The following is a 132,478-nucleotide window of genomic DNA, read 5'->3' on the forward strand; positions in this document are numbered from 1 at the left end:
GTCAGACATCTCTGCCTTCTGAAAGGACAGGCTATGATGCATGAAGTGGCCTTTGTATTGTTGATCTTAACCTCAAACCTAAAACCTTAAAATTTTCAAATCTGTTTTGCGTTCATATTACAACTTCTGACAGGTTTAGTAAGCATATGGATGTCAACAATGACACTACAACACTAGTAATGCTTGAAAATCAAATTCCAATGATATTTCACATTTTCAACATTTTACTGAATAAGCAATGTAAAGGAACAACATAACGTTATACTACTGCTGCTGCTACTAGCACTACTCCTATAAATACTACTACTACTACTACTACTACTCCTACTTCTACTATAACAACAATAACAATCCGAAGAATAGCACAGCTTCAGTACTCTGCGTACTCTGGCTGTTCTTGCACCGGATTTGCATGAATTAAGCCGCGTGAGTTTACTGTGCTGGTCAGAACATGGAAATTTCAGCAAGGGAAGAGAAAACCGTCCAGTTATCCCACATCTCATGCTGTGTAGGTATGCATCAAAGAATTATTATCCCAAAACTATTTAGCGGTGATTTTGAATATACTGGAATGATTTTATATTGCATCAATAAATAGCTCTTGTGTTTGTTCTTTTATATGAAAGGTCTCACCCCATATGAACCTATATATGAAGAAACACCCAAAGACACAGGCCACTGCCAAGTATACACTGTGGTCTGTCCACGAAATGCAAACATAGTTATCTTTTTGTGTAAAATGCTACTGTATTGTTTGTTTGCAATGTAAGATAATATGGTAAGTTACATAAAATAAGCTTCACAATGCTGCACATTTAGCTAGGTCTTTTTATTCTGTAAATTATGAAAGCTTTACTCACAATATCTTTCAGTATCTGTGATGCATTTAACTTTGTAGATTATACTCAAATTACAAAATACATCAGAGGTGTTTATAGCATGCATGCATCTACATCTTAAATGCAGCTTGCGTAGGCCAAAAAATGGCAAAAGATCAATTCAATTAAACAAACTCAAACTGTAATGTATACTATTTCAAATACAAATTTGAAATTTTGCCTTAGTGATAACCTCAGTGGTACAAATGTACGTGTAAAGAGAAACGACAGAGGCTTTAAATGGGTCTGATTTCAGACGGAATGACCCACATTAGCATAACTGCATTTGTCTGCATGTTATGTAAAGGTTGCCCTCAAGCATAGTAGCTAGTTAGGGATGTTCGTGTATTAGCCATGTCCATGCCGCTGTACTCCACTGTAGACACTCCATGACAACAGCCAAATTTCCATGATCCAGGTATATTACAGTTTTTATTGTACTTACGAAGTTAATATTTCCATTTCCACCTGCATTGATAGAATAGCTAGCTAATGCTGTAATGTCAATGTCAGCATATATCCAATGTAGCTGTTGCTTGAATTATGAAATCTACCAAGCAAGGTAAATAACTAATAATGAAAAGCGTTTTGTAATTGCATTTTACTGACTATATATAGTTTATTTTTGCAGGTGATTAAGATGCACTTAAATCGAATCCCCTATACGTAATTATGAAATGTATGGAACTGAGTGGAAAAAACGAGCTGGGACTTGATTGCTAGCGATGTCATGAAACATTACAGCAAGACGGGAACTAATCGTAGTTAGATGACAAGCGAGTAATTAACCACATCACAAAACATCAAGCTCGCCTGCTACAGTGTAAGTCAGCCACGCAAACAGGGCAGTTCTGCAGCTTCGGGGGCTCGCTAGCACGCTCTCAGCTCTTATGAGTTGGATAGACTCGTTGTGTTTTGGGGGTATAACAAAAAGAGGGTCGTAGAGTTATAACTGCCTTTAACCAACGGAAATACATTATTAACCAGAAAGCATCACAGAAAGCCATGAAAAGTGTTTAAAAATTTCAAGCGAGCCCCATAATCCCACAGATATGTTGAATGCAACAAGACAATGCCTATCACCCGCTAGCACAGGCGTGCATGTGCAAGGATTCAGCGCGAGCAAGCAGTAGCATGGCTAGTTAGTTAAAAGAGCAAAAAATTTGTTTATACAGATCACAAAAGCATCCACCATTTGCAGAGAGCGCGGCTTTTATTCACACACAAACAGCTTTAACATATAGTATCTTTTCTATTCCGATCACGGTGTAGCACTTTGTCGGGCTGCAGAAGAGCACGGCTACCACATTGTTACTCACTTGCATGCAAGGGGCCCAGGACCGTCGGAATGTGCCTTCCTTCCGTAAAGCGCTCCACAATATTGCAGCAAAGACCAAACAAAAGATGCCTGCGCGAAGTGAATTTTAGCGACGCAAACGAAAAATATAAATTGCCCGATCGAAAGAAAGTAGTTTGAGACTGAGTTCTCTTTCTTCTTAAGTTACAAAACTGTTCTTTGCGTTCAGCAGAAAGCTCTTTCTTTGCCTGTGAACACAAGCGCTAGCTACAACTACCAGTCAGCCCGTACGAAGAAAAGACACGTCAAACTGCGCACGCATCAAACTAGGAGAAACGCCGCGCCCCATCACACAGCCCGTAGTGGCGAAGTCGTACGCTCGGATGTGAATGGCCACATATCTGTACGCAACAAGAGTTTGTGAAACACCCACGCGAGACTTACATAACTGGTGCAAGTGAATTGCCTTTGGGGGTCACCATTTCACAGTATGAAATCATGAAATGGTAGGCTGTATCTGCACGATGGCAATCCTTCTTAATCTGAAAAATTGCACATCAATCTATCTGTCTCTCTATCTATTGATTTGTCTGTCTGTCTGTCCGCCTAGGTGCGTGCGTGTATGTGTATGTGTTGTTTTCCAGTTAGTTTACACGGATCCACCTAGAAACAAAGTATTTATAAAGCATCTTATTTTCTATTAATATTTGTGTCTCAAACTCCCAGTTACGGTATTTTAAGAATATCTTCATAATTGTAAAAATCTTGAAACTTGCCCTTGAAAAATAGGAAATAGGCCATTTACGATTTCTCCTAACACAGGAGAAACACAGAAATATGATTTATTCAGATTGGAAAATAATTTTCTTAATTGTAAGGTAATGATTTTAAGGAAGGAATGTTCTGTAAGAAACCTATTTTGCAGTGTGCTACAGCAGTTAGTTTCAATCAAGCGGTGTTGATTTTGCTTACATAATTCTGCACATGCAGTTTATGATAAGGAGTTACAGAACATCTGCCGGCATGCCTTTTTGACTGATTATGACAAGCCTGAAAGTACAGTGACCTCCCAATGTATTCATACTCTTTTAATGCATGTGCAAAGTCAGAATTTTTTCGCTAATAAATGAAAATAAGTTAAAAAAAAAAAAAAAAAAAAGCTCATTGCAGTTTTTAAAAGAATATACAGAGCAATCGCAGGATTATCAAGAATACATATTTTTTCATTATAATTTTATATAATATATTTATATATTATATAATTTTTATTTTTATTTATATTTTACATAATATATGTATTTATATTTTATAACTCACACAACTTTATTTATTGTTGATGTGTGTACCAAGTATGAAAAAATATTGCTAGTAATTTCAAATAGTTCATTAGAGACAATATTTATTTAGGCTACATATATTATTTGGTGTTGGTGTTATTTGGAATTGCTTACTGTGAGTCGGGGGGTGGAGTTATTCACACCAGTTCAAGCTCACTGTTGAATACCCAATGACACTTGAAGAAGTATGTGCTGCATTATGATGTCAACAAAGTCGTTTTCTCACCAGACTGGCAGCATTACACCAGTGAAAGATTATCAGTGATCAATAAATGTATCGTTTCTACTTCCTTTGTCACTATAATTCATCCTCATAGTAAGGTTATGACGATGTATGCTGCATACGGTATGTAGTTGGTATGATATCAGTACTGTATGTGGCACAAAATGGACGCAGATGTACAGCCACATGGCACACAATTGCCAGCAAGGTGTGTTTAATCCAAAGACAGGCCAAAGGCCTGCCCAAAGGCAGAACTCCTGCAATCAGCTTTGTGACATCACTATCTGTAAAGAGCTCATTAGGAGACAGCCCTTATAGTGAACAACTGATCAACTGTCTCTGTGTGTGCCTGTTTAAGATCAGACATCAGGTTCACTGTCAGCAATGGGGAAAAACCAACCAAACAAAAAAAATGAGAACAAATTGAATAGAAACACTACACCTAACTCATACTTTCAAGAGCATTAGTTTATTTCAAAGTTTCCACAGTCTATGTAAGAAATAGGTGATGGTGATTATAAACAAACATGAATGTCGAAGAATGGGTATGAGTGCTTCTTCCAGAGAAATACCTGTACAGCAAAAAAGGATGTTTCTGTTTTGAAAATTTTCTGTACACTTTAGACAGCTGTGTCACAAGTTCACCCTTTATTTGTCAGAACTGTTGAAAATATTTACATTTTGATTAATAAATGTCTATTGTATAAAATATCCCAGACACATTTAAAAGGTTGTGAAAAAGAAATGTGTCATATAATTACATAGTAAAATGAGTGAATTACCTCAGTTCTAATTCACACGTTAACTGTAAATGTTGAAAAGGCTTTGTTGCTATCAATACAGTTGTATATACAAATATAAGCCAGGTGAAACATTAAAACACCAACCTTTCTCACCTTTTTAAAAATGAATAAGGTAATCTTGAAGTGACACCTGAAAGTCTCAAAACCTCCAAAATCAAGACACGTTAAACGCTATGAGTTTTTACTTCAATATATCCCTCTGAGTGGGTCAGTGGTGTGTCAGTTTTATTTGGGACAGTATGAAACCACAGCACAAATGTACATTATAAACAAAAAGGATTCACATGCAGACTGCATTCCACTCACTGCTTGTCAATATGTCATAAGAGAACAGAAAGATGATCTGATGAGACACAGACAGTACCATTAACCATTTTTAAATCAAAAAGCATCAACTGAGTGAAACACAAGAAAGGTAAATTAATTGAGGGTTTTTCATGGTCTGGTATGTTAACGCTAATTAAATTAAATAATTGTTATCATCATTGATTCACTTGAAAATAATGACAAAGGCATTTTAAAAATGGGACCCCGTTGTTATCTTTACATGACCATCTGAATATTTCAAATCATAAGTATGATTCAACAGGTTATCTTTTCTAAAACACAGTTGTTGTGAGAATCTTTGACATATAACCATGGACAAAAAAAAAACTGTTTTCAATCCTGACTGGGTCCATATTGTACAATGACACAAAATGATATTTAATGTGAAAAAAGTCCAATTTTCTAAGTGCAAAAATCTACTTCAAAACTGAAATCATTATTTAAAGGGAGATTCAAACAAAACATTATTGTCCATTTTCATAATGTCTGAATCTCTGAAGCGCTAGGTGCATTTAAAGCTAACGTATGCTTTGAAAGCAATTATAACAAAGGTATTTTTTTAATGTATACATACAATAAATGATGACACCCTTAAATGTGGCACTCACTCAAAAGATTGACCACCTCTAGTGCATAATTTAATCTACACACACTGCTACCGCTGTTGAGTCGGTGACTGGGAACACTTGGAAATGATGAAAGTATGGCCATCTAAGTATGCCTAATCTATGTTTCTGCTGTGTTTATGCAAAAAACTGGGGCATTGCAGGCAATAACATCATGAAAACGTTCCAATAACACCATGAAAACGCTATATTCCATTTTCAAATGCAAATTAAAAAAGAAAAAAACAAATGTTTTCACTTTAAAAAATGCACATTATAAAATCCTGTATAACAATTAGAGTGTATCTGAAGGGTTTCAGATTTAACAAATACAAACTGATATTTTTTTCGCTGACAAAAATAATAAAAAAAAAAAACAACCATCTTCAGCTCTGACTAAGACATCTCATTAGCTGTCCAGGTTAATGAATATCACCTACATCAGAGGGCTCAATCATGGATTCACAGAATTCCAGCTCCATGGCATTTCTCACCCATGTTCTTTGCCTTGTTCTTGCCAAGACAAAAATGCATGGAGGAAATTGTGTTCCTATGTGAAAGAGAGTAAAAAAATCTAATATGATTCCAATGAAGACGCTTATTTAACTGAATAAAGTTGTTAAAATACTGATTCAAATCCACAAAAGAGAAGAAGTTAGAAACTAGGGCATTATAAGCACCCTGGTTGGCTAATTTGAGAGTGAACCCCTTCATGATGGTGTCATATCAGTATAGGGTCTGGGGCTCATGCCAGTCCACCAGGATGCCATTCCCTTCCCTTCAGAATAAGCCTGTGCCCATTTAGCCATCTGCTTTGGCTGCCTAGCACACATCAGGGCAAGGCGTATTATAGCTGAGAAGTTACACTTTTACTTTCTCCCTCAGTTCCTCTAGTATCTCTTTGCCATTACTCAGAACTAGCATTTGACATATGGAGAACATTTCTTGTATTCTCCAGGCCGTGATCAGAGGCAGGTCTTAAGTGGTGTTTCCATTGCCAGTCAGGGAAGTTTGAAATGTTTTCAAAGCTTGGGCGAACTTGAGCAAAACCACGTGAACATAGCGAGCAGCAACTCCTTGTTTTGCGAATGAATCTAATGGATTTTCTGCCAAACAAGTGCTTTGGATCCAATGTAGGTTAAATGTCAAGCTTTCAGGAGGTTTTGCTCTGCAGCAACAGTGATCCCTGTTCCCCACTGTGTTTACCACGCCGCTTTAAACGATGGCGTGACCACAACTGGTGACACGCCGCATGCTGCTATTCCGAGCGAAAGCAGGCTATTGAAAAGCCCTTCGCTGGCAGACTGGGGAACAAAAGGGCAGAGTTCAGCACCATCCAGCAAAATGAAGAACCCAGTCAGGCACCACACTAGCACTGTCCACTGGCCTGACTCATATCCTGTACACTGAGTAAGTGGTTTCAGCAACAAAAAAGACACATTTAAAAATAAAGGTACACAGATTGTGACAACAAGAAATCCCTGCCCCCTAGTGGCCAGCTACAATACACCGTAGTTAAACGCTACAAGTCTGTACAAGTAAGTTCTTTTTATCCAGACAGTTGGCCGTCATTTTATCAGCAAGCGTGGTAAAAAAATAAACACAGCATCCCTTGATGACGGCTGTGTCTGTTACCCCAGACCAGTCCACTTGCCACAGTGGTTTCATACCGAAGCGCCAATGCGATTCAGCGTACACGGTTCAAACATCTCTTCAGAGGACTGGCTGCTCTATATAGAGCAATGATAAAGCAAACATTCATCTATTCGTTTCCTTGTTTCCCACTGCCTCTTGCTGAACTGTGGACTTCCTCTTCCTGCTCTCCTGCTACGCAGGCACTTCTCTGATAATGATCAGTTCCACCGTGTTGGGAAATGTCTTCAGCAGCGACACTGCTTGTCCATGATCAATGTTAACAAAGCTGTATCCATTTGCCTGCAATGAGACAATACAGAGTGACAGAGCTTACTTGGGAGGGACAGAAAGGAAAAAACATTAGGAATCATTGTTGAAATTGATTTTAATCAGATCCTGTTGATTGTTAAAGCAATACATGCTCCATGTCAGGATTATGGAGCCAAATATCTGCATTAAATGACTGTACAAGCAAAACCTGTGATGAAGTACCTGTATTATCTTGTCCCCTGGCTGAAGGAATTTCGATGCAGGTCCCTCTGGCTGGACTCTAGTCACAAATATGCCCTGGAAGATCAACGAGTTGTACTTTCTTATTAAAACAATCTATATCATTATTGTCAGGCATACGGCCTGAACATTTTGAGCCTTTTGAGTCTTCTGAATTTTAAGGGTTTTTAATGCATGCTTTGTTGTGTTGTCCTGCTCAAAAGAGAAACTTACATTGCATTACACTGTGATGATTAAAAAGCACAAAGTCCATTTAATCATTGGAATTTTTCCATTAGAATGCAGAGAAATTAACAATAGTACAATACATACAGTACTAATTAACAATAGTATAGTACATGGGGTATGGAGAAAAGTATCAGAATTGCATACATTATCTTCTGGACGAAAAGGATTGCCCCTGCCCCCTCCCGATATGCTAAAACCCAGCTCTGGGTTCTTCTCAATTTTCACACGGACCTGCAGCGACAAAATGTGGCAGAGTCAGTTTATCCTGTGATGGACACTCACTACAGAACATGTGCAATGGACACACTGAACAAGGCTGATACCTGACCAGAATAAAATGCATTTATGCCCAGCTGAAACCAACTAAATACTGATTCAGCAAACACTGAGTGAACTAGGGGTTTAACATTAAACCTGGCGCAGTGAAAACAAATGCATTCACTGACACACAGATTAATGTGATTATTATTTTTCAGGTATTTTCTGAAAAATACTCCCAAAAAAAAACTCGTGACGCAGAATAAAACCTGACTTTGTGATTTGTTGGGAAAAATCTGAATATAAATGTCATACATTTTTACCCTCTTTTAGCAGATGTCAGAGCAAATTAAATTGGTGAATATCAAAGTGATCAATGTGACAGTTCATCATACCAAACAGTCAAAAAAGATGCCTCTCATCTGTTCTGAGTATAAGCATATTGTGATGTCTTTTATTTATGCTATTATAATTCTGAAGCATGGGCAACCTATTTAGGCAAATTCACAAACAGACACAGGCTGAAGTAGGAATAAGTAAATTACACAAACTGTTAAACTGATCTGAACTCAGTCAAATGGACATAGAAAATATTTAATAACATTCACTGAGTCAAACACACAGGCAGCAGAGCTCTGTCCTACCTCCTTATGCAAGAGCTCATGGGGTAGGCAGGGAGGTCCCGGGTGCTGCGGGGATACTTTCTGCATCAGGTAGTCTATAAGCTGCTCTCTGGATGGGTGTCGGACCACGGGCATCTGACCACAGGTCATCGGGGGTCGCGCCCAAGGACAAACCTGTCCATTCGTGTAAGGCACCTGTGGAGCATAGACAGAGACTCCTTCTGACTCCTTCTTCCTTTTCAAATACCACTGGCCTTTTACTTAGCCTTTCATATGACAGAATCAAACTAAAGTTTGACATAAAAAAATCAGCTTTCCTTTTTCGTATTTATTTTATTTTTATCAGTGCATTTTAATGATTCCTGAATTTGGTTATTATCGCTTTAAAAATATATAGATAATCCCAATACATTTTGCTCTAAAAATTAACAAAGGGTAGTGAAATTAGGATGCTCTTTCAGCAAATGAAATGAATGAAGTCAGTTAAGTCAGTTAAGCATTATCAATGACTATTTGTGGCACTATAAAGGAGAGGAACATCTGGGTAACATACAAATTACTGTGGTATCACAAACTTCAACCCCTCGTAACGTGAACTTTCTGCAGCAAAGCAGATACATCAACAGACAACATTTGTAAATTCCAAGAATGTTAACCATAACTACATTGGCAAGCCTGCTCAGCATCCTGCTAAATTTCAGTAGATCAAAAATGTGGTATGTTTTTTCACTATCATGCTATTATTATGCTACCACAGGGTGTCACTAATGTGGCACCTGGACCATGATTCTTTGCTTCTGTAGCTAAAAGCATTCTTTTGTTCTCTTTGTACTCTGATGTTCTATTCACATTCTATCTAATTAGCCTAGCCAGGCACCGGCGTGACAGGTATGTATATTTATTTGGTTTGAACAAATTCTGCCCCAAAGCACAGACTCTGGATCTGTGCAGGTATTTTCATATTAAGGTAGTGGTTTTCAGCACATTCACGTTCGTGAATCCAGAATTAAAGTGCACTATAAGCAACGCATGTAGCAACACATGTAAATATAATTTCTTCAACTTCATGGATATTTACATGGGAATTTGCAAAATTAAGAAGCCGGTAAGCAAGGTACTACTAACATCAGCAACTAAAAGGGAAAACTACACTGTCATGAAGTATGTGTCACCTACAACCTAAGCAACCAAAGTCACACAGGCACAGTGCAGTGGTTAGGAAGAGGTAGATAGCATAGCTGCACCAAAACCAAGCAGTGGCTATATCTGCAATAGCACAAGCTTTCTTGCACTTTACTATTTCAGTGAATCTGATTATAACCAAATATGGTACAATGCAAGCTGGGAAAATGTGTTTAAAAAGGCACCCCTACCATCTTATGCAGCATTCAGCTGGAATCCAAAATCAACAACAGTAATTAAATTGACTAGCATGCTCTCACTGGTTACCATAGCTTGTATTTAACACTGATACCAAACACTCCACCTGAATAATACCTGTACACAGATGTAAAATCACGCATGTACACATAAATGTATAAATCGTAGAAAAAACACTGACACGTATTTACCAGAGGATTTTAATATTTATAAAAAACAAACACTGATCTCCTGGAAAACATGCCAGGTTCCCCTTGATCTTAATATCCACTCATCCTGTGTGCGCTGTCAAAGCCTAGCCACAGGCATAGTGAGTTTGCTCAAGGAAGCATTGCTGTTGCATACTCTTCACTGCAGGGGTAGACATAGCATCAACCAAAACTCCACCACCCTGTATATGCAACAGCTGCTCTCATGCTATAGGAGGTTCCACTGAAATATTGTTAAAAAAAAAATTATTTATCCGCTATACAGCATGTGCCTTATCGTTAAAAAACAGGTCATTAGACATTGTATCCGTGACAAAAGCAGTTTCGTCACTGTAACTTGTGTATATTCCCTCACGTCCTCTGAATGAGGACATGAGGGAATATATCACTGTCATTGCTTTAATAAGGAAAAGGCTTGGAAATAAATACAAAATCAAGCGCACCATCTGGAGATTTCCAGCACTAACAGCAAAAAAACAAAATAGCAAAATTCATAAATGACCTCGTCCTTCAGAGAAACACTCCTGGGACATCTTCCCTACCTGTTTTCTCTTTACACTCTAGGAATTCTCCAAGGCCACTGGTCTGTTCAATTTATGGACATGTCAAGTCTGCCTGAAAAAATACCAGACTAGTCAAAATGCAAAGGTGCCCAGGGCCAAATATGTGACTCAACTGGACGATGCACAGATTTGTGCTGTTTTTCTTCTCTTTTTTTTTTTGAGCAATACTGCCGCCTCCAGAGGATAATTTTTATGCGTATGAAGAGAAGCTGTAAGCCCTTAAGACAAACAGTCATTAACTTCAGCACAAACATTACCATGTGGCTGCATCTGGATTTGCTAAAATACCTCTCCCTAAAGACACACCTGATGAATTTATACTGAGGGAGGAAATTAATGTGCACTGTGACAGTGTGTGACAGCTCGGGATGATGGTTGCCAAGTAAAAATAATGTCAAAAATATGGGGCACCCCTGACGAGCTTCTCAAAAGGGTGACAATTGGCAAACATGGACAGACTAGATAAATTATGGTACAGTATGTCATTCAGTCCTCTCAAATTAATTATCTGTGTAAAAGAGCAGATGTCATAGAATTAGCCATGAGCTAGAGCTATCAACGATATGGTGCATCCTGAGAAGATATTTCAGACGCCTGTTGCCCTTTTAAAATTCATAGTTTATCGAAAATTAATCAAATTACCTACGGATGAGTCTGTATATCATACTTTTATTGAGTAAATAAGGTCTATAGGTATATAAGCATTCACACACAGGTCTTTTTTTAAAACGGACTGCTATCAGGAAAATATTTTGGTCTCTATGAAAAAGCCCTGTTTCATTTCCATTTTTATTGTACTTGCTGTTGATTCAGTGCCATAGATTCAGTGTTTCAGTCTTAGAGCTAACAATCTGCTTGGCCTCTCCTTTACAGGAGCATGTTTGTTTAGTGTGAAGCATATTGCATTCCACTGTCTGTAATGACTAATTCAATTCTGAGTCAAGAGTGTTTAAAAGTTTTGCTCCTACATTGGAAACCCATAACTTTTGCTATCCTTAAGTTTGTGATTCTAGTCCCTTCCATGACTTTTATCTTGTGTTGGCGTATGGAGCAAGCCCACACAATTCCAACTCGTAATACACTGCAAGTCTAATAGTCCCTTAATGTGCACTTAAGTGAGTAAACCTGGGTAAGTTCTTTCTTTGTTGCACTATAGGTTCTGGAACAATAACATTTTGTACATTGTTGCTTACTACTGAAGAGAGATGTGAAAGTGCTGTGGATAAAACATTTACTTCTCTTTTATATTCAAAAAGACAGGGAGAGAAGAATACCGCATGCAATGAATCTGCAAGTCTGTTTTATGATGTGTCAGGAAGAAAATGCCCCTGCTGTATCATTTGTTAATTTAAAGCAAAGAGCTTGAACTGACTTGTCTTGTTTATGCACACTTCACCTTCACCCAGATGGACATAAATATTCAGCTCAACCTGATTCATCTTTCCCTGATCCTTCCACAGAGAGCTGTAGATTCCCATCAATACGTACAACTCCTCATTATTTGTCAGCATCAGCATAGATTTAGGTGTTATACCTATAGTACAACTGAAATCCTCTTAAATAATCTAAACACATAGGGCCTTTAATAGCTCAGTTCAGACCATAGAACTTCCAGGATGTTGTGTTGATATCTGCATTCATGGTGGATATAACTGTCATGTGAAAGTCCTACCAAACATCTCTCTCCCAGACCAGACAGTGTGCTCATGCTGAGGCCATTTGAGTTACTTCTTTGAGGGAGACAGCAAAGCAATCTCATGTTCTGTTGCCATCGAGACTGGTTGCACCAACAACATATTGATTCTATCAATGCCTGAAACAAACCTGAGGTATTAAATTAGGAAAGAAAAAGGAGGAAGGAGCAGCAAAGTCAAGCACCCGTTTCAGATGGAGGACCACGTGACCCCCCTGTAGTCCACAGATGTGAGGTATTCCTGGGGATCAGCAACGGAGGTTCACCGCGGATTAGATTCTGCTTTAAACTTGAGCCAGAGCCGGATCCTTAAAGCCAGACTGTGTGTCTGGTGGAGATAAGGGAAGAGGGGGTGTGTGTGTGTGTGTGTGGTTTGGGGGGGGATGCCTATGGTCTCCTGTCGCCCGATCCACGTATCCCTCCCCGCTCATTTGTATGCAAGCGGCACTCTCAGATACACTCCGTGCTCGCCCCTCTGTTTGCCATTCATGACTATTCATGGCCGCCCTGGACAACAACTCAAACCTGCGCACCAGCAGTGACACCCAGTCCACTGCGAATGCGCGTCTGTGAATCCGAATGGCCCGCGGTGTTCCGCGTCAACAAACCATGAGCTCGGACAGATAGCACTACCCATGGAGGCTGGCGTGGGGGAAAGCATGACTGAGAATGTGGTACAACCAAAGCTAACGGGAAAGTTTGCTCTCGTTAATTGTGACCATATGCTCGAAAAAAGGACTGCAAGGTTTGTCAATATGACCTCACTAACAGACGTTCTGTAATACAGCAAAAACCAACCCTGGCATGCGAATAATTACTTTCATCCCCTGCAGTCTGGCTTTAGAAACAATTATGTCTTATTTCTTCAAGCGGTTCCTAATGAAATCAGCGACCAAAGAGCAAGAGGCATTCTGTATTGACTGCTGAATTGAGGGAGGCTGGCGCTAACAACTAAATGGATGTGATTAATCAGGTCTCTGTCTCTGGGTTTATCTGCGTAGTGATCACATCTCGAGTCTCAGTACAGAGGAGCACAGAGCCTGTTAGAGCCAAAGCCAATCTCCCGCTAATTCAAGTTCACCATCAGGAAACTTTGGTATTTTTTGGCGGAAGGGAAATGTACAGTGGTCCTTTTCGTGTAACTTGAGTTGAGTATGAGTTACTGAACTACAACTCACAAGAGACTTGTTGCATGTTTACGAGGACTTTGTTTGTTTGACATTTGCCAGGATTTTACAATGCACAAAAATTATGTCCACATGCTGACAGCATAGCTGGGTTGGAAGGTACCGGCATAGGCCAGCAAACTGGCAGAAATGAAACTTTGTGTGCTAGAAAGAACCTAAAAAATTACAGTTTTTGGGTGGAGCGCTCCTGGTAAGTACAAAATGTCAGCCACATGTAGAATTGAGTAATGACAGGATTTCTGACTGCTTTCTGGAACCTATGTTTTGCCAAGGACATTACATACAGCTGTTAAATACAGTTTGGCAATGGGATGCTGAATTTCAGAAGTGACCCTGCATTGAAACTGGCACTCTCTGTCCTTGTTCCTGAACACAATGCCGCGGGGCCAGCCTCAGAAACAGGTGCGTACCTTTTCTAACTTCCTGGCCTCGATGTGCTGCAGCACCTTGTCTCTCCAGTCGACGGGCACCCTCCCACTGCCTGGCGAGTCCAGTAAGGAGTCCTCCGACTTCACGCGCGTGCCAGCCCACTTCCTGGGGCTGTTGCGCTGGTAGTTGAAGTCGCTGACCGACATGGTCCTCCCAGGCAGCTCGTGGGCAGGCGGGCGGGCGCTCTGTGGGCGGGGCACGCTGCACCCGTCAATGCTGTACGTCCGGGCAGAGAGCGGCCGCTGGGCCCCGGGGCCCATGGGCAGGGGGGGCCCTCGCCCCATGGCCTGGAGGTCCCAGTAGGTCATGTACTCTCCCTCAGACATCTGAACTCGCCGGGGGTCCTGGAGGGTCATGGAGGCCATGGAGGCCATGGAGGCAGTGGAGGCGTTGCTACCCTGTCTCTGAACGGCGCCCCTCGTCGGGGCAGGGGGCAGGAACCTGTCCTTGCCCCGCATGTCCGGGGGTTTTCCCAAACCCCGCTGCTGGGGCTGGAGATGGTAGGGCGGGGCATTGTTGCGGTTGGAGTAGTTGGTATTGGCCAGCGAGTGATGCGGCGGGAGGTATATTGGATCAGGTGGGACAGGGGTCCTCTGAGTCCACAAGTTATCGGCGGGTATGGCGGTCGTGGTGTACTGGACATTATATTGGGGCAGCTGTGCACTGGTAGGGACCAAGACCCTCCCTGCATTGGCGTCACACCTTGCCGGGGCCTTGGGACCGGAGTTCAGCTCCGAGGAGGACACAGAGGATCCTGGGTAGACTTGAAGAGGGGTATCGTTGAGAAGGGATGCAGACTTGCTTCGCACAATGCTCTGACCCTGCGTGCTGGTATCAGGTACCCTCTCTGCTGCCCCAGCCTCATATGGTCCAGCGCCACCATCGATTTCGTAAATCTTCACCCCGCCCGTCTCCATGCTATTGAAGCTCTGAGACTTGACAACCACAGCGGGTGTTCCTCTTTTCTGCGGAGAGAGCTCGTCGGTGTTTCGAGAGAGAGGCGTTTCACCGCCAGCTGTCACCTCCACCGCGGCCGTCCGCACGACCTCAGGCTTCCCGTTCGCATGTCCGTTGACATGTTCAGGGAAAGTCTGCTTTTGGGCCTGGTTCCCGTTTAGAAGGTGTTCCGGTGCAGGTTTATCATTGTTGTTGTCCAGCACTGGCCCTTTCTGAAAGCCCTCCTGGGCAGCGGTCTCCTTGGTCTTGCCTCGGTCATCCAGCAGCGCTGCGTTGTCCAGAGGCAGCTCAGACACATTCATGTTTATCCGATCCCACTGGTCGCAGGGCCCGCCCAGGCCATTTTTCAGGTCCATCCCTCTCTCGATGAACGCCAGCTTCTCCTCCACGGAGAGGTCAAACCGGTTCGTCTTCTCTGGGCTCGACTCGTACTCCCTCTGGCACTCAATTTCAGGTCGTGGCAACGTGTCAGATCCATTCCCATTTTGCAGGAGGGGGGCCGTGTCCTCCAGCTGGTTCTGATTTTCATCCTCTTGCCTGGAACATATAAATAAATAAGTAAATATGAGACATTGCCTCTGGTTCATTTCACACAAGGAAAAAGGCAATCCATCAGTTTATACTTACAGTGTCATGACCACACATAACAGCCTCATAAAAGATGGGTCTAAACGTATTACTTTTTCTGTACAACAGTAACAAAAAAGGGCGTACAGTCTGGGAAAAAAGGGTCATCTGTTTCATCCATCTACTGAGGCAGAAATCTCCCTGAACTCATAAAATCAAGCAGCGAAAGATGGACATTTTACTATATAAAAGGGATGTGAAATTATAAAGTTGCTATTTTTATAAAACATATTTGGGAAAATATTATAATTTACTTATTGTTCAGATTTAATATACTGCTGTAGCTCTGGAAACCTCAGCTTCTTTCATAATTTGCATAAGTTCTATAAAAATAATACCAAAAAAATCAGTTCCGCGGTCTGCATTCATACAATGTCTCATAATCTAAAGCAAATTAAGAATAAATATCTTTAAAAGGGATAAAAATTAAGGGACATGCTTGCAGACACTTGGACAGTAGGAAATGAAGAGAATTACTACTTAACTAAGATTTTAGGCAGAAATAAAGTGTACAGTAAACTCTTTTTAATCACAAAATGGTCACCTGCACTCAACAATCAATGCTCACCTGTACTTCTTTGGTTTACTTAGTGTGAAAAATTGATAAATTAATATCTTTATTGAGATCAGCCAAGCAAACCGAAAAAGCTGTAAGAACTTCAACTCTCGGATATTTCTACCTAGTATTTTGAAGCAGTGAATATCAGCAGTGCCAGCAAAGCCCTCCCAGTATACCTGCTTTAATGGATGAAAATAGAGGCAAATGCACATGCTATTCAAAGGAAATACCAACAGCCTTATCCAGTATTTCTTTCTGAAATTATCTGAAATTATCAAGATTGATAAAAAATGATGAACTTCCTTGAACTTCCTGAAATATTCTTGAAGCCCACTCTGACAGAAACAAAAGACCCATCCATTATAAAGAAAATGTTTTGTGTATATTTTGTAGCACCCTGCCTGTTGAATGCCTCTCTGATGCTAAAATGTGAACGCGGGGAAAGGTGGTGTCCGAGGTGACCCCACTCACCTGCACTGGGGCACGGTGGGGATCTTAGCCTCTTTCTCCGGTGTGCAGAGCGAGACGTCCTGGCTGCTGTCGGTGGTGAGCGACACCGAGTCGGACATGCGCGAGGGTGAGGAGCAGTTGCTGTTGTTCTGGTTGCTGTTCACCACCGTCTCATCCAGCAACGAGTCGGCGTCTTTGCTGTTGTCTGTCCAAACAGAGCAGGATTTTTATCAATGCGTCCTCTAGATGGCGATCAAACTCACCGTGACGGGCATCTATTTCTCTGTCTCCTGAAACAAGCCAGCACAACTGTGCACTCTAAATATAACACAATTCCAACGGCATATGCGAACACGGACACATCTACTGTATGGTTTCTATGGGGCCGCCGCATATCACATATGGTGTCCCTGCACGGTACCTTTCTTTTCAAGCGTCACCACTCTGGGCTGGTGGTTGGCGCTCTCAGACAGAGGAGGCCGCATCTCCGCCATCTTCATCTCCTCCTCCCCTGAGGAGAGCTCCTTCAGACCCTGGGGGGGAGAACGCACACAGAGACACACACTTCCGTTCAATCAAAACCACCAGTTTTTTTTTTTCATTAATTTCAGCCGTCGGCAAATACAACGTGATGCGATGTGAGAGAGGCTCTCGGCCGGGAGGACAACAGGCGCGAGGGAGCCGGGACAAACACGTGACGCGCGCCACCGCTTGCCATGAAGTCATGCCGCCAACCTTGCAGAAGCGACAGTTCAAATAAATATTTAACCAACAACCACCAGGACTCGCGCGGTCCCGCTAACCTCGTGCTGTTCTCAGACTGCAAAAGGCGGGCTGGACTGCTGCGTCCCCACCATCTCGGCCCTAAACGCCACCCAGCAAACGATTCCCGCTAAGTGATTCCTAGATGCTGTGATTGCAGAGAAAGGGCTGTCGCCGCTTAATAAAGGACATTTGATTCAGTTTGGAAATGCCTGTCTGCAGCCACTGTTTTGCAGTGTGTTTTTGGCAGGAAATCAGCCATGACAAATTCAGTCTAGGTGCCCTTGTTTCTACAGCAAGGTCTGTTAGGCAGACAGATGCAGCACTAGGATGATGCAAGGCAGTGCTTCCTCGTAGTTTACTATCCACTCTAAATTGTGGGACTTGAGGATCTGACACTTGCCAAACTGAAAAAGGTGGTAGGTATTACAGCCGACTCCTCCTCTAGCTGGTGACATCCTCCCGCTTAATCCATCACAATAAACATGCCTGTAATAAATCTCACACTCGGTACACGGTACACGCTTGGCCCTTGGACTTCGGAACAACCGAGACACCATACTCAATCATAGCGTGCCGGTGTATTTAAATGATGCGGCTCTTGTTTATGGCTGACATGCAGTTACATTGTTTACACTCTGTGTGATGAACGTGGCCCACAGACCCGTATGAACTCTAATAATCCCCGCAAAGCATCACCCTTGTAATTACCTACAATAAATAAACAGATAACAAACCTGAAAACAAAGGTATACACACGTGAGAATATCTCTCTGGTTCACATGTTTATCAGCAAGGGCAACAGTGCGGATTACTGGTAATTAGCCAAGAGGTTGCCAATTTGATTCCCAGGTGTTCTACTGCTGTGGTGCCCTTGGGCAAGGCAATATACCTGAATCATCTTAGTAAATGTCCAGTTGTGTAAAGAGATACTGTGAAACTTTTTTAAGCTGTGGAACTCTCTCTGAATAGGAGTGGCTGCTAAGAAACGGTAATGTAATTACAGCACCACGATGCTGGAGAAATAAACAGCCATTTTCATGTACCGTGACAGCGTGCTCATGACTGGCTGTTGTCCCTTTGTTGTTGGGCGCCTTCAGCGGGTTGCTCTGTGCGTTCTGGATCTCTGCAGGCTCCCTGGGCTCTGGCGCATTGCGGATTTGGGCATTGCTCACAGCTGCATCTGGATCTATTTCCACCATCTTGCCATTTGCGTAGGTATTTTCTATTACCTGCCGGTACAAGGGAAAAAGTCACAAATAATAGCATATTAGGTATGGGAATACAGTTAAATTTACATAATGTGTATGCTCATTCCGTTCAATTCCATTTTGGTGCAACCCATCTGTATTTCACAAATAGGAAAAGAGAATGGAAAGGCAAAAAATGTGAAGATTATTATGTGAAGGTTATTCATTTTAAGACACTCAATACCCAGAGACACATCCCAGTGGACACCGCTATAACACATTTCTAACCTAAAACATACTTTTTTTCTGTTTCAATATAATACTATACAGGAGAGAGAAGATGGTCTCTGCACTGTAGGAGAAAAAATCAACAAGACAACAGGTTCTCACTAAATCTGTTTGATAGGCTTGCGTCCTTCTTTACAGATGAGTGAAACGTTTTCCCTTTGGAGCTGAATTGCCCAAAAATGACTCAGGGAGAAAGGAATGCCATGAAGAGGAGCAGCGGAAAGGCACACCTTGATCCCCACATCCTGGAGTCCCACGTGAGCCTCCTCACGCGGCTTGGCGTCTTTGCCCGCCTCGTCACCCGGCCCCTCTTCCTTCAGCCTGTGAGCAATGCTCTGGGCTGTTTTCACCATGTTCTTCAGCTCTTCCGGGTACGGGGTGGGGTAGCGCTTCAAGTTGCCCTCCTACGGTAACACAGAAGCGTGTCACAGCAGTAAAGAGACGTCACAGAGGCCGCTGTATCGACGGAGCGCAAGCGAGCCTTGACAGCTTGAGAGAACACATGCATTTGTGGCCACCGGCAATCCTAGGTGCCCGTGACATGACCAGAGAGCCAAATGGTGTGTCATTAGGCGGTGCCAGAGACGAAATGACCCATTTTTCATTTGGCCCCAGCAGGTGAGTAAAAACAGCTACGCCGTAGCAGAATGAGTCACACGGCCCTGAGGTCACTTCTGAACAAAACTGAAATTATGTTTCAATTTCAATGAAATCAAGTGCGGCGTGGGGTATTGGATTTTGAAACACACGCTTTTGGAAACTCAGGTACGGGAGGCCAAATTGAATTTGACCCTGAGGGAAATGGAATTACCAATTCCAGCGCCCTGTCGCCCGCTCTGCGGCGCTGCAGTTCGGTTGCATTGCGCCGAATTACTCTACAGTGCATTTCTGAATATCGAGAACGTCAAAGGCATGACAAAAATCAGATTAAAAAAAAAAAACCTTAGATCAGCATTAGAAACACTTCCACAGAAACTGATCTGGGGCCTTTTTCAGAATAGGGACGCTGAAATCGTAATATGGTGAACTGCAATAGGCTCCTATCAAACTATTCCCCCCGTGCTATCAGGCCAGGCTCGGTATTGAGCGCTTCCCGGAAAGCCGGGCTGTGGGTGAGGGTTGCGCACGGCGCTCGGCACCGACCCGCGGGGGAGCCTCTCGATCGTCCTTGTCCTCGTCGCACTCGAAGGCCACTTGTGCCTTCTGCCTGCGCTGCTCCTCCCACAGGGAGGGGTTGAAGCTCTCGTTGTCGGAGACGGGGATGTCTGAGGACGGACACACAGATGGAGAGGAGAGAGTGAACAGCAGCACGGAGAGGGAGAGAGCAGGGGGAAAACGGCAGTGCAGTCACTGCTATCCAATGTATTTAAAACCTTCAGCCCTTTATCTCAGTGAGAAACACACATGCTGAATACTGACATCAGCCACTCATAGAACAAGCCACCAAATATATTAAGAATACTTTGCAGACAATTCGAACATAAGCATTTACTAATATTATAAATTAATATTAATACATCTTATATGATACCTGAGGAAACGTCTGTGAATGCAAATACAGAATACTGATAAAGATTTTGATTTAAGGAAACCACTGCCATTTTGGTGGTAGAGGGAATTGTTCAAACTAATTAACTTGTTTCCATGTTGTCATCATCCAATCTATTTTTTCTAATTTTGTTATTTAAAGTTAAATTTTTGGCACAAGCAAAAATAGTTGAGTTTATGATAATTTCATTAGAGCCATGGGACTTACAGCATAGCATATCATCCCATCACCTGGGAACTTCCACAATACTGTTCACAGCCACTGAAATTGCAATGCATCCTAAATCATGATTAGTCATTATCCAGATAGACTAATACTGCACTGTGTACAGTTTGTTCCTAGAAGCTAGACTAATAGAACTAGGTGCCAAAAATGTTGTTTGCAATCTTTCTTTGATGTGAAACCTTTCCTGATGCTCATTAGCATCATTTTCCTTGTAGTAGTAAATGTATGCAAGACTAACAGCATAAATTATTCTACATAAAGTGTGCTTAACATAAGCATGCATGTGTAATTAGACTTGGTCACAGTTTGCACTTCAGAGAAAAGAGTTCCTCCACTTTTGAACAATGCAATGAGATGCCATGAAGTGTTATGGCTGTCTTGCTAACAGGCTTCAATTCGACAGTTTGGACAAAGAGAAAAGGCCCTGCAACAGAGCCTGGCTTGACTGTTATTTTAAAGGTGTGCTCCCATGTCCTCACGCAGCTGTGCAGCAATCCAACACAAGTGTCTTGTGTTGTGAGCAGTCAGAGACAGCGATAGTCATGTGATAACAGAAACAGAGATGGAGATAGTGAGGGAGATAGAGACAGCTGTGGTTGCGGCTGTCCTGTCATCTCGTTCTTGTTCTAGTTTGGGGACACTCACAGTCCTCTGTCCTTGTCTGCTGGGGGAACATGTAGTTGGTGAGAACGGTCTTGTGAGTCTCCTGATCTTCCTCCTTCTGCAGGGGAATGAGTGGCTTTGACTGGAGGACACAGGAAGTGACATCATTAAATTCTAACACCAGGGCAGTAAATAATAACACTTTTTGCATTGGTAGACAAGCCATATCACCACACACATTCTATCATTTAAATGTGTGGCTCTGTTATGATAATCTATTACAGGCAAAAAAAACCCTCAAGTGTGACAGGAAATGTTTTAAAACACACTCCACCAAAGGACTATGTTGTGATGTTTTATAACACGAGTAAAAGTTAAAAGTTAAAAAGTTAATCTCTTTTGTTGTTTTCATTGATCCCAGTGCCTAAACCCAAAGCACATCCTCGCACCAACAAGCAGTTCTGCAGCAATTCATTTAACGTAAATTAAATATTTGACTTTTTCTCTTCTCAATAAAATGATTAAATGCTAGGAAGCAGCTTGATCACTAAACATTTCTAGTGTGCGTGGCAAAACGATCTACAATGAATTGAGCAAGCGCTTCGTTGTCTCAGAAAAAGACACTCCACGAAACTCCAAAATGTGTAGACATCCCATGAAGAAAACATGTGCTTAATTACAAATAGTTCAGTAAAAAAAAGTTGCAGCAACAATATTCAACACTTATATCAGAGGCACTCAGCATTACATGCAAGACAAAACAAAGACATGAGCAGAGAGACAATATGCAAAAGCTCACACCTGGTTTTCAGATAGCCACATGGCAGTCAGCTGGCTCAGCTTGGTGAAGCTAAAAGGCAGGTTTTTCAGCCTTTTGGAGAGAAATGAAAAGCACGTTACAACATGATTCAGCAGAGCAAATAAGCACACGCTAGACTGATCAGCAAGCTTAATTGCGCACCGCACAGGTACATTTGCCTCAGAGGAATTCAGGGGATCTAATGTCTCTTACATTTTACCTGCACAGTAATTGTTCGGCAACTGCTAACATGATGAAGGAGGTAAAGGAAGAAGGAGTGAGCTGGAGATGAGGCGTTGGGACTCGCCTGTTGTCACTGAGATTGATGACCTTGAGCCTCTCCATGTCCCCCATCTGCTCTGGTAGTGACTCCAGCTTATTGGAGTGCAGGAACAGCACCGTCACGTTCTTCCAGCTGCCAATCTGAGGGCATGAGAGGACATCTAATGCGCAAACATCGCGATATGTTTCTAGCACAAATAATGTTAATTGAGTGTTAGGACAGGGACTTTTTGACCAACGCTGACAGGTGTATTTTCGGTGGTCAGTTTAAGTCATCTTCAAAGACTGCATTTTAATCCAGGAAGACGTCACATAGTGTTTGCAGAAGGCTTCCGTATCAACATGACTATAAAGCATGTCTGTGCAGGAACACACGGGCGTTTTGGAAACCGCTTGCATAATGAAGCATTTCATTTGAAAAGGGAAAAAAAGCGAAAGAAAACATGAAACCAGAATGAAACTGAAATATGACCATGGAAAGAGTCGCGGGGAGAAAAGCGCAGCACAGAGAGAAAAGAAGTCAGATGGAAACTTAAATATGTAAATCTCCGAGATGAATCTGATTTGCACTCCAAATCTTTTTCCGAGGGCCATGCTTCACATTAATATTTAACAGCGGTGAGGCCTGGTTTCGCCGTGAGTCACGCGGCACATGCAGGGTGGCTGACGGTTACCTCTGAGGGCAGCTGGGTCAGGAAGTTGTGGTCTGCGGCGAACGTGCGCAGGTTGACACACTGCCCGATGGACGGGGGCAGGGCCTCCATTTCATTGAAACTGCAGTCCAGCTCGTCTAACAGTGTGAGACTGGGGAGGGTGGTAGAGAAGGAGAGGAGAACGAAATGTAAAATCTGTTCGGGTCACGTCAAATCAAATGCTCTCAGCTTTTTCAATTCTGGCAGCCTGAGGTGAGAGATTAGGAGGATATTAATTCGCAATCAGAGAGAGAGTCCTAGCAGAATACTTTTACAATGTTGGAAAAAATCCTTTATGAGAATTGCAATCAGTGGCCTAATTATGACCAATTACTATTATTTCAGTTAGCCCGAATCTGATATAAGAATGAAATTACCCAAAACTGAAGAAATTAAATACACTTAATTTGAAGTGCATACTTCTCCCTTCACTTGATAAAATGCATGTCTGTTGTGACAAATGTCACTCTTCGATGAAAGCGACCTTTAAGGGAAATTCCTTTCTCTGGAATTCACTTCTTTACCACAGGTAGGTTAAGCCAGAGCCATTTAATTCACTTAAAATATTAGCTGTGACTCTCTTCTAATGCTGAAGGCTTAGGTTATGTGTTACATAGCAACTGTCTGGCACTCAGTTCTTTCCTTTTCTAAAGTTGAAGTGCTGATAAAATATTTCATGTCTGCGCTTGAAATAGGATTTCTGAAGTTTTGTATACAGCAGCTTAGCTGGGAGGAAGCTACACCGCATTATCTACAGAAGGAAAGAGGAAACGTTCTAAAGCTTTTTTTTTTTTTTTATAAAACACACCTGCATGAATTTGAATAAAAACACAACATAAAAGGGGATTACATTCGCACCTGCTGAGGATTAGTCCAAATGAACCTCAAATGTATTGGTCCAACTGCTGTTACAATTATAAAACTGGTACCCCAGAAGGCTTTTCCAAAATATATGAAGGAATGTTACCACAATGTACTACATCCTCCAAATTTAATTTTAATTTTTCATTTGAACTTGCCAGGGGTTAGAGATTTTGGAGATTATCCAGCATTATACATACTAGAAGTTAACAATAACAATGATGTGGTTTCATTGCACAAGGGGTCATAATGTAAGTTTCACCTACGCTATTTCATAGTTTTGCATAATACAAACATGTGCATTCTTGTCTGGTTTCTTGTACGGTACCCAAAGTGCATATACTTTTACCAGGACTCCAAAGCAAAGATCACTGATCTTGTTAAGCCAAAACAGGTATAAAAAATTACATCATCACTACATTTTTTTAAGTTTCGTAAAAAGCTTTGCAGACAATGCTTTTCTGTTGTGATGAAACATTAATATCATTAGCTTTAGTGTTTCCAGAACTAGTAGAGCTGGAGTTTTTGGTGAATGATGCATCCACCTTTCTATGGCAGAGTCATTCTTTAAAAAAAACAAAAGCCCCAGTAAGCACACCTCTGAACTTCAGGAACTTCAGAGTGTTTCCCTTCTGCCCCTCACATGACTGGCATGGTGACTCCATGCCAGTGCATAGGAAACTGTGGGTGGTGGCTGTGAGTCATGTTCCACACATTTCAGCCTTCCCATTGACCTCTGTGCACTCCAAGGGAGTCTGCTTCCTGTGGGCACCAAGAATAGCCGTGCGGACCTGCCAGAACCCGAGACCGCTGTCTGCAAAACCCACTGATGTTTGTGTGTTTTCATTTTAAACGCACAATACCCAGCTCCTCCCACAGAATCTCCAGATAAATACCCCAGGAGATGTGGAGCGAGCGATATCATGACAATCGCCAAGGAGCAGGTCCTTGTGGATTTCTTCTTGTGCACACGAATGTAGTGTGTGTGCCTTGTGCCATAAATCTCCAGCACTCAGTGCTTTCAATGAAATGCACTCTTTGAGCAACTCTGAAAAGCCCTGGACTGACAGATGCTGCCCAAGGTGGAGAAAGACAAAGAGGATAGAGGAATGTACACATGGATCAGAGCTGAAAATGAAGAGCGAAAGCAAAGATTAATCAGGTTTAATCATTATGGTCGACAATCCATAAAAGGATTAAAGTGACGTCTTTGCAATTATATTTTAATCCGTGCCATCCGCTTGTCATAATCCCGGTCTTGGAAATATAACCTAACATGTGGAACAATTAGGCTGTTTGGACCCAATCAGACTAATGGACCGCTGGGGAAAATTTGTAAATCCAAACACACCGACTGTGTTCCATGTGAGTAAACCCAAAGGGCTTGCTTTGAGGAGTGGCTTCTCAGCTGCCCCAAGTAAGATGGTGATTAAGGCTCTCTCTGAAACCATATTGTTGACCACTCCCATGTATATCTAAATCTGAAACAGCGTCCCTTGACCTTCTGCCCTTTATAAATACCCTAGTAAACTGGATTTTGCTCTTCCCTTTACTGCATTTCAATAAATGTGGCTCTGATCCACCAGTGCCAACAGAATTACGCTAAAGTGGGGATTAGCGCTAATAATCCGCAGATGAATCTGGCCCCGTGAACTGCAGTAGATGACCAATGATTACCTCTGCAGGAGACAGAGGCCACTCAGTCCCAGCTCGTCAGTTGCTGATGACATCATTAATATCCCACTCGCACTCTCTACACAGTGCTGCCCACCTGAGAGCCCTTCAGCTGTGGAGTGAATGAAGCAGCTGCTACGGGCCGTGAATGACGTCGGGTGCGAATGCGCTGTGATGATTGGCCACAGCCTCCCCGCTGGATGAGGGGCACCCAACAACTATCAGTGAAGGCTGCTATGCAGACAGCTTTCCTGCTCTGTCCACAGGATTTATTGTCTCATAGCTGGGAAAGGGAAGCCCAATTGGCCCAATCAGGACAGTCATTAGTTGTGTCAGGCAGTTAAGCACCGGAGTGGAGTGAAAGCCTGTGGACGATGTCGCTCTCCTGGACCGGCACTGAATCGCCCTGCGTTATGTGGTGCTGTACTCACCCTCCTATTGAGTCTGGCAGGTACATTAGCTGGTTCTCATCCACTTTGAGTGTGGTCAATTTCTTCAGGCAGCCTATGGATTAGGAGAAGTAATAAATCAATGAATGAGCTTAGAATCCTGATACTGACTGCTATTGAGCGTGACTGTTTTTCTTCAACAGACAGTGTGGCCTGATGATAAATACCAGAAATGCCATTTCTTTTGGTACATCAATACTGACGTGATTGCTTTTTAGGCCTGATATATTAAAAAAGCATTCTACCATTCTGCACTGAAAAAGCATACAAGTGCATTCAAACTACATGTTCCCTTATTTTTATAAAGACTGCACATAAGCAATGGAAACTTGCTAGAAGCATGCAAACGTTTTAGAGAACATTTAAAATTATCTTCCACAGTTCCACAGCCATGCATTTTTACATATCTCAGGGAAGAGTTGTTGAGTTATATTTATTGAAATCTTTGCCTTGTATTATAGAAAAAGACCTTCATAATTCCCATTACTCTGTATAGTTTTATCACAGATCTCTTGATATGAATGGGAGCAAAACAGTAAAAAAATTTAGCATATCTAATCTTCTGGGGTAACAGACTCTGTTGTGCATCTGACTTTACATTTGTGGAATAAATACAAATATGTTTGTTGTAAGGATGAGAAGTCCTCATACAATGTACTTTAGCTAAACAACATCCTGCAATTGTCACCAAGCTATAACTTGGCAGTGAAGATTTGATCAACAAGAAATTGGTTCGAAAACATGAGGTGAAAACACTGGTGAGCATCAGTGTCCACCGGACATCCACAGGACTCTGTCCTCATTCAGCTCAGATCTTAATCTTAATAACCAAACCACAGCCATTAACCTGGACTCAAATCATCTATTCTTCGAAGTGTCAGTCAGCTGACTGTTGAAAGACTAAAATGTTCGAGACTCTGGCTCTCTGGAACCAGAAGCTGACACCACTGACACAGACAGTGTTTTTTATGTTCCCATGACGCAGTTCACCTCACACAAAAATATGGGAGAGGATGAGTCATATCCGCTCCTCACTGCACTGGTATCTCAGTGCCAGCATGCTGATAAAGCAGAGTAAATTGTGCCTGGACTGGAAAATCAGTCATTTTGCTGTGTTTTTTTTTTTTCACAGGTAGACTGAAAGGTAGCAGAGTTAGCGACAGCCAAGGTAATCAGAGTCTGCTGAATGAAAGCTAACACAGCAAACAAGCTGAGGCCATTAACCCCCAGAGAGCACAGTGGATTGAGCGTCAGCATGTGCCTGGCTGTTGTGAAGGCAGTGAGAGCATACCTATGGACCCTGGCAGCTGGGTCAGAGTGTTGCTGGACAGCAGAAGGTCCTGCAGGTTTTCACAGCCAGAGATCTGCTCACTGACCGCCTCCAGGTTGTTCTTTGACGCATCCAGGTAGGTCAGCTGCTTCATGGTTCCAATCATCTGCAGATACAGAGGTGAAAGCAACCGACTTCTGATCATCGGCTTGCTGCTGCACAAAGGGAAAATATGGCTATATGCTTTTCCGATGTAACAACAGAGAGAGAGTGAGAGAGAATGAATTCAAGGCCTCCCCACCGCGCACTGCACTGCAAAAGCAAGGGCGGCAGCTACATCGCATCACATTCGAGCTAATCAGCTGGGACAGCAGCAGACATTACCTCCTCTCTGTGGATCTGAAAATATTATCTGCTTTAATTACTGAGAGAAATTAATAATTAGGCATGATGAAAGAGATGTAGCGGGGATGTAACTCCGTACGCCCTGGGGGGAGCGGGTTTGACGGCCTGTGGTGGCGGACCAATTTAAAAAGCCTGAAAGCCTCAATCCGATTGCCGGCGTGTTTGTGCGACACATCAACGCTCCCATTGATTAAACAGCATTCCACAAGAGGCTCTCTCGGGGGCCTGGAGTAAGAGGCTTAATCACATGGTAATAAATACAGAGAAATTGATTTCAACAAAGAGGGTCAGAGGGCCCTTTCACTGGCAAAGGGGAAAAAAAAAAAACGATCAAATAGATCTTAGCTTCAGAGCGTCACACGCTCACCGAGTACGAGAACAGCGCTGACTGCATGCGGGTTACGGTGGTATAGCTTGCTTTCGGCCCTTTCATGGGTGCAGTCAGGATATGCTGGTCTTAACCCACGGTGCCAGCTGTAATTAAGGTTGGCTTATGGAAAACTCACAGTGAAGCGAAGCTTTAAATACGACCTATTTCAAATAAGCTTTGCATTTCAATTAGCAAACCGTCACAGGGCAGGGTCGCTTGTACCTTAGAGCAGTCATATTGCATCATTTTGGTTATAATGCATTCAGTATGTGTACAAAGTGTAATCTGTGAATAATAGCTTTGTGTAAGCGGATACAATCAACCCATAATATCATACAGTAGCATAAAGCCAGTATAATCGCATAATGGTATGCATTGTTGCATTGTCGGTTTTAGAGAAACATCAAATTTCTGCGTGATAAATTTGTGTGAAAAATGTGGCCTTTTTTTTTTTTTTTTTAGAAATGTAGCTGAAAGTGAAACCAGTAAGATGAAACTGACCATATCTGAAAGCTGAGACTGCACTGTGCTTCAACCAAGACCTTAAATCATGTGGCCGGATGCTGCGTATAATAATCAATTTGACTCAAACTCAGCATTTCACAGAAAGAAGCACCCCAAGGTGTTCTGCATCTTGTTAGTTCCGAACAAGCGCAACACACACCCCCGGTATGGACGTCAGTCTGTTCCCGTCCAGCCAGAGCTCTCGGATTCCTGTCAGCTGCGGCAAAACTTCAGGCTGGGGAGAGAGGGAAAACAAAACAATATCCAAAAATACCATCGCACACTCAGCTGCACACTTCATTACTCAACAACTGAGAATTCTGCAGGCGCGCTGTGCACGGGTCTTCAGGTCCTGCGTGCATTTTTATGCGCTCTGCCGACCGCGACCGAGGAGCGTTGTTCTGGCGGGCCCTGTTCTGAAGAGGGATTTTCGGGAATGCAGAGCAACCCCCAGCCTGTGTCAGGATCATGAATATCAGGCCCGGCTTTCCCTCCCGGGCTCGCTGGCTATTGTTCTGACGCCTCCCGTGCCTCGTTGACATGGCGACGAGGTGAGCACTCACCACTTCTGTGAACTCGTTGCTGCCCAAGTCCAGTCGCTCCAGCTGGGTCAGCTTGTGCATGCTTCTGCAGAAGTAAAGTGTGGGGGGGGGGGGGGGGGGGGGGGGAGACAGCGGCACAGGGTGAATGCGGGGTAGCCGGAATGGACACAGCAGTGGCGTCTGCTTAGCACTCATGCGGAAATGTGACAGATACCAGTGCTGGCTGTGGGCCTGTCAGGCAATGGGTGTCATCTGACCAAATCCAGAACCCAGGGATGAAAGCAATCACACTAACACCTAACAATGTCTGCCTTAGCACTTTCCGTTAGTAAAGTAAAATTTAATCGAAATACATTATCAGACTCCCAAAATAGCTGTTTTCAGTTAATGAGGAACATAAAAATGCATTTTTATTTTCAAAACCCACCAGAACATAAAAAATATTGATTCTGCAGGATGTGTCTGCAACACAGCTCACAGCACTTCACCTATAAATAAACATAATATAACATGCAGTATGAGGTGTTTGCATGTGGTGTGTGTGTGCGAGCGTGCACACAAACATGTATGGATTTGTGTCTGGCATGTGTGTGTGTGTGCGTGCATGTATGGATTCGCTTATGCACAGGTGTGTGTGTGCACGTGCCTCTTTCAAATTCAGTAATATCTGCCTTTACAATAGACCTGCTCTCACAAGACTTGCTGCTACTCTACAAACAAGTGCAGAAGAGCTCTCGCACAAACGCACTGAGCTTAACTGCACCCATTGACTGGCACCAGGCACCAGAGAGAGAGAGTTTCACAACATCGCCCGAAGCACTTTCAGCCACTCCATAATCACTTAAGTCGCTCAGCAAACCAAGCAAAAAACTCTCTGCCGATGAAATAACTGCCACTGCAAGTCTGAACGTTGGATTGTAAAACCTGTCACAGCACGTAGCCTGGGAAACGATTATGTAACGCTGTGGAATTTGATTCTCTGGCACAGGAGTAACAGAACTCCCAACCGCTAAGACTCACTCTGCTTAGCATCGGCTCTGTTTCCCTGCACGTCAACTGTTTCACCTGTTCGCAAATAAAGACAACGGCGAGTCCTCTTCCTAGAAAAACAGCAGTGCTGGAACATCCGCTGAGATGTCAACTTACTTTGGCAACACCTTGAGCTGGTTCTCCCTTAGCTCCAGAATCTGCAGTTTTGTTAACCTGGGGGGGAACAGCATAGAGAAATAGCAGGGAAACATAAATCCAGGACACTGTGGATAGAATGGTATTAGGAACATCTGGACAAATGAACAATACCAGGAAGAATATTGTAATCGCACTGAAAAAATAATGTACTTACATTTATATTCACTAAAATTCAACAAAATTTATTCTAACACTCCCTACCTAGCAGTGTAGTAGGCATTGGCTGGTTTGAAAGGCAAGAACAGATTTATCCATTTCCATCTATAATTTGTTCCTGCTCTGACATTAAAGTGTGACATTTCCCCCTCTCTAAAGTCTGACTAATGAATGCACACATGATTTATAACTCCCTGCAACATTTTTTTTCAACTCTCCATATGCACCTTCAAAGCCACTTTCAAAGTGAAAGGTAGCTCTTCTGAAATTTAACATGAATCACGTCAACCATTTATTTTGTTGAAACACTGGAGTATCCTGAACTTTTCGTTGAAATGTAGAGTGCTCCATCTCGCTTTGTTCTTGTGTTCTGCTAATCCCCAAAATTCACTGTGAGGCCTTTTGTACCCCCTTCTTCCTGTTGGGCTAGTGCATAGATAAAATGGACATAAACACAAATTTCAAACTCTCACAAGAACTATTTTAGCAATGAGCTGGCTATGTCTTCAGATTACATGAGGTGTCAGGAGTCTGTACTTGCCGGTTTAAGTGACCAAGTAAAGAATGCGCAACAATGGCACAATTTAATCTGCAGCAATCCACAGCAAGAAGAAACAGTGCAGCAATGCATTCTGGAATCTGTAAGAGTGTTCCACACCCTGAAATAGGTCACCAAACCACGTAAGGATTTAAATAAGCTCATGTTTTGAGGCATTAAAACAAATAAAGAGCTTTTCAAAGTGGATCCCTATAATGACAAATTAAATGACATTTAATTTTATGATCACAATGAAGTAGCCTTTTAAATTATAAGTCTGATATTTGACAGAAATAAAGCTTTTTACAATACAAATGGTATTAACAGAGCAACACCCTAGGGTCAATATTCATTACTTATACATATAATGAACACTCTTGTACAGCAGTCCTCATCCCTCAGGCTTTTAAAAGACACTTATCACACAAACTGTTAAGATATGCACTGAAACATACACTGTGGGGTTCTTTCACTCCTAGACAGTGAGGAAGACGACAATGCCCAAGAGCGGTTCTCTGACAGGCTAACATTCAGGGTGTTTGATTGTACATGCAATACAGGTACAATATGAATCAGCTTTCAGAGGCCTACTGACTATGTGTGTGCTTGTGCTGTCCAACTAAACCTTGACATTTTGCCATTTTTTGTTAATGACTGTCATTCAGTCCAAAACTTGTGACTAATGTTAAAAACTGTAAACTACAGAAACTGTTGTAAACTGTGAACTACCCAAAATCTTTGCGATCCACCCTCCCTCAGAGTTAACACAACGTTCATATTAATTATGCATGGGGATGCAGATGAATACGGCATTTTTCCCGCCTGTGTGTGAGAAGCTAACAACAAAGGAAGTGCATGTGCAATACAGCTATGGATCAGACTTCTCATCATAGACAGTAAGAGAGGGAAAAAAGTGGGTCTTTGTGTCAAATTAAGACAGCTGATCTGAGCTCAGCTGATCTGAGCTCTGAGACATCCTTGACTTTGGAACCCTGGGAAGACAACTTCACAGAAGCATAAAGGGACAGCTTGCAGCCGATTCCCAGAGACCGTACAGACACCTGGCATCTTCAGCTACCACAGACGGAGGCGAAAGCGTTGATACTCTAGCAGTGCGGCTATTGCTTCTCACCTGCCGAAGCTGGCCGGTAAGAACTCCAGGAAGGCATCATTCAGGTACAGCTGTGTGAGGCTGAGGAGCTGTGTGAAGCCATCTGGCAGCCTAGAGAAGACAGGACATGAGGAGACATCAGGACTGATCCAACCAGGTCAAAGCAGTCTAGTGTCCTGGAGAGCCAATCCTTCTGACATGACATTAATTCTGCCGAATGTTTCATTCTAGAACAAGACACCTAATAAACAAACAACTGGGTGAATGTTTTTTATTTGTCTGGTAAATTGTTACTGGCTGGGACATAGCACAGAGACAACAGATGGAATTAGACACAGCTTTGAGTATGAGCACACTAGATCTGTATAATAGAGCTGTTGTGTGTGGGAGGGGTATGATTATGCATGCATAACAACAGAATCTTTCACAGACAGCTTACTTGGAAATGGGATTCACGCTTGCTTCAACAATGGCTAACACCTTACAGTTCTTAATGTTTTCAGGAAACTCCTGGATACCTATAACCAATAAGAGGAAAAGCATGAGAAAACCACATCTTCTGCACAATTGGCACAATTCATCATTAAGCATCATCAATTAGACATTAACTTTCCTACAACAAACAGCTTCACAACTGGGAAAATAAGAATGCACTGTATACTATATTACTATCTTCAATGATTTCATTCTACAATTGCCTGTATACATTTCAGATAACATTAAATATTGTGAGTTTTACAATCCTTCATTATGTTGAAAATATACCTGGTTTATGGGATTTCATTGATAGGAAAATTACTGACGGCCTTTAATCTGTATATTGTGTGAGAGTGAGGTAATATCCACATAAGAGTTAATATGAATATGATCCTTTAAAAAATGCAGGTTCAGCTGCGGGTACAGGTATAGACAAGTTGCTATGAGGACTGAAGTGTTTTGGAAAATTAAACTTCCTTGTGCATACAGATGAGGAAGCTCTGTTACCTTGGTCAGCTTGCACACAGCCTGTAATGTGCTTTTTGGTCTTGTGTCTTTAATTTCTTCTGTTTTCTAGAAATCATATCATATTAAATTGTTCCTCATATTGTATGACATTTATGAGTTGACAACATATCTGTGGTAAAGCTTCACTTTTAGTCTGTGCAACCTCTATGAAGGGTTTAATGTGGTGGAACATTATTGTCCATTGCGAGAGATGAGCGACTGGACAGGAAAATTGTGTGGAAAGAAAATATTATCATTGACAATGTATCAATATTCTAATAGAAATGCCCATATCAGCATTTTGTGGGTTCAAGCTGGAGTTTAACCATTTTTCACTTCAGATTGCAGTTGCGTAAGACTCAGGCTTCCGTTATAAACTTTGTATAGTTATAAGGAAGATAGGTTCAGTCTCTTTTGATGAATTCCTAAATCTACGCTGCAGGAGGCGCCATTATTTCCTTCTCCTGGACCTGGAAATAGACCAGTTGATTATGTACTCTTCCATAAACTTGCTGCAGCTCAGGTGTTAAAATAGAGAGACCATTACTCTTTTACATCCCTATATTGCTGCTTCAATGGATATATGTCTCCAGAGAATGCAGCTGAAGTTTCCACACAGACAATTTGGCAATGCGGCCTGCATAATTCATTGCAGTGGAATGTTTTAATTGAGTGAATACTGTTTTCCTAGCTCCCCAAAGCACAAAATGAGGACCTCCATACGAGCATGGGGCAAGAAGCTGCCAGCACAGTAGTGCTTACAGAGTGGGTAACTATAACACGCACCACATGTACCACAAACTAAATCTAACATGTCGCTCTTAATTTAATTTCAGCTTGGCTTTTCCAATCGCCAATGCTCATCCTTCAAATTGCCTTCAGAAGCTGCCTTCAACATGAGCAGCTCTAAAAGGATGATAACATCAGTGCCAGTGACCTCAGGTCTGACACAGGGCAGGATGCAATCACACGCACTTAGATTATCACATTGCAAAAGGTCAATTACTAGACCAGGGTTATGCAGAGTTTCTTAAGATGACCATACGGACATCCTCAGTCTAAACTAACTGATATATCGTACGCTACTAATATTTAATATTAGATCAGCTTTTTATATATGGTTCAATTTTCAAGTGCTATCAGTGATTTGTCCACATTCAACCATTTTGTTCTACTATAACTATAAAATTGAGTAAAAACAAACAAACAGATTTCATTAGTTTATTACGACACCTTTGATAGAGGATTTTGATAAGAGGATTACTAAAGGGGATTTTGTTGCACAAATAAAACATAAATAAAAAAATTCCCATTTAGAGACCATTACAGACCTTTATAAACTGTAAGTGTACTACTTTGCCAATTCTGCTACTGTTCCAGAAATGCTAATCAAAGTCTTTCACTCCCAAGCACTCCCTTGCACTGACTAACTTTTACCTGCCAAAACTTTGAACTACCAAGGTCCCATAAGTGTCAGACAAATGGATTAGAGGACAGCGTAACAAAGACTCAAATAAGCAATGTCCTTAAAACAATGACAAATAAGACTGTAATGAACTAAGGTTAAACTTCTGTCAATGAAAACAGCTGCCTAAAGTCTAAATCAAATCAATTTGTATTACATTGCTGACATCAGCTCTTCCTTGAACAAAAAAAAAGTCATGTTGGACGTACTTTCTTAACTTTTCCGCCTCACTGCAATTGGCTAACATGGAAGTCCACCCCAAATCCTCCTCTACTGGTTTCTTTGAACAAGAACACTTGGTGTTTGAGCAACCTTTTGGACTCCACAGCAAACGCCCACGTGTCAAATTTAAACCAAACCCTAACCCTAACCCTCAACTGCCTCAGAAAATTCTTCACCACTTAAAAAATGCTACATTTTATAGAAATAGCACTTCAGAGGAAAATATGAGCAAGGGTGAATTACATTTGTAAAAAAAAAACCTTCCCTCCAAAAAAGTGGAGAAGTGGGGAAAATGCAATACTGACGCTTGACTAAGCTCCAGTGTAATCATGACCCGGCATTCACCCTGCTGTCTGGCTGAGTGAGAAAGGCATCCCTTCTAAACGCCTTTCTCTCATAGTGATCAGGCTACAATGGCCACAATAGTTACTGACAGGTCTGGGGTGAAGTTCAGGGGAGGCTGAGTGTATATTCCATCTACATATATGCGGCCTTGGAAGGGGGTGACATTAATTGCAAAATCCATGAAATAATATTAGATGAGGCACAATGATTTGGAGGGGGGTTAAGTATAATGTTTTCTCTAAGATCGTTGTTATGTGAGGTGACTGGACAACGTACATATCATATGCAGTGTAAGATATATTTATGTTGGCAAATTCCCCTACATCCCAGTGTTATAGAAAACATTGTAAAAGGCAATGTTACAGAAAACATAGTTTAAAAACATGCCCTTGGCCTTCCTATTCCTACAGGACCCCCCAAAAAATCATGAATACATACATTTTTATGCACTAGTAAAACAGTCATTCTCACATTAGTCACAGCTAACCACACACACATTACATTACACTAAAATATCTTCACTTTCTACATGACACAAGATAAATGTACGGAGGCCTTTTGGCAAAAGGTAACAAAAATAGTTTTTTAAAAAGGGTTTAATACATCAAAGAGATAAGCATAATTTGTTTTTGCATAATGTAGGCACATTTGAAAAGGAAAAAAATCTGGAGCTGGTGGCTATCAAATCAGGTCAGTTCACATGGTGTCACAGCAATTATTCCAATCCTACATGTGCAACAAGGCTACGAGGCCCATTTTAAGATGCGTATCAATCCTGCTCATGCACAGAAGAGCGAGTGCCCTGTCACTAATGCTTCCACCATGATGACTGAAGAAGGCTTTAATTTTATAACAGGTTACATACCCTTCCTTTTTATATGCACTCTCTATTCTACCTGTGGCGCAGCCAGAGGAAAATAATGATAAATTTAAAACGCTTCTCACAAGACAAAGCATGCTCTTCCCATTCTTTTCCCCTAAACAGATTAAAATCCAATTGATTCTCATAGGATTCGCTGTAATGCGAAAGCTAATTATACGGGTCAGCTCTGGGTCAAGACATAAATTACAATTGCAGGACACTGAGGAATATGAATATGAAAAATAGAGGATCTACCGATTGGAAAATCGGCTATTTATGTCGTTTAATCTGCACTATAATCTAGGTAAAGTCATTTGCCCTCTCCACTGCTTTGCCCCGCGCAATCTGTCATAATGACGAGCAAATGAATGACAGGGAGGGTCTGCGTGACTCAACAGCGTGAGAGCAGTACTGGTTTTGCTTACTGTTCTTGCTGACGTCCAGCTCCTGGAGATTGATAAGGTTGGCGATGGCCGCCGGTAATGCTGTGAGGTCGTTATCCGGCAGGCTCAGACGATGAAGCGTCTGGCAGCTGAACAGTTGCTGTGGAGGGAAGAGGGGACAATCTGGAGTCAATGCGGGCCCTTCATTTAAGAGGATTGATGGTGGCTGGCCCACCTGATTCATTCAGATCAGAGCCAGGATAATACTGGAAAGATAAACATCAAGGTACTGAAAAGGTCTGACAGCCCCATCTACTCCAAGTCCAAGATGCAAAAAAAACAGAATTACTGCGGCCCTGGTCTGCTCCCGGACTGCAGGAAAGGCCTTAAATCTGTAGCTTTGTCGTACTTATTTGGAATGAATAAGTAAGTAAACTCTAAGGGCACATGTGGGATTGGTCCACTGCAGTGCCTCTGAATGGTCTTATTCATAATGCCAAGAGTAGGCCACTGGTCGAGCATTGTGCACAACCTACAGAGGCAGACGGGCCAGAACTCCAGAACTTTCCATGTGTCTCACGGATCCTTTCATTAGTGCCAACCAGCCCTCAGAATCCTCGCCATCAGAATGCATTTGTTCTGCTCATTGTCTCTGCCAGTGAAACCATCAGCAGCAGTGACACAGGCCGGATGCTTGAGGACATCATATTCTTTATGCTTGCAGTATGATATCCTGTTGAAGTGCATTTCCCCGTGGTGGGCCTCTCTGATGCAGTATATTTGGCAGTGTGGAAACAATCACAAAGATGAAGCATGATGATGCTTCTTGGTTTGGCAATGTGGTGTGGCTCCTGGTCTCCCAGATCTAGGCTTGTCTCAGATAGAGTTTGGTGGCAATGTCTTGCCAGGTGACAAACTGCTGCTTGTGAATACCACAGGTGACAAGCGATGTCTGGGAAGACAGTCCAGCTTCTAACATACAGATGGCATTAAGACCTTGTTTTCTCCATAAGCACATTGGTTGTGTCTGTGATTTTCAAACTGTTGTCGACTTGACATTCAAATCACCTAACCACCTATACCGAATCACCTAATCAGGTGATGCCTTGCTCATGTAACACTGAATGTCCATTTTATCAAGCGCACCATAGTCAGCCATGAAAAATCAGTGAATAAAACTGTTACCAAATACAGTCTGTGGATGTCAAAACTCCATACTTCTCTAAAAACATACATACATAAATAGGACGATAAGTATCTTCTGAGCATTAACAGTAGGAACATTTGTGGTTGCATCAGGAGGAAGAATAGGATTTCAAACATACACCGATGAGCCAAAACATTATGACCACCTGCCTAATATGCTGTTGGTCCTCCGTGTGCTGCTAAAACAGCGCCGACCCGCCGAGGCATGGACCCTACAAGGTGTCCTGTGGTATCTGGCACCAAAACATTAGCAGCAGACCCAAGTCCTGTAAGTTGTGAGGTGGAACCGCCGTGGATCAGACTTGTCGGTCCAGCACATGCCACAGATGCTCAATCGGATTGAGAGCTTGAGAATTTGGAGGCCAGGGAAACACCTTGAACACTTTGTCATGTTCCTCAAACCATTCCCGAACATTGTGTGCAGTGTGGCAGGGCGCATTATCCTGCTGAAAGAGGCCGTTGCCATCAGGAAATACCATTGCCATGAAGGGGTGTACCTGGTCTGCAACAATGTTTAGGTAGGTGGCACATGTCAAATTGACATCCACCGGAATGACTGGACCCAGGGTTTCCCAGCAGAACGTTGCCCAGAGCATCACGCTCCCTCCACCGGCTTGTCATCTTCCCACAGTGCAACCCGGTGCCATCAGTTCCCCAGGTAAACGGTGCACACGTACACAGCCATCCACATAATCTAAAAGAAAACGGGACTCATCGGACCAGCCAACCTTCTCCCACTGCTTCAAGGTCCAGTTTTGACACTTGCGTACCCATTGTAGGCGCTTTCGACAGTGGATAGGGGTCATCATGGGCACTCTGACCAGTCTGTGGCTACGTAGCCCCATACGCAGCAGGGTGCAATGCACTGTGTGTTATGACACATTCCTCCCATAACCATCATTAAAATTTTCTGTGACTTGTGCCACAGTAGACCTTCTGTGGGTTCAGACCAGACGGCATAGGCTTTGTTGCCCTCGTGCATTGATGAGCCTTGGGCTCCCAACACCATGTTGCTGGTTTGTGGTTTGTCCTCCCTCGGACCGCTGTTGGTAGGTACTCCCCACTGCTGACTGGGAGCACCCCACAAGCCTTGCCGTTTCAGAGATGCTCTGACCCAGTCGTCTGGTCATAACAATATAGCCCTTGTCAAAGTCGCTCAGGTCTTTACTCCTGCCCATTTCTCCTGCATCCAACACGTTGACTATGAGGACTGATTGTTCGCTGACCATCTAATCGACCCAGACCTTGACATGTGCTCTTGTTTGGAGATGATCAACGTTATTCAGTTCACCTGTGAGTGGTCATAATGTTTTGGCTCATCAGTGCATATTATGTGTTAAACACATATGTTTCATTGCAATGAATACTGTTGTTATTAATACTACCATTCTTATTATTTGTAAGTAGTATTGTCTTGCCACAAGAGTCAAGCTATATGGAGATGGAGCTCACAGGGTAGAAAAATGTTTAGATTTGTGTGTATTCCACAGGGGGTTTACAATGTGACACTGTTTCGGTGGTGAATGACAGCAATGTCAACAACAAGAGAGGCTTTGTTTTGAAAAGCTTGACTCAACCCCTGCATTTTTCGGGAACGCTGTGCATCCCAACCGCGTAGGGTGGGGTGGGGGGTGCCGACTTTGGGCCTCTTGGCATAACGGACACCTTTTCGGCACGGGAGGGTGGGGGGGGAAGTGGCGACTTACCTTGGGCAGCTCCTCGATCTGATTGGCGTCCAGGTAGAGCTCCTCCAGCGTCTTCTCGAAGCTGAAGATCTCCTTGGGCACCTGCTCCAGGCTGCAGTGGGAGTAGTCCAGCGCCGTCACCACCTCCTCCTCGCCGCGCAGGCAGCGGCACGGCACCAGCCGCACCAACAGGTTCCGCTTGGCCGTCATCGTCAGGCACTGAGGGGACAGGGGGGGGAAGGCGATCAGCGAGGTGGGGGCCGACACTAACAGCAGAGGCAGCGCCAGCGATTCAGACTCTGCAAGGTGTTTTGTGTAGGCTCAATGACCTGTTTATCCCAGCGCAGCTAAGTGTTAAATTAATTCATTAACTTTTTCCCACTGACTAAATAGCGAGGCCATAAATAATGACAGACGACACGCTCAAATACCGGGAGGGCTTTGAATTTGTCTCCACCGTGGTTCAAAGATATAGACCTAATACAGGGCCGGCACAAAAGCAACTGTCTGCTTCGTCAGGTCTGCTTCGGTCTTTCTCCCTTTCTGCTTCACTGGGTCAAAGGGAATCTTAAAACATTTCTTGGTCCTCAGCATGTCTTTCTGTTAGGATTGGAGCCATGCAATTTGCCTGTCTGTGGAAGCAATTATGAGCTGAGTCTGCCTGAGTTGCAGTCTGGTGGATCACTTTCGCTCTATCTGCAGGGACATCAGCGTCCCTGTGGCAGGGGCATTGTCAAGGTTCATTGAACAAAGCCATTTCTTCCCCTCAATACAATTCAGGGAATTGCCTGATAAAACAACTGTATTACCACCCTGAATAACACAGTGTTGTCTGAATGCTACATAGTGCATTTGGCAACTCAGTTAAAATTCTTGACTGATATTACAGACAAAATGAAAGAAACACTGGTTTGTTTTCTGCTAAGAATCTACCATGAGAATCAAATTCAATATGAAGTAACCTGTTTAAAAATCCTTACTTGACACATATTAGATCTGCGTGACTTTCAAAAATCCTCTGTTTCCACTTCTAATTCATATTTTTATTGCAATAGGCCTCATAAATATTCCCACATATCTCAGAAATTTGTTTTACTGAAATAATGTTCACTGATAACAATGAAATGAAATCCTTGGACACTTTAATGTTCACTTATAGCACTTGAATTAATCACCCTTGCCATGCAGACTTTGCCTACAAACTTCATTTCACTTGAATGAAAATAACAAACTAAAATAACAAAGAACAAAACAAAATCAAAGAAGGGTCCCAATGGGAAGAAATGTTTTTGCTTCTTTAGCCTCTCGTCCCTGCAGCTCCTTTTTTACTTCTGGCCTCACGTCCTACTCTCTCTCTCATCACTGGACTTTGTGTCATCAAACACTAATGGTGGCATTTTTACAAGTGGGCAAAGTGATAAAAGTGATCATTGTTGTGATAAAGGTGATAAAAGTGGATCACTGTAAATGGGATCTTCGTTGCACTGGGACTGCCTGCATTCTGTTGAAGAGGGACACTCTAACCAAAATACACTCTGACAACATTGAAAATGCCGTTAATGCTCTCCCAGTCATTCCATGAACTGGTGGATTCTGGAGTGCTGAAGTTAAGAGATGGGCAGGCAAATGCCATATAGTGAGGGGACAGGACAGGATACCACTTTGAGCTGAGCAGTGGGTTCTTTACCACAAGCAACCTTATGAAATTATACTCTGTGCTTAAAGTGGAATAGATTGTCTCTTCAGGAGAGCTAACCTTACCACTCAGCCTGACAGGAACACAGACCAGAACACAGAACAGCAATCTGACCAAAATTCAGTAAAGCAAATTAAAAAAGGCAAAAAGGCAACTAAGTCATACATTTCATTCCAAGCAGTCTTCATCAATGTAAAATCCTGGTATCCATTCCTGCATTCGTTGTGTTTGGATAGGGTACAATTGATAAAGAGGCTATTCTGGATCTGAACCGCAACACTGAAAAAACAGCGCAACATATTTCACCAGTGTTTGCCTTGACTGCAAATCATTCAGGGTTCATTAGCTGGCACTGAATGTCATTAAATGAAAATAGCAACTGAAAATGGAACACAGTCAAACGTCTGCATGGCGGCACCACATAATGCGGTGGCCTTAATGACAAAAAAAACCCTGCAAACCCTACCATGAAAAATGGTAATAGGGCCCACGGCTTGCCTTTGTTAAAAACACACTCACTAATACATCATGAATCATGCATCTATGGATTGTGATAATTTTTCTCACAATAAATGATTTCCAGGAACACTTGAATCTGCATTTTATTGTTGCTTTTCACTCCTGTTCCAACAGGCTTCAATGCGATGGATGACCCATCCATCCATCAGATCACTACAAAAGACCACTTGTACACAAAAGCACCTAGGAATCGTGCATGTGCAACCCTACAGATGATCATAAACTGCAGACCATGACAATCTGCTCATCAGCAAGGCTCCAATTCTGCAAATTTGTCTCTGACGGCACTGCCTGTTCTGAACTGGAAGAAAGACATTGCTGCACCTTTCTGATAGAATCTTGGTTTAAAATAAAAGCCTATCACTTCAACTGCAACCAAAAACAATGTACACTTTGTACACACAAACACTGTAATTCAGTGTTTGTAGAACTTCACTGTAAGTGCAAAAGCTGTAACCATGACTTCAGAACACCCTGGGTCTCACCCTTGAATATCCTAATTTACACTCTCTTCGGGTCGGTGTAAATACTAATAAATTATTGAGCTGTGTAAACTGCGACAGTCAACAATGAACTAATTTGTAAGAAAGGAGGAAAATCAACCCTGGGAGAATGTGCTGACTGCCGATAAGATCTCCAAGCATACATTTTCCTTTCCCTTACAGTGCTATCTTTATGGTCACATGACAGCTTCTATCAGGGTCATCTATACCATTATTAATGTCCTCTACAAGCGAAACGCGCAAAACCTCAACTTTCAGTGCACCCTTTCTCATGATCTTATCATAGGCAGCCCTCTCGGGACTCACACACTGTGAGGTATCACAGCGCAAAAACTGACCCCTTCTGTGGTATTTGTGGAATATACCAAGCAGTTACATAATCAAACTTAAGTCAAAGCAGAACTATTTATTTTTAAGAGTTATCTATCTGTTTGAGTTACAGTTTGGAAGTGTTGCAGTTACATTTGAGATCATCTTCTAATATCATGATGTTAGAGTCTGGGAAAGAACTCAAGAGCAGATGAACAGATTGAAAGAGGAAATCATCTCTCCGCAATCTGGAAAAGGCAGAACAGCCACGTGGGGTGAAATGATTCAGAACAGCAACTTTTCTTTCCTGTTTGTAAATCACGTCCGTATCTATGCAACTCGGAATCACACACCGAAACCACCGCTGTACGTTATGTCATCGACAGCTCCCTTGTTTCCTGGCTCCGTTCTACAGATTCGTATCTATTTGCATTGATTTATATCTATTTATGTCTATTGGATGTGAAACGGGCGGAGGGGTCGGCCAGCTCGCTTCTCACGGGATCCCGTATCAGAGGTCACGCTGAACTCAATCGCGTAGAAAAGCAAATCCCTGTCGGGCCCTCGAGCGTCACAATAGCCAAGGTGGAAGGAAATGGCAAGGCGTGCCGCCGTCAGCGACTAAATACAGCTCCCTACCAGCTGGAAACCCTGCTTCATGCATTTTGTGTGTGTGTGTGTGTGTGTGTGTGTGTGTGTGTGTGTGTGTGTGTAAAGCAGGTCCCTCTGCTTTGCGAAATTTCAGCCGCTAACACCGCGCCAAGGAGAGGGACGTATCAGCACAGCCACAGGAAACAGCAAGGGGGAATATGTGACACAGCTAAAGTGCACTTCCTCTCCGTCTGCGACAGCCGTGCGTGACTGGTCGGTGTTTAAAGACACCGTTGGCTGGACTTTGACCTCTGATTAATCTAGGTACAATGTGATTTGCTCTCCTTAACTTTGAGTGACAGATTAAAGCAGGCGTTGGCTGTTTTGGTTTCTCACATAACAATACTGGGCTGCTGAAAACATTGTGTATAGGTAAAAAATGGTGGATACAGCATTTAAAATACAGGCTGTTTATCAGCAACGGAAAGGAGTGGGGGCCTTACATACACTGACGTCTGTTAACATGGACAGCTGTTTATTTTTAGATTCTTTTGATTGCCTGTTTATAAGCGGCTTGGATCTGGGTTCCTTTGTGGCACAGTGTGCAGAAAGCGCCAGTACTTAGGAAACTAGGAAACTAGGCCTACAACCAGAGGACAGCAGGTTGAAATCTCCAGTGGGGCGCTGCTGTTGTACCACCAAGAGAGTGTAACTGAGCAGTGAGTCAAACCCCAGCCCTCGCAACCACACGTCACAACTCCCAGCAAGAGACACGATTAGCTCTGGCTCAGGGGCCCAGCCATTCTCTTGTCCTCACTCGAGGGGCGGTGACATCACCCGCTTTGAGCCCACTCGCACAATCCCGAGCTCTGCTCTGCAACGGTAATTACCCATCTGTAGAAATGAATAATATGGAAGATGGAAGCCACGTGGGTCGCCCGATAAACTTACAGTGCTCCGCGGTGAGGGCCCCCTGAGAGACCGAACAACTCACCAACAAGAGACTGTTGGTGCGGTACATACAGGCTTATCTCCTGCCTGCCCAGTCCTGCAGGGAGCCTCCCAGTGTGACGCTGTGCTGGTTATGAGGGTCAGGTTTCTGAGCGATGGTGCTGTTCTCCAGGGCTCTGTCTGTTAGCCCACTTCTTCACCGCACAGTTTACCCAGCAGTCATCACCACAGGTGACATAAGCTCCACATTCAGAGAACACGCTCAATAGCCTTCGTTAATGGGGCCTTTCATAGCCCTACGGCTGCCATATTAGTGCTGCCTCAGATTGTCCGCTGACAACAAAAAAACCCCACAAACCCCGTACTATTCCTGGTAATGATGAAAACATTCACAACAGGATCTGTCCAGCTGAAACAAGGTAAAATGCCATCATTTTCTGGTAATATACTGTAAATATATATATATATATTTATATATATATATACATATACACACACACACACACACACACACACACCGGGATAAACTGTAAAACCAGCTTATTGTTTGATGTGAATATCAGGGATTGGACTGCTTTGAGAGTGGCTGGAAATACCCTGTGCTTCCAGTCATTGAAAACACATGATGGCTCCACCCACTTGGAGATTCATGAGGTCTCACACTACTCACCTCACTAGTAAAGACTGTGCAGACTACACATAATTTTTTCCATCTGAAGGTTCACAGACTGACCGCTCGGCATCCTACACCAGCGTGTGAGGGTTAACTCTGTGTGCAGACCCTTCCTCGGCCTTTCCTTCCATTCTGACCTCAGCGAGGGCTTCCTGCAGGAAGAGGCCATCTCTCAGCTCAGCTGCTTTTCTGTGACCAGGGGAACAGGATCAGGCAATCGGCCAGAGTGAAGAAATATTAGGATGTCTCTGCTGAGGAAATGCGTCCGTGGCTGGTGGAGGGAGTCCCTCTTTGTTGTGCCTGTGTGTGTGTGTGTGTGCGTGTGTGTGTGTGTGTGTGTGTGTGCGTGTGTGTGTGTGTGCGCGCGTGTGTGCGCACATTTGTGTGTCATCGTGTTATCACCTAGTTCAGTTCTACAGTCTGCTGATATTTTCTACTGCAGACTCTCAAATATTTAGGGCTACAAGGTGGAGCACTGGTGAAGGAATTGGGTTTTTAACCAGAAGTGGGTGCATTAGAACTTCAGCACGGGACATAACCAGTGCATCCTTGAGCGAGCTGTTTAATCTGGTCTGCTTCAGTAAATATACAGCAGTATAAGTGGATGATATGTATAAATGCAAGTTGGGGCCAGAAGTCTGCACAGGAGCAGAACTCTAGCTCTCGGAGGAATGTCTTTTTTAAGACTGGTGAATGGCTTGAGGGGTGCTGGCATTTCACCAGTACTCATTTGGGACAGCATAATTGACTCGTATTTTCAAATGAGACATCCTCCATTTACGCTTCTATTAATGCAGAAAGACTGTAAAATACACTGTATAGGGTGACCGTTTACTTATAGAACCACAGAGATACAGTGCAAACAGTAACAGCTATAATACCATATGTCGTGACTTAATCTGCAGCGCTTAAATACATGCTAGTTTTGCTACACATACATCTCCCTGAGAAACATGTTTGCTTTTGTTCTGAGCACATTGTGTTGATGTTATTAAGCAGCCTGGGCAGTCACCTCAGAAAGAGGCTAAAAGGGCATGATGAAGCTGCCCTCAGGGTCAAAAAGATGTGTGGGAAAGCAAATGAGTATTGTTGGCTGCAAGCCCGATTTGAACATTTTTGGTATTCTGACTAATGTACTGTTGATTTGCACAAATGCCATTTGACGTTTGTCAGCCTCAGTTCTTGTGAATTTTCAGACCTGGAGTGGAGTTGCTGTCGTGTTGTTGCTAAAGGGGTACCCTCTACCGCAACCCTGTTCATACATATATTTCCTTTTTTGGTACAGTAGTAGTCTTTTGTTTGGCGCAATATCTTACACTACTTTTGATGGTGAAACAGTAAAAACTTGTGTGGAAAACCCCACAGAGAGATGTTGCTTCAGACAGTAAGCCAAGGAGAGCATAGCCAAGAGCATGCCTTTAGCGGGGAATCTTAAGATGAGTCACATCAAACCTGTTGTGCATCCATGATTAGTTGCATCTATTATAAGTGCTATTTTCTTTTGGTTTTCCTTTCACAGCACACTATCTTACACATTCAGTTGCGTGCACCTAATTCCAGAAGCCTGGTAGGATATAGGTAGGACTGTGGTGGGGTATAACAAATCACATAAACTGTGACTTACAGAATGAAAATAAATGGAATGAAAAACTATTCAAATGAAAAACACTCAAATGAACAATACTGAATATTACCTTCACCACCAGATATTCACTTTGCAGTGGAAGGGGAAATTGTGAGAACATTTACTCACTATATGCTGTTTAGATTAGATTCAACATGAGCAGCTCCACGAAAATATGAGCCAGGCTGCTTAACGCTGACAGAACTGGGTAAGGACCTCATTGTAATACAGATATGAAACAGTTATTTGAATTGTGTGACAGAAATCAGGATGTAGAAAAACACAGGTCTCTGCGGTCATCAGCGAATTCAGGGAAGCCCCTCCACCACCTAACCTGCCATACATACCCAGGCAGGATTCACAGACCCACCTGATGTCAACCCATGAGACAGCATTATGGATTAATGAGGCAATGTTCACTGTTTAACAGTCTGTGCCATTTATCCAACCCAAATGTGTGTGTCTGTGAGAGGGTGACAGCAGGAACGAGAGGGCTATATTCATCTGCAGGATGTCAGATGTGTTAAAATTCACACGTCTGGGTTTAAAAATGTTAAACTCAGTTAGACTTCCTGTCACTCTTCAGAATCAATACTTTGTGTGGTCATCCTGTACTGAGTGACCTTCCCTAGAGCTCTATCTGGCAGACATGATATTCCCAATGCAGGCCCGCTCAAACTAAGGACACATGACTCAATATTCAATAATCAGCTTACATTGACAAATGCAAATAGAGGGTAATAATTACACATCTTTTACACACAGGGTTTAATTACACATCTTTAAAGGGGAAAGGTTTTAAGAGACAGATTTGTTCTGGTTAAAAAACGATCCTCCCATCCAAAAACTAGCTCTTCCATCAAAACAATGGGCATAAAACATTCAAGCAACTATGTAAGCCTGCTTTTAAAACACCTTATCCCTGAGACACATAGGCAAAAGTACTAAAGTTTGCCAAAGCAGTAAACATGGATTAAATCTCTGTGTGCAGCTTATTTGACATGAAAGAAACCACAGGATATGTGGTATTAGTGTTATTTATAGCAGGCCAAGTTAATATGGCAGAAAGGAATTAGTGAAGACTGTACAAAAGGAGAGTTTGATCCGGAAACACTGTGGTTACTGATGCAGGGACATTAGGTCAACTTCTTAATTCAGTACCACAGAATTAGGACAGGCTTCCAATAATCCCAGCAAACCAGAAAACATCCTGCTTGGCTCACAGACTGAATTTATCAGTTCATCAGTACCAAGCTGGTGCACTTCAGTGACATAAACATGCATTATGTGTAACACAATAACTGGGTAACTTCTTTGTCGAATACTAGTCGAGGTATACAACAAACTACAACACATTCTTTCAGTCGAAAAATGTATCAGTGTCTTACCAGACACAGAGATGAGGTTTTCTTTTGATTAGGGATCCCTGATGGTTTGGTAGCACTATATGCAGCATGTCTTGTCTATTGTATGGTGTAGAAAAGATTCAGACCTCATGCATCAAACAGCACTTATACTATCCAGATGGGACATTTACAATTCAAATGCATTTCAGAATTGTCTTTATTTAAAGCGGCCTGAGGAGGTTCAGTCGGCTCCAGGTAGCATGTTTCATTTGATTAAGACTCTGTTGACCAATGTGCTCATTTTATCCTGCTGATCAGCACACAATACCCGTTCCAAGAAAGCAGCCACTTCGGCAGCGCCGGAATAACAGTGCTTCTTTGTAATCCGCGCTGTTTTGTTTTGCTGTTTCCACAGCTCCTGCCACAGATGCGTTTCTATTTGTCCTTGGGTCTCTGAGCTAGCGGAACGCATGGGCAGGCCCATAACCCTCTGTATGTACATTACCACATAATTACACGCAGGAAATAATGCAAGCCTCAAAGTGCTGTATAAGGAATGCCAAACATGGTATATCATCTTGTGGACTGTAATTTTCATTCATTAAAAATACACACTGGCTACACTTGCAACTAAGGCCATGCATCTCAGAACTTAGCACCATAATGATCACATTCTGAAGACTTGTATGTAACTTGTTAGTGAACATGAATTTTACGTATAATTTTGGAAGATATGAAGCAGCTTCACCAATGGAAATCAGGTCTAGTTAATGTCTGTGAAAAAGTGGCCAACCCTTCATTTCAGCCTATTATCAATGGTTTACAAAAATTGGTGTGACCATAGTAAAATCAGAGACACCTCTGGAACAACCATAGAAATGTATTATTTCTATTGAGACAATATGTTTAATACAAGTCTTGTGCCTTATGAAACAGCTACAACGTAGGCATGGAACTACCAATTTACTACATCAGTCAACAACTGAACATGATGTGTGATAAGAAATAATGTTGTGCATTATTCCTTTGGCTATAGTTCATGAGCACTAAATAAATGAAAAACGTCCGATCTGTGCATTAGAACTATACATCTCAAATTCGGCTACTCCCCCTAATGCTCCATGCTGGCCCTCCACAGAGGGGGTGCAAGCATCCAGACAGTGAGGAAGCTGTTTAACGAATCAAGACTCTCAAAGTCTGCCATCAAAGCAAATGAACATCTAAGACAGAGAGAAAGAGAAGCTTCCCCCGGCAGTTTATCACCACATCATACAACCCTGAACTTTCTGTATCACCATCTGTACCTGTAAAGATCAGAAAAACCTCATTTGTCATGTCACAGCTGATGACTAGGTCAGACCATCAATAGATTTCTTTTTTAAGATTAGCTTGTGCGTCCTCTGTTGGATCAGAATTCTCTCTGGAAGAATAAAAAATGAGCACAGCAAAGGGCTTTGGACTCCTTCCATCCCTTTAAATAAGTATCAAAACTCCTTGCAGAGCTTCCCCATATCACTGTATTTCCATGTTTCTGGCCTAGGGATGGTAATGAACATGTCAATGTTACATGGCATACAGTTAAACTATGGCTACCTAAGCAGTAATTGCTGAGGAACTGCAAAAAAGGGAAAACAATTTTCATATGTTGTTAATGACAGACACAATACAAAGCATATGCAGTCAGTTGTCAAGACTGAGGAATATTTTTCCAATATGTTGAAAACTGGCAGCTGGACGGTTTTATTTAAATGTCCCTCACTGCAGTTCAAGCACCTCCAACAACAAAATGCACTAGTTGCATGTTTAGAGATCAGGTGAAAGAAATTGAACATCAGAACGCTACAGTGAAGAGTATGCACATGAAAAATGGAAAGAAACATTTCACTCTCTGGAGCCCAAAAGTCTTGACTGAAAAGACAAGCCAGAATTTGTCTGCTTTGCAATGATGCGACTTTGCCATTAAGGCACAGTAATTAAATGTGAAATGAGACAGCAGACAGAGTTAATTCGGCTGGAAGCACTGCATGAGAAGAACTTCAGATGAATTTTAAAAGGGTACCAAGATCCAATGAGGCATTCAAAACAGAAAATTGCATCTGAAACAAGGACTGGTAGGACTCCTGCTGTTAAGCAGGGCCTCACATCCAACAAGGAGCAGATACCGCAGTTCCTGTGTGAGGGGGTACTGTTGGTGATAGGGGTCAGAAGCAGTGATGAGATGTCAGGAGAGTATGCTAAATAGTTTTGAGGAAAATCAGCTACTTCAACAGCAGGTTAAAACTGTGTGAATTTCAGAGTTACTGCATTTCTGGATTTAGACATCCAGAGCGAATTTATTTTCAACCATTGCCGGTTGGTTGAGCACCTAGAGAACAAGCTTCTTGATCTTGTGGTCCAACTGCCTGGCATCCACGGAAATAATGACTTATTAGAGTTTCAGCAACTGGTTAAACCATGCTGTGGGGAGATTGTGTGCATGCCACAAGGAGGGAGGGGGAATCTTTGGAGCAGGGAGATCGAACTGGGTGACTGCAGGCCATAAACGTGCTATAGGAGAAGGTGTGTACACTGTTAACCTGGAAAATTCTTCACAAAAGTTTCCGGCCACTCCCAGCCCTTGCGGGAAGACAACCGGGGCTGTGAATAGAATATAATATAAAATATACCGATGACAGAGAATAATAAGTGAGATATTTTAAAATGTGTGCCAATGTTAAAAAAAACAATAACAAGATTACACAAAAGGCTGCTTCAGAAAAAATAGCTACACAAAAGCATACTACTTTTTAACAACAAAGATATTGCCTAAACCCTAAACAGTGCCTGTTAAAGTTTCATCAAGGAAATGGATACATGCCTACAGCATCTGATATCCAGCAACTATTAGATAATATTATCCCTCAAAGAAATTAAGAAACGTATCTTTTCAAATAGATGTCATATTACATTTGATTGGAACTTCAGAATTCGTTATTCAGCTGACAAAGTATCACATCCTTGGCTTGTTATGAAAGTGAAATTAGTGGGAATTACTGTTATGTCAAAGTTATCACATCTGCAAAGTTTTGTCAAATGAGTTATATCTAAGTGAGGAACAATTTGGCCTGGGCACAGAATGCAAAGAGTAACGATGAGAAAGATCTCATCTGATCAAGCAGCGCGGGTAATGGACTGCCCCAGGGATCAGCAATCGGACCTTCTCTGATCCTTATTTACATAATGACGTTAATAAGGACATTAGAAGCAAAAGGTTAAGGGATGACTAAGATGAAGGGTCATTAGACTTCTTATATTCTTAATCATTTTCAACTGCACTACAATAAAATGCTATAAATATGTTTAAGTAATCTGAACTCCACGCAATAACACATCCTCAGACAGCTTGCGAATCAGTTAATGACAAGACTTGTACCGTACTGTAAGCTCACATTCATGATGATGATGTAATGCAAATGGACATCTGAAATATGTATACAACGCAAAGGGTATTCTTGAAACACTGAGGGCAACATCTGAAGGTACCCAAACAGTTCTGAAGAGAATGATACCAGCATGTGTGTGCATCTCCCAAAAGTATAGCCTCCTCTGTGTGAGGGGATTAACCGGTTGGTCCTGCTTGAAAAATGAAAATTGACTAGACGGATCAAGGAAATGTTCCTATCACTTTTCACTGAGGTCTTCTGTTTGTTCACCTTTGTACACAAAGCTCTGCTGCTCACCTGGCCAGTAAGACAACTGGTGGGGGGGCCGTGGGCCACAGCCAGCATGATCAGGGTGTGATAATCAGACTGTGATGGGGACACTGGGTGGTATTTCTGTCCCCCTCAACGAGAGCCAGTCCACTGCAGGCCACCCTGCTGAGGGGCAGCCGCAACAGGCTGGTCAGCAAGGTGACTTTCAAAGCACAAGACTACACCTCCACTAATCGGGGTTAGTGGGAAGAAGAAACAAACATAAACTCTGCTCTGACCGCCCAGTAAGGTGACTTTTAATATACAAGTGCGCATCTCACAAGTGGAGGGTAGTGGGAAAGAGACCGTTAATTGTTTCAAGGCACACAAAATTCAGATTTACAGTGAAAGAGAGATAAAGAATCAACAAAAGCAGGGAATTAAAAGAAAAAAGGCAGCAGCAAAGATCCACTATGTATTTTTCCTTTACCTCCTGTTCTCTCTCTGATTTTAGTTTGACGGTTTCATTCTGTGAACTTGGGAGGGGGAGCTGAAGGGTTATTTTATCTTTTCAGCATGAGTACCGTCTAACCTGCAACTTGCTGTTCTGTATCCTGTCATCTCCTATCAGCTACAAAGTGCATCTTTGAGCACTTTGAATATGTGAGCAATACGAGTAATTGCATTTAGTCATATATACAGTATTAATATCTCAAGAACACCTGCCTCAATCCCACATTCATGTGTGAAAAATTCAATTTCTACAATGCCTGTGTTCAAAAATGCACCCCTTGCTTATATTACTGTATCTGTGGGCAAATGAATTCAATTCACAGTGTTTGACTTTACCACAGGGTTTCCAGGCATGAACTGTGTCCTTCAGGTGAGGACCAGTACTGTACTACTATGTTATTGTTGATGTATTATATTTATTCCTCATATTGAATATTTGTCCTGATGCCCTTTTAATGGCATTTGAAAAAGGATTATCCAAGAAAAATCCAGTTCTTTCTTTGTCCCTGTTGCTCACAATGCCTCCTCCTTGCTACAGGAGTAGAGTCAGTACAGAACAGCGCTACAGCAGTAATCTGACCACTGATGATCCTCGCGTCTCACTGCGAAAGTTAACAGCAGGGTTTCCGACTGCGTAAAACAGCCATGCAAAGACACCCCTTGCAAAAATCGCCTGGTTTGATCAATCTGATGAGGTAAATCTTCACCACTCGTTTACATCAGCCGTCACAAGACTTTTTGGTTGCAAATCATAACAACGCCCATATTACATATGCATGACTTAAAAATGACTATGCATGAAAAAGGCTGGCTTGCAATGAGTGGGACTTGCTCGCTTCTCCTGTGATCAGCTTGCAAATCAGTGACCTTAAGCTAAGGGAGGACAAAGTAAACATCAGCAACACAAAAAGGAAATGAAAAGTCTTTTAGTTGTGGAGGGAAAACAGGAGCTCCTGCAAACTCTTCCTTCCCTGCCTGTGGAGCAGATGGAGGGGTAAACTTCACATGAACACAGTTGGAAAGCATTTGATGTGATTGATGTGATGACAGCCAACCAATCTGCTACAAAACGCCTACACCCATTCCTCACCAAATTAATTCATAATAGGTTTTTATGTCACAGAAAATGACCACAAACATTTGTGAAAATTGTCTGTATATGACAGCTGGTTATTCTACAAATCCTGAGCCAGAATGAAAATCCCATTAGAGGACTCAGGTGATCACTTCTGACATATTCAGAAGCCGTCACCCTAAGTTAAGACAGTTGTCATATCTTCTTCCTTACTATTAGAATCATATTGCAATGTATCAATAGGATGGCATACTGATCAGTTATACATATACTTCAGCATTTCAGACCGGGGTCTGCAAAAACCTCCACACTGGTTTAATTACAATAATCATTATAATCTTGTTAAAACAGGGAGATTCAGCTGCACATATCCTTGCAGTTGAACCATAGTTCAGTGATGATTCAAGTGGCAGCAGGTTTTGTAATTACGTCCAAAGAGCTCCGTGAGTAGAAAACTCGAATCCAAGAAATCTAACACTGTGCAGCATTGTTGAGTTTGGAATACTGCATTTTGGCTTTAAAATCCAACGGGGAGTCACTTGGACAAGCGTCTCCCATCCAACGTCAATAAGTATTCCCTCTCTAGACATTAGCTGAATATGTTTTTACCTCTGCCAGGAAACAAAATCAGAATACATCCATAGCGCCTTTATCACTCTGGAGACCATTCGCCCTACATTCTGAGTTTCAGTCACTGTTTAAATTGCTGAATATAAACTGTTCTGGTGATGAAACTTAAACAATAGCAGGGTCAGAAATTTAGATTAGTCCAGCAATTCAGTTATTGCTGATTACGTTTTTTAGGTATAAATACATTTGGACCTGTGAACGGGCTAAATGTGAAAAATGTCAGACACTGAGCATGGACTGTGGGTTCAGAACACCGTCTGCCCCGTTTGAAGGTCTTCAGCAGGGAAATCTTGTTACGTGCACAGTGTGCTCCAGGGATCGAATTAAACCCTCTTCCAGTAACCCCATTGTAACACGCCGCCCTCGCTGCGCTCTTTTTAAGTGAAAAGGTTAATTACCCAGGATTACATGCCACTGTGTGACCCGGGCAGCAATTTACAGGAAGGGAAAGTGACAGAACCCGAACACACACATGAACGGACAAGCTGAAATTCCTATGCAAATGCGTCCCTTTCCCAGCAGGCTGCGGGCTGGGATTCCCAGCCGGTGGGGGATCTCCGCGCATCTGTGGGTCTGCTTTGACATGGCTCTGTGAGCCACAGCGAGCCAGCTACAGGCGACGCAGCCGAGAAGCAATGTTTCTCAACAGAGTAAACAGGAAGTTCCGGCCTGAGGAGACCTCAGGCTGAATTCCATTTGAACCGTCACTGGCGATGCCGACTGTAGTTCACAAAAAAAAAAAAAAAAAAAAAAAAAACAAAGCTTCACTATGTAGACGGTATACTGAAGATTACACACATACAGATTAGACTCAGTATAATACGACTTGTACTGTATTCAAAAGTAACATCATCCACCAAAAGGACATTCTTTCAAAGCACTCCAGTTTTCACAAAACTGCTCATGTAAGCACCACCGCTATTAATACACAGACAATGATCATTTAGTTTTCATATATTTTCAAATATTTTTCATATACTTTATATGTCTATACTGAGTATGGTTGTTAAAATAGTCTGAAAATTAAGTTAAATGAATATGCAATACAGTAATATTATTCCTTCCCATAAACTACAGCACAAAAAAACTCTGAATGGAATTTTGCAAAGCTGCCAGTTTGTGGTGGTTCATTTCAGTTCAGGCCTGCATGTACTGCTGAAGGTGTTCTGTGATATCAGAGTTCTCAAGCTGCTTATTCATTCAGAACAAAACCTTTCTGTCATACAAAACTAGAGAAACAACTGCTTCTATTCACCAACCCCCAGGACATTCCCTGCCTTTAAATTGGACTTTAAGAATCTGCATGTTGAACGTCATCTCTTCAAGATCAACATTTACTTTCCAGGCTTGACCACAAAGTTGCCAAGCTGTCTCCCTGACACAATGTGCATAATTCAAGAGGTCAAATTCCAGGCGAGTAAAACAGGGTACAGCGGTTCCTCTCTGTTTTCACGGACCAAACTACCCTTAAAGCATTATATGGCTGAGTGTGCAGAGTCCTGTGACTTACGGTGTGTTTTCCATGTGAAACGTTTGTCAAATTGAACAGCAGGGCATTGGAAAGCACACACTATTAATGTCAAGAGGATTTAAGGTAATCTTTCGCTGGGGACTTCTGCTTGCGATTTAGAGAATGCGAATTCATTCATTCATTTCAAAACACAGGCATACTGATGGGATTTCAATCAAAATGTAGGCAAGCTAATGAGATTTCAGAACATAAACACACTATCACTACAACTTTTCACAGGAGTCAACACAGTGGGCATCTACCCATAAAGGTCATACTCTCAGGTAAGGTGTGCACTCAAACAAGAGCTGCATTGCACAGCTGAAAATGTACTAGCAGCAGTTGTCTGGCCTCATGAAAACAGGAAGGAAGCAGGCTATGCTGCCAAACTATGGTTCTGACTAAAAAGTATTACAAAGAGCAAAGCCAGAGCTGCAAGGAGGGCCAACTAATCATCCAGGCGCACAGAATTTCTGTGTTCCTCACATTGCTGGAATAATGCATCGGATTTTGCAATTTAATAAGAACAGACCATTCCTTTACAGCACTGTCACATGATGAAAACACTGCAGAATGGCTCTTGTGCATCTTTAATTGTTAAATACTTCTAAACTGTTGACTACTAAACTCAGTACTGCTGCAAATTACAAGGTGGGGGGGGCGGGTTGGGGAGAGGGCAAACAGTCTTTTAACCAATCACCTTTTTCTTCAGAGAGACATGCTGAAGGGAGTTTCTTAACACTTCAGCCCCTGTGGGGAGCAGGTTTACATTTGAAAACCACTGAGGAAGTCACTGATGTCATAGATCTTCACTTAGCCCACCATGGTTTCTGTTTTTGATGTGCAGACATGAAGTGGCCTGAAGAAAGGTGAACGCACGACAAGCATTGATCGGAGAGTGGGGAAAGGGGGGGGGGGGGGGATGCTGTACGACAAGCAGGCAGCCTCTCTGCTGGTAGGAGCCACAGAGATGAAAGCAGTCTCGATTTTCCCCCTTCAAGTCAGCCTCAGAACAACGGCTGACATGATGTGAGTGTACAGCTGTTGCTGTACCCTGTCGCTGAGCGGAGGCTTTTCTTGTAAGAAGCCTGGCCAAAACGAGTGTACCTTTGCACAGAGAAAAGGTATTACAGGGTGCTGCCTAAATCCCTTTACCCCAGGGGGGTTTGAACCCAACCTGAACCCTTTTGGGATTCATTAAACCAGCGAATCTTCATAAACAAAGGTTTGAAACAACCCTGCAGCCAGAGGAGCCTTCCACAACGTCGCTCATCCAGAGCTGTAAGATGTGAATCACGGAAACTGGTGCCACATCATTCTCGAAGCGGAAACCAACAGAACCTGTGCTGGTGTTTTTGTCCATTAGAAACATTTGTAATAAATAAATAAAACATACATGTGACAAGCACGTTTTAATTTTTAACTAAATCTTAACACATAGACATGAAGGGACAGTATACACTTACAGGCAAAACTTTAACTTTGCATAAAATTTCCAGTGTTTACCTTTAAAGAATTACTGAGTAAAACTGTATTTTTTTCCTCAGTATTTCATTGGGTTTAACTGCAAACACAAGAGTCCAAACATCAAACAATGCTATAATAGTCTCTGTCATACCTATTGTAACTGGATCTTCTCGTTGCTAATGGGCATAATAAACATCCCTTTATTACGGTGAACAATGCAATGCGTTTCTGCACTTGCTTCACCTCCCACTGCTCTCTTCCCCAGTTCACAGAGCTGTGTGATTGAACTGTAAGATGATGCAATATGCATCACAACAGCAGCAAGAATCCCACCCCCCCTCAATAGGATTTAGCCCAAATACAGTGCTGTCTCCTAAAAACAGTATTCAGGCATGACCTGTTTCAGAAAACAGAAAATCAGTATCCATAGACACAGCACACTGAAAATTGTGAGGTAAGCTGTTGGTAAAACGGCAATACAATTCTACCACCGTCCCTGTAATTACAGCAAAATAAACCTTTTTATTTTCAGCAAGGCTACCGCAAATAACATCTACAGTATGCATGCAGGACATTGTGGAAAGGGCTTCCAAATTCTTCTCAGTAGCATAACAGTACCATAACACTTAATCAGGTATTAACAGTGTATTACCAGGGTGTTGGCATTTAGGACAGCCTTTTTAAATGAATCATTTGCATGCTGCGAATGTACTGCCCATCTGCAAGTACGGTTCACCAGGGCAGGAAAAATCTATGACTATGGAAAAAAAATAAATGAGAATCTATGGACGCAGAGGTAAACATTATTCATCCAGATCTTTCATCTTTTGGCTGGAGCCAATCAGGAAGAGCTGTTAGAGCTGTTCCGTTCCTGCTTTCCCGTCCCCTCAGAGAACACTGTCCTGCTCTCCACACACACGTAAATCACCTCTGCCTACTGGCTTAAATTCAACGGCGTGGTTATGCAACGGAGGAGACAATGGGACCAAAGCTGCAGCTGCAACAGACATTCGTAATAATGAGGCAACTATTGATTTGTGCAGTTTAATTTATTGAAACCAATGCGGCCAAATCTATCAAGTGCCTGTACATGCAGCCAAGATTTTCAAATTGAATTTTGGAATCGGAGGTTTGCTGGGTATTAATCTTGCCCAAACAATCCCCTGAATATTTTAAATTGTGATTTAAATTTATTCCAACAAACGTTACACTCTGGTAATGTTCAACTAAAACCACACTTGAGACTCTCCAGTAATAGTTGCTCATTGATTTAAATGGGCAAGGTAGCTGAGCAGAAAATGCTGAATCTACATTAGCTAGGTCATGGCTACATTTATGTCTGACACCGAGGACAACTTTGGAAACTAAATAAAACCAATACACCAACTGCCAAAAGACTAAAGCCCACAAAAGACAGCCCACTGTGATAGTGCCCAGTCTCACAAATTAGGCAACTGAACACAAACCACTCACAGAGACAGGAAAAAATGAGGCTTGGGAATTCTGCAGTATGAACTTTCCATTTCCCTGCTTCTGATAACAAGTGTACCTTCCCCACAGACTTCCCAAATTCCTAATTTGAAAGCAGCGGTTGGCTCTGACGCACATCTTTCTTTCAGAGCCTGTCTGGCTGGGGACGGTGAGGGACAGATTATCCAGAAGAAAGGGGCAAATGCCACAGCCCCAGACTTTTTGTCTTTAAGGATACGGACAAGCACGGCTCAGACGGGACCACAACTTTGAACCGCAGCACACAAAAAAAGAAAATCCTAAAAAAAATGAAATTTCTGCTCCCCTTAGCCAGAAATTTGTCGGGAGGGAAAAAAAAGTGCACATGTTCCAAGCCTTTGAAATGCCAGCACACAAAAGGGGCAGGGATAAAAACATTCCTTCTGTAGAGAGGCAGGGCCAAAACAACCCCGGGGGGGGAGGAGGAACGGTGCAGACTCATACACAACTGCCTGATAATTGCAGAACAGATCTTAGACTGTTCAATCTAACCACAACGAGATTTGTCCTTAACTTTGACATATTTAAGGTTGCATTTTTTAAAATTTTGTGGGCATGTGTTTATTTCGGATGCCTACAATTCATTGCTTTACGCTCTCTAGGCTGGAAAGCCATTTGAATGCCCTGTTGGAAAAGTGCTGTTTAAATGAAGTTCATTCTGAGTACTAAAGATAAATCCAAGGATGAAAGCCTTGGGTTATGATTTTTACACAGTTGTAACCACAGCTGCGTTTTTGCTTACCAGAGGTCCTACCAGCCAATCACTTCTGGTTCTTTCTGCTCAATGTCTATGCTTGCCATAAGCCTGGGATTCAATGGATGAGCACAGAATTGATGTCAGCCGTCACATAAAGTGTGGCCGTGTCTTCATCACGCCTCATTGGCCATTTGAAGAAGGCTACAGAGAAGGTAACAAAGCAGAGCACAAGTTGGGAGTAATGGGCCGGCAGCGTGCTCTGCTCCACCTCCAGTGTTTCTAGAGTTTAAGGACAGCTTTACGAGGAGGAGTGGGTGCCGGCGCACTGTGGAATTCCTGTAGAGACAGAGCGCAGCCAGACAGGACAAGAGCAACGAGCCCTGTGGTGATCTGCACCCCACTGCGTTCAGCCCCCCCCAATCAAAGTGAGGCTAGGGACCTTCAGTTAAGAGCTTCACTTCAGTTCAGCAGCAAACAGAATAGTGCTAGCCACTTAACCACACGAAACGCATGCAAAAGGTGTCAGACAGAGATTACCAGACGTGCTCATGGCTCCGACAAATCTGCCTCTATGAAACGAATCAATTTTTTCTGCCTTCCTAAGAAACAATCCGGCTGTGATACAATATGACTTCATCCAGCATTACGTCCAAGCAGGAAGGGACTGAAAACAAAAGAAAGATGAGACTATGCAAAAAAAAAAATGCTTTTCTGTATTTTGAGTCAGGCACCACTCATCTAATGAATAGATGAATTACAGAACCAATTTTGCCTGCAGAGATCTAGGGTTTTACGGTCCGAACATTTTGCACTAAAAGTTTACAACCATCATCTAGCTTACAACAACCATTTAACCAAAAGTACTGACTCTGAATCGAGAGCACAGAATTGGAGCTGCGGCTCAAAGCTATTAATTCAAGTAAATACACAAAGCTGGCTGGAGAAAAATAGGGAACAGAAACCTAATTCAAAATAGATAAATAATGCAGTTTATGCCGTGCAGGTTTGCTGCAACAAACAATACTGCAGTTTCTCTTTCTCCTCTGCCTGACTCTTCTTACCTTCTAACATACCAATATACATACTCTTAATATAGCATGATCATTTGGGTGAGACAGTGCTGTGACTCTTCTTGTGGCTTCTGGTCATGTTCTGTATGTGTCTGTGGAGTGCAGGCAATGCAGTGTGATAGATGTAGGTGAAGTCAGCTCATGGGGGTGGCTGTTACAGGTTGGCATCTTAGTAACTTACGGTAATTCTGTAGCAGTAACATTTTACTCCTTTTGTATGGTGAGCACATACGTAAACCTGTGGGGACAGATACTCCAGGGTCAAGGCTGGGGGAGGCAGGGGGTGTTGGTGGAAGGACTTTGGCTGATGGGAGTACAGATCTTGTAGTCTGCCAATTAAGGTACTACTAGCATTGTAGAGTTATAGCTACCCTGAAGAGAAAGTCAGCAAAACCTTTGAGTGCAGACTATTCCCTAGGCTATCACGAAGAGCAGCTCTGCTGTTGCTGTATTTGGCAAACCCAGTGCAAATCAGTCATTAGCTCTAACAACCAAGAATTTAGCACCAGGACTGACCTACGCATCTGTCTCCTGAGAGTCAAAGCAAAACAGAAAAGTACGACCATGATAAATGCTGAGAAAGCATTAACATTCGGGACATGCTTTCGGGGAGAACTTGCTTTTGAGTGGAGGCATAGGGCCAGAGCAGTGTACATGGAATGCAATGCACTGCGAGCTTTGGTTACATCTACGTGATGCTGGGGAATCTATAAAAGCAAAAGCCTGGGTCCTGTATAGAAAAGATAGATGTGCCTTTGTACTAGCGTTTTACACATGGGCAAACTCGCCAAGAGGACTGGCAATATAAATCCTGGTCTCCATTGTTTCGCCGGGCAGGCTGTGTCACTCTGCGGATGAGCACCGCCATGAATTCAACGCTCCAAATTTGCACAGGCTGTTGACAGAGAGCGGCGCACCAGCATTATCTGAGCAAACACACGACCGCGTTTCATTACATCTGGAAAGAGTCGCCAAAATAAATAAATAAAAACACAACAGTAAGGCTGGAAATAATTGTTTCCTCGCAATCACAGAAAGCATAACCGCTCAAGACTGGGCCGCAGCGAAGAGCGCCCTTAGAGCTCGGGATTCAGAAACACGAAAGAATCTGCTCTCTCTCAGATAGGAGAGACCATATGGAGCGATCGTTCGGTCTGATGAACTGTGCCATATGCACGCGAGCGGAGAATGCATTTTTTATGCATCCTTACATTCTCTCGTCCTTTATTCATGATACGCCTGCCATTTCTTTGCGACCGCTCAATACTGCATGAGGCGTCCGCATTTTCACCCAGCAGAGCTTAACGGTATAGGCGGCCATAAATGAAGGGGCTACACCATTCATGAAGGGGATCGGTTACAATATTTATAAAGTTTCTAAGACATCAATCAAAAGCACAGTGTGGGTTAAAAAGTGGGTTAAAAATGTTCCAAAACGACACCAAGATTTTTCCAGCCTCTTTTCTCATTTAGGAAAAATTTGATCCCTTGCTATTGGTTTTGACAAACGATGACATTCACATTAAGTAAAACTCTAAGGGAAATACATTTGCACCATACGCACTGTTGGCAGATATATCTGTGGCAGCTTATGTAAACCTCCTCTAATGTACATATTTGACGTACATTACAAAAATCTGTCAGCACCTTTAATAGATTACAATTGCAGCTCTAAGTATTCCTACAGGACAGCATGTATCGGTGTACTACTGTCACACTCGTTTTCACGTGGTTACACAGTGTGCTTTCAAATAGCTGGAAGTGAATTACGCGAGAGGTTACTGTAGGACAAAAAACAAAACAGTGCTCACGGAATAAACCAGAAGTCATGGAAACCTTTGGAAATTCTCCGTCTACCATTTACAAGATAGTCATAGCTGAATAAAATCAAAGTCACTGAGTTGAAAAACAACTTGTCAAACCAAACAGGAGAATCAAAGATACAATCATAAAAGTAAAAGAAGGGATGATATTTTAATTGTAAGAATTATTCAGGTTTGTGCTTTTTTAAGACAGGGATAAAAAAAAAAATCTTTTGGATTAATTAGTAATTGGCTACTGTCCTCAACACCATTGAGTGACAGCTCTAAAAACCAGTTTAAATGTGAAAGTCTCACCGCATTTAGAGATATGAAAGCTACACAGTAGACTTACTGTTGCAAGCTTTGGCTCAATCTATTTTTTACAATGATTACAGTAATCAGTCCCTTAAAAAAAACTAAAATCCTGCCTACATACAGTGATGACCCACGTGGCACATGGAACAATGTTGTCAGAAGTGATAACTGTATTCTTTTTGTGCTGTCTGGATGAATAAAAAGGCTCCCTTGTCATTCTCAGAGTGTAGTTAAAGATTGAGATCTCTGGGAGAAAGCTGCCAGATGGCAAATCTTCCCTCTCGTGTTCCATCCTTTGAACTTCACACTGAAGGATCTCCTCAGCACTAGGCAGGAGCTGATTTACTGATATTGAAAAAGAGGCAGAGTCTTCAAGCCAATTTGAAATTTCACTACCTTGCTGAGCAGTGAAAAGGGTGACGTATATCTTTATAGCTTGCACGATTGCCTTCTTAAGCCTGATTTATGCTTCATGCTTCATGCTTATTGCATTATTGCTTATTTGCAGAACAGTATGTGGCTGTACATACCAATCAACAGGACGGTTAGTTCCGACCCATTGTTCCCTTTGGTCAATTTGTAGTCCAGCCGTGACAGTCATCTTATGGTCGTGTGTTTAGCCCTTCGTATTGTTACAATATCCGTGAGGCGCATGCCAGGCAGCAAGACCCTCAATTATGGTCGCAATTATGTCATTTTGCTCGTGCAACAGTTTCAGCTGCGCCAACCGCAAGAGGCATAAATCAGCCCTCAGAGCCCCACATCTGAAAGACACCTTCAAGGTATCGAGTTCCTCAGTGCAGACATCCCCTATGTGCTGCTGAGGTCACCGGGGTGTGAGTCTCGCGACAAAGTTACTGTGTTTCAGTCAAGCCTTGCGGCACTATGCCATTCCGAGCCACTGGACCTTGTCAGTGCTTTCGGATTCTGGTGCAGGTGGGATAGCAGAGTGGCGGGAGAGAGAGAGACGGGATTAAGGCTGGGTCATGACAGACTCCTCTCATATTTGAAAAAGGAGTCTGAGCCTATCCTTGAAATTCCCTCAGCTTCAAATGAGTCTGTGGCCTCGGATGAACTGGATGTTTGGAGGAATCAACCGATCAACTTATACTGATGAGGTATTGGAGGCCTGGTTACGGAACTGGGCTTGGATCCTAAGAGTCATATGTTAGATTCCCGAGTGAAGCGCTGCCTTCGGTAGCCTTCAGGGTAGTGATTCTGAATTCCTTCCGTAAATACCAGCTGCATTAATGGATAATACGAAACATATAAGCAGTATGAGTTGAACTGGGGGAGAGCACCTACTAAGCAAATAAATATTTTAACACTGCTGACGTGCTCATTCTGGGAAAGTGCACATTAATGTATTTCCTTAAAAATGCCAGAGGAATACAAGCTGAACTCACAGTTGCAGATAATTTGGTGCTGCAGGCAGACTGATGTGTTCTCCATTGAAACCTCAGGACAGCCTACACCTCTAAGCACCTGTTCCTTTCCATCAGCCTCAGCACTGATCCCTCTGTACCCAGTTCAGCCCTAACAGTGAGTTCCTTTGGGGGAAAGAGCACTGGCACCAAGTCTCCTCCACAGAACTCTGGGGGTTATGCAAGCCACGAAAAAATACAAAACAAGAAGCAACAGGAGTGCCTCACCCTGTTTTAGTGGAAACCTTTGTCACCGTTCCAAAAGATATGCAGATAAAAGGGCAGAAAAACAGGCAGGTATTTCTCACTAAACAGGGATGACAGTCTTTTGCTGACAGAAAAAAGGGAAAATATTGTCATCTTACAACAGAAGCAGATTGCATAAATGCAAAATAGTGACAGCATATTCCTTCCTGTAACGTAAATACCCTGTACCACTGTAAATACCTAGGTATTCGGTTAGCCAGCAACAGCTGTCTGTGTAGCAATACTTAAATCCTTCACAATTAACACAGATTTTTCAAAGAAAAAGGTTAATTTTTCATTTTAGGTTTCACAACCTGAAGCCCCCATTAGGATACTTACCAAGGTTTCCCAGCTGGGGACAGTGTTTTCACAAAATGCACAGGAGAGGGAGTGAGGCAATAAGTTTTACAATAATGAAGCTGCCATGTGGAAGTATGCACCCTACTTTAGTCAACAGGGTCTCTACTTCAAGTCCTGTCAATGGCAATCATGGTATCCCGATGACTTGAGCCTTTTGCTACATCAGTACCTTGTCATTTGGAGCCTGGTTTCCTGGATCCCAATCTTGGGCAGAGGAGTCACGCAATAATGCAGGTACTTATCTGAGAAGGGAACAAAAAATGCATTAGTCCAAATGCACTTGGAGGAAGAAGGCATCAAAACAAACTCTGCCTATACCACAGGATCATAACTGCTAGCCATTCTAAGAAAAAGCAATACCTCCTCCTAATACCACACACAAACAGGGATCTTTTTTCAGTATTCATAACAAAAGCCTGTAAAATGGACTTGGTTCCCCATCGTTGATCCTATTTCAATTTTAAAACATATGGTTAAGAATTGGGCAACCATTTTCCAGAATCTGATTTTAAAATAAATACACATCATTGTAAAAGGCTTACAACCATCAATCACCCAAAAGTCTGTCCATGAGTTTTAAAGTTTGAAAAGAATTGCCCTCTTAAATTCAAATGGAGGCTTACATACTGTGCCATACATTTTAAAAACCACAAGGCTTCTTAACAAAGGAGCAGTGGTGTTGAAAGAAGCAATGGTGATCTGGCTCAAGCGGAGCTGCAAGAGGAGAAAATGCTTGAGCTGATTTCAGGAATCTGAGACTGAGGCTGTATTTTTTTTGGAAGTGTGTGATGAACTGTGACGTTCGATGAGACTGCTGGCTGGAAGCAGAGCTTGGTGCTGTCTCTGCTTTTTGGGACCAAGCTGCCTCTTTCTCATTCAGACTCTTCAAACACCTAAGCCAGCGCATCAGACATTGGTGATTTTTTAGGAGTGCTCAAGCACATAGCTATACGAATGGACTATATTCTGTGGATGTGCACATATTGTAATATATATTTTTGTTCAAAAATAATAAAATAGTAGCCTAATTTAATATGAGGGCTGAATTATTTCTTTTGTAAGTAGCCATGGTATAAGCAGAATAAACCACTCCTGGCAGTGCAATTCTTTGGAAAACACCACTTCAGGGTCGTTAAGGGCCCCTTGGCTTCACCATGGGCCGCATCACACCACCCTGTCGAGGTTTATTTCCATTGAAGTGTCTGGTTATAGTTATAGTTCCATGGTGTGAATAGTGTCAAAGAATGTTAGCTGACATAGTTTGCTAGAGATTATCAGCTATTGTTAGTTTTCTGAGCTAGTTTGCTTGCTGCAACTGATGCACTTTATTATTTTAGTTAAAGTTGTCACAATGTTTCTTATTCTGATAGCACTGGGCTTCATGGTATATTTACAATACATTTATAGACAGTGAATTGAAGCATTGGAACAAACCCTGACTCATTGGAAATGTCTGTTTTTCCATAGATGGATATATACGATTTTAAAAAAAAAAAAAAAAAGAAAACAGCCAAGTTCAGGTGAGAGGGGTTGAACACTTTTGCAAGGTACTGTGTGCATGTCACATTCTCATTAGGGGCTGAGCGCTCCTAAAGGTCTGATCCTAGAATCGCCCCTGGCATCAGATTCTCCCTGCACCACACACACTGTACTGAAACAGAAATTACTGCACAATCCCCTGTTCAAGAAAGATAAAAACAGCTCCTCGTTCAGCTGGCAGGCCATACCACCTGTGTGTCAGATCTGCCTCATTCAGATGCTTTAGCTTCAGCTCAAGTGGGAAACCCAGCATGTTCATTTAGCTTCAGCCCAGCATGTATACTTACTTAGCTTCAGCCCAGCTTGAATATTTACTTAGCTTCAGCCCAGCATGTATATTTACTTAGCTTCAGCCCAGCTTGTATATTTACTTAGCTTCAGCCCAGCTTGTATACTTACTTAGCTTCAGCCCAGCTTGAATATTTACTTAGCTTCAGCCCAGCATGTATGCTTATTTAGCTTCAGCCCAGCATCTTGATTGTTTCATAGATCAATAGATCAGACTAGATATCAGTACATAACTAATCAGCATAAATAACATAAAAATGTTTCCAAGAAGTGAGCAAATTCTTTTGATTTATATGTTGAGATTGTAATATATTTTTGTGGTCCTGGAAATATAACACCTGAAGATTCCCTATACACTAACCTTCCTGAAAATCCCTCGTTTATATAAAAACACAGCCTCAAATATGTCTACTGAATGCTTGAATGATGCTGAAGGTATTAATTTACTTTAAACATTAAACACATTGCATTTGTTTTAAAATCTATTGAACTATTTCAAAAAGAGAAGGGAAATACACCATTGACTGCAAAGGGAATTTATGTCATGATGTAATTTCTGAGCATATGACAGAATGTTGCTTTGAATATTTTTTTCATCAAAAAAAAAAACATTCACCCATGAAACACACATCAAAGTCCACTGAAAATGTTCATTACCATCTGTAGAAGAAACACTGGTGCAGGGTTTCTGCTGTCTCTAACATGCCTCTCATTTCTCAGTAGATATGAAAACACCTAAAAGCAAGAAGGCCAATTGTTGCATCCAATTACCTGATTAAAGCCGTCAGCACAAAGTCTATCCAGGCCTGGCTGTGACAAAATGCGCGAAAACCCACTTGAATCGCACGAGATTTACGATGATGACACCAAAATGTCATCTCCACACTGCCTCCATACTTATCACCTGCCATATATCATGCTGAGGCAGTTCCGTCTAAGCACGGTCTGCGTGAAGAGCAGCACTTTAGAGGCTGTAGGCAATCAACAGAAGAGCCACAGTGAGTTGTGGGTTGCCTCCGGTGCTGCGACTTAATGCAAAAAAGTAATGGTTTGGCTAGAGCTAAGTTTAACTCCAAGTCAGTCTTAAAACCTTCTGCAGACTTCAAAAAGCATCTGGGGTGATTTCATGAGAAAACTAATCTCAGCAAAAGTGTTTAGTAGGACATACTGTAACAAGGCTTTATAAAACAAAGTCAAACTACTTTTTTGTGACTGGTACATCCAAGGAGTGTGCCTCTTGCCTGGATGCATTTTAAAATATTTACTGACTCTTCTAAAAACTTAAAAATTTAGCCTGTGCTATTGTCCAATCAAATATACACCTAAAATTCTAACTGTAAGGTAAACAACAGATAATTTCTCAGAGCACAACCCTTAGCGGACTTTAAGCTGTTTCGTGTAGAGAACTGTTTGCATTATTTAAGCATGACTTAACTGTCAATTTGCCTCGCAAAGGGCAGCCTTAAATTACCCTGGTTAAATATGCCTGACAAGCACATACTGTGGCAGGACAGGCCCTCATATAGCGCTGTTTATGAATTTACTGTTAAGGCACTGTAAAAGGAATTACAAAAAAAGTGCTCTACGACCAGACTACTGGATGAGATTATTCAATTCAGCCAAGCCAGGATGTTGAGTGAAAAGCTAAACCAACAAAGTTCCCATTTTGGTGTTGATTGACCCACCAACACCAAACAATCCGCTTGAAACCAGCCCCAACACGATCCAAGCCTAATTCTCATTTAATAACTTTGAGAGCCGCACTCTTCTGAGGTTTCGAATCCTGCTTTTCATTACCATGCAATATGAGTTTTATGGAAAAAAGTCATAACTCACACCAAATCAAATGAGTAAGCAATACTGTATGCAGCATATGCCGAAGGACAACAAAGCCAGCCGGGCCGATATGCTGACGTTAATAACAGGCAGACGAACCACTGTTAGTGTTCCAGGGGAAAGTAATCACAGAGCATAAAAGTACATCAAAGTTAAAACTTTCCATTGGCACCGTTTTCGTACATCGAAGCAAGCCAGAGTTGCCACAGATGACATGTCATTTTGGATGAAGTGCTATCGCTGTCCGTCCTGCAGAGACATGAAACTCTTTGTTTGGAAATGAAAAAGTATTAGCTGAGGTTCAGGACTGATAGGACTGATATTACAGGACAAGAGGGCCATAAGGAGATCTATCAATATCAAGCAAACACACTTTTCAGAGCAGGTTCTTGTAAGCTGTGTAGGAGGCCGTTTCAAGATCTGACTCTTGTCATAAATGTTTTTCATGTCATTTTATTCAAATCATCTGAAAATTCAGAAAATCAGAACGGGAACGCTGAAGTCAGAAAGAAACAAAAAAAAAAAAAAAAGATTTTGCAAACCATTTTCCTTGTATATCCCTCAAGATTCCTGTACTCCTAACTACAAGCTGAGGGCTATACATCTAGTAAGTTTGCTATGGGATAACACCATCGTAAACTGGATGAATTCAAGGCGCCTAAATGACGCGTATGACAAAAATACAGCAAATACATCGAACAGGTCACTACTGATGCGCAGGATGCACACCTGCACAGGAACCCTTCGTAAATAAGCATGTAATGGGGAAACTTTGCATTTAATATTATGTCTACACAACGAATTGTGTTATCACCAACAAACTGTTCAACTGATCCAGGTGTTACATTTTAATTGTTTTAAAGGTTGCTCTTTAAACATGCAGTTAAGCTTTCTAACTGTTGATCAGGTTGTTTCTTATTTTTTCAAACCCATTGTCTCTCACCAGAGTTTTAGCTAGCCAGCCAGCCAGCAATATCATTAGTCGAGACCATGGGGTCTAAGCATAAAAGCGCATCATGTCTAAGATACGAATTAGCCTTCATCTAAAATTGTACTGGCAAATTCAAAATAAATAATTCCTTATTAAATCATCACAATGGACGCAAACTAGGGGAAAGCAATTTCTTCTGAACACTGACATATTTGGGAATAGCCCATTGATGGGTCTATTGCTGTCTATTTTCACCAAGGTCTACAACTGCGCAAGCCAATGTCATCTTTAACATCATAAATGAGTCTGATTATCTTTATTATCTTTATTCTGTGGTCTGCCGTTAATTGGGGAAATACAAAATAAAACAACAACACAACAATTCCTAAACATCACATCTTTAGCTAAAATGGCTAAGGCCAGGACCGTTTCTGTCAAGAGATATTGCTAGCCACAGCAGCTGTTTAAACGAAACCATCCGTCAAGCAAGTGGCTGGGTGGTACTGTCTAACTAGCTACCTGCACTGGTCATTCGAAGCACAGCGGTGGGACTGATCTCAGTTCAGAATCTCGGGAGTTTAGCATAAGGACCACCGCTGAGTGATGCTCCCTTCATTTAAATCCCCTCAGTGGTTTAAAATTCCAACACATGTTAAATCCCATTCATATCAGCTAGCAATTCATAGTAGCCGATGAATTCTTGGTGAGGCATTAGCTAGCTAAGTTAGCTAGATGTTGAACACTCAAAAACTGGCAAGCTATCTGAGGAGAGGAAATGACAATCGTTTTTCTTCTAATAAGATAGGTATGCACTGATTTAGCTACACTTACCTATGCAATTTCACGATCCATAAGGAAAAACTGTAGCAAAGAATAGACGGCTTTACCTTCGCTAAATACCGGGACTCAGGGTGCTTTCTCTCATTGAAAATATTTTCGTGGAAGTGGTTTAAATCCTCTTTTGGTTTTATTCTTTCCAGAAAAAAATCTGTTAGACAGGAGTCGTCTTTAAAACGGGCTCTTGCATTCACTTATATGTAGCCAGCTATTTGACATGTATTATAGTCCTTCGCCAAGTATAGCCTAATGTCTTCTCAAAACTTGTCTATTGTCTGGTCAAGTTCTTGATGCATGGAGCCACTTCCTGTATGCAAAGTTTTTTAAAAATATGATTCGATTTAATTAAGCGATCAAGGAAAACAAATGGAGTAATCTAGCGAGTAAGCGACTCGTAGACGGCGAAAGCTAGGCAGCTAGTGGTTTAAACTTGTAGGGAAAAGTTAGCCAGCTCGTATCCCAAATCTACAACGCGCAAAGACATACAAAGGCGAAAAAATGTCCACCGCCGACCGCCGTTCACGAAAACGAATATACTCTTTTCAGTATTAACCCCAAGTCTGATCGCAAATCCCCTTTATCAAAAGAAGACCGCCGCAGCGAAACACATTCAGACAAGGCACTCTTCCCTCATTAATTAAGAAAAAGTAAGCTTACAGCTACATGAATCGCGGGAAAATGTCTTATGTAGACAGCAGACCTGGTGGTACCCTCCTACAGTGGTCCATGCATGCACTACCATAAGCCAAGCATACAAGTCTGTCTACAGACAGCGCTCGCTCGAGCACATCAGGCTTGCAGCAACTTGCAGCTGCTGACATCACAGGTTGTGCTGCTGTCTCCCGCACACCTTTGCGGCAATTCCGGAGCAGTGTACAAACGCTATTAGGCGTTTAATTATAACCCACATGCAATTGTAAACCGTTAGCAACGTTTTTGTAGTGGAATTTCTAAGAAAATTTCTTGGAGAATATTCTAAATTCCTTGCTGCAAATAATCCAGTGATAAACTACGTTATGTAGTTCGATATTGTAACATAAACAAACAAATAAATAAATACGTAAATTATAATCTTAATAACATTGCAATTACATGCAAAACAACCCCAAAAGGTTTAAAAAAAAACTCACAACATATTTCACAGTTGGCATGTATTTTTTCCCTCTAAGATTCACGTTTTAATACCCGACATGAAGCTGACGAACTAGAATGTCCAGAATGTTAATTTCATCAGACCAGGCTTCAAACTGTCATTCAGATGTAGTTTGGCAAATACGAATGGCTTGCCTTCAAAAGAAGCTTATTGCTGGTAACCCGGCCATGGATAGGCTACAACATTCATGCATCCATCACTGGTTCTTTTTGACACCTTGTAATCTGAAAATGCCAGTACTGTTGCCTTTAGATTTATAGCTGCCTGCCAAACCACTTGTCTCACAGTGGGCGCTAAGAGAGACATGCATCCTCTTTCTGGCAGGGTTGCCACTATGCCAAAAGGGCCTTAAGTTATCTAATAATGGACACCACAGTGGGAAGTGTCATTTACCCTTCTGTGAATTTCTTTGTTGCCATCTTCCAGCTTGCACAGGTCAATGATCATGTATTTGTGATGATCAGTGAGCTCTCTGACCTTAACCATAACATTGCATACCACTCTTCTGTGTGTTACCTTCATTTATACGGTAGAGAAATAGGTTTATGGACGCCAACATACAGTTCCAGAAAAATCTAACTAACAATAAGAAGAATGTTGACGTAGATTTGTTTTGTCAGATTGTGTTGTAAAGATTACTTAGAGATGTAAATAAATGTGATCCTTGTGTTTTCACTATTACAATTCGGTATTTGTGAATATATATCTGAATTTGCTATGCAATGCCATCAAGACATTTTCTATTTTTAAGCAGAAAAAAATTATGCAGAATGTATTTTTTATAGCCTCATTGATGTTATGCTTAAATGGACTTTTTTCATTTCCCTATAGCCCTGTTTTTCATTCACCAGGATGTTATTTTAATATCTAACTGTAAGAGATTACCTTAATGGTTCATTGAAAAAGAATAGAAAGGAAAATGTGTGTGCAATAAGGAAATGATTATGTATACATTCTGCATACATGCTGCTCAGCATTGCCTATATTGCAGGAGCAATGGGCGATTGTGAGATAAGAGCCACCTATATCAATCCTAAAGAGTGGAGTGGGTCAAGACTGGGGCATGGTCCTTGAGTTCAGAGACCACTGAATTCAAAACTCCTAGGTTACACTAAGATTGGGTCATTTTCCAGGATGTGGTAATACATGCTGAGGCACATGTGCATTACATAGTACTTCCCTAAAAATGTGCTTTGAGTACTGTATACTGCTGCAGTACAGTATTTCACTTCAGCAGGGGGAACTTGACTGGATACTTTGATAACCTGGCCAAAAGCGGCAGCCTATTCATCAGTGTTAACTACCATGACACCCACTGTTCTCATTTATTACGCTGATTTCAGATAGGACAAGGTCAACGCAGTGTTTTTTCCCCTTAAATTCCAGGAAAATCTGCACATGAGCCCCACCCAGAGGACAATCTTGTAAATTACAGCTTTGTTATCAACATGCCTTCACTACTGACTGGTAAAAAAAAGCACTATTTGAATGCTCATGTAAATGAATGAAATGATTATGGTTGAGATATGGTTAAGAAAAGCACCATCTTATTTAAGAATTTCTTTCTAATATTCAGTATTACAAGAGGTACGATCTGCAAACTTACCTGTACTGTTAGAGCATGTGTTCCTTCAGGCTGCCAATGTATCATGCTTCAACATGGTTATCTTCATTAACAAGACCAAGAATGCAACTGGGATTTACAGGTGGATAAAATATCAATGTTGTTCCCATTTAGTACCAAGTCTACTATGTTTCATATCACAGCTAAAAATATTTAAAGGCAAAGCAAGACAAAGATAAAATATAGCACTTTACAAAACACATTTATATTTATGGTATGAAAGGTCTATCACTGTAAAACAGGTTGTGCTTATGAACTGATGGTCCTTTGTGTGCTGTATTTTCTGTAATTTCTTTAAAGAGACATTGTAAGAAAATTTGTACATTTAATAAAATACTACCAAAGTTTATTATTTCTGGTAAATGCATTTGCAAGATAAATTAATACCAATAAATAACACAATCAAAACACCCAGCATGTGAATTCATGACTATCACAATGTACTATAAGCTGAAAATAGTTCCCTGCTTATGAACTGTTAGACTGATCTGTCCAGATAGCTGAAACTCTTGCTTCAGAAAATGACCGACATATTCACAGTATAAAACGTCACAGAAAACCCATATCTGTGCCAACTGCCTTTGAATGTTGGCATTGCAAGTGGGGAGCTTGGACTGTCTCATGGCCTGTATCAAAACAGTCCATACATGTTCCAGATCGCTTGCGACACAGTTGAACTCTCCGATGATCCACTTGGCTCTCTGCAACGAGTGGAGTCCCAGTCGCTCCACGACCATCTGGAACTGTCCGGAGAACGGGCGAATGTTTTCAGTCAGGACACCCCCCAGAGAGACGACGCTCCACGACCTTCTCGGCCTCCTCTCTGTCGCGGCGGCCTCGTCGTGGTGCGTCGCATCGGCAAACTCTGAATTTGCTCGCTGCCGTGGGAGAGAGCGTCTCAAATCGGCCGTGGAGAATTCCCTCAGGTCCTCCGCCTCCCCACCACCCCTGGAAGACCTCTCAGAGCACCACAAATAGAACTGGATTCGTTTCAGGTCTTCAGCAGAAACAACTGGTGGGGACTTCCGGGGCTTAAACGGCAATGATGTTTCACTGCCGGATGGGAACCAAGGGGTAAACAGGGGTAAAACGCGATGGGGGAAGTCCTCCAGGGCCCTTTCCGCTATGTCCACCAACTCATCCAAGTTGCCTTCGTTGACTCTGTAATGCAACAATACATCCATGATAAAACTGGTGGCGGTATACGGTGCAGAGAATTAGCCACTGTACCTGAGAGTTTCATTTATAATTGCCTAGTCTTCCTCATTTAACCAACTCCCATGACATGTCACACATCTCCATCATGCAGTGCCTTGTGACAGGATGACCTAAAAACAGAAGTACAGCAAAACTGTTAACCTTCAGTGAAGAACAGTCTGAAAACCCCTCCTTCTGACATCATTGAAAGTACAATATTGTATTAGATTATATTGTAATAGAATTGTGGGATTAATCTGGAATATTGTCATTACATCCATTACGTCAAACACGCCCGATGCATTTGTGTGTTGTCAGCAATTCTGTAGCTGCTAGAAGGAAAATATTATCCTGCTGCCACATAAGTACCAAGCAGTGTCACATGAAGAAAGAGGATTGTATTTACTGATGAATTTAATGTAGGCCAACTGGACATGTCTTTTACAAATATGTAACTGAGGAATGATACGAGATAATCTTGTTCATTGCTATCTACATATATGGCTTCCATAGCTTAAATGATATGCAACATTTCCTTGTGCCATAATTTTTGTTAACTTGCCATAACTGAAGGGGTGATGGCTCTTCTGTATAAACAGGTACAAATTCTGCTCATGACATAACACTGTCACTGTTGAAGTAACTGAAAACATACAATTTATTTCAGAATCTTGGGGAACGGAATTACTTTCATAAACAAACAGCTTAAAAACTCTCCGTATCAAGGATGGAGAAAAGATATGCAGTTTGAAAACACTACTAATGTAAAACATGCAATCCTAATTGTTACATAACAAATATTCATCAATTGACATAAAAGTATATAGTCTTATGAGAAAAAGTGATATAATGTGAGGACTAGGCCTGAAATCCCACTGCTTACATTATGCTGTAAATGCACACACTAGAGTATCTTCTACAACAGGAATATTCTACTAGTAGAAAAGGGGCTGAATGTTACCTGATGTGGACTTTCTTTTACGCCCATTAATCAAAAATTACTATTATACAAAAATATAAAAATTACTATTATAAGTCATAAAAATGGCTGCATCTGGAACTTCAGAACAGCATTATTCCTATAAATAATATGCTAAATATTGTAAAATAATACTTTGTGTAAATGGTGTACAGGTACAAAATAATGATAAGACTTTGTTATTGTGCTTGAACGAATCGATTGAAATCAAGGATCAAATCTTGTGCGAAGAAGTTATATTTACACTCGACATGCATGATCCAAGTAAAACATTTCTAAGTAACTATCGGTGGAAACAAATGGCAGTGAACACTGAAATGTGATACAGGGAGAAACCTCACTCTTAAACGTCGATGTGAAATCCTAATCGTAACGCCATGGCGGAGCAGTACTTCCCTCATCTTTACTGTGCCAGAGCTCTTGGAACTATAATATAGCTGTGTTTTCAATAGATGTAAAACAATAATGGATATGTAGCGCGGGGAGGGGGTTATTACGGGGAATCTGGTCTGAGGTGGTGCTGATGATGTGCAGTCGCTCCCACTTTCAGGGACATGTGAGTCTGTGTTGGCTTTTATGCGGTGTCCTGCAAAATAATCCCCGAGACAAAGTCTTTTCGTTTATCCGTGGCACTGAGGGGTAACAGGACTGTGTTACCAATCGGCATTTGGGGTCGGGGGGCGTTTTAGGTGCAATGCTGTATACACTCAACAGTAAACGTAGCTAGGTATCTAAACAGTTACGTGACAAGCAAGTTTCCACATAATATATCTACCATCGCCTGGTAACTAGGTACGTTCGTCTTGAAACAATCTTGTTTTAAGACGAACGCACCTAGCTAGCTGTTAGCTCGCTAGTTCTTGCAAATGAAAACAAGAGACGACACACTACTTAGTCAGCTGACTACGTATTCAGTACATATTTACTAAAGCTTTCGCTGAAGCCAGTACAAGAGCATCGGCCTTAAGATACCTGCATCTGCACCAACACTGTTGTTAAATTTTCCAATGCCGATTTGAAATGCTAAGTGGTTAGCTAACTACCTAAATCCCTTTCATTCCACCTAACTAAATCTAGATCCCTAACTAGGGAATCTGTCACACTTGGTCAGTTAGATTTTTTCATTAAGTCATAACCGGCTGAAAACAAAATAATTACCTTTTTAAGGGTGACGCATCTACTGGTGCCCCAAATTAGCTAACTGGGCTATCGATATAAACATTTCGTAAACACCTCCAGCTACTATCTCACTTCCGGGTGTAGTTGATGACATCATACTGCGCAAAATACTGCGCAGATGAACTGATCTGTATCGTGTGTACGTAGTTGTACTGTTGGCACAATGAGAAGACACAGGGAGGTCCGTTGGCATGATTTAAGAATCAATAAATCTGAGCAGAATTTTGCACAGCATGATGTCATTATTATAGTCTGTTTCAACCAGAGGTCTAAGTCCCTTAAATGTGCCTGGCAAAGTCATTCAATTTCACCATACTGCCAAACGTCCAATACAATTCTATAGTGGAGGTCATTACATTTCTCAAAAATATCATATCCAATATAGGAAACATCTATAATTTATATTCCGTTCCATCACTTGCCTTATGTATATAAAGGTCTACTTTTTTTTTTGCTGTTATTAGTAGTGCTTTTGTATTGTCTTTAGGAATCTCACATGTAAAAATGTAGAGATTTAACCTGACCCTTTCGCATTGCAATAAATGAATCAAAAAAACACTGAGAATGAGGACAGAGCCAAAGTCTACATTGAAAAATAGAGCATGTACACGAAAAATTTACTGGTTTTTAGTCAGCATATTAGTGTGGAGCTCTCATGTTCAAACGAGTTTAGTGTGCACTCTCTAGTACTTCAGGGTCCTCTCCTACATGGAGTGTTAACCAAAACAAGGCACTATTTTTGGAGTCCGGTCATCATATATTTATGTGGAGTGAAACTTCTAACTTCATGTTATAAAAAATACTTTTTGCACCCATCATTGCTTTAACTAAATTTACCACAAACAAGTATATATTCACACATATTCATTATGGGTCAAACCTAAAATAACATTTATCTTCTTTCCTTTAAAATTATTCATTTGGCAGCGCTCAAAGTGTGAAATTTTTAAAGGAGATATATGTGACAATTTGAGAGATTTGCAAGGTTCCATCAGTTGCCAACTGTTTCATCCAGTGCTGTTTATTATTCATGTGATGACAGACCAAATGAATTGAGAAGTCATGTTCCTTTAGTTCGTTTACATTTCACACCCTTAAAAGGCTGGGTTTTTATGGAGCTGTACCGGCTGGCGTAAATTAAGACATAAAAGCTTCTGTGTGTTCCATGTCTGAAAAGATCACCACTCACAGGAGCCAGCTACCCGGTCATCCGCGGCGTGTGTTTCACGATCAAAAGTACTTTATTTGTTCAAATACACCAAAGATGCAATCACTGCATGACAAATATACAGAAAAAGGTACAGTAAACTCAAACAGTAAGATCAGGCAGTAAAAGGGGGAAGGGACATAGAGCGGCCCTTATAAACGAAAGCAAAGATGACGGTGTTAGCAGGAGAGGAAGGTCATGGGCAGGAGGGGAGGGTGTAAGCCTGTGCATTGTTATAAAATCATATCCTAGATCACATGCCCAGCATTGCTGCAACTCAAAATGAACAATTTGCCAAGTGAAGTTCTTAGTTTTCTCTCTCTTTTTTTCTGAATATGATACAATCTAGTAACAGAAACAACATTACTACCAATAGTATACAGCAGGCAATCTTTCACTGTTGAGCTGAAAGCTAAATGGGACACTGTTGCAGTACGGAGACACTGGGCATTTTGTATATGTGTACTAAATGCTTATATGGCACATTTTGGTCCATGTTAGTGCTTTAACGTTATAACATATCTCACCAATTTGATTCTTTTTAATACATATGTAGTTATGATTTTTCTTTTTTTTCTTTTTTGCTTTTGACATATTGGCGCAGTTGTACACCACGTCACTAGGGGGTGCTGCAGGCCTTTATAGGAAGTAGTCAGGGGTGCGGCGGGTGACGTGGGGCTCTCCGCGGCGAGGTGCAGGGTCAAACTGAAGGCTGTGGGAACAGAAGACACAGCAGGGTCACAGATGGACCCATGGGCTACACATGACAAGAGTATACACAAAATTATGAATTTAATACATTAACAGGGAGAAAGAAGAGAGGAACTCACACAGAGACACGCACACAGACATATAATCCATTCCCCATAGAAAAGACCCACAGTATATCCATTAGTAAATAAGCAGGTAGCAGTGAGCAGATGACTGGTGTTGGATCATTAACTGGGCAATAAGAGCTTCTTCTTTGACAAGCATTCTAATGCTATTTTACTAAGGATATCCTGAGCCACAGCACTTGAATTAGTGCCACTTATTCAGAAGTTACACCATGTCACTAATTACTGAGATGTAAGTGTGAAGAGTGAGGAGATTAATAATGAGATGCATTTAATAATGAGATGCATTTAATAATGATGCATTTAATAATGATGCATTTACGTCATCAGGCATACACAGGGGTAAAATCAGACAAAAAAACCCTAGTGCATCAGCTGAACATGTAATGTAACATGGAGCATTAACCAAAGACCAGCAAATCACATAAAACCACCATCCAATACAATTTGTTTAGCAGGCAGATTGATTTACCAGTGTGTGGACAGTGATTAGAGAGTAGAGAATCAAGCCTGAGTCAATTACAACCGAGTGTCCAAACGAGCATGATGAAAAATGCAAGCAATGTGCATGTTTATGTAAAAATAACAGTTAGAAATGTTTTTAGTTTACCCATTTAGAATGAAAAGGTTATCCAGGCAAACTTGCACTGAATTCACTACATCAAACACAATTCACTTAAAAGATACTTGATGCCAACTTATAATAAAAATAAAAACGTAGCATGCAACTCTTGGTTGACTCTCTACCAAGCACATGCTCCTTGTATATCTAACACTTCCCCACTTCCCTCCTAAATCTAACTTAAATAAATGGTGTGATTAGTCTCAACATAAGAAGACAGCTCAGAAAAGGTCATCAGATGTAAATGCAAACTAGATACATGGCTCCAGAGCGCTGCACTGAGCAAAGATTTTGCTCAGAATGCTGTATGCTACCAAATAGCAACACTGCTCTATTGGTGTGAACGAAAGTTTCAGTTACATAACTGAAACACTACCATACTCGCCGTCCTTTCTATACTCAACAGGGAACAGGGATTGCAAGTCACTTCTGCAATCTATTCACTTTAATGAAAAATACAACTAGGAGTGGACAGTATAAATGGTATAGAAAGTACACTGGTATAAATGTGGCCCACAGTATGGATTGTGACTATACCGTGCTGACAGGTAGAGCCCTCACAGATCTAGGTGTAACTTCATCGAAAAGACACAATGCTTCAGAAAAGATTAATCGCTGTCAGGTCAGCAAAGATTTGTGTATGTAGATAAAGCTTAGTATCAAAGTATTTTTGTCCGGGACACCGTGAGCCCAGCGGCTACGGGACACTGTGAGTTTGCACTACTGTCAGACGCGCACCCATTCTCTCTCACTCACAGTCACACATATACACTCACACATATACACACACACACACACACACACACACACACAAAGGAGTAGCCTAGTTGCGCGTCCACCAAGACGTGATTGATTAGCCTACTTCAATACACCGTGGGGCTATGTTATAGTCTCTGATTGTTTCGAAAGGCTCCCTCCCTCTCCCTTCGATAGGCTCTCTCTCTCCATCTATATGTACACACACATACATATATATATATATATTGTTTACTGTTTATGTATGTATGTATGTGTATGTATATATATAAACAGTTGTCTGTTTTTATTTATTTACTATTTATTCTTGTTTGACTACTTATTGTTATTATTTATTGTTCTTTTTCTACTGTTGCACTATCCCCTATGCTGCTATTAACACTGCAAATTTCCCTGCTGTGGGACAAATAAAGGATTATCTTATCTTATATTACCTACATCCAAGTAGATTGTATGCCTATACAAATTAGCTACCAATGCCTGGTAGCACGATTCCTAAGTCCCGTAACACCCCCCCTCCCCACGCCTTTTTTTCCCCGTCGGATCTACACTGATCTCATACATGGCCTCTCTGGAACCCGCCTAACGGAAATCTGTCGTAACGACAGAGAACTTTAATCCCTGAGTCAGTTTTTATTTTCACTTTGTGCAGCTTGATTTTATTGTATTTCATGAAAAAGTGTTTTTCAGAGATGGAAGTTACTTGAGAAAAGGTTTTTTATTTTTTCCTATTTATTATTGCAGTTTTGCACAATAAATGTTCTTAAAATGCCTGTGTACTATGTGAAATATATCCTAACAATACAGTTAAGAGTACAGTAATAGCTGCCTTGCAGTTGCCATACCAGTGCTTTACCCCTTCAGAAGCATTTATATTGAAATTTTAAGAAAAATGAATATACCGTGATATATACCGTTACCGTCCGTGCTTCAGATTATACCATGATTTATTGGTATAATCTGAATTTTAGGCCATACCACCCAACCCTACATACAACTTTAGTTTTATAAAATCTGTCTTAAAAAAAAGCAAAGTATTAGAGATCATACAGCAACAGCTGAGGAAGAAGGGAAGACTTTCCTATTCATTAACATCCCTAGTTTAAACAATGCTATCTGGCTAAAAACCTATGAACACTGCAATATAATCTCCAGAATCAAACAAATAAACATCCAACTAAATGCCTACATGCATATCCGGTTACCAGTCACCCACTGCTGTCAATCAACATAGAAGCATAGGTCGAATTTTCAATTTAACTAATGATCTGTGAAATTAAAGACAATGAGCTTGTAAATACAGTAACTCACATCCTAGAGAAGCTCCAGACCTCAAAGCTGAAGATCATTTGCCTGAACAAGTTACTAGGTTGTAGCTCATCCCCATTTTTGTCCCTTTGTGCCCTGCAGCAACTGATGTGTTAGTACTAATGGACCAAATTTCATGGTGCAATATTTTGGGATGAATGGATCAAGGAGTACCGGGGCACTTACAAAGAATATTTAAGAGTATCATCCAGTTCCATGATGGCAGCCTGGTTGCCACAGCGATAGCAGTAGTTTGGCGCACTGAAAATGGTGACAACATTTCGGTCATGGCACCAGTTGTACCCCTGCAAAAAAAAAAAAAATTAAACACATGATCATTCTCGTAAATGACAAACCTACATATTTTTTAATCAAGCGTTTACAATTAGATCCTTCTTTAACAATATCAACAGCGTAATGAATGAAATTTTCCCCTCCATTTTGCAGATAGCATCTCCTGCACAAATGCAATGCAACAACAGTTACACGTTTTTTCTTTCATTTCATTTTTATAGGAAGTGTGCATAAAAGCAAACTTCCTGCTTCCTTGATCAACGAAGTAAAGCAAGCAACCAGAGCTATGCCGCACGATGTCACAATGAATGCTGGGATCTGCTCAGATCTGACATCAGCAGTACAAGGCTGAGGTTAGACTCCATGTAACTTCTCTCCTCCTCTGGTTGGTGATAAGTGATGGAATTGTGCTCCTTTTTTCTTTCCATGCTCACCATTAACCCAGTTTTTAGCTCTTCCAAAGGAAATAACATGGTAACACCACTTTTTGTCTTCACCCACAGTTCGATTGAAAGTAGGCCAGCACTAGTGCTGTTAGTGGGCTGATCTAACATGAGTCAGCATGACCAAAAAAAGATAGAGAACTGCACAGAACCTGAACTAATGATAGCATCCAGGCTCAGGAGGGGTAGAATTCTCTCATAAGATGATACATAAGGATATAGGACTAGCTGGTGATGAATATACCCTGTTTTTCAAGTGGTGGAGGGTAACAATGGCTAAAGGAGTCAAATTCATTAACTGATTTGTCTAATGGCAAATATCTAGAGAAATCAAACAGGAAAATATGTTTACAAATCCCTTCTTTAATGTCCATTCGAGAGAGTAACATTGGTAGAAAGAATGTGATCTCTTGTGGTGCAGAGAATATGGATACTTTGATTATCTAAGGCTTCATTCACACTCATCGTGCTGCTCCACAGACAAAACGTGTGACAGAAGCAGGAAAAACCTCCAGTGTACAGGAAAATGAATCCTGCAGCATTTCACATACCAGCGAAATTTGTACCAACGCAAGTCTACATCTGTACCGATGAAGGATCTATGTCAGCTTGTTTTTCTGCTGTTGACAATGACTTCATTAAAGATGTAGCCTGTGGGGTTTCCTTCCCAAATGTGTTGTTAATAGGGAATACTTCTTTGTAGCCTAATTACAGCATCACCTTTGCAACTACTGATACATTTCAGAGACGGACAGAATTTTACTTAAAAAAACCTACTTAAAAATACTTACTTAAAAAAAACAAAAAAAAACTGCACAATCACAATGCCATCTAAGCTTCCTGGCCTTCAGCTGTTATTAGCATACTAAATCTTACTGTCAATCATTTAAACTACCTGCTTTCGTCATGACTGTGGACTGTGACTGACCACTGTCATGACAACACAGTTCTATGTATAAACTTGACCAATAAAAGCAAAAGGGGAACGCAAACATGTTCCTGTGTGCACACAAGACCTGTGATAACTGTCAATTATTTTCATAATTATATTATGCCCATATTTACTTATGGGCCCAAATATATAAAGGTTCCATTAAAAGTGCATGCAAAATCATTCATTACATCAAAGAAAAATGGTGACGACTTCCTATAATGTAAACATATGTATGTGAGGCAAAATGCACAGACAAACAATTCGCACTGTGTCCTTTGGCTCTAGTGGTGCTGCAGTTGATCGTTGCAAATTCCAAGTGTTTCCATTTAAAGACGGCTGGACTCTTCCTCTCTCAGGACTCAAGGGTGGAGATAGACACACTATAAATAAGCACAGAGCTCTCAGCCTTCCTGAATAATTAATTCCAGTTAAACAGCGGACTCCTGCAGAGCCGGTTCCAGAGCAGCTCTCTATCAGAAAACGTCTATGAAGGCTGATTCCCGCTCTGTGTCTTCTGGCATTTGTGTGATTAAGGTTAGCTGGAAAAAAATCCCTGATGCAATTCCTAGGCAGGGATTCCCCTGACTCTTTCTCCTGAATGGACATTCTGATGGCATGTTTCATTGGTCGAATGCAGAGGTTCCCCATCAAGGTATTTCCATGTAACCTTGGACACACAAACTCTTTGGGAATGGCTGTAGTAGTGAGAAGTTCTACAATACTTTTGAGTGAATGTTAAACTAGCTGGTCTTAAATGAATCGAGTCTTGTGACTGCCTGAGTGAAATGATAGCACGCACAGAAACCAAGTCACCTGCCAATCAAAACCAACATGATACCATGGCAGCACGAGTGCTTTTCCCACAGCTGTCACATATTAATTTCCACGTTCTGGGTACCAGTGTCACAATTGCTTGCTTGCCTACTCTAAGTCCTAATCCCCTGCTATATTTTAATAGATGAGTAATGGACATCTAGGCTATCAGTTTCATTTAGTTTACAGACCTGAAATGATGCAGGAGTGAATAATAGGGAATTTAGGATGTATACGTCATGATCATGCACTGGCTTGATGATTTTAGTACTAAATCAGCTGCCCTGTATATTACTCCCTATATGTATTTAATATGTGATAGCTAAAAGTCCTATTTTTAATGTTACACGTAACTGAAATATCTTTTCTTTATTTACCAGTGTTCACAACAAAGAATTACAGGGAAGTCATTTGCCTCCCCACATGACAGTACTTAATTAGTATTAGTTCCACAACTGCAACGCATTAAGAGAAACCAAGCGCACCTCCATGACCAACTGGTGAGCACGGGACACCAGGGTGAGTCCGTTGGCGTGGTTGAACGTTTCCGAGATGTCCTGTCCGAAGGTGTAGCCGGCGCCCCTAGGGGAGATCCCCCAGCCGCCGCGGTCATCTGGATCTGACCACAGGAGGTCACACATTGGTCCCTGAAAGAGAGAGAAAGGCTCAGTGAGCTGTAGCAGGGGAATGCCCATTTCTCACTGGACAACCCTGAAAGCTCACCTTTAAAACATCCCCCTGTGCCCAGAGGTTGTTTTAGCTCTTTACAACAAGGTTTATAAATGAATGGTATTGCAGTGGTAGGCTGTGTGTACAGTAAGGAATAGCACTGACAAGCAGGCAGCGGTCTCTACAAATAAGGCCATGACTTCTGCACAGGAATTCCTGTCCCAGGCAGGATACAGGCAATAAGCAATAAATCAAGGAAATATACACCAAATGCTACAAGGCACAGGAATAAATTGCGTAAATACATGCAGCTGTCCGCTAGAAACATCAATTTAATCACAGCCCTGAATTATGAATATTTATGATTATCTCATTGTACCAATTGATCAGAACTACTGGACTGATCATCTAGTGGATGACAAATACCTTAAAGAAATCACTGGCAGCAGGTTTATAAAACCTATTTGTTTCAATTTCACAGAAATTTGCATGTAGGGCTTTCTTAGTGCACAGGCCATTAGTCATATAACTGAAAGACTTCTGTCTGCCTTAAGGCTACAACAGACTGAGCCAATTCCCGGCAACCAGATAGTCAGCTCAGAAAATACACCACATCTGCCATGGCAGTTGGTTGTGAACGGACATAGCTCTGAAGATGCCTCCCCCAATTCTTCATGTAGAATCTTGGCTGGCCATCTACAACAAGCCTTTTAACATGCTGAGCCAATCAGAAACCACAAGGGCATGACTTGAGGACCATCTGAGCTTCTGCATGAAGTAAACAAGGCAGCAGAGAAGAAACAGGGAGTGATGTCAGCACTCACCATCCAAAAATGAAGCTGGTGCAAACGTGAACTATTCTACAAATCACTTGATAGCTACAGGGTGGTGTGCAGCAAAGCAAAAGGCAGGAAAAAAACGCTGCTTCAGTGCCATACAGGGTGTTTATTCTGTTGTTCCCAGTCAGAGACTCAGAGGCCTGACGGACCTGTGTGCTCGGGCATGTCTTGGACTGTAAAGATGAATAGTTTTTCCCCTAGATCTGTCTGGACTAATCAGGATCTATTGGCTTGATGTGTAGAGGGCGTATTAGGCAAGCCTGTTTACATACAGCAGTTACTTGTTGAAATATCCATTTCATATGTAATCTGTCTGGACCTGACACATTGTACAAAAAAATTAATTCGCCAATTTTGCCAATGCCAATTTTGAGACATCCTCCCTTCCAGGATTTCAGAATAACTCCACTTCTCAGAGCAGTGTCCACTTTGCTGCTACTTGGCACCGACATCTTTTTTCCTCCAGCAACTGAAAGCACCATGCTCATGGTATTGGTTTTTATCTGTCACACACCGGCCAATAGGAAGAATCCTTTGGGGGGGAGGTCCTGGTCAGTCATTACCATTTATCAAGAAGGTGTTGACGGACAAGACATAGAGCCAACAGATTGTCATTAGTAAGTGAGAGTACTTGAGGTGACAAGGGGGGCTTTTCTACTGTCGAAACCTGAACCAGGAACCAGGAGCTGGAACTATGCTATTCTGGCTCTGCCTGCTTTTGCTCTGTGTTTTGGGGTGAAACTCTACACAGTCCCACATTACAACGGGAGCTGGTTTCAACGGTGGGTCTGGCACTTTCAATTACTATTCTTCATCTGCTATAAACATCCCATCATTTAATCTGTCTCATTTTGAATATGATCCACCATTTTACATTTTTTCATGTTATTATTTTTAGCATTCTCATCTGCTGTGAATGGGTCATCTTTTTTAGCTTTTAACTTATTTTTAACTTATTTATGAATAAGTGCTCTCTGTTCAATGTAATGAACTGTATCGCCCTCTGTGTGACCAGTGCAGTGGATATCACATTAAATAGCTTTGATCTAATATAATACTCGGAAACAAGGGTACATTTGATGCCTTCAAGTCTAACCAGATGTGGCTCTAGGCCAAATCACTCACAAGGACAAGCACACAGGTCAAAGCTAGGGCCTGTGAAAAAAATAACCTAAAGCATAAGGCATTTTAGAAAACACATAGTGCATTGTTACTCTCAACACTAAGGTTTACTCTATATTTGTGATTTTCAAATATGAGTATGATCGGATGTTGCTGCTTCTGTGGGATGGCACTGACCTCATGTGGAACTTCTTGCAGACGGTCCAGGGCCCGGATGTGATCCAGGGTGTCTATTGATGGAGACAGGCCACCATGCAGGCAGAAGATCTGGCAAGGGAGAAAAAAACGGCTGGCTGTGAGAAGATTTTCCTCTTTGTGGCTCAGTTACATGATTCCTTAACAATGCTTAGCAATGTTTGGTCTGGTCATAAACTATTAGAAGGCACCCATCAGTTCAAAAAGAAGTTTTTCTAGTGGTCTTTTAGCAAACAAACAGTGTATGAAAAATGCATGTTTCTGACTGTTATGCACATGTATTATCTATTACTGCACATTTTCTAAATAATATCAGGTATTAATAAAGATCTACTACTCAAACACTTGTACTAGGTTCTTTCACAGTATCCAAATCTCTTCCCTGCTGGTCTTACGACATAACTAAACTCGAATTGAAATTAATATCTCATGTATTGAAACAGGTCCAAATAAGCCAAACTTCATTCGTCATTCTGAAAGCACGGTGAAATTAACAAAGAGAGATCAAATGGGGGTCAGATTAACCATAATGCTGTCCTTCCGCCCATTCATTGATCTACAATAAAAGGAACTTCTCTTGCACAGATTTATGGTATTGATGTAGCTGGATTTGGTACAACTGACTGCAATCCTTCTGCTTAGATTTTCTGAGTCTGATGATGCCCATGAATAATGTGGTGGTTATTCTAACATGTGTTACATTCTGTTTTTTCCATTGAATCCAAACTGGCGTTTGGCTGAGCCTACCTGTCCGTCTACTAGGGCAGTCAGGGGGAGATAGTCGAAGAGGTCTGTGAAGTATTTCCACACGTTGGCATTGCCGTACTTCCTCAGGCACTCGTCGTAGAAACCGTACACCTGCGTGATTTGTCTGCTCTCGTGGTTGCCTCTCAAAATCGTGATGCGTTCTGGGTAACGAACCTGGAGAATGGGAGAGAATTCAATGCCAAGTGCAATGTGGTCTCTGGATCTCTATTGCAAGCTGGATCTTTGAGAGTTGTTTTGCTTAAGTTGCACAAACAATGACTGGGATCTTAATGGAAAGTAATATGTGGTGACACATACCGTATAGTTTTGGTAACACTATGTAAATGGTGATTACATATTATCAACTTAGTATAAGTCTTTTTATCCAATTACTTTAGCAAGCACAAGTTTTGATTTTTTTTTCCACAAAACTCTAAAATAGAGGGAAGAGTACCAGCAGCAGAACAGAACTCTTGCCTGATAATATTGCAATTCAGGAGACCTGGGCACACACTGGTTCTGGACCATAATTTTGCAGCCTGACCGCGCCAGGAGGTCAAGACATCCGTGTGGATGAGCTCCAGTCAGAAGCCAGGGAAGTAACAAACAGAATCTACTTCGATGCTGCACTCATAGCGTCCTCCTCCCTCTGCAAGCAATGTGATGTCGTCTCAGGTCTGGCGTGATGTGCGGTGCTTACCTTTAAAGCTACGAGAAGTGTGACTGTTTCCACTGAGTAGTAGCCTCTGTCTACGTAGTCCCCCATGAACAGGTAGTTGGTGTCGGGAGACTTGCCCCCGATCCTGAAGAGCTCCATGAGGTCGTGGAACTGGCCGTGGACGTCCCCGCAGACGGTGACGGGGCATCGCACCTCCTGCACGTTCGACTCCTTGGTCAGGATCTCCTTGGCCTGCGGTGGACATGAGGACAGATCGGCTTACGCTGCTGACTTGTGCAACCGGACCTGGGGTCGCCCGCACTTCTATAATTTGCAATGGACGTGGTCGGGTGATTTATTCTCAATTACATGTGACATACTCATCATCTGAACGTATGTTGAGCATACAAACCAATTTGAGGCATCACTGAAGGACAACGGCAGATGGAACATTCTGGCTCATTCGTGGCGGTATTTGTCATGGTTCTCACCCTACATCATATCTGCTACTTCGAACAAAGTAAATAAAAAGCAAATGTACATCAGTTTAAGACGCTGCTCCATGTGTCAAGTAATACCATGTGAGACAACATACGTTTACTTTTAACTTGATAGCTACAGTGTGCTGAAGCCAAACAGGCACACGTAAGGCCAAAGACATCATTACAGGGGCCTGAGCGGCACCCTGGGTGGGTCGACTGAGAATACCGTTCATTTCAGTACCGTTTCATTAGCATATGTTGTACAGCATAGCCTTGCAACTAATACTTCTTAGCACAAGGTAATTTTCAAAACTTTAAAATAAAGAAGTGAATTCTTTTAAACAGGGTAAAACATGTGGTGACATTCAAACACGCACATGCTTGAAAAACAGACATGGAAAACAAGACATTGGATCATCTGATAACATTGGCTAATAACTTCAGGTGCTATAACATAAGCATGTGCAATTACTGCCAATTTCTTTTCAAATTATGATGCACAGACCATTTGTTGTTGCCAGGATATGTACTAAATGTAGACTATCTGGTGTGTAATTGTGTCTAGATGCATAATAATTTAAACTCATTTTAACAAACCGCTGAATAAGATATTATAATATCAACACCTTTTTCTAACTTAACACAATTATTTGTTACCAATGGCTACAGAAACATTTTTGTTTGCTTTTGTTTTGTCACAGTTTCTGTCTTGCAAAGTGAAATTTATTTTACAATTCAAATTCTTTCATTTATGCTGCAAATATGAAGCAATACAAACACACACACACACTGTCAAACTCTGAAAAGAATCTGGGTGGGTCTATCCCAAGCTCAGTTAATGTTTCATTCAGACACTACATTCTGATGTGACATGTTGAAAAAATCTATTTACAGATCGTATAAAAACTGCTAATATCCGGGTGTTCTAAGTTACAACACACTCACACAATGAAGACTTGACAGGACAGGTGCGAACACCTTTCTGTAAAATAAAACTAACAAAACAATTCCCCGGAATGTTTTCATTATACATACATAAACAGATTGTATTTCTTTCTTACAATATCTGTGGTTATGTGGCATCTTTAGCGCTGTAGGAATGCTGAATGGTGGTGTTCAAACACCCGTATTGACACACTTGCCATGAAACGGAAAATGCATCAGGACAACCAGGCGTTCCTCGGATTGTCAAAAAACAATAAGGCCTAATTAAACTATTTATCTAAACATGTTAAACTATAACACAACGGTGACACATAAAGCGTGTTATAACAGTACAGAAATACATTTCATAAGTTTCCTACTTGCCGTTTAAAAAAAACGCTTGTGTGTCAATGTTGACGTTGCTGTTCGCAAGAAATACGCGTAAGATTTGGCACAGGTGAGCCTGTGAGTTAAAAGATGGGTCTGTCATACTAAGTTGGTAGTAGCCATCTTAAATTGAAAATATGAAATTAAAATTGTGGCAAATGATTATCTCTGATTTCACAGTCTGTTGTATTAAACCTATTTGGTCTGACTGTATGGCGCCAGGTGCAGTTTCTTTGCAAACGTATACTCGTTTGTCATTTAATATCTAGTATGAGCAGCCAGTTTCGATTTAACTAGATGAATTTAGCCATTTTCCATTCTGTTTGCATGAGGATTGTATCATTAGTCATCGCTTAGTTGATGAATTCCTGTTTCCTAAATAAATATAACATTAACGTTAGTGGGGAATGGCACTTACTCAGTATAGTCTACCATATTTTAAAATGTAAGTAGCATCGTTACTGAAATAAGTAATCTGATTGCCAAGCAACTCGTTCGCACAAAATTTGAATCCTAACAGTATTCGGGGCCTTTTACAATGAAACATTAATTCACCAATTCAAGGGAACGTCAGCGATATCAAGCACAAACTGGACATACATGTTAAATTGACGACCTGGTCGTGTTTTCAATCTGACAACCGGTTGGATTAACATGACAGAAACACAACAGTGGTTAGCTCCATGTACTTTATCCTGTTTTTCTCCTAAAATAGTACGCTAAACAGACTCCACAAAAATTCTTCCCATAGAATGCTGACACGGGTACACATTGACACTGCTAAAGAAAACACACTGAAACAGTCACAGCAATCACTATGAATCTGATTTAAGCAACTAGCTAGTCAGTTAGCTAGTCCACTCACTGTGTATGCAACTCAAATCCCTAACTTGTAACATGTAGACAGCTAGTGAGCATATCGCGACCTCAGGACCATCATCAGCCAGCTATGCATGGCCAACATCGCACGCAGCTAGTTTCCTCTAAGTAAACAACTGGCCTGATAATGACGGTTAGCAGGTAGGTTACCAGGCTGGCTGTTTATACTGCCAATGAAGAGCTAACTGGCCACCTATATAAGTTAAGTAGCATCCCATCCCCTCATTAATCAATACCTAACTAGCTACCCAGCTAAGATGGACCGCATGCCAGTTAAATGCCGCATGTCGCGATCATTGCTTGTCATGACATAACTGCTTTGCTCCGTGGTAGCTTAGCCGGCTAAAGACAGCGCCGCCGTAATTAGCCTTACCTTTTCGCATAGCGTCCTCACTTGGTTCTCCGTCAGCTGCTTGCACTCATTCAACTGCTCGACCCATTGGTCCAATTCCTTCGTAAAAGCTTTTTCGTCCATTTTGAAACACACACACCAAAGTCGCAGTTACTGTAATGATGTCGTTCTGTTCGCTTTATTAGCTACCGATCGTTAGCTAGATTTTCACTTCTCCAACTTGATCAGAGATTGCCTGGGTTGCTATACGTTACTAAACGTTTCCCAGCCAGGACGGGAATCACGGTAACAAGTGGGGGCCGGGCCGGGCGTTTCGGTGTCCGTAGCTAGCTAATTAGCTAGCTAGTGTGGCCGCGAATCACGCACCGGTCCAGCGGGGTGTATCGCAGATGTGGACGCCGCTGTTTTCCGTACGGCAAGAGCCACCCTACAAGCTGCCTCCCTGCTTCCCTCCGACCTTCCAGGAGATCTCGGCTATGTAATGGCCGCCTGCGCTCTCCTCCCCGCCCCCGTCGTCACCGCACTGGCATTCACTCACTGCGTTCGCCTAGATGCCGGAGATCTCGGAGTCCGGAAAACTGGCCGGGGAGGTTTGCGCTAGTTCAGAAGCAGCGCATCTACGACTGAATGGAAATACGCCCTCTTGTGAACAAGAAGACTAATAACACTTCATTCGGAAGCACTGATTCCTTCGTTTATTGTAATATGTACATTGCAAGATTTCACTTCAGTCATGGCTACATAAACGTAATAACCTATCCATTAGTTTCACTCATCCCTGTGCTTCTGCTTGCACTGTCTTTTAAATTATTGCTCTGGTTTATGCAGGACATTTCCTAAAAATAGTTACTTAAAGATGTTTAGTTTAAAACTCAAAGCCAAGTTACAACTTGTCTTTATTTAAGGACACTAGTTTACTAAATATAAAATAAAGAAGTGACATTTACCAGCAACAGCTGTGATGTGCATATCTGAGTCATAAACGTAGCCAGTGTAAAGAGGTGTAGAGAAGTGTGACATAAGATATTTTGTCAGGTTGCAGATTGGGTGAGCATCCGCATTCTGAATTAGCTGGAGGGGTGTAATGGTATTTGCAGGCAGGCTAGCCAAAAATGTGTTACAGTAGTCCAGCCTGGAAATACCAAGGCAAGTTATCTGTAAGAAATATGTGGATATTACAGATGCTGTAAACCATGAATCTGCAGCTGTGTATTGAATTTTACATGCACAAATAGCACAATAAAATAGTTCGAAGTAGCACGATACTTCAATCTGTGAAATTTAGAAATTAATACCTAATTTTCAATGCCATCTGTGATTACCAATTAGCAAGTTAGTTTGTATCAAGGAATTGTGGTGAAAGGTCTCAGATTATTCTTTAATGATTTGCAACCAGTAAATTACCAGTAGGGTATGTCTCATTTGTTTCTACAGCTGTTTCACTTGGGGACCCAAGCAATGCAGTGAATATAGCTATCCTCAGATTTTACAGTGCACATTTGTAAATACATTCATGGTTTTACTGAAACACCAGCAGACTTATTAGTAGCCTACTGTACTGTTCTTCTATTGCAAACTACAGCGTAGATTCTGAACACTCTTGCATTGCAGGACCAACATCAGGCAGTATATGAATATGACTATTTCTAAAGTATAGAAACACATTCCTGTGGAGTATGATTAACGAGATGCAGGGGAATTGGTAATATTTGGTCTGATAAAATCTTTTGTAAGCCTGATTCTGAGACTATTCTCTAGATTTTGATTGTAGTCATCCCAAATTTTTGCTGAACTTTGAATTAATGTATTGACTACTGGAGACATCATTTGCCCATTGCACCTGTCATCTTTCTCCAATACTATCCACTTGTACCATGACTGACCACCAACTGCACTTTTCTCTTAATTGGAAAATGGATTATTTTACATCTGGTCACCAGCTAAAGATTTGTTGTCCACTTTGAAGCAGGGTCAAACATCCTCTTCTTTCCTGTTTTATTTATAGTAGCTCTACTTCTGCTGTACCCTGAGTAAATGCGTGACCATTTACAGATACCAGATACTCATTTTGTAGATTCTCTTATCCACAGTGATTTACAAAGCAAGGCACATAAGTGCATATGATAATACTGTATGAGCAATACAGATACATAAAACAATGAACAAAGTGTCAATGTGTGCTACAATAGGGTCTCATCAGTGACATGAGAAAAATACTAAGGTGAAGTACTACAGAAATTCAATGTCTGTAAGTAAGATACACAAAATAAATATGTATAAATCAGTGTTATGATATCCTAAAAGCACCATGGAGAAAAGCTTAATTGCTACAATACAATTACTTAAGGATGCCAAAATGCAGTGTGGGGAGATGGGTCTTAGGTCTACACCAGAGTCTGTACAGGCCATTCTTCCTTTTTTACTTATATCAAAATCTGTTCATCCGTTTGGTGTGCGCTGCTATCCACCATAAGGTCCATTTCCCAGTTATTGTTCTCAGAGCGCATAAGCCTTCATATTTTCTCTGAGCAACAATTCCCCAGTGGATTTGGAACAGTGAAATCATTGTAAATGAAAATCGGAACACAGATTCGCAGAAAAAACGCCTTGCTGGCAAGGTAATCATAACCTTTTTTTTTTTTTTTTTTTTAGTTTTCAACCGTTAGGCCTAAAGGCAGTGCCCTTTCACAGTATTCGTAAGAGACGTGACTACCAAATTACACAGTACCTATGTTTAACATTAGCTGCGATCATACGTAATCAGTTCGTTTGGGAAATTGAGTCATTGCAAACCACGTGTCTCCTTCCCGCCGCTCAATTAGCGCTCCGCTGCAGCGAGTTTTCATTTCGAAAGGACGCCGATCTCAAATTTTAGGGTTAGAAAGTTGGAAATTTTGGCAGGTAGGTTTAATAAACGCCATTATTGTGCAATTATGCACTAAATTGCATTGGTTTTGCATTAATTTTTGGGATTCAAAGATACAATTATATTTTCAGGTGTTTAGTTCGCTGCCTCTAGCCGTGACTATGGGTGTAGCCAGCGTTAGGTGTGCCTTGGAAAAATTATGATGAATAGTGGGAGTGTGAAATGTAGCTAGATGATAGAGTACCATTTTGCTTTGGCCAAGCACTCATTTATGTATTTAGACTTATGTTTATTTTCTTCTAGCCAGCTAGTAAATTTTAAATTCGCCATGGCAATAATCTTTATGGTTAGACGACTAGCTATTAGCTAGCTAGCGGGTAGATGCCGGAGGTCAGGCGCGTTAGCTGTCTTACGATGGAATTGAACACCCAGCAACTAAACTTTATTAGCTAGTTAATGTCCTGTAAGTTAGGTATCTGCTGTAAATGGCTGCAGTGCAGGTCCTCTACACGTATTTCGAATTACTGTCTGGCTAGCTAGATTTATCATATATTTGCATCTTGATTAATTAACCGCTTTGTACCGGTTGTGGTCAGTCGATTCACGTGCTTCCGCCACAGCTAGCTTGCAAACGTTAGCGCTCGCTAAGAGGCTCCCCAGGAGAGGACACCCACGTTGGTAAACTAGCTAACTAGTTACCAACCCGAACAAAGTAAATTAAGTTAGCATATGAATGGAACCTAAACCAGAATGCAAACCAGTAACCTGACGATGTGTAGCGTTTCTAACTTTGAAGTTAGTTAGAGTTAAGTGATGTTTATGGGGAGTAGGACCACAAGCAGGGTTGCAGAAATGGGAAAACCTTAACTTTTGGTTAACATGTATAACATGCACTGCAACACATCACAAATTTGATTAATGAGTTAATCAAAAAATAGTATTAGGTGAATTGTGAATGTTTAAATATGCGGTGTAGAAACCAGTGGCAAGGGGTTGGGGGGCAAGAGTGCCTGTACTGAGTCTTGGAACTGTAGTTCTCGCTTAGATGGATGCGGTGCATCTGTTTGAAATAGCGTGTTCCCATGAGGAGACGGCTGATGGCATTTGGCGGAGAGGCTCAAACTGCAGTTGCTGGGCATGAGTATGGATGAATTTTTAAGACCGCCTTGAAAATAAAATACTTGAAGATAACTGTTCGTTTTTTCCTAACAGAGGGGTTGAAACCATGGAAGACTGGGACGAAGAGCTGGTAAGGGTTTGTCTTTATGACTGCACTGTCAGTGTGATGCACTTGGGCCCCGTTACACATCGAAAAAGTCGAGGTTCTCTTGTGGAGTCTCCAGCTCCTAAAGACAGTTAAATCAGGTCTGATTAACATGTATTCTTTGACATGTCAGACTGTTTTGTCTGTAATGTAAGGCATGAATTGTTTGTATAGCGTGTTATATACTGTATATAGTGTTTTTTTCTGAGTGCAATCAAGATGTTTTTTGTCTTTTATTTGAAGAGTAATGGAGGAAGCAGTGCTATAAATACTGGTAGGTATTTCAAATGTTTCAATATAGTACATAACGTTCATTGGATTGTAGTTAAAACTTGACTGTGTGACTTACCGCAGATTTGAGTTCACCTTAATGGATATATGGTACTACTTCAGGTTGATTGATGGGGATGGTAGTGAGTAGGTACATCTTTCTTTGCAGCTGGAATCAGTTGCAACAATGGAACCAAGCAAAATGAAGGGTTTGAAAGTCAAAACGGTAGGATATAATGCCCTTGTCATTTTATACATTTATATAAATATGTATTTTGAATGCTAAACTTCCAGTGCATTTAAGATTTTGCTCAGTCCCTGTTTTTTGGTTATCAGCTTTTAGCTTCCCTTGTATTTACATTTCTGTTTCTACCTTTTTATTAGATCCTTATTTAACTCTTCCAGTTTTACTTACTTACTTATTCTTTTGTATTGTCAGTGATGTGTGTTGCACCTTTAGAAATGTGTAATTGGAGGCAGCATTAAGCACATGGAATTTGTTACCAGAAACCCATAATTTTTTGGAGGTAGACTTTACTGAAAACTGAATGTATGAACTGAATGAGGTAGCTAAATATCTGCAGCTGCTTAATGCAGTTGGCGAGATCATTTTCAGAGTAGAGTCTGCAACCTGTGTTTCATACACTGCACTTTCTGCAGTGCACTGCAGTCTTTTGTAATTATAATTAAATACTTATTTTTATATAGAATGTAATAATGGCTGTTATCGTATATGCTAAGTCAAATTTGCAGAAATGGTTTTAGATCATAACCTATGTAATGCATCAGTGCATTTATCAGATGAGGCCAGCACAGATTAGTTGTAAGCCAGTGGTCACACCTCCAAAAATGAGTTTCATATGGATGGGTGACCATTTGTTTAAGCACTCTGAAGATAGGAGGGGGGGGTTTCTCTATCTCTGATCTGGTGCAGAGAGGGAAATGGTAAATATCAGAAAGGCATTCCAAACAGTAGCTTCACTACAAGTGGAGGGTAAAATGGGGCATAGTCTGTTGAAACCTAGTAACAGCAATCTGATGGGGGGGTTGTTTTTCATGTAGACATGTATATCGTCATGCCTTCCCTGACCATGAGGAAGAACTCATTTTACATGTTCAAACTAGGCCTGGGCGATACAGCCGTCGTGATACATCGAATAGATATTTTTAGCACAATAACAGCTATCCCCAGCATGTGACGTTAGGTTTCCTCCCATATTTTTTTTTCCCTTTAGGCATACCTGATGCGGGAGCACACCTCCAGTTTTCCGATTCCATGTGAAATGCTTCTGGGGGAAAAAACTCCACTCGTATCTATTCAATGTTGATATCACAGCAACAGCACTATGCTGCTTCCATGTGGTAGATAGAAACACATGGCTACAAAGATAAAGAGTGAAAACATATGCTATGTGTTTTTCAGAGCTAATCGGTAAGTTAACAACATATAGATACGAGTGATATTGTTCTGCCCCGGAAGCATTTCACTGAACTTTGGAGTTGTGCTCCTGCATTATTATGACTAAAGGGAAGAAAATATGGGAAAAAACCTAACGCCACACACCGGGGATAGCTGTTATTGCGCTAAAAATAGCTGTTCGATGTATAGCGACGGCTGTATTGCCCAGCCCTAGTTCAAACATATTGGTAGTCTGCTTGTACGAGGATAGTTCTGGTATTCAGAGTGTCATCGATATTGGAATGTAAAATAAATGCGTAAAAGTCAAATGCCTGAGGGTTCCGAGATGAGACAGTGACCTTCAGCCATCTGTTATTTTTACATTTCTGTCAACAATGAGGGAAAAAAAAACTATTAAAATTCAACTGTGTGTTTTGGAATGTTTCAGATACCTGCAGGGTTAGTTTTAATATGTTTTGGAGGAAATCTGCATTGCATTCAGATTTACCAAAATTAGGCTGGCAGTAGAGGGATATAATTTGGCTCAAATAGTCATTTATTTGTGCTGGAAATGTATTTTTGATTCAATTTGTGTAGAGTGAGTTTAAATAATGTTATTCTGGTATTTAGGCAATGAAGGCATTTCCTGGAACAGTGGTGGAGGTATTTTTGAAAAGAGAAATGAGGGTAGAGGTGAGCACATTATATTACTTGCTTATTTTTTCATGCATCAATTGATACATAGCAGCTGTGCTTTGCAAAATGATTTTGCCCAAGTGAAAGTTGGTGGACTAATCTGTTTAGCATTTATGATAGTCTAGAGTCTTTGTGAAGACTTGCAGTAGCAGAACGCTGGATTGAGTATGCTGATGTCAAGCTCAACCCCTCGTCCCTCATTTATCTCACAGGTAGTTTTTAGTGATTGCACTGATATTTACCTGAGGTATGCCATTCTTGTGTTTAGACAATGAAGGCAGCTTCTGGAACAGTGGGGGAGAGGGCTTTACTGGTAGAGGTGAGTACATTAAGGTGCCCCCCCCCCCCCGGTCTGTGTTAAGAGATATTCTGAATTGCATATACTGGACTTTGGTTTAGAATCATAGTAAACTGATGGAGAGTGCAGTAGCACTAGTCATTACAAAGTTAACATAAAAGGCCAGATTGACCTTGCTGACCTCATGAGCCTAACCATTTGTTTAGATGATGGAGACAACTCTTGGAGCAGTCGGGGAGTGAGTTTTGGTGGAAGAGGCCGGAGTAGGGGTGTGTATACATTTAAATATGTCTTTTTTCCCTTGATGCTTGATTAGTAAACTACTCAACATGACATTAATCTTTGTGTGTCTAAGATGGCAGATGTTGGTGCCCATCTGAAATTTGTCTTCTTATGCAACAGGTCGAGGGCTGAGGGGTAGAGGTGGAGGTGGAGCTGGAGTTGGATTTGGGAGCTCTTTCCCCTCAGGTATCATTTGCTTTATTTAGGGCAGTTGCGTAGGTTGCAGCAATCTGAGCAGTTTGATTTAGAAGGCTATAAATGCTTACAGTTTTTGACTGAAACAACCATTCTGTTTGAACATAAATGGTTGGGCACCTCTGTCTGCCACTTTTTCTTTTAACATATATATATATATATATATATATGTATATGTGTATATGTATATGTATATATATATATATATGATATAATGTGTATATGTATATAAGTATTCGGATGCCTGACAATTACATTGTAATGACATTGTATTCAAACACATATACTTTAATATAGAGTTAATCCCCCTTTTGCAGCTGTAACAGCTTCCACTCTTCTTGGAAGGCTTTCCACAAGATTTTGGAGTGTTTCTGTGGGAATTTGTGCCCATTCATTCTGTAGAGCATTTATGAGGTCAGGCACTGATGTTGGGCAAGAAGGCCTGGCTCGCAATCTCCGTTCCAGTTCATCCCAAAGGTGCTGGATGGGGTTGAGGTCAGGGCTCTGTGCGGGCCAGTCAAGTCAAAAGACAGAATGAATGCTCTGTGGAACTGTCTTTGTCTTTCAGAGTCTGGCTGTGCGTCACTAGTGCTGCCAATATGTTATACCCATGATGTTGAAATGACTGATTTCTGTTGAAAGGCATAGTTAGCAAATGTCTAGGAGTATGCAAGAGATTTGCAAGATACAATGCAGAATGAGTTTTGCGGTATATTTTGACCACAGTTAAATATTAAATACTTAAACCTTCCAATTGTTAAATTCGTGATCTATTTAAAGTGAAACATTGCCAAGTATTTTTTACAATGGCAAAATGCCATCTAATATTATGGTGTGGCTTTTTTTGTACAGTGGTAAAACTATATGTCTTAAACCTGCTACAGTGTATTCCACAAAAACATGGAATCTGAGCTTCCTAGCTAGGAATTGGGCATTTTCTTTACATTCTTTTAGAGGACATTCCTAGGGCATCGTGCTATTTCTGATAAGTGTTTTGCTCGTAAGCGCTATAGAATGCCAAGTGCTTTACTGCCAGGGTTTATTTGGCACACAGTATTCAAGGCTGTGTTGTGGCACATGAAATTTACTGGATATACAAAAGTTAAAAATTACCCAAGTCCTTGCTTGTTAAGGTAATTTAGGTCAAAGGTGAGCAATTTCTCAGGTAATTTAAGTGAATGACCTTCAAGTCATTCAAGTAAAGCACTTCTGCATAGTTCGTACGGGTGACCCATTTATATAATTGATTTGATTAATGTAAAGCAGGAGTGGAAAAGCTTGTATATGAGAGAGGAAAGTAACACATTTGGCAGACTATATAGTACCTAAGATACAAGATTACAAATAACATAAGTAAGCATGCATTCAGCAATTACAGCAGATAAACTTCAAATGCAGTCCACACATTGGATAGCAGTAGAATTTGCAGTGTTGGTCTAGCCGCGTGTGTTTTGGTGATTAATCCCACCATTTGCAGGATATTCAGGTGATAGAGCAGCTATGTTCTGTTAAGGCTGATCTGAGGTTTGAAAAATGCTTTCGTGATATTTTTGCTGCAGTCAGTGCTGATGTCAAAATTTGATTCAGATTGGAGACATGCATAACAATAACAAAGGTGTGTAGATGGTCCCATTTGGGTCAGTCTGATGAACGGGTGGTCATATGGCAATGAAATTCTCATTGTAACCGTGTCTTCCGTTGGCACATCATTGGATAATTTTTTTTTTTTTTTTTTTTTTAAATCAAAAGAATAAAGTCAGTTGACCAGTAATTTTATGTGAAGGTATTGTGCCCTCTGTTAGAGGAGAATCTAGTGCAAGTTACGGTCACATGTTCTCTCTCTCTCTCTCTCTCTCTCTCTCTCTCTCTCTCTCTCTCTCTCTCCCTCTCTCCCTCTCTCTCTCTCTCTCTCTCTCTCTCTCACTCTCTCACTCTCTCTCTCTCACTCTCTCTACCGCAGGAAATGATGACAATGGAAACTTTGAAGGTAGATGCTTTTGTTTATGGGTGGCAGAATGCTGATCTCAGTACAGCTTTTGATAAGTTGGGATAATGGAAGGGAGCTGTGGCACATATAATTCGCAGAATGTCAGTTTGATTGTGTTTTTTACCTTTTAAGTCAACAAGTAATGTACATCATCACAAAGCTGGCTGGCTATCTTAAACACTGCATACTGAATTTAAATGTCCTCTGGAAACCAATGTATAGTAGGATATGAAATACGGTAAGTTACTTTGACTTAGTTTAGTGGTGGCTGTATTTTATCTTGTGAGTTTAATGATAATAAAGCTACCTCCCTCTTCAGTAATGTACGCTCATTTCTATCATGTTTAAAGACCCCAAAGAAGTAAATCAGCCATGTTTTACAGTAACTAATCAGATGCGTTTTCAATAAATGTTTTCTGCTGAAAAATAAACTCCTGAAGTGATTGTGCCATACCCATGATTGTCCAACAGTTTGATGTATTGCATTTCAGGCAATGATGGAAGCTTCCGGAACAGTGGAGGTGGAGTTCAGGGACTAGGCAATGCACGGGGTAAATACATTTTATCACTTGTTGAATTCCCTTTGATTACTTTACCCTTGAAACATTTGTGTGATTGTTATAATAACAATAATAATAATAAAAACAATGATAATAATAATAATAATAATAATATTCAGTTGTGCAGCTCTAGTTTAGTGTTTTTGGTAAAAGGGTCATTTTTTTTCCTATTCAAAACTGAGTTTTCCTGCTTTAGGAAAAAACATTCATAAATAGAAAGTAGTCCTTGATTTCAGGTGTCGCAGTCAGTTGAGCATTATGCTTGTTTTGGCCCTTGAGCTTTTATCTCTGCTCTGGAGCAGAGTGAGTCTTGGTATGTCTGGAACAACGGACACTGAATTTGAACAGCCATAAATTTGTAGTGTTTATAATCAAACTGTTCAGAGACGCTACTTGTTAATAATAGAAATGCATTTAAAATATAAGATCTCTGACATTCCTTTGGTTAGTTTGAGATTTATGTGCATTTAGTAATGTCTGCAATTTAATCTTTTAAACTACATGAATTTTTGATCCTGTTTAAAAATCTAAAATGTTGTCATGGCAGCGTTTCATAACTTGCCAGAAAATGGGTGATTCATTTTCATTCATGTTTAGTGCTGAATAGAATATTTCGTTTTTTGATTTATGAAGGTTTTATTGTTTTCCTTTGAGTGAGAAGGCATTTCTTTGTGTCCTTTTGCAGTCTTTATTTAGATATTAATGATGTGCCACTGGAGACCTCTGTATATTTAGATTAACGGAATTATTATTAGTTACACTTTGTAGTCCTAATTCATTTGAGCTAAATATAAGGTCTTTAGTCTAATAAATATTTAACAGATATGTTTAGAAGTAACACTAGCTGAATATTTATGCAAGCTTCCAGAAATAACTTCACGTCAGTAAAATTTATGGTGTCCTTTTGCCATCCTTGATTGTTCGAAGGGCCATTTAGGATCCAGGGGGTACCACACTGTGCAAGTTAAAATGAAGTTTCATTCAACCTGTTTGTATGATTTTGTGTATGTAAAATGTGTATGTTGTGTGCTTCACAAAACTGGTATTTATGATGGGGCTGCCATTTGGAAAACGCTTCTAACCAAGGCCAATCCAACAACACATAACCTGGTGTAATGAGCTCAAAATCTAGATTTCTAAGCAGTGGAAGAACTGCTAAAGGCTTTCAAGGATGGCTTCATGAACACTAAGATAAAGCCAAAAGCCTTCTGTACCCTCCCCTGTCACTAGATCCAAGCCTCTAAGCATTGAACTATATTATATAAAATTTTATTTTATAAAATATATTTCCCTCCAGCCTCCCTTGGCTGCAAGGTGCCTCACCTCTGAATACACAAATGGCTTGGTAACTGTAAGTCAGTTGTAGTGGTGATGCAGTTTGAGGTGAGCGTGCTGGGTCAGAGAGAATTGCAGAACCTGTGCAGGAGGTTGGTGGTGTTCCCATTCCTGTGTGTGCTCTCCTACAGGTGGAAGAGGGAGAGGAGGATACAGGAACAACTCCTCTTCAGGTAATCTGAGCAGAAAAGCATCTGATCAGATTGGACTTTTCAAGTTCAAAATGTAAATAAGAGATGTTTGCTTTTATCCTGTTGCATACGATAAAGGCAATCATGGTTTGTCTTGCTTAACTAGCATTGTCTGTTTTTGTTTTCTCCAGGGAAAGATGATAATGGCAATGATGAAGGTATGGTTTTATCTTTTGTGCTTTCTTGATCTTCACTAAATTTGTTTTGTGACTGGAAATAATACCAATTGTATTTATATGCTTGAAATCTGCAAAAGCAATTTGGAGTAACTTCGCTTAATTTTAGAACTTCATGTTCCTTTGCTATAGCATCCATATTAAAAATTTTTTCTTTATTTAATAACGAAGGTGAGCTCACCTTTTATGGTTAACCTATTTCAGGCTAATTCTTGTGCAAATCTCAGAGGGATTATAGCTGATGACATTTACAAATCATGATGTAACTCATCATTTTGTTGGCAAATGACACAGCTGATTTCAAAGCTGTGCAGTAGGGGTGAGCCTGCACATGAAACAAGCATTTACCGTTTGACCCACCTTGAGCCCCTAAGAATGTTGGAGTTTGTTTATAGTCATGTGAATACATTTTATACTGTACAGTACGTGTGTGTGTTACAGCAGTATATGAAAACGCTTTCTTTTGAATGCGTCACCTGCAGGGTTCGGTAGTGGTTTTGGAGGCAGAGGCGGTCGCGGAGGCCGAGGGGGCTTCAGTCGCGGTAGGTCTGATGCAGGCGGTCTGTATCATTGTGTGCTGCAAGGGGGGGGTCTGTGGCTTAGGGTCCACTGTTTTCATCTTCTAAGTGAGCATTTGGTTCCCACTTGAAGAAGAAACTGAAGAAATTGTAAATGGCGTCTTCACACATTGTCAAGTTTATCAATTTCATTCTCTTCATCTGGGCTGATATACCGTGTAATGTTGCTGATTGATATTTATAGATAAAACTGCATTAGCTGTAGTAATACCAGATTTATTGTTTTAACATTAATACTTCTTAGTTGTAAACAATATCCTGGCAATAATATTTAAGTCCAGTATTTACATGATATGTATTATAGACTCACTTATCCAGAGCCATTTGCAAAGGTACACCAGTGCATATATGACCAAAATATGTCTGTTATTTTAACTAGCACTGTATTGTATTGCATTCATTTAGGCAAATGCATAATAAAACTATTATTTGATTATTGTCAGGAAAGGTGATAAACCAAATTCTCTAATTTGGGCATAATCTCTTTAATTCAGTTTGAATTTCTATAGTGTACTGTACTCTGTTACTTTCATTTAAGTATCAGTTCAGAAAAACACTGATTTAAATAACTGTCAGTGTATCAGTACACGAGTCCACAACTAGGGTGAAAAATGTGTGGTGAAAAACTCAAACATTTCATGTCTCAAGTAATTCCTGTAGTTTTGCTATTCTACCAGCAGGTGGCACCCACCACAGTTGGGTTAGATGTTGGGGCTTGTAAGGGACCGACAGCAGGCATCAAGCAGACGTGGCCGTAAAGCATGTGTACAGGGTGGGATGGGGGTGTAAGCTCAGTAGTGGAACTAGTGGGTATTGAAAAGCTGTACATGTGTTCATCTTCACTTTAGATTGTGGTGATCAACTGGGAGGAAGAAGAGGTGGTAGAGGAGGTGGAGGTAACCATCTGTCAGGAAAAATTAATTTGTTCCTTTCTATTGGCTTATTGTAATCTCTGAGCAAATGTTTCGAAACGTGCCTAAATGATATGGCAAATATACACAGGTTTAAAATGTAATAATATGAAATTGGATGTAAAGATTTATTTTGATTGGTAGTGTAATTTTTGTGAGTGTAAATGTTAAGTTCTGCGTTTTAGTAAATTAAAGGCCAAGTAAAGCCAAGAGGACTTTTGGAAGTAGAACCAGATGTCATCTCACAGAGAAAAGAGTATCTGTTTAGAGCAAAGAATCACCGCTCTGATGTGATTGCAGACATTGTCTTTGCTCATGCTGCTGTCCTTTTCCCTCTCCATCAGGTTACAGAGGAAGAGATGAGGAGGTGTTCTGTAAAGGTTCAGTAGAGCATGTGTGGTATTTGTATTTCTAATGAAATGATGTTGTTTGACCTCTGATGTTTTGTGTGCATTTAAAGTCATTAAACCGCAAGGTGTGATTTTGATCATTTCAGGGTCAGACATGAATGAAGGCGGAGGTGAAGGTAAAAATATAGGTTTGTATGTTCTGACTATGTTAACATGCTCCAGTAACTTCCTCATATTGTCTCATTAGGTAATAGAGTACTTGTGTGATATTGGTGTAATTTCATGTACAGCTTTGATGCAATAAGACCATGGACATACACATATAAAATGCTCCACTTTTGAGAGTTTTTTAGAGACTTGTAAAGTGATTCCTACAAGTTATTCCTATGGGGTAGAATACACTGTGTTTGCAACATTTGGTCCTTGCAGGCCTTGGCAGGTCATGAATGTAAAATGTCTGTCCAGTGGCAGATGACGTCTCGTGTTCTAATTCGGGTATCTGTCCCCTTCAGGTCCCAGAGTGGTCTATGTGCCTCCTCCTCCCCCTGAGGAGGAGGACTCCATCTTTGCTCACTATCAGACAGGGATCAACTTCTCCAAGTATGATGAAATCTTGGTGGATGTCAGTGGCAGCAACCCTCCTCAAGCCATCCTGGTGAGCTTGGATAGTAATAGTGATTGTTTTTTTTTTATTATTATTATTATTATTGCTGGGGTTGGAGGTGGGTATGCTGGTCAGGGTTTCCTCGCCACACCACCCTCAGTTACAAGTGTTCAGGTGCCTGCAAGTTGCTTTGACACCAGTGGAGTAGCTCCTATGCTCCAACTGGAGCAAGCGTCACTGTGGTGCCCTATGTGTAGTGCAAAAAAACTAAAACCGTGTGTGTGTGTGTGTGTGTGTGTGTGTCTTATGTTTGTACATACACTATATGGACAAAAGTATTTGGCCACACCTGCTTTTCAGGGTTTGGGCTAGGCCCCTTATCTCCAATGAAGGGCAATCTTAATGCTTCAGCATACCAAGACATTTTGGACAATGCTATGCTTCCAACTTTGTGGCTACAGTTTGGGGAAGGCCCTTTTCTATCCCAACATGACTCTGCCCCAGTGCACAAAGCAAGGACTATAAAGACATGGTTTGATGAGGTGGGTGTGGAAGAACTTGACTGGCCCGCACAGAGCCCTGACCTCAACCCCATTCAGCACCTTTGGGATGAACTGGAACGGAGATTGCGAGCCAGGCCTTGTCGTCCAACATCAGTGCCTGACCTCATAAATGCTCTACAGAATGAATGAGCACAAATTCCCACAGAAACACTCCAAAATCTTGTGGAAAGCCTTCCCAGAGGAGTGGAAGCTGTTCTAGCTGCAGAAGGGGGACCAACTCCATATTAAAGTATATGTGTTTGAACACAATGTCATTACAATGTAATGGTCAGGTGTCCGAATACTTTTGTCCATATAGTGTATATGTATGTATATATATTTGTATGCATTCATGCTGCAGTCAGTCTGTCCATTGACACCCGTTTCTTCCCTGGTGGTAGACGTTTGAGGAGGCCGGCCTGTGCGAAACGCTGAGCAGGAACGTGAGCAAGTCCGGCTACGCGAAGCCGACGCCCGTCCAGAAACACGGCATCCCCGCCGTCATGGCGGGGCGGGACCTGATGGCCTGCGCGCAGACCGGCTCGGGCAAAACGGCAAGTCGGCCGGGAAACTCGTCACTGCCCGTGCTCGTTCGCGCCTCGTTCGCGCCCCCCCCCCCCCCCCCCCCCCCCCGCCGTCTCCCGTAAACCCTCGCCCTCTCCTCCTCAGGCCGCCTTCCTGCTGCCCATACTGCAGCAGCTGATGGCCGACGGCGTGGCAGCCAGCCGCTTCAGCGAGGTCCAGGAGCCAGAGGCCATCATCGTGGCCCCCACCAGGGAGCTCATCAACCAGATCTACCTGGAGGCCAGGAAGTTCGCCTACGGGTACGGCGCATGCATCCTAAATATATTTTGCAGGTGTCAAGCTTGGCTTCCTGGCCCTGCTCCATTTACTTATTCATTAATATATTTTTCTGAAGCCATGTAATTACTTCAGATCAAAATGGTTAACGAAAATCGAAGCGAAAATACAGCCAAAAAATGATTCACGGATAAGTGAGCATTGTTCACCGTTTGATTACGGTAATTTGCGTGTGCAGTTCATTTGAATTTAATTCCGTTCTGAGTGAAATATCAGTTGTATTGCTGCCCTTGAAGCTATACTGCATTTTAAAATTGTAGGAAACAACGAAACAAGCAAACGGTTTAAAACAATACCAGACTTGCTGGTGCCCTAAAATAATGGAGAGCCGGAGAGAATGAGCTTGCTAATTTTTAAAGAAAGAAGGTGGAACTGATTTCATCAGAGTGTTTCTCAGAAGAGTAAATGTTTGCGTTACCACTCGGCGGTTGCTGTGATGTGAGTCCAGCTTTGTGAATTGCTTTACGCTGGTATTGTTTCAGAACGTGCGTGCGTCCGGTGGTGGTGTACGGAGGAATCAGCACAGGCCACACAATCCGTGAGGTGCTGAAGGGATGCAATGTGCTGTGTGGGACACCAGGCAGACTGCTGGACATTATCGGCCGAGGAAAGGTAATGAGTAGCATTCAGTAGCAGAAAATGTAACTGGCTGTAAATCCAAAAGTGTTTCCAAAAGATGACCTCTAACCTTGTTTGGAACTTGTCTCAGGCAGTATCGCAGCACTGTTAGTTTCAGTTCAATTAGTTGAATGAATGTTATGAAACATCAGGGAAAAAAGGACTATTAATTATTTCAGTCTTATCTAAACAAATACTGTATTGGCCCAAATATAAGTCAGTCCTGATAATAAAGAACTTGTCCATCCCCTGTCAGGGGAATTATTTAAAAATGACAAAAAATTATCGTACAAACGATAATTGTCCGAAGATAATGGGACATAAGGCTAAGATGAAGGACTCGCAAGTATTTGTAAAGGCGGATATATTGTAACTGCAGGTGCAGGGTGCCAGAGAAATTGATTAAAATCAACTACTTGTAAAAGTTTGGAATGACAAGTCAATACAGTTTGCTTGCTACATACATGTGCACTAAATGTGCACAAGCAAGATTTGTCGTACAGTAAGTGAGTTTCATTGTTTGGTTTTTAAAGAGAGGAATTTTAAAAAGGAACATTTTGGCCCACAGTGTCATCTTTTACCTTATTAGCGGTAGCTGTACCTATTTTGCCTTGTTTGTGAATATTTATGCTAGTTGATTTTAAATTGTTTTGGAGAGTGGGAAATGCCTTATTTGGGCCAATATGTCCGTTTCAGACACAGATAATTAATACATTGTGGTCACAGTGATACCAATATGAACTGAGATGGTCAGCCTCTGTCGGTGGAATGTCCCAGGTTGGTTTGAGCAAAGTCAGGTACCTGGTGCTGGACGAGGCTGACCGCATGCTGGACATGGGCTTTGAGCCCGACATGCGCAAACTGGTGGGGTCGTCGGGCATGACTTCTAAAGAGGAACGCCAGACACTCATGTTCAGTGCCACCTACCCTGAAGACATCCAAAGGTGTGTTCTACTACCAAACATGCTAAGCCTGTATAATATTCGGTCTGTATCCCATACACAATTTCACTTGGAAAGAGGAAGGTCCTTTTACATTGCTGTGTTTGTCTGATGTCACAGGTTGGCTGCAGATTTCCTGAAAAGAGACTACCTCTTCCTGGCTGTAGGACAGGTGGGCGGAGCCTGTAGTGACGTGGAACAAAATGTGGTTCAGGTCACGCAATACTCCAAGAGGGAGCATCTGCTGGATTTACTGCAAGCAACTGGTATATCACTTACCTCTTAAATCTTTGCCTCTGGCATCATAATTCATTAATGTTACTCTAGAACGACCACGTATGCCATAAGCACTTAGCTCTAGAAAAACTCATTGTATAACTAGCATCTAAATCAGGATGTTTTTTTCAGGCACTGAACGCACAATGGTGTTTGTAGAGACGAAGAGGAAAGCAGATTTTATTGCCACATTCCTCTGTCAGGAGAACATACCTACCACAAGTATTCATGGGTAAGTGCTCCAGGCTGTTTGAAAATGGTATGACATAAGAAAATGCGTTCTCACAATTGCATTCTGTTGTATATGCACCATATATGATGTGGTGACATCACTCTAAATAGGAAGTCTGGTTTAAAAAAAAAAAAAAAAAAATTACAGTGTGTATATTATGTATAAGGAACTTGATCCTCTTCCCCAAGTCTAGGGATTCCCAAACTGGTCTCAAAGATATTCTAGAGGGGTCACGCAGGGTTATTTCCTATTCTTTAAAATAGGAAAGCAAAAGGATTCCATACAAAATAAAATGTTGAATATCACATGGTAGAGAAATCGGGGGACTCTACTCCCCAAACACACTGAATTTAGTAATGTTGCTGTGTCCAGTGCTGAAATACTGGATGCCGATGTTAGTCTTTGTGGTTAGTTTGACCACATAACTCATTTAGCTACAAGCTAGCTACTGGGGGCACGTTCAGTTTTCATTTACTCACTACATGAAAGAACAATTAGCTGCCTTCATAGTTCAGTTGAAGGAGTTTTATTAACACATGAATCCATTTGCATGCATAAGAAATTGTGTGAATGACTTTTGAAAGTAATTTTCTCGTTTCTTGCACAAAACATGCTGCTGCCTAATGAAGGTGCAATAAACATTACAGTCTAAAGAATGCTCAAGGGTCAGCAGCAGTAGAGGAGACAGTCTATAAAAATACAGACCGCCACACTGGGTCACACTACAACATCATGCACACAGCTGAAGCAGAACAGTGGAAGTGGAATTATCTGACTGGTGGGCGTGCGTTGATTTTTATTTTTTATTTTTACTTTTATCGTAGCGACAGGGAGCAGCGTGAGAGGGAGCAGGCCCTGGGAGACTTCCGCACCGGGAAGTGTCCCATCTTGGTAGCCACGTCTGTGGCTGCCAGAGGGCTGGACATCGAGCACGTCCAGCACGTGGTGAACTTTGACCTCCCCTCCGGCATAGACGAGTACGTGCATCGCATCGGGAGAACGGGCCGCTGCGGAAACACCGGGAGAGCCGTGTCGTTCTTCGACCCACACACGGACACCCCGCTCGCCCGTTCCCTCGTCAAAGTTCTCTCCGGGGTATTCACTCCGTTCATGCCGTTTCCCGAATTCTTCCACAAAGGCATTGTGACGGAGCGCCGTCACTACGGTTTAGTATGCGCTCTGACTGCCATACCAGCGAGCCTGGCTCTTTGGCGTTGCGGTCAAAGTCGCATGGTTGGTACCCCGTAGACCCGGGTTTGAGGCTGGGTGGGGTGGCTGCTCTTGCCCTTTGCTACAGGCATCTTTGGTGGTATTTATTGCTCCTTTTTCTGTTAAAGGCTCAACAGGAAGTTCCTCCTTGGCTGGAGGAAATAGCGTTCAGCGCCCACGGCACCACCGGATTTAATCCACGCGGGAAGGTCTTCGCTTCCACGGATACTCGCAAAGTATGTGAACATTTAGAAATGGTACAAACGCTTACAAATGGTCCGTTAACGCAGGAAAATATTACAGCTTGTTATGCTCAAACGAAAAGATTTATAAGCCTTTTGCCACTGATGGAGTCGAGACAGAAAGTGTCCAAGACCAAGAGTTTGAGGCTTCATTGCCTTCAGTATTGGCAAACAGATGCAGGACAGACCTATCCCAGTCTGATTCACAATCCAACCAAAAGTTTGAGTATAGCTATTGAGCCAGAAGTATTATGGAATCAGAATACTGGATTTGCACATGGTATCATTGGTCTTACCATCACATGGACGTTTGAATGACACTGTCTAGATATTTTTTTATTTAATTTTTCCTGTAGGTGGTGTGCTAGTCATCTATAAATCCACCTTAGCTTGTTCTCAGTCATATAAAGTAATGAATTGTAGGATAGGTTTTTCATATGAAGAACCACACTGATAAAATTTGCCCAAACAGCAAGCTGGGTACATGGGATAAACTCATTCAGATGATTGGGGCAAGCTATGTTAGCTGTGTGCAAATAATGATGCATGGTTGACGGTGAATCAGTCCTGGTGTGTTCTGACTGTGACTTACGGCTCCGTCTCTTCTGTAGGGTTCTGGCTCCTTTCAGAGGGGCATGCAGCAGCCTGCACATGGGAACCAAGCTGAAGATGAAGAAACCTGGGAATAAGCTTTCCTATACCACTGCACTCTGGTTTTAGGTGTTTTCACACTGGTCTTTGGTTTTATACAAGTTTTTCTTTTTTAGTTGCATAAAAGCAGCTGTTATTGAAGTTAGTTTATTGAACTGTTTTTCCCTGAGAACTGTTTAGAAAATGCATCAAAATACAGAAGAAGAGTATAGCCATGCTGTAAAATTAAATTGTAGTTTGCTAAGAAAACTGCGGGATCTCGACCTTGGACTTGAAGTTTCACAAACTAGTGTAATGGGTATTAATGTAACGTAGGTCTGCACGTGCAATTTGCCTTTCTTTCTGTGATGAAACTGCATGAATCACACTGGGATCATTTTTTCACTGTGTGTCTGTGTGTGCATAATCACTTTATAATGGGAATAATGCGATACCCAGGAGCCTGTTTTTGAGATTTCTTTGCAGAGAATTTTGTCCCGCAGTTTTAGCTTGACTTGGGAGTGTTTGTTTAGTACCAAGTTGTCTGTGTATAACAGATGTGAAGTTAAGTTCAGGTTGTGTTGCGTAGACTGAGGATAACTATGGAAATTGTGTTTATGGCATCTTTATTGATAAAAATGCCAAAACAGACAAATAAAGTAGTTATCTACAGCTCAGCAATTTGTGATTATTATTTAATTTTTTGTGTTCAGCTTTTAGGAACATCCTTTTTTACTGACCTGATTTTGCTAAGCTTAAATTAGTTAATTCTGACATTGTAGGATTTGTAGTTCTAGATGTATTTACCTGCCAAACCATAATTTGACAAATGCTGCTGTTGCCACCCCAATGTTCAAATTCCTTCCCAGGCATTGTTTATTTGGGAAGATGTCTCAGTGCTTTACAAAGAGCCAGAAAATGGCTGCCAGTTAGTAACATAGGATTGGAGTGCAAATTTATTTCTAAGTTTCAGGTCTTTTTCATATCTATAGAACATACACTGAGTGGCCATTTTATCGGGTACACCTGCCCTTTCTATGAAATGAACTGCTCAATCAGAGACAGCATCAAACTATGCCATTTAAAGCAGGTAGGTACATTGTGTGCATTTCAGTGGGAGAATGGGAAAGACAAAAGATTTAAGCGTCTCTGAACATGTCATGGTAATGGGTGTCAGATGCATCAGTGGACTGTGAATGTATCAGAAACAGCAACCCTGCTGGGGTTTTCACACATGACAGTGGCACAGGTATATCAAGAATGGTCCACCACCCAAAAAACATCTAGCCAACAGCAGTTCTGTTTTTGGAAACAGACCTTTGATGAAAGAGGCAGAATGAGGCTGATGTGACTTGTACACAGTGACGGCTAAGCTACAGTCAGTCAACTGCTGAGTACAACAGTAGTACTGAAAGAGGCACATCAGAGGGCACAACTTGTGCCTTGTCACAGAATGGGTATGGCAGCCTACGACCTAACTGAAACACAAGCAAAGGACAATGGAGCATTGAAAAAAGGTCGTCTGGTTTGATGATCCCAGTTCCTGCTGTTTCATGCTGATGGGAGCACCAGAATATGGAGAAAACCCCATGGTTGCAAGATCCATCCTGCTGGGTGTCAGCAATGCAGGCTGGTGGTGGTAGTGTAATGGTGTGGTGTGTACTGTATTTTAGTAGCACACTTTGGGTACCTGGATATGAGCAGAGCAACGTTTGCGTGCCACAGGATATCTGAACATTGTTGCCCATCAGGTGCATCCCTTCATGGTGTAGGGGATATGGACACATATCTACAACCAAAACCAAGTTATTTACAATGCATCTTCGGAACATATCTGGCTCTGGCCATCTGGTAAGGAGAGGTGCACCTGGCGCCACGAGGGGGCTTTGCCCCCTCAGTTGTATTTTCTGCACCCCCAGTTTAAGTTTTATGTACCCTATAGAAAAATAGCAAAAACAACAAAACGCTGTTGGCTATTATTTTGTTGATTTTAGCAGTCATCTCTCAGTGGTTAGAATCGTTCATAAACTCTATTATTTTGCGTCTTGTAGACCTACGTTCCGTGCTCCGATTCCTTGTGCGAGGACACTCAGGTTTAATACTGGCTTCACCACTGCTGTAAAATAAATGTATTATTTGATTTTGAAACAGTAGGATTGTGTTGTTGTTATTTAGCCTTTCAGAGGCTATTGCATGATTAAATCAATGAATTTCATGAACTCTTTCGCGCGCATGGATTTGCCGTTTAGCGCGCTAAAACCGGTGCGATTAGAACACTAGATTGGAAGAATAAAAAAACGACGACATTTGTACCGCAAGGAAGACCTAGCTGCGGGTAATATGTAGCGTTTCTTTTATGTGTGTCTGGCAAGGAAAGCCGGAATAAGCGGACCTCCAGTGACGGACCTGGACGCCACATTTGTTCCCCAACGATGGTCAGGCAACGGATCTCTCCGGCACGTGTCTCAGTCTTCGGCGACAAACTCAGAAGCCTCCGGTGGAAAACGGACTGCGACCTCCCAGTAGGGCTGCTACAGATGAGCTCCTCTCTCTGATGGGCTGAACCTCCTCAACAACTCAATGAATATTATTATTTAATACTGGAATTGTTTGTTGCGTAGCTGATATGATCTTGTACGAGATGTGATTAGATATATCCGCGATCATTTTTCCCAGTTACGATTACCATTACAAGACTGGTTAGACTGATTTACACATAGCCTAGTTTCGCTAAGCTTGTCAAGTAAGGTAACTTTGCGCGGTTAGACACACATCTAATTATGTTTTGCCAGCGCATGTCAAATTACGGTTATTGTTTCGTGATCTCCTGTAGTTTGACTTAGCTGCGGATAACCACTCCGAAACATACAAATCCTTATCATCACGTTTCCCCTTTCCGTCTTGTCCTGTCTCATAGTAACCTTCTCCGATTCATTACTTCATTTTCTGTTCTGTTTGTTTTGATATTCTAGTTTATTTGTTTCAGTGTTTGTCTGCGTTGTGTTAATAAACTTGTTTTATTAATTACATCGTCGTCTCGTCTGAATTTTGTATTGACAAACTGGGCTACAACAGGCTTAAAAGTCCTCATTTTATTAATTATTATGTTAATGGCCAGTGCCTCTGTGGGGATAGGCATGTCCCCTACATAATTGGTATCCCGCGTGAGGAAGACTAACATCCCCCTACAATGGAAACAGGATACTGCTCCGTGCCACAAGGCTGGGATTGTCCAGGAATGGTTCTGGGAACAACACAGTGGATTCAGCGTACTGCAGTGGCCTCCCCAGTTACCAGATCTCCATCCAATAGAGCATCTGTGGGATGAGATGGAATGACCTATTCAGAGTAGAGGTCCACCACCAGCCAGGCAACAAATATGGGAAGCACTGAAGTCAATATGGGCCAGCATCCCAGTGATCTGCTTTCAGTACCCCTTTAAATCCATACCACAGTGAATTCAGGCTGCTGTGAGAGCAAAAGGAGGACCAAGTATGCCATTATGTAGGACAAGTCCCTATTAAACATTGCTTTGCAAATCTAGCCAATCCATAATGTTTGAATGCTGTAAAAGGTATACAAATGTCCAGTGGTTTCTTCAGATAATACATATACCTTGCAGTTGATCTTTCAGCCTTCGATGTAAATTCTTTAGTGTGTAGATCTTCTCGCTACTGTCTTTTTTCAATTCTCATTCTCATTTTCTCAGGAAGAGGGGTGATGCAACAAACTGTTATTGTTCCTGGAAACCATGCAAGTCATGGAGCAACGCCTTTTCTGAAACCACAGAAGCGTGGCCGCATGCTCTGAAAATGGTAGGTGTGATATATTTCTTTTGAGATGCTCCTTTCCACCACAGCTCTGGCTGACTCCATTTCCCTCAGTGCTTTAGTCCCCGGATTCACCATCATTTCCACACCAGTAAGTACACTTGTGTTTTCTCAAATAATGTATAGCTACTGTTGGCACTGCTGCATTTGGAATTAATAAAGTTTTGTTCAACAGTTTGAATAATTATGTTTGAATATGTCATTATTGTATAAATGTAAATTTGGAACACAGTTTGTGCAAATATTTATGCATTTTATGATGGTGAATATTTAGTGTTTATATATGAAAATCTAATATTTAAGTCTGCTGGAGGGTCAGCAGTGTGAGGGAATGTTTGTGTGGAAATGCATACGTGTCTGTATGTGAGTGTATATGACAACAGGACGGACCAATCAACGGTTGATTTTTACAGTATTAATCTGTTCTGTGTTGTACTACTTGTGCATGTGTTTCACTTTGGTAGAGTTTTTCATCTCAGATGAAGCTTTAGAACATTATCTGCCAGCCATTGTATGGCGCTGTTGAATATTCCCTATGTGTTCATGAACATTTTGATTTAAATCCATAAAATCACACCGAGTATCAATTTGATATTCCAAGCAAAGCTTTGTTAACTCATGAAACTGCAATATGACATGATGGTTAATGAACTGAACTGGCTACCAGGTTGTAGGTGTGATTTCCACATTGACCATTAGAAACTTCAGTAAGGTCCTTCACCTGCCTTGCAAAATACCAACTTGTATTAAAATTAGGATAATGCATACTGTTAAACACGGCTCAAGAGAAATGGGCAAAATGAGACAATGCTAAAGTTACGCATGAATATTTCTGATGGGAATTCGGAATGAAATTCTTATTGCAGTGAGCTGTTCTGCAATACACAGGACCGTATTTCACTGCTGTTAGTAATTTTACATAATGTGGTCATCCTTGTAGACAAAAAGGGTAACTACAATGTTGTTTTTTTCCAGTGTACAATTTGGACATTGCTTGTATTCTGTGGCTCTCTTCCTCTGTGATGGTAAAATTTCAAGGTTGGTACATACTTAATTACCATCATTCTGTTTATAAACTTTTGTTAAGTGTGATGTTTTGACATTGCATTTTTGTTCTTTGTGGTCAAGAACTGAATTGTATTTCATTGTGTTTTTTTTTTTTTTTGGAAACCACCATAGTGTTCAGCATTAGACAACTAATATTGTAGTGATTAATACGAGTTAAAAAAAAACACTTGTCACATTTGTTGGCTATTACATGGTCTCTGTAGATTGAAATGGCTGATCAAACAGCGGTGTAAATGCAAAGTCATTGTTTGCATAATATGTCTGATGTTTATATTTAATGTCTATGTGAAAATGCATCTATAACTATACCTTACCTGTACTTAAATGCAAAATGAAGAAAAAATATGCTTAACCCGGATAACAATCAATAGATACAGCTTTGGGTATTTAGTATTCAAAGCAATCAAATTAAATTACAGGAATAAACCAATCTTCTGTTTCAGTTTGGTAAATATTTCTCTCACCAGGGTTTTATTCAAATGTAGGTGCACATCCTGTTTTGAAAGATAAGAGAACAACGAACAGAGACAGCCGTCAGGGTAAATGTTTTTTGCATTGTTTACATATCTTCTTTGTTGTTATTGTTGCTTCAGTTTTCTCTCGCACCGGTTGAGATGTGACAATCCGTGGTCTTGCATTAAAAATAAATAATGGGGTAAATGTAGCTTTTTAAGCCTCCCTATCAACTTTTTGATGTCATGAAAGCTGGAAACGTGTTCCTTTTTTGGTGTACTTCATTACTGTAAGTATCTGTGCACATTCCACTCAAAAGACAGCTCGTGTAAAAGTTAAAAAGGTTTGTTGAGGCCTGGTTTAGGTAAAGGTTGGTTATTGAATGACAAGTCCTTTGACAATTTGTCCAAACATTATTTTTCTCTAACTAACCTTCTCCATCCTGGATTCTGTTCCCGTCAGTCAAGGAATGGCTCGCCTCCACATAACTGACTCAGCCAGTTCCTCCTTTGATTCCTCTAGACCTTTCTGCTGCTCATTTCTCCTTTATAGTGTTGTTGTTATAAGCCTTAAGTGTTGGCAATGCACGGTTTTCCTATGCAAAATATTATCTGATCAGGTAGAGTACATGCGCTCAAGAATTTTAAACCTTCTATCTGCCACAGAAGCAATTCATTAAAACTGCAATTACATATGTTTTGATAAACTGAAGATCCAACATCGATAGACAGATTAGGCCGGTCACTTCTACTGTAGCAAACTATAGCAATCATTTAATAATAATTCCATGCCTGTCAGCTTTCCACTCCCATATTCAAGTGAATTAGTGGCATATCTCATATGCTGTCATAGTCCTCTTTATGTATTGGTGTGTTATAGGTATCATTATCCTCTGTTTGCTGTAATTGTCTTATCTGTGAATGTTCCCAGTCACATTTCCCAATGAACAATTAAGGTGTGTATTCTGTTGTCTTTTTACCCTCTCTCTGCTGCAGTATTTCCAATGTGCTGTTTTTGGTCCACCCTTCCATCTCTTCAGCGTACCAGAATCTCCCTAATCCCCCTCATTAATAATCTGCCATAAAAACACATAACTGTTGCAGCCTTTCACCAATCTCCATCTCTCAAAAGACAAAAATAGTAAACTTGATCTCCACAATTGACTTCAATCTCCACAGAAATAACAGTGCTTGGGAGTGAACTGAAGCCATGTGATGGAACTGATCACCTCTGTGTCACTGACAGCAGCGACTGTACAGCCAACCCCTCTGTGCACCAAGGTACGACACCCGCTCAGGCTTCACAGATACATGCATATGCACACTGTAACACATAGGGAGCTTATTCCTCAGCTTTGAGAACTCTTTATCTAAATGAGGTAATTCTTTGCGCTGGAAGCTTTTTGAATTTCAGAGGAAACACGCAAGTCATTTAGGTCAAGATGAGACAGAAACTGTAACACACCCATCCAATGAACCACAATATGTTGAGTATAAGTGGAAATGTCAAATTCTTCTGCATTTTGTCCATATGACCTCATTTTCAGATAAAGTGAAGAACGTTTCCTGTTTTGTCCAACTCTCTGAGGAGTCTGTTACCTGTAGCTGGAACCCTTTAAAAAACGTCCATGGAGACATTAAGTATGCTTTGATTTTCAGCGAGTGAGTATATTTATGTTGGTGCGTACTTACTTGTGGAATGAGGAATAAAGTTGTCTGTACATGTGCTCTCAACTGATACCTGTGAACATGTAATCACCCTGAGGAGGTTATCACACCATATAATGCATATTGAAGCAATCTGTTTTTTTCTGTAATATTGCACTTTTATAATCATTACATGAATAAGAATGTATTCATTGAAGACATTGGTATAATCAAGCGTTGATTAAATCAAATTTTATTCCTGTTTTGAAGAGCAGGGAAAATTGACCACTGTCACCACATCTTCAATGTGGCTGGCAAATTCGATGTAACTGTGAAAGCCACGAACATCATGGAGAAGACGGAGTCTTTGTCAGACCCTTACACAATGGATGTCCTTAGCACAAGTAGGTCCTGGGGCTTTACAGTGGTGGAAGTTGTATTCCTTGTAAGCTGACCCTGGAAGTTATACTGTTTTTAGTATTAATATTTCATTAAGTCAGGGTAGCCTTGCTTCTGTTTTGTCCTTTTTAATGTTTTCTACTCCACCTGGCAAATTGTCATACTTTGGCACAGAGAGGAACTTCTAATGATTTTTGGGACTCAGTTCATACTCTCAGAGAGAAAGTGTGGGTGTTGACGGCATTGAGTTTGAAAGACTAGCCCTGTAAGTGCTCCAGTCTCCTTTAATAGTGATTTGTTGGTTTGTTCTATTTTCCAGTTAAACCGTCAAGGCCTATTATAACATCAGTATCCATGACAGAAAACTCAATGCATGTGATGTGGACTACAGGCATGTCAAAGTTGAATGTAAAATGTAAAATCCGTTACAAACTTGTCACCACAGACCAGTGGACAGAGGTAACTCCAATTATGAATTCATTGATTATGACATTGTGTCTGAGGATATGAAATTATGAACCTCAGCATACAAGTGGCTTGAATATTGCCATAATGAAAAATCTGTGCTATGATGCAACAATAGTGCTATGAAATGTGGTAAAGTAAATTATGTTTTAGGATATATTATGAAAGTGTTGGAGTGAATGAAATGGTATGTGTTTCTTGTTTCATACCAGATCATAGGCAATGCTACAGTGGTCAGCAGTGGTGTGTACACGATTGAGGGCCTACAGTCATTCAGAAACTACAGTGTAGCAGTTTCCTGTATTGGAGTCTATGGCTTCATACACTGGAGTGACTGGAGCATTGAGAAAGTGGGGAGAACACTGGAGAGAGGTGAGTAAAGGGCAAGCAGTTTACACACTGAATACTCAACCTCTGGTTATTAAGTTGTACATACTCCACTGCTGTGCCAAAATTTGCCCAAACTCAAACAAAAAAAAAAAAAAAAAATGAAGACAGGGGTCTCTTGCTAAGAGAATAGAAGAATGTAACAAATTAGCAAGTTTCCCTTCACAAACTATTCTCTATTTGTTTTCCATTTTCACTTACTATGACGTATTTAATATATATCTAAGTGTATAAATTACATAAGAGAGACAGAGTACTTTATTTATCCCCAAGGGGGAATTCCAGAAACAAAAAGTTCATTCATGTCCACTTTATTTTAATTCACTTATTTTTTCTTTTTTTATGATTTTCACTTGTCTTATGTACCTGCCTGTAAAGTACTTTTCAAATTTTTATATTTCAGTTATCTTTATGTTCTCAGAGCTCAGAGAGTCCTTTATCAAAAATGCTATGTAAATGTATTATTAATATTACATAACATGTGGACAATTTTAACAATGTTTATGATTAAAGTGCTGTAGATATTATTTTTAGCACAGTCACTGACAGATTACAAACACTGTATATGTATTTAAACTGTATTCCTGAGTGCACCCTCTCAACCATTATTTTATTAAGCACCCTCAAAGGCCCTGGATGTCTGTCAACGCATTGAAGCACTTAACTCAGAAGGACGCAGGAAACTCTGGCTGATGTGGAAGGTAATGTACACTCTGAGTTTTGATGCATTACCCTGAGGTTGCCAAGGAGGCAGTGAGAGCCATTCTCTGGCGTCATACAGTTGACACCGTTAAATGCTGTGGTACATTGGCACCATCTTTTTACTATGCCACCCCAGAGCTGCAGAGTACAACAAGGGGGAATCGAAGGAGATAATCTGAGAAATCTGTCAGTGGTAGAGAAAGCTTTCATCCAAATGCTGTGACAGCTTCAGGCTTAATATTGCCTTCCTGCTAATAAATTCTGATAGGAAGTTTCATTTTAAACAGTTCAGTTGTGGACTCTTTTGCTTCATCTGGTAGAGAGATAATAAAGTTGTTTTAAAGTTGTGATATAACATCATCTATAAAAATAAATTTTCCAGCCCCGTTAATGGCTATGCTTTGAATCGGTGATAAGAAAAAGAAAGTATGGTCATTTCTGAAAGCTCAAAACCTGTCCCCTCCATTTCCCATGTTCCATTCACTCCATTTTTTTCTCAGCCTGTAGATCACAGCGATGCTCATGGAACTATTCTTGGATATCATGTACTCTACATGCCTGCTGACAACTCCACTCTGAGAGAGACTGTTAATACCACTGATCTGAAAACCAGCCTGATCCTCACTGACAAAGAGTACAAAGTAATGGCAATGGCCTACAACAGTGCAGGTGGATCCCCCTATGCTCATCTTAAGGTACCTTCCGGACTTCAACGCGGTGGGTGTGACTTTTGTGGCCTTCTACCTTTGCATCGTAAAGGGTGTCAGTGAAAGAAACGCCAATGCACACCCAGAGTGACAAATGCAAAAGGTCCCTGGACACTGAGTTTTAGATTATACAATCAAAATCAAATGATGTTAGACTAAAATATAGTTACTGACCCCTCTTACTTTTTAACAGCATAACTCTTCCACTGGTCCATGCTTCGGTACTTGGGGGGTGTGGCCAAGGTGCAGTCTTTCCTCTTTTTGATGATATAAACAGAACACTGTTCATAGAATTATGTGTAGTCTATCACATGGAATCATATGACAGTCTAAAACAAATATGTGAAGTGTGAAGTATCCTTTTTTTTTTAATATTTCACCATTTAAATTCTCAATTTAAATGTTACTCCTATTTAATGAATTTCTTAGTATTCTAAGTTAAAAATGTGACACTTTTTAACTTGTTTTGATTGCTGGCTTTACACAGCAGTGAGGGTTTTCAAAACAGAGACGAATGTTCCTCTAGTTGTTTGGTAAAGGAAGTACTCATTTTACAATGTAACACCTAGGAGAGGGCAGAGATGTGAGAGATATGCATTGTCCTTGGCTTAACAGTTGCTGAGATGTTTCTCAGGCTTCTATCTAAAACCATCATGAAATTGTGCAATTTCCTTTTTAGATGTATGTTTTGTCCATTTATCTAGAGAACAAAAGGGGAAATGAAAAACACTGTCATGCATGACCATGTATGATTCAGAGCTTACACATATGAACAGAGTGTACTGTGTGACTGTTAAATTCTTTAGATATTTGGTTATTTCAGACTGATTAATAAAATGTCTTTATGTAAAAGATCATTGAGTGTCCCCTGCTATGAGGACCCCATGGTGTCATTGAATCCTCAGAATGAATGGAAAGAGACAAGATTCTGTGGTGCAGGAACATCTGAAATAGAGAAACGAATACTTTCCAACAAATACCAGTCTTAAAAAATATTTTTTAAACATGAACATGCCGTTTCCATAGGACAGAGTCCATCCATCCACAGGATCCGTATGTCCATATGCCAACACACCCTGTGATCCCTCTCACCGCTGCACTCTGCCGTCGGGTCAGCGCACCAGCTTGTTAAAAAAGAGGAACAGTCAGTCTCAGACTCATCATTTGGTGTGAGATCTGTTTCTCAGATCTAAAGCATTGGCTGTTTATAAAGCAGCCTTCTAAACCCTACCCATAATGAAAACCACCATGCTCTTAAACCGTTCACTCTTACAATTACCCTCGTCCCACTTTGAAGGTATATCCTCATATAGGCAACAGTAGTAATGTCTTGTCAGCACAGCTGTTTGTTTCACTAGGTGTATGTTTTCACGTCAAGGATTGTTCCTTTTCACTGTTGTCTGGTGGAAGTCTTGTGTGTATCGTTACCTGCAGGTGTGATTGTTGTGTAATGGAGGCATGGCAGGTTTTCTGTTGTGTTTACTTGTGGCAAGTGAGAAAAGATTCTGTTCGCTGACAGCATTTCCCAGGTGGGGGAACTGTGCCAACTGCAGGGAATATGTCTGTGTGTGTCTTCCACTTACTCACTCCCTCTCTTTCAATTACCCCCGTCTCTGGTGTGGCTCAGTTGCTCTGACTCACTGCACCACCTCACCTCTTCCATCAGAGAATGCCCTTGTACCCACCTTAACAAATGAATATTAATGGACACCTGGGTGTCTGATGTCATGGTTCTTAAGGTGCATGTTTTATGCCTGAGCTTTTTTCTAGCCTGCTAGAAAGTCTGGAACTAACTCTGGAAATAAACTCTGGAAAAAAACGCTGGAAAAACATTCCACTGAAGTCCATCGTTAATTATTGTATTTAATGTGTTGTTTTTTTTTTTTAGATCTCCCATCTGTGAAGAGAGTCTGGGCAAGTTTACAGGGCAACAAACTGTGGGTTGCGTGGGAGGCTGGGAATGCACCTGTCCCAATCAGTGAGTTTGCCATTGAGTGGGTTGCCGATGGGGACCCCTTAGGGAGCCATTGGCAAAGAGTTGGTCACACCACCTACAAAACTGTCTTACAAGGTAAAGACAAGTCCTGAGTGTTCTTCTATTGGCAAGATACTTAACCTGGATATTTAATATGGATATCTCTGCATTATGATAGCAAACATGGATAATGTTTGCATCTACCTACACAGTATTGAACACAAGAGTACAGAGTACTACTGCATCTTGGTCAATACTAATAGTTTTGTAAATGGAGAAAATACATTATGCTGTGACAATGTGCACACAGTTTTGTAATTCAATTTTAAATATGAGGGAGATCAACCACTAGCACATCCAGCACAGATTATTAGGCTTTATTAGGCTATAAAAATTCACATCATGTGTTGAATATTTGACATTCAGATTGAGTTTTGTCCCCTTCTCCACCAGGTAACATTCAGCCCCTTAAACATTACAACGTCACAGTTTACCCCATTTACAGTACGGTTTGTGGTCCTCCGAAATCGGTCAGAGCCATCCTGGAGGATGAAGGTGAGAAATCTCTGCAGTCCAACCACTGAGCTTCAGTTTCATGCCTGACTGTCTGTGCATCCGCTTGACGATTAATTGTCATCATTGTTGCTGTAGAGGCTGGAGACACTGGCATATTGCACATAGTGAAGTTGACAAAATACACAGCAACAGTCCGGTGGGACTGGCAGAGGAAACAGCCGAATGACAGTTTCCTCAGATACATAGTGACCCTGACGCGTATTGGAGAGACTCAAAGTAAGAATGTCCTTTTTTTTTTCTTGGTCCAAAACAACTGAGCAATAATATGTTTGGCACACAGTCACTGCAAATTATTTTTGGTACTTTCTGGAAACAATGACACAATAGGTTTTGTCTTTGTGCCTCCATGGTTACCATCTTTTGGGATTTCTTACCAAGAATTTGTGAAAATAAAACTGAGCTACGAATTGATTGATGTTGACCATTTGCTCAATCCTTTGGGTTTCTCTGCTTTGACCTCATCATGCAATGCCATTTAATTGTCCATTTAATTCAGTGAGCCTTGGGTATTTGCCTCACTAAAAAATGTTTTAGTATAACAGAGTTTTTACAGCAGGTATAGCTCCAGTTACTTCCACATTGATAATGCATGTCTTTTTTTAATCTTTCTCTAGGTTTTTCAGTCAGTTCATATGAACAGGAGCACACATTCTACAGGCTGAGGCCGAACACAGAGTATTCCGTTTCTGTGACAGGGGAAACCATCACTGGGAATTCCACAAGCTCGAGCTTTGTCTTTACTACTCTGCTGTTTGGTTAGCCTCATTTTCAAAGCTTTAAGCTACCAGCAAGGGGTGCTGAAGGCCAGTGGTTGTACCATAGAGGGTGGTCGCAGCTGCAGAGCAGGAAGCCCAAAAATTACGGTGTAGTGTTTGCGCGTGGCACAGCGATCAAGATAAACCCTTCTGTGGGTTAAGCATTGCATGTCACGTAGTTGCTGTCACAGTGAGCCTGCCTATGGGTAATGGCAGGGAGTTCAGACTCTACTCCAGCTGTTTAAACACAACCCCTTTAACTCTCCATTTAATTTGATATGTAAGTAAGGGGGTGATAAAATAACCCTATTAACTCTCCTTTTACATTTCTGTGTATGTGAGGGGGGTGACAGCGCGCTGTCATTATTAGAATTAGAGTCTTCCAGTTGTAGGTAATAGATATGGTAAGTTCTGCAAAAACGTGATTTGCTGAAAGACGGTATCTTTTCAGGAGATGAAGACGTAGTAACTGCAGTCATTCCAGTAGCCCTGCTCATTCTCCTGGTGGTTGTGCTCATTGTCCTGTCAAGAACCATGTAAGTAAGAACAGTTTGTATGCTATTAGGCAGTATAAAAATGCATTGAAGTGTGTTTGATAGTAAGTCCTTTAGGTCTATTTAGTAATAAAATACCTGACACTAGTGAGATTATTTTATCCCCTTTAGAGCTGGATGACATAATTTTTTTGTCATAGAATGCCCTTGTTGAGGTTAAGATATAATGCCTATATAATGGAATTTCTTCTTTTCCATAAGTTAGTAATATTGCAATAATATTTCTTTAACTAGCCATGGTAAATTCCAATGCTCAGGGGTGGAAGAGCTATGCCTCATCAAAGATTCAAACCCCCAACCCAGCTCAGTAACCTACCACCAAACAAAACAGCATTTTTCTGCTGTATTTGATAAAGAGAATACATTACTGGTATTTAGCAGATGCTCTTATCTAGAGCAACTGACATTGGTTACTTTTTTTTTTTTTTTTTTACAATCTTATCCATTTATACTGGATATACTGGATATTTACTGAGGCAATTGGTGGGTTAAGTACCTTGCCCAAGGGTACAGTGCTTCAGTGGGGAATAAAAACAGCAACCTTTCAGTTACAAATCCTGCTCATTAACCACTATGCTACACTGCCATTGCAGATGTTACCAGAGTGCTGTGTTGCTGTTGTATCCTGTCAATATGACAAGCAAACAATTTCCTGTCTCCAAATATGTTTTCTGCCATTTGTCTCATATGATGTCAGGGGAATAATCATGTTAAAGATATTAAATTAATACCCTGTTTAAGGCTGTAACCCATATATCTAAATCATTGCTATACGCATAAAACTACAGTATAATGATTTTGGTCCTAAAATGGTTTAACATCATATTTTCTCTGTCATATAGCCAGAAAAAAGTACCAATACTAATCATTGAATGAAAGCAAAGCTAAAAAATCACCAGAAAATCATCAGTGGAAAATATAAAGATGGTTTGGTTTGCAAACATATACATATTTACCCCAAATATGACTGGATTTACAATTACTGCCTAGAAGATTAAGTCAACATTTTTATTAGATTCCATTGAGTTTCCCCCTCCAAGACAGCATACCAACTGATAGGAATGTTCATTATTGTCCCCGCTCAATGTTAAAGTAATTTTTTTCTTATACGCAGTTATAAGGAATATTTCTTTCCCCAAATTCCAAACCCTTCTGTCAGTCTTACTGGACGGTGGCTTTTGGAATCCAGGCCTCAGGTAAAATACATTCTGCTTGCTTTGTTTTCTGTGTTCAGTAGTTTTCCTCACACTGGTAGTCTCACTGCTCAGTGAGGAATCTTTTTATGTTTTATTCAATGTTTGTAAGCATTGGGTGACTGAAGATATTACAAGCCATTAATATAGGTCCATTAGGGTTGGTTTTCTTGTCCAGAAAATTGATAGCTTCAGAAATGGTGGCTGAGGACTTGCATAGATCTCTGCAAGTATTGTGAAGATACGAACCTGCATTTAAATGCAGAAAATGTGTGTTGACCCCTCTCTGTAGAGCGCAGATCTTGGGTATGTGTTGAAGCTGGAGGATTTTCGAACCACGGACATCCTTACAGGGAACGTCAGCGTGCAGGTGGAACCATGGGCTCTCCCTCTTCTAAACGAATACAAAGGAAACACCTTTATTCAAGGAAATGTTGATTACATAGAAAACATTCCCGCAGAGCCAGGTGAATGCATGGAAAAAATCCCTCTGTCAAGAACTGCCGAACACACAGAGAATACCCCTCCAACAGAAAACTCAGACTACATAAAAACCACATACATTTTACCTCAGCAGCTGAGCCTCTCTGATCAGCTGGTTCAGACTCCTGCTAATGCATGACTCTGCAAGTTCTCAAGTTTCCATGTAATAAACTTAACAATGTCAAATGTTCATCATTGCCAAGTTTTATATCTTTGTATAATACCTCCAATAAATCATTCTGAAATCATTCAAATGTTTGTTGAAAATGTTTGTTTTTTGAAATGCACACAGTGCATGCATTGATGACACAGTGTGTTCTTAAAAACTGTGTTGTAAAGTACATTTTCCCGAAATGAATCCCATTTTCCCATAGACACAATGTTATGTTGCAAAGTGAGAGCTAGACAAATGTTCTCCTGAGTGGCTCAACCCGTTATGAGGCTTGTTCTGAGCGCTTTGCTGAACCCCACAGCCAGAGTCATCCTCAAGTCTGAGCTGTGTCAAATTTCAGGATTCCGCAACAGTGAAACACAACTGACTTTCTTTGTTTGGGGTAGAGTGGGTATCCTCAGCCAAGGTCCCCTGGTCCTGTTGATTTGGCTGTCTCTGGTGGCTTGTGAGTTGCTCTAATGACTTCCATGGTGATGCACTAGTCTTCCAGATGCCATCGGTTCTGCTGTGGTGTATTGTGGGAGTTGTAGTGGGAAAATAGGCATTTAGTATCAGACCATTGTCTCACTTCAGTACTCCTGCACAAGTCCAGAGGGTGTTTGCAGTGAGGCACACTTAAAATAGTGTAAATGTCAATTCAAAAATGGGGGAAGGACATAAATAATACACTAAGAAGAGTACATTTACTCATATAAAAAGGAGTATAAATATACTAAATTGTGGCATGCTATGCACCACATTTCAGGGACAGAGAACAGGATGCAAGTCAGTCTGAGCCACATTGGGCAGGGCAAGCCAGACAGCACACTCACGCAAAGGATGAAATTTTAAAAATCATCTTCTGCTCCTCATGGGTTCACTGAACAAAAACAACAAGCTAAAATAAGAAAGAACACAATGAATTCAAACACCCAATCAAGAAAAGAACTTTGTTGCCTTGTCAGATGTTTTTGTAAACCATTGTAATGTGGGAACTTCCTGTATGTGTATCAGGTGTGTTGCAACCAGAAGACTTCTAAGAAGTGAATGCATTGTTATTCGTTCATCAGATGACCTTATCCAGGGTAACTTACATAGGTTACATGTGACATATTATCCATTTACAGCTGAAAATTTACTGACTAGGTTTAGGCTTTGTGTGCAAGCTGTCTACTGCCAGCTTGCACACAAAGAGAACATAAGGAATTCAAACCTGCAACCACCTGGTTAAGGTTTTACAGCTGGGTTTCAAGTGTAAATCTCAGGTTTGAATTCCTTATGTTCTCTTTGTGTGCAAGCTGGCAGTAGACACTATACATTTAGAAAAGACATAGCACGAAGTGGCTAACATTAAATGCAAATCTCTCTGATATAGCACAGCTGCATAGTATACTACTACATGTTAATGACATTCACAGTTTAACATGTGCCTACCTATGTTTGCAAACTTCAGGTGAAGTAGAAATACAGTTCCTTTTATTATTTCAGTTTGTACCTATGGGGACAGTACAGAACCTGGGAAGGATGTTTTTTTCTGTTTTTAACATCATTAGTGCTTTGAGTCTCAGGATTATACAAGCATTTGCTAAAAAAACAAACATACAAGCAGAAGGGACATGTTCATGGTTGGATTTTAAAGAACATCTATGATATGTCTCACCCTGTAACCTATATACTGTAGCCTGAATAAATAGATTACAATAGATTACACTCCTAAATAGATTATAATCCTCACAAATGAACGTACATTATGAAGCACTGTGACACTTGAGTGTCCCTCACGTGGTTGTTCAGGAGCGCTCAGAGGCTTATGTGTGGAGGATTTTATTGACAAAATACAGCAGTGCCCTTAGAGGGAGTTGTACAAACTCCAAGATGCCAATATAAAGCCTTCTCCTGTGGCACACCAGGTGACATCGCTGCTTTGAAGACCGGTGGAGGAAAAAAAAAGTTAATTTAATGGCTGTCTGCTTCCTCTATTTTCACAAATGCTTAAAAGACTGCAGTCCCATATAATGAGAGAGAGAGGGAGAGAGAGCCCTTTGAGTCAGGGAAATGTGTTTATGCAATTTCTGTAAAAGGCCCTTTCATCTCCTCCAAGCAAATTATTAACACAATTCACTGAAGAGGTAGGCGTGGATGGCGTACAGGGTTAAAAAAAAGCCTCAAATGGAGCTATTCTTTTCAAAAATATTAAAAAAAAAAAACAATTTGTGGCTCTATGCCAAGGTCCTTTGCCCCATAGATGTACTGTAGGGCAGCTGTGTGTCTGTGCTGCACTGTGGGAAGCCCATTTTGTGCCTTGGAATTTTCAGTTAGAAAGTCGGTTTGTGTGGGAGATGCCGGCTTTCTTCCAGGTTTAGAAAGAATGGTTAAAACCTACGACTCTCTCCCAGCAATATCTCGCCACTCCCAGTTGTTACTCAGGCCCTTGAGCTAGAATACAGACAGTAATTAATCTATAGCACAGCCTGTGATTTTTAAACTTCATCTGAGCTTTTTATACTTTACATTAATTAAGGTAATGCCACATTACAATGTATGGGGAGCTTGATATAGCATGGAAGCATATGAGAGAAAGCTGAACCTTCTGTAAAATTGATGGTCAATTTGGCAATCCAAATATATTCAAATACCTAACATAACTACAACTACCTCTAGGATATATACACTGTCAAAAAGTGTAAAAGCAAAAATAGGGAAGAAATCATGTTTACACATTATTATATTTTACACATTTCAAGCTTTTGCCAGGCTTGATTGATTTGAATTACATTTCCATCAAAATGTGAGAAGTATTTGATAGAAAAACTACTGAGGCTTGCTAGAAACTGAAATATGTTGCCTAGAATATTAAATATTAACAGATAATAGTGGAATCTGAAGTACATGCTGTGCATTATTAGATGATACATTATATGGATAACTGTACAATAACCAACTTCTTTAAGAGAAATACATGCAGGTGTTAGTTCTCATATTCTGAATACCATTCATTTAGACACATGGGAAAAGACCATTACATGGGGTGATAACGTGCGACAGTGGAACCAAAGGTGAAACATTTGCCCACTAGGGGGTGTTAGTCTAGGCATAATTCCAATAAATGGACCAATGAATAATAATAATCAGTTTTGAACTAATTTAGGACTCAATTTAAACTAATACAAGTAAGTAAGCGTGTTTCATAAAGAGGGCCACTTAAACATGGCATGTGTAAGTAAACAGCACGTGGTCGGTGCACCTCACTTCAGTGATGCAGAGCGCCTGCTATATAGTGATGACAATAGAGGGAACTGAAATCAGACTTCACCCTTTTGTTCCAGGTACGATGGGAAATGTAGCGAGGAAAGGGGCGATGCACTGAGGAAGAGTTCAGACTCAGAATGAACCACCTCCCATCTGGCCACTCCAGCCAGAGGGTCAAGTGCGGTGATTTTTTTCCAAATGCTCCAAAGCTGGTTATGGGGATGCGTCTGACGGCACCAGACGCCACTTCCAAAGCAGACACCCTCGGGCAATTTCAGGGGTGATTATCTCACAAATGCAGCTGCGCATGGCTCTTCCGTACACTGCCCAGACAAAGAAGATGTATGCTTGTTTTACATGACCTGACCCAAAGCTGCCATTTTTATGTGATTTGTGCACGGGAGAAAGTCAAAAGGGAAGAAAAAACAGGGAGGGGGTGTATGTTAGGGGAGGAGAGAGAAAGGAAAACACAAATGGGAACTTTGAAAGGGGCCCCTTTTCTCTCCCCCACCCGCAGTGAACTTTGCTGGCTGCGAAATGATTTGCAGTCATCGGAAAGGAGTGGACAAAGGCAACCAAACAGAGAATAAAGCACTCCGGTGACAGAGTTTGTTCCAGCACCAGGGGCCATCTAAATGCAAAATGGTCTGGCAATATATAAACGTCTTCAAAGTGCTAGGTTACCAGCATTTAATCTACACAGCAAGATGAATTGTTTGCCTGCTTGCAATGAACAAGTTGGCAAGGGCAGCATGGTTTATTTATGAACAGACCTATAGTTATGTCGGTAATAAGAATTTATAATAACTCCAGGTTAAGTGTTTTATGCTTATTGGACGGAACACCCCCACAGAATCATCAGTATAGTGCAGTATGTAGTATGTTCCGTGTGAACATTGTATTCCCTAATCATCGCATGTTTATTGTTACCTTGTCTACCACCCCCATCTGGGAATATCCTGCTGTACTGGATGAAGGCCAGAATACACATGCTAACTTAATGGACTCCCTCTGCAAACACCCAGCCCTGACACATGGTCTGGGCCATGTGCCTGTGGGGACCTCCACCCAGAACTGAAGTCAAAAGGGACAACTGCTGACTGATAAACATCGTTTTAATCCAGTCAAAAGGAGGGAGGCCTGACTGACCCAGAAGGAACACACTGCTCATTTGAGTGTTCACATGACAAGACATGTACCGATAGCTGCTTGTTCGATTAGGATCAGTTGATCAGAAGAAATATGGACCGATAACTTACGTGTGAAGCCAGGAAGGCCTGATGTTTTTTCTTGTCTTTCCAATACAAAACCGCTGCCCCCTGATATCAGAATAGATCCTGGCCAAGTAGAACAGTTACCTTCAAAGAAGATGTAGAATACCAGGGCTTAATTTAAGTGAGGCTTAACTGCTGATGGCCTCACTACAGTTTAAAAAAGAAGTGGGGGAAGTGGGCAGGGCAAAAGGCCTAGTTCCTCCATATTTGAATTTCTGTGGGTAAGCTGCTTCTGTGAATTTTTCTAACAATATAGCCTTAATCCAACACAAACACTCTTCTCTGTCCTGGTTTATGCAGTCTAAAATATTGCTGCCATACAGGAGCATTTAACACATTCAGCACACATTTCTTAATTGCACCACAGAGTCCTTACAATAAGTTCCAGTTTGGTGTGCCATTGTAAAGCTCTGTAATTTATAAAAGGATTCACAAAAGATTATCACCAATGATTATGATTTTCATAATTATTGCAATAACGTGCTTATGGTGTAAGTGTGTGTGTTTGTCTGTATTTAGACTTGTGGCATTGATTAAGATCACCAGTTGAAAAAGCAAAAGACTGGAGTCTCTTGAGCAACAAAGAACAAAATATAAGAACACTGTGAATATATTTTTTCTAAGAATTAATTTGTAACCTATGTAAATTTTGTATAAAGAGGCATTGGAGTGTGACTTGATAATAACCTGTTAATATCCTGTTTTAAAAAAATAAAACAAAACATTGAGTGATAGCAATCTATACCATCATGAAATGCAACATTTCAAATTCAAATTTGTCACTACATTAAAAAAAATCCATCTCTTCTCAGCTAGGGTGACCATATGTCCTTTTTTTCTCGGACACGTCCTCATTTAGAGACGCATGTTTTAGGTCCCAAAATGAGGACATGTCCGGGAAAAAGAGGACGTATGGTCACCCTATCTCAGCTACATTTTCATATAGCCTTATACTCCACATTACCATCCTTCAGACTAAGTCTGAGATTTGAGAGGTTCTGATTTGATTTTAAAAAGCCCTGAAACCATAACCTTTCATTTTAACATTGCCATGTGCCTAGAAGCGAGAAAAATATGTCATTTTCTTTTTTTTCCAAGTGCTTCTGCAGCAGTGGTTAACCTCACAGCTGGACAAATAAAAGCTCTTTTGTGTCATGTGGGAACCCGGGTTTTACAGTTATTCATCAACATGCCATAAAACCTGGGCAGGTGTAGAGTTTCAGCCTGAAGGGCACATCCAAAGTTTTTTTACTTTACAATAAAAGCACAGTTTGAATTAACCTGTCAATCTTGGGAAAGCAATAAAGTCACCCTTGGTTCTCTTAATTGCATTGCGGGGACTGAAAGGACAGACCGAATGAACAGGTGACAACAGCTCTTAAAAGTTTATTACCTTTAGTCGTTTTCTAAGGAATACTTGTGCATATCATTCCTACTCCCTTCCCAAACATGATACTCTATTCAGAAAAAAAAAACAATTCAAAGCGGATGCAAATTAAATGTTATGTTTTTATGTTTCTTGCACTACATTTTCAATCCTTTTTAAAAGCACAGAACTCAATGTTGTATGAAAATGGCAAAAAAACAATACATGCTCAAATGCATTACTTGTTATTACTTGTTATGTGAGATACATTATGGACAGAGATTGAGTCTGTGACTTAGTATGTATAGAAACAACAACAATTGGTTTTCTGATGCTGGTTATCAGATCTTTGTCAAATTGCTTCAGTGATGAAGTAATAGTAACCATCAAAAGAGGCACACTACAAACTAGGTGTATTTTAATCAGAATGTCTTTGAGACATATATTGATATGTACAGTACTTTTCTGGAATCTATCGCACCAACTGTGAATGACAGATGTTAACTGAGCTATACACTTTAATAAGTTCAAAACTTTGATAGAGTCAAGAATATCCTTATCATAGACAGGTGTCATCTTTATTTAGAGAGCATGTTTTCTGTCTTCTCTCTTGAAGCCAACTTTCTTCTTGAAATGTAAATTACCCTTCCACAAAACTCTATACTTGACTGTAAAATAGCAAAGGAAGGCTAGCTTTGGGATCTCATTTTGATGAGTCGACGATTCTTCAGGAAAAGGAAATTATTAGGGGAGTGGGTGGAGAGAAAACTTAGTGACCAGTATAAACAGGAAATCGTCAACAATCACATTCAAACATGGTCCCCCTCGTAGTCCAGTGTGCACAGGTCAGGAAGGGCAACTGGGATTGGTCTGAGACACTTCAAGACAGCTGATTCCTAGTGTGTGACACCAGTTAAAATTTTCCGCACAAATATCATGTACTGTGGAGCAGTGGTTTGTTTGATGGTCTTGAAATCATAACCCTCACTGAATTAGAATCAGGGCAACCAGTTCAAATCCAGCTGTGTAAAAGAACAAAGAAAAAGTTGGCCATGTAAATCACATTGAGTTAAGCTGTCTGCTGAGGAAGTGAGTTAGACAATGCCATGTACTTGCATGCAGACATAGTCCTAAAAGTTAAGGAGAACTGAGTGGCTGAGATTGTTAGCCCCTGTTATCTTATTTTTAAAAAATAGAACTATGCATTTACCCTAGTTAACCCTTCAGCATCCATGCTGTTCACATCATAACAGAAACTTAAATTGCATGTACATTCTCTTTTTCAGACAGCTCAGGTGTTCTGGAATGTCTGAGAGACAGAAATTTAGACAAATCATCTGTAAAAGTAAGACCACGCAGTACTATGCATTGATTTTCATCAATGTAGTCACACAGACACAATTCCACCTAATATTGTAGCTACTATTACCTACAATATTACAATTCAATGTCAACATTTCCTAAGATGGACTTCAAAGGGGAATGCAAATTCACATTTCTATGCTTCAGTGTAATTAAACCTATGTCAGAATCCAGGTGATAGTCATACTGCATCACTGTCACTAACAACTTTTATTATCTGGCTTTCCAAAATGCCTGGCCCACTATTCTTATTTATAGTTGAGGGCAATTCGGCTATGGTCAGCAGTCTCTCTCGGTCTTTTTCTCTTGTGACTGTCTGGACTTCTCTCGGCCTGATGGGTCATTTCCTGTGGGATCAGAGTACAGGGATGTCTCCAGGGTTTTCATTTCCACGCCAGTCTGAAATTTGCTACTGGGCAGCAGGCATACTGAGAGATGGCCCTTTGTGTTA

At 41.2% G+C, this 132,478-nt stretch overlaps 4 protein-coding genes across 6 annotated transcripts; 1 reads left to right on the plus strand and 3 right to left on the minus strand.

The window, feature by feature from the left end:
* Positions 1–5,343: 5,343 nt before the first annotated feature.
* On the minus strand, positions 5,344–70,064 carry LOC118776266 (erbin-like). Of its 3 annotated transcripts, none has more exons than XM_036526462.1 (25): positions 69,978–70,064; positions 64,059–64,131; positions 39,410–39,607; positions 36,540–36,657; positions 32,676–32,754; positions 32,258–32,347; positions 30,390–30,446; positions 29,265–29,328; positions 28,862–28,936; positions 27,444–27,588; positions 26,135–26,207; positions 23,151–23,280; positions 22,502–22,617; positions 22,197–22,266; positions 21,438–21,537; positions 20,162–20,283; positions 19,249–19,422; positions 18,587–18,772; positions 17,200–17,311; positions 16,800–16,983; positions 14,167–15,679; positions 8,746–8,919; positions 7,988–8,074; positions 7,598–7,672; positions 5,344–7,405 (listed from the first exon to the last, which is right to left on the minus strand). In XM_036526462.1, exons 3-25 carry the CDS (start codon positions 39,596–39,598, stop codon positions 7,298–7,300), a joined length of 4,041 nt encoding a protein of 1,346 aa, XP_036382355.1. In that variant the 5' UTR covers positions 39,599–39,607; positions 64,059–64,131; positions 69,978–70,064; the 3' UTR covers positions 5,344–7,297. The 3 variants fall into 3 exon arrangements, with proteins under 3 accessions (XP_036382355.1, XP_036382358.1, XP_036382354.1); XM_036526465.1 differs by having other exon boundaries at positions 69,371–70,064; XM_036526461.1 differs by having other exon boundaries at positions 69,315–70,064.
* Positions 70,065–72,521: 2,457 nt separating this feature from the next.
* Positions 72,522–75,516, minus strand: zgc:101664 (uncharacterized protein LOC450064 homolog). The gene is made up of 2 exons (XM_036527680.1): positions 75,432–75,516; positions 72,522–73,425 (listed from the first exon to the last, which is right to left on the minus strand). Exon 2 carries the CDS (start codon positions 73,279–73,281, stop codon positions 72,541–72,543), a length of 741 nt encoding a protein of 246 aa, XP_036383573.1. The 5' UTR covers positions 73,282–73,425; positions 75,432–75,516; the 3' UTR covers positions 72,522–72,540.
* Positions 75,517–76,674: 1,158 nt separating this feature from the next.
* LOC118776291 (serine/threonine-protein phosphatase 2A catalytic subunit beta isoform-like) lies at positions 76,675–90,490 on the minus strand. The gene is made up of 7 exons (XM_036526508.1): positions 89,941–90,490; positions 86,938–87,147; positions 86,238–86,411; positions 85,473–85,562; positions 83,151–83,312; positions 80,368–80,486; positions 76,675–77,371 (listed from the first exon to the last, which is right to left on the minus strand). Exons 1-7 carry the CDS (start codon positions 90,040–90,042, stop codon positions 77,299–77,301), a joined length of 930 nt encoding a protein of 309 aa, XP_036382401.1. The 5' UTR covers positions 90,043–90,490; the 3' UTR covers positions 76,675–77,298.
* Positions 90,491–96,663: 6,173 nt separating this feature from the next.
* Positions 96,664–109,491, plus strand: ddx4 (DEAD (Asp-Glu-Ala-Asp) box polypeptide 4). Its single transcript, XM_036526849.1, has 18 exons — positions 96,664–96,727; positions 97,115–97,180; positions 101,203–101,244; positions 101,394–101,420; positions 101,921–101,998; positions 102,886–102,906; positions 103,272–103,307; positions 103,424–103,465; positions 103,790–103,932; positions 104,825–104,977; positions 105,093–105,247; positions 105,767–105,896; positions 106,680–106,846; positions 106,964–107,109; positions 107,252–107,351; positions 108,176–108,446; positions 108,689–108,796; positions 109,414–109,491. The coding sequence occupies exons 1-18, from the start codon at positions 96,664–96,666 to the stop codon at positions 109,489–109,491; spliced, it is 1,827 nt and encodes a 608-aa protein (XP_036382742.1).
* Positions 109,492–132,478: the final 22,987 nt, after the last annotated feature.

This window comes from Megalops cyprinoides, chromosome 4, assembly GCF_013368585.1.
Source record: "Megalops cyprinoides isolate fMegCyp1 chromosome 4, fMegCyp1.pri, whole genome shotgun sequence".
NCBI classification, from domain to species: Eukaryota; Metazoa; Chordata; class Actinopteri; order Elopiformes; family Megalopidae; genus Megalops; species Megalops cyprinoides.

Bases quoted from the DNA above. Each gene is read 5' to 3' on its own strand.
- LOC118776266 (XM_036526462.1), bottom strand. From the start codon at position 39,598: ATGACGGCCAAGCGGAACCTGTTGGTGCGGCTGGTGCCGTGCCGCTGC. The intron at 32,348-32,675 runs GTAAGCTGTCTG...TGTCTTCTCTAG, and splicing joins AGCGTGAATCCCATTTCCAA to GCTGCCAGATGGCTTCACAC. The intron at 7,673-7,987 runs GTATGCAATTCT...TTGATCTTCCAG, and splicing joins CTTTTCGTCCAGAAGATAAT to GGCATATTTGTGACTAGAGT.
- zgc:101664 (XM_036527680.1), bottom strand. From the start codon at position 73,281: ATGGATGTATTGTTGCATTACAGAGTCAACGAAGGCAACTTGGATGAG.
- LOC118776291 (XM_036526508.1), bottom strand. From the start codon at position 90,042: ATGGACGAAAAAGCTTTTACGAAGGAATTGGACCAATGGGTCGAGCAG. The intron at 87,148-89,940 runs GTAAGGCTAATT...TGTCCACCGCAG, and splicing joins TGAGGACGCTATGCGAAAAG to GCCAAGGAGATCCTGACCAA. The intron at 83,313-85,472 runs GTCAGTGCCATC...TCTCTCTTTCAG, and splicing joins TGCAAGAAGTTCCACATGAG to GGACCAATGTGTGACCTCCT.
- ddx4 (XM_036526849.1), top strand. From the start codon at position 96,664: ATGCCATTCTTGTGTTTAGACAATGAAGGCAGCTTCTGGAACAGTGGG. The intron at 101,245-101,393 runs GTAATCTGAGCA...TGTTTTCTCCAG, and splicing joins CAGGAACAACTCCTCTTCAG to GGAAAGATGATAATGGCAAT. The intron at 108,447-108,688 runs GTATTCACTCCG...TTTCTGTTAAAG, and splicing joins TCGTCAAAGTTCTCTCCGGG to GCTCAACAGGAAGTTCCTCC.